We start from the raw sequence: 108,482 nt of genomic DNA, 5'->3' as shown, positions 1-108,482 counted from the left end.
CGTTCTCTGATGCCGGAGGCCGGAGCCCAAACCTTCTTCCTTCTCAATCAATCGTATTTATTGAGCGCTTACTGTGTGCAGAGCAATGTACTAAGCGCTTGGGAAGTACAAGTTGGCGACATAGAGACAGTCCCTACCCAACAGTGGGCTCACAGTCTAGAAGGGGGAGACAGAGAACAAAACCAAACATACTAACAAAATAAAATAGAATAGATATGTACAAGTAAAATAGAGTAAAAAATATGGACAAACATATATACATGTGCTGTGGGGAAGGGAAGGAGGGGAGATGGGGGGAGGGGGACGAGGGGGAGAGGAAGGAGGGGGCTCAGTCTGGGAAGGCCTCCTGGAGGAGGTGAGCTCTCAGTAGGGCCTTGAAGGGAGGAAGGGCGGGGGCTCTGCCCTCCCCTCTCGTGCCCCCCGGAACAGGGAGGACTTCGGGTGGGCAGCGCTGTGAGGTACGGAGAGCGGGCCTGCCCTCCCAGATTTGGAAGCCTGGATCAGGTTGGGAAAGCAGGGTGGAGTTGCTATCCCTCGGGGTCCGTGCCATCCTCATCCTCTGATGCCCCACCTGTGGCCGGAGCCCAAACCTCCTTCCTTCTCGCTTGGCGGGGGGTCTGCCCTCCCCTCTCGTGCCCCCCAGAACAGGGAGGACTTTGGGTGGTCAGCGCTGTGAGGTAGGAGGGAGCTGGGCCGGCCCTCCCAGATTTGGAAGCCTGGATCAGGTTGGGAAAGCAGGGTGGCGTTGCTATTCCTCGGGGTCCGTGCCGTCCTCGTTCGCTGATGCCCCACCTGTGGCCAGAGCCCAAACCTTCTTCCTTCTCGCTTGGCGGGGGCTCTGCCCTCCCCTCTCGTGCCCCCCAGACAGGGAAGACTTCGGGTGGGCAGCGCTGTGAGGTAGGAGGGAGCCGGGCCTGCCCTCCCAGATTTGGAAGCCTGGATCAGGTTGGGAAAGCAGGGTGGCATTGCTATCCCTTGGGGTCCATGCCGTCCTCGTTCTCTGATGCCCTACCTATGGCCGGAGCCCAAACCTTCTTCCTTCTCTCTTGGCGGGGGCTCTGCCCTCCCCTCTCGTGCCCCCCGGAACAGGGAGGACTTCGGGTGGGCAGCGCTGTGAGGTAGGGGGAGCGGGCCGGCCCTCCCAGATTTGGAAGCCTGGATCAGGTTGAGAAAGCAGGGTGGCGTTGCTATCCCTCGGGGTCTGTGCCATCCTCATCCTCTGATGCCCTACCTGTGGCTGGATCCCAAACCTTCTTCCTTCTCGCTTGGCGGGGGGTCTGCCCTCCCCTCTCGTGCCCCCCAGAACAGGGAGGACTTTGGGTGGGCAGCGCTGTGAGGTAGGGGGAGCGGGCCGGCCCTCCCAGATTTGGAAGTCTGGATCAGGTTGAGAAATCAGCACGGCAAACCGAATAGAGTGCTAGCTTGGGCGTCAGAAGGTCACGGGTTCTAATCCCAGCCCCGCCGCTTGTCTCCTTTGTGACCTTGGGCAAATCGCTTCACTTCCACTGGGCCTCAGTTACCTCATCTGTAAAATGGGGATGGGGACTGGGAGCCCCAGGTGGGACACAGACAGGGTCTAACCCGATTGGCTGTGTCCTTAGTACAGTGCCTGGCACCTAGTGAGTGCTTAACATGGAGCCCCAGCGTGGCTCAACGGAAAGAGCCCGGGCTTTGGAGTCAGAGATCATGGGTTCAAATCTCGGCTCCGCCAATTGTCAGCTGTGTGACTTTGGGCAAGTCACTTCACTTTTCTGGGCCTCAGTTACCTCATCTGTAAAATGGGGATTAAGACTGTGAGCCCTCTTGGGACAACCTGATCCCCTTATAACCTCCCCAGCGTTTAGAACAGTGCGTGGCACATAGTAAGCAGTTAATAAATGCCATTATTATACAGCGCTTAGAACAGTGCGTGGCACATAGTAAGCAGTTAATAAATGCCATTATTATACAGCGCTTAGAACAGTGCTTTGCACATAGTAAGAGGTTAATAAATGCCATTATTATACAGCGCTTAGAACAGTGCTTTGCACTCAGTAAGCGGTTAATAAATGCCATTATTATACAGCGCTTTAGAACAGTGCTTTGCACATAGTAAGCGCTTAATGCCATTATACAGCACTTTAGAACAGTGCTTTGCACATAGTAAGCAGTTAATAAATACCATTATTATACAGCGCTTAGAACAGTGCTTTGCACATAGTAAGCGACTAATAAATGCCATTATTATATAGCGCTTAGAACAGTGCTTTGCACATAGTAAGCAGTTAATAAATACCATTATTATACAGCGCTTAGAACAGTGCTTTGCACATAGTAAGCGACTAATAAATGCCATTATTATATAGCGCTTAGAACAGTGCTTTGCACTTAGTAAGCGGTTAATAAATGCCATTTTTATACAGCGCTTAGAACAGTGCTTTAAACATAGTAAGCGCTTAATGAATGCCATTATTATACAGCAGTTTAGAACAGTGCTTTGCACATAGTAAGTGGTTAATAAATGCCATTATTATACAGTGCTTAGAACAGTGCTTTGCACTTAGTAAGCGGTTAATAAATGCCTTTATTACAAAGCGCTTTAGAACAGTGCTTTGCACATAGTAAGCACTTAATAAATGCCATTATTATACAGCGCTTAGAACAGTGCTTTGCACTCAGTAAGCGGTTAATAAATGCCATTATTATAGAGCGCTTAGAACAGTGCTTTGCACATAATAAGCGCTTAATGAATGCCATTATTATACAGCACTTTAGAACAGTGCTTTGCACATAGTAAGCGCTTAATAAATGCCATCATCATTATTACTATTATACCATAATTATTATTATCATTAGCCGGCAAACGGGAGGAGGGTGGGTGTGGCTCCTAAGCAGTCGAGAGTGCCGGTCACGTTCTGCGCGCCGACCCTTCCTCAGAATCGAATATCAATTATGAAATATTAAATCAGATAAATGCGCGTGGCCTTTCCAGATTAGAAGGCAAATCCGCTTTCACTCCCCCCTGTCAAATGCCACAGTTTTCAGGGGAAATGCTAATGGGAGCAGGAAAGGTTAGCGTGGCGGCGGGGAGATTGGGATCGTCTGAGCCCGTGTAATTACTGCCATTATCTGAAGTGCTGTCACTTTGCCTTTCTCCCCTCATGGCATTCCCTCCTTCGCCGCCTTTCCAAAGCCTCCGGCCTCCTCGCAGAACTTTCTCGTCTCTCAAATTCCTTCATTCATTCAATCGTCTTTATTGAGCGCTTACTGTGTGCGGAGCACTGTACTAAGCGCTTGAAAAGTACAATTCGGCGACATATAGAGACAGTCCCAACCCAACAATGGGCTTACAGTCTACAAGGGCTCTCCGGCCTGCCCCGTCTGACAGGGATAGAAGAGGCTACGGGAACGGGGCTGGGAATACCTGTTGGGAGGGATATGGGGAGGCTCCGGTGGTAGGAAAGACTCCTGGTTGCACTGGAGTAGTAATAATAATAATAATGGCATTTGTTAAGCGCTTACTATGTGCAGAGCACTGTTCTAAGCGCTGAAATGATGGCGTTTTTTAAGCGCTTACTATGTGCAAAGCACAGTACTAAGCGCTGGGGAGGATATAAGGTGATCAGGTTGTCCCTCGTGGGGCTCAGAATCTTAATCCCCATTTTGCAGATGAGGGAACTGAGGCTCCGAGAAGTTAAGTGACTTGCCCAGAGTTACACAGCAGACAGGTGGTGGAGCCGGGATTCGAACCCGTGACCCTTGGGCACTGAGCCAGCAGGGAGAGGGAGGGAGAAATAGGAAGCCAGTGGAGTCAGGACTAATAGCAGAGCTGAACAGCGGTTGAGGACAGTTTGGGGGCAAGAGCGTTGAGACCTCAGGGGAGGAGGACACACTCAGAACTAGGGTTTTCGTCCATGATGCCCTTGGGTAGAGAAGGCAGAGGCCACAGGTGACGTTGTGGGATGGGAGTCTTGTAAAATAAATACGGCGGGATGTGGGGAGGGTCCTGTTCCATCCAGCCTCAGGAACAAGTCTCCGTTTCTGGTTCCCTAAGAGTCATTCATTCACTCAGTTGTATTTATTGCCAACTTGCACTTCTCAAGCGCTTAGTACGGTGCTCTGCACACAGTAAGCACTCAAGAAATACGATTGAATGAATTTATTGAGCTCTTACTGAGTGCAAAACACTGTACTAAGCACGTGGGATTGGAGTCTTGTAAAATAAATATGGCGGGATGTGGGGAGGGTCCTGTTCCATCCAGCCTCAGGAACGCTAGGACAAGTCTCGGTTTCTGGTTCCCGAAGATTCATTCATTCACTCAGTTGTATTTATTGCCAACTTGCACTTCCCAAGCGCTTAGTACAGTGCTCTGCACACAGTAAGCACTCAAGAAATACGATTGAATGAATTTATTGAGCTCTTACTGTGTGCAAAACACTGTACGAAGCACGTGGGATTGGAGTCTTGTAAAATAAATACGGCGGGATGTGGGGAAGGTGCTGTTCCATCCAGCCTCAGGAACGCTGGGACGAGTCTCGGTTTCTGGTTCCCTAAGATTCATTCATTCACTCAGTTGTATTTATTGCCAACTTGCACTTCCCAAGCGTTTAGTACAGTGCTCTGCACACAGTAAGCGCTCAAGAAATACGATTGAATGAATTTATTGAGCTCTTACTGTGTGCAAAACACTGTACTAAGCACGTGGGATTATAGTCTTGTAAAATAAATATGGTGGGATGTGGGGAGGGTCCTGTTCCATCCAGCCTCAGGAACAAGTCTCAGTTTCTGGTTCCCGAAGAGTCATTCATTCACTCAGTTGTATTTTTTGCCAACTTGCACTTCCCAAGCGCTTAGTACAGTGCTCTGCACACAGTAAGCACTCAAGAAATCCGATTGAATGAATTTATTGAGCTCTTACTGTGTGCAAAACACTGTACTAAGCACGTGGGATTGGAGTCTTGTAAAATAAATATGGTGGGAGGTGGGGAGGGTCCTGTTCCATCCAGCCTCAGGAATGCTGGGATAAGGCTCGGTTTCTGGTTCCCAAAAATTCATTCATTCACTCATTCATTCAGTTGTATTTATCGCCAACTTGCACTTCCCAAGCGCTTAGTACAGTGCTCTGCGCACAGTAAGCGCTCAATAAATACGATTGAATGAATTTATTGAGCTCTTACTGTGTGCAAAACACTGTACTAAGCACGTGGGATTGGAATCTTGTAAAATAAATATGATGGGATGTGGGGAGGGTCCTGTTCCATCCAGCCTCAGGAACGCTGGGACAAGGTTCGGTTTCTGGTTCCCAAAGATTCATTCATTCACTCATTCATTCAGTTGCATTTATTGCCAACTTGCACTTCCCAAGAGCTTAGTACAGTGCTCTGCATACAGTAAGCACTCAATAAATACGATCGAATGAATGAATGAATTGAACTCTTACTGTGTGCAAAACACTGTACTAAGCACGTGGGAGAGTGCAGTATAACAGCAGACACATTCCTGCCCACAGTGAGCTCCCAGTCTAGAGAGGAATACATTCATTCATTACTTCATTCATATTTATTGAGCGCTTACTGTGTGCAGAGCACTACTAGGCGCTTGGGAAGTACAAGTCGGCAACATATAGAGGTGGTCTCTACCCAATAATGGGCTCACAGTCTAGAAGGGGGAGACAGACAAGAAAACAAAACAAGTAGACAGGTGTCAATACCATCAGAATAAATAGAGTTATCATCATCAATCGTATTTATTGAGCGCTTACTATGTGCAGAGCACTGTACTAAGCACTTGGGAAGTACAAATTGGCAACATATAGAGACAGTCCCTACCCAAAACTGGGCTCACGGTCTAAAAGTTATAGCTATATACATGTCATTAACAAAGTAAATATGTACAAATAAAATAGATTAATAAATATGGACAAATATATACAAGTGCTGTGGGGAGGGGAAGGGGGTAGGGCAGAGGGAGGGAGGGGAAGAGGAGAGGAAAAAGGAAAAATAAATAACACGTAAATACATATGTGAAGATGGGAGGGAGGATGAATGAAGGAGCAAGTAAAAGCGACACAGAAGGGAATGGGAGAAGTGAGGAGGGCTTAATCAGGGAAGGCTTCTTGGAAGAGATTCATTCATTCAATAGTATTTATTGAGCTCTTACTGTGTGCAGAGCACTGTACTAAGCGCTCGGGAAGTCCAAATTGGCAACATATAGAGACGGTCCCTACCCAACAGCGGGCTCACAGTCTGGAAGAAGACAACGAAACAAAATGTATTAACAAAATAAATGGAATAAATAAAGAGATGTGCCTTGAATAAGGGTTTGAAGTGGGGGAGAGCAATTCGATGTCTGATAGGAGGAGGGAGGGTTTTCCAGGCCGGAGGTAGGATGTGGGCGAGAGGTTCGACGGAGAGATGGACGAGATTGCGGTTAGGGGTTCGACGCTTGGGACGGCTTGGAGCGGAGGGATGGGAGTCTGGAAAGCAAATAACCCCGCAGGGGAAGATAGATGTTTAGAAGATTATTGTTTATTTTCCTTTGCTGAACCTTAACAAAACTTTTGTTTTGTTCTCTGTCTCCCCCTTCTAGATTGTGAGCCCGCTGTTGGGTAGGGACCGTCTCTATGTGTTGCCAACTTGTACTTCCTGAGTGCTTAGTACAGTGCTCTGCACACAGTAAGCGCTCAATAAATACGATTGATTGATTGATTGATTGCATAAAGAAACTAATTGCTCCAGGCCTTTGGTCGAACCTACTGGCCCACCAAGCTGGATGGGGGCAGAACTTGGGGAATTTGGAGAGCTGTGGTCGGCGGAATCTGGGCTGGGTGACCGCCCGGTCAGCTGCAGGTGTGGGTGGAGGGAGAAACGTGGGTGCTGTACTAAGCACTTGAGAGAGTACGATACGACAATGGACATATTCCCTGCCCATGACGATCTTACACTCTAGAGGGAAAGGGAGGGATGGAGTGGAGCAGCACGTGAGAGAGTACGATACAACAATGGACGTATTTCCTGCCCGTGATTCGTTCATTCATTCATTCAATCGTATTTATTGAGCGCTTACTGTGTGCAGAGCGCTGGACTAAGCGCTTGGGAAGTACAAGCAGAGAAGCAGCGCGGCTCAGTGGAAAGAGCACGGGCTTTGAAGTCAGAGGTCACGGGTTCAAGTCCTGGCTCGGCCAATTGTCAGCTGGGTGACTTTGGGCAAGTCACTTCACTCCTCTGGGCCTCAGTTACCTCATCTGGAAAATGGGGATGAAGACTGTGAGACAGTCTGATCACCTTGTAACTCCCCCAGCGCTTAGAGCAGTGCTTTGCACATAGTAAGTGCTTAATAAATGCCATTATTATTATTACAAGTTGGCAACATATAGAGACGGTCCCTACCCAGTCAATCAATCAATCATATTTATTGAGCGCTTACTGTGTGCAGAGCACTGGACTAAGCGCTTGGGAAGTCCAAGTTGGCAACGTATAGAGACGGTCCCTACCCAACAGCGGGCTCACCGTCTCAATCATTCATTCATTCAATCGTATCGATTCATTCATTCATTCATCCGTACTGATTGAGTGCTTACTGTGTGATGATCTTACAGTCTAGAAGGAAATCAATCAATCAATCAATTGTATTTATTGAGCGCTTACTGTGTGCAGAGCACTGTACTAAGCGCTTGGGAAGTACAAGTCGGCAACATCTAGAGACGGCAGTGGGCTCACAGTCTAGAAGGGGGAGACAGAGAACAAAACCAAACAGATTAACAAAATAAAATAAATAGAATAGATATGTACAAGTAAAATAAATAGAGTAATAAATATGTACAAACATATATACATATATACAGGTGCTGAGGGGAAGGGAAGGAGGTAAGACGGGGGGATGGAGAGGGGGACGAGGGGGAGAGGAAGGAAGGGGCTCAGTCTGGGAAAGCCTCCTGGAGGAGGTGAGCTCTCAGTAGGGAAAGGGAGGGATGGAGTGGAGCAGGGCTTTGGCACTTGAGAGAGTACGTTACAACAATGGACATATTCCCTGCCCTTGATGATCTTACAGTCTAGAGGGAAAGGGATGGATGGAGTGGAGCAGGGCCAAAGCCTTGGCCGGGCTCCGGTGAGGAGAGAAGGGTTGCGGCTCTGAGGGAGGGAGAAATGGAGCCAAAGGAAGGGGACTATTCTATTTTATTTTGTTAGTATGTTTGGTTTTGTTCTCTGTCTCCCCCTTTTCGACTGTGAGCCCACAGTTGGGTAGGGACTGTCTCTATATGTTGCCAATTTGTACTTCCCAAGCACTTAGTACAGTGCTCTGCACATAGTAAGTGCTCAATAAATGCGATTGATGATGATGATGACGCGTAGTAAGCGCTTAACAAATGCCACAGAAAAGGAAGTTTGGCAGCAGGTTGGAGCCGACTGATGAGGAGGGGCTCTAGTTAAGGGGATCACTGGTGGCTTGTGGATATCTCTGTCTCCCCCTTCTAGCCTGTGAGCCCGCTGTTGGGTAGGGACTGTCTCTATATGTTGCCGACTTGTACTTCCCAAGCGCTTAGTACAGTGCTCTGCACACAGTAAGCGCTCAATAAATACGATTGATTGATTGATTGATTGATTGAAGGGGATGACGGGAGGTGGGGATGGCTCAGAGGGACAGATTTAAATGGAGGGTCCCTGCCTCGTCCAGATGGTGGGCTGGTTCAGGCTCCCGGACCCCTCCCTGTTCAGCGCTTAGAACAGTGCTTTGCACATAGTAAGCCCTTAATAAATGCCATCAAAAAAAAAAAAAAAAGACCCTGGGTGCCCCTGCTCCCGGCCAGCAAGGCCGACCTGAGGAGGTTCCAGGCGAGGGTGGGATCAGGAGGCTTAGGCCTCCTGGCTTCCATTCCCGATGATTCCTGGTCTCCAAGCTTTCTGGTTAGAGCAACCCTTCTCTCCTCACCGGAGCCCGGCCAAGGCTTTGGCCCTGCTCCACTCCATCCCTCCCTTTCCCTGTAGACTGTAAGATCGTCATGGGCGGGGAATATGTCCATTGTTGTATCGTACTCTCTCAAGTGCTTAGTACAGTGCTCTGCACGCAGTAAGTGCTGGTCCCCCAGCCGCCCACCCCCTCAATCAATCAATCAATCATATTTATTGAGCGCTTACTGTGTGCAGAGCACTGGACTAAGCGCTTGGGAAGTACAAGTTGGCAACATATAGAGACAGTCCCTACCCAACAGTGGGCTCACAGTCTAAAAGGGCCCCTTCCTTCCTCTCCCCCTCGTCCCCCTCTCCATCCCCCCATCTTACCTCCTTCCCTTCCCCACAGCACCTGTATAGATGTATATATGTTTGTACAGATTTATTACTCTATTTATTTTACTTGTACATATCTATTCTTTTTATTTTATTTTGGTAGTATGTTTGGTTTTGTTCTCTGTCTCCCTGTTTTAGACCGTGAGCCCGCTGTTGGGTAGGGACTGTCTCTATATGTTGCCAATTTGGACTTCCCAAGCGCTTAGTACAGTGCTCTGCACACAGTAAGCGCTCAAGAAATACGATTGATGATGATGATGATGATGATGATGACTCCTGGAGAGGTCAGGCATTTTGACTACCGTGGCAGGAGGGCGTAGGAGGCTGCGGGATGGGAGCAGACCCACCCCGGGGCAGAGGACGGGAGGGATGGGATGGACCTGGGCCGGAAAAATCTCTTCCCCACCACGGTGCCGTGGCCACTCAACGGGAAACAGCGGAACCTCGGGCTGCTGGGAAAGTGGGCTTGAGTTTCCCAAGGAGGGAACCCCCATCCCAAAGCCCCGCTGCTCCCCAGAGCATCTGTCGCATCTTCTGGGTAGGGACCGTCTCTATATGTTGCCAACTTGGTCTTCCCAAGCGCTTAGTCCGGTGCTCCGCACACAGTAAGCGCTCAATAAAGACGATTGACTGATTGATTCTCCCCGGCCTCTGTCTTGGGGAGCGAGGCGAAGGGTCCTCCGGCCCCCGCATCAGCTGATCGCAGATGCCACTTCAGAATAACAAACATCTACAATTACCAGACGCAAAACATGTTCACGGGCACCCCTCAGAAACCGGCCCAGGGGATTCTTTTTATAACTATGACGCAAGCCCGTTGAACCGCTGTTTCGTGCCGAATGTCCCATCGGCTGCTAGTCCTACCCCAGGTTTGAAGGAAACGGTCCTCGATGCCAGCCCTGCGGCCACGTCCGGAAGGATCGGCCCTTTGACGTTTCCTTCAGACACCAGGCCTCTTCTCCCGCAGGTTCCCTTTGGCAGCAGGGACTGCCAACTTGGACTTCCCAAGCGCTTAGTACAGTGCTTTGCACCCAGTAAGCGCTCAACAAAGACGAATGAACGAATGAATGTAAGCTAGACTGGGAGTCTAGTCCTCCAAGACTGGAAGCTCCTTGTGGGCAAGGAGTGTGTCTACCAACTCGGTGGTATTGTACTCACCCAAGCGCTTAGTACAATGCTCGGCACACAGTAAGCACTCAATAAAAAGGATTGATTGATAGGGATGGATGCCTGGATCCCCCCACCTTCTTATTTGAGAAGAAATAAGAAATATTGAGAAGCAGCGTGGCTCAGTGGAAAGAGCCCGGGCTTTGGAGTCAGAGGTCATGGGTTCAAATCCCGGCTCCGCCAGCTGTCAGCTGTGTGACTTTGGGCAAGTCACTTAACTTCTCTGGGCCTCAGTTACCTCATCTGGAAAATGGGGATGAAGACTGTGAGCCCCTTGTGGGACAACCGGATCACCTTGTAATCCCCAGTGCTTAGAACAGTGCTTTGCACATAGTAAGCGCTTAATAAATGCCATTATTATTATTATTATTATTATTATTATTATTATTATTATTATTTCCCAGCACGGAACCACTATTTGCTACACTTGTCGCTGTTCTCTGGTTAGAGATTCTGGTGGTTCACTCATTCATTCATTCATTCAATCGTATTTATTGAGCGCTTACTGTGTGTAGAGCACTGTACTAATCAATCAATCATATTTATTGAGCGCTTACTGTGTGCAGAGCACCGTACTAATCAATCAATCGTATTTATTGAGCACTTACTGTGTGTAGAGCACCTTACTAATCAATCAATCGTATTTATTGAGCGCTTACTGTGTGTAGAGCACTGTACTAATCAATCAATCGTATTTATTGAGAGCTTACTGTGTGCAGAGCACTGCACTAATCAATCAGTCGTATTTATTGAGCGCTTACTGTGTGGAGAGCACTGTACTAAGCGCTTGGGAAGTACAAGTTGGCAACATACAGAGACGGCCCCTACCCAACAGTGGGCTCACAGTCTAGAGGAAGCACTTGGGAAGTACGAAGCACTTGGAGAAGCAGCGTGGCTCAGTGGAAAGAGCCCAGACTTTGGAGTCTGAGGTCGTGGGTTCAAATCCCGGCTCCGCCAATTGTCAGCTGTGTGACTTTGGGCAAGTCACAACTTCTCTGGGCCTCAGTTACCTCAACTGTAAAATGGGGATTAATACTGTGAGCCCACCGTGGGACAACCTGATCACCTTGTAACCTCCCCAGTGCTTAGAACAGTGCTTTGCACATAGTAAACACTTAATAAATGCCATTATTATTATTATTATTATTACAAGTTGGTTCCTCAGGCTGTGACCCAAACAGCAACTTCTGAGACAACCCCTTCAAATCAGTAATAATAATGATGGCATTTGTTAAGTGCTTACTATGTGCAAAGCACTGTTCTAAGCACTGGGGGGGATACAAGGTGATCAAGTTGTCCCACGGGGGGCTCACAGTCTTCATCCCCATTTTACAGATGAGGGACCAGAGGCGCAGAGAAGTGAAGTGACTTGCCCAAAGTCACACAGCAGACGTGGCAGAGCTGGGATTCGAACCCATGACCTCTGACTCCAAAGCTTGTGCTCTTTCCACCGAGCCATGCTGCTTCAATCAATGATACTTATTGGGCACTGTACTGAGCCCTTTTTTATGGTATTTATGAAGCACTTACTATGTGCCAGGCACTGTACTAAGCACTGGGGTAGACACAGTCCCTGTCCCACATGGAGCTCACAGTCTTACTCCCCATTTTAAAGATGAGGTACGTGAGGCACGGGGAAGTGAAGTGACTTACCCAAGGTCACCTAGCAGACAAGTGGTAGAACCGGGATTAGAACCCAGGTCCTCCTGAGTCCCAGGCCTGTGCTCTACCCTCTGGGCCGTGTTGCTCCCAGTGAGAGTACGATACAACCGAGTTGGTAGATGCAGCCTGGCTCAGTGGAAGGAGCCCGGGCTTTGGAGTCAGAGGTCATGGGTTCAAATCCCGGCTCTGCCAATTAATAATAATAATAATAATAATAATAATAATAATGACATTTGTTAAGTGCTTACTATGCAAAGCACTGTTCTAAGCACTGGGGAGGTTACAGAGTGATCAGGTTGTCAGCTGTGTGACTTTGGGCAAGTCACTTCACTTCTCTGGGCCTCAGTTCCCTCATCTGTAAAATGGGGATTGACTGTAAGCCCTCTGTGGGACAACCTGATCACCTTGTAACCTCCCCAGCGCTTAGAACAGTGCTTTGCACATAGTAAGCGCTGAATAAATGCCATCGTAAGCTCTTAGTACAGTGCTCTGCACAGCGTAAGCGCTCAATAAATACGATTGAATGAATTCCCTGCCCACAGAGAGCTTCCAGCCCAGAGGGGACACCCTCTCCCCTCTCCTCCCCAGCCCCCGGTTTCATGGTTTATACTTCAATCAATCAATCAATCAATCAATCAATCAATCAATCATATTTATTCATCATTGTCAATCGTATTTATTGAGCGCTTATTTATTGAGCGCTTACTGTGTGCAGAGCACTGTACTAAGCGCTTGGGAAGTCCAAGTTGGCAACATATAGAGACGGTCCCTACCCAACAGTGGGCTCACAGTCTAAAAGGGGGAATCGATCGCTCAACAGTATTTATTGAGCACCTACTGTAAGCACTGGGGAAACCACGATAGAGGTAAAAGACATCATCTCTGCCCTCGCTCTCTGATGGTTCCCGGTTAAAATTTTGCTGGGACGGTCACGTCTTTGAAAAATTAGGCCGATAACAATAAGCTAGTGGGGACCTTTGTCATGTGCATATCTATTCTATTTATTTTATTTTGTTAGTATGTTTGGTTTTGTTCTCTGTCTCCCCCTTTTAGACTGTGAGCCCACTGTTGGATAGGGACTGTCTCTAGATGTTGCCAACTTGGACTTCCCAAGGGCTTAGTATAGTGCTCTGCACACAGTAAGCGCTCAATAAATACGATTGATGATGATGATGATGATGTTTAACAGTAGCTTCCCTGTCCCTCTTGCCATCTTTCTCTCCCGGCTCGCTCGTCTTTACTTCTCTGGGTCTCTGTGACTTTATAGTGCGGTGTGGGAGTGACCTCAGAGATCTTTCTGTGCCCAGAGAGGCTTAGTTGGAGAAATGCCAGGAGACGCTGCATTGCAGCTATTCGCTGAACCTTAATATTCATTCAGTCGTATTTATTGAGCGCTTACTGTGTGCAGAGCACTGGACTAAGCGCTTGGGAAGTCCAAGTTGGCAACATATAGAGACGGTCGCTACCCAACAGTGGGCTCACAGTCTAGAATATATATAATAGAATATGTATAATATATGTATGTATGTATATATGTATGTATGTATATATGTGTGTATGTATGTATGTATGTATATGCGTGTATGTATATGTATATATATGTATGTATGTATGTATAAATATAATATGTCTTGTTTCGTTGTCTGTCTCCCCCTTCTAGACCGTGAGTCCACTGTTGGGTAGGGGCCGTCTCTAGATGTTGCCAACCTGTACTTTCCAAGCGCTTAGTACAGTGCTCTGCACACAGTAAGCGCTCAATAAAGACGATTGAATAAATGAATGAACCTCCGGAGGGTTTTTGTGGACTGCTGGCAGAGATAGGAGTCATATATTTTGCCAGCTTGTACTTCCCAAGCGCTTAGTACAGTGCTCTGCACACAGTAAGCGCTCAATAAATACGATTGATTGATTGATTGACTGAAACCACCGCCCAGATTTTTCGTTCAGTGGCATTTTCTACCTTGGAATCAATCAATCCATTAATCATATTTACTGAGGACTTACCGTGTGCGGACCACTGTATTAAGCACTTGGGAGAGTAGACTGTGAGCTCGTTGTTGGGTAGGGACCGTCTCTAGATGTTGCCAACCTGTACTTTCCAAGCACTTAGTACAGTGCTCTGCACACAGTAAGCGCTCAATAAAGACGATTGAATGAATGAATGAACCACCGGAGGGGTTTTGTTGACTGTTGGCAGAGATAGGAGTCATATATGTTGCCAGTTTGTACTTCCCAAGCGCTTAGTACAGTGCTCTGCACACAGTAAGTGCTCAATAAATACGATTGATTGATTGATTGACTGAAACCACCGCCCAGATTTTGTCGTTCAGTGGCATTTTCTACCCTGGAATCAATCAATCCATTAATCATATTTACTGAGGACTTACTGTGTGCGGACCACTGTATTAAGCACTTGGGAGAGTAGACTGTGAGCTCGTTGTTGGGTAGGTACCGTCTCTAGATGTTGCCAACCTGTACTTCCCAAGAGCTTAGTACAGTGCTCTGCACACAGTAAGCGCTCAATAAAGATGACAATGAATGAATGAACCACTGGAGGGGTTTTGTGGACTGCTGGCAGAGATAGGAGTCGTATATGTTGCCAGCTTGTACTTCCCAAGCGCTTAGTACAGTGCTCTGCACACAGTAAGCGCTCAATAAATATGATTGATTGACTGAAACCACCACCCAGATTATATGGTTCAGTGGCATTTTCTACCCTGGAATCAATCAATCCATTAATCATATTTACTGAGCACTTATTGTGTGTGGACCACTGTATTAAGCACTTGGGAGAGTAGACTGTGAGCTCGTTGTTGGGTAGGGACCGTCTCTAGATGTTGCCAACCTGTACTTTCCAAGCGCTTAGTACAGTGCTCTGCACACAGTAAGCGCTCAATAAAGACGATTGAATGAATGAATGAACCACCGGAGGGATTTTGTGGGCTGCTGGCAGAGATAGGAGTCGACTGAAACCGCCGCCCAGATTTTGTCGTTCAGTGGCGTTTTCTACCCTGGAATCAATCAATCCATTAATCATATTTACTGAGCACTTACTGTGTGCAGACCACTGTATTAAGCACTCGGGAGAGTAGACTGTGAGCTCGTTGTTGGGTAGGGACCGTCTCTATATGCTGCCAACCTGTACTTTCCAAGCACTTAGTACAGTGCTCTGCACGCAGTAAGCGCTCAATAAAGACGACTGAATGAATGAATGAATCACTGGAGGGGTTTTGTGGACTGCTGGCAGAGATAGGAGGAGTATATGTTGCCAGCTTGTACTTCCCAAGCGCTTAGTACAGTGCTCTGCACACAGTAAGCGCTCAATAAATACGATTGATTGATTGATTGACTGAAACCACCACCCAGATTTTATCGTTCAGTGGCATTTTCTACCCTGGAATCAATCAATCCATTAATCATATTTACTGAGCACTTATTGTGTGTGGACCACTGTATTAAGCACTTGGGAGAGTAGACTGTGAGCTCATTGTTGGGTAGGGACCATCTCTAGATGTTGCCAACCTGTACTTTCCAAGCGCTTAGTACAGTGCTCTGCACACAGTAAGCGCTCAGTAAGTATGACTGAATGAATGAATTGGTAGACATGTTCCCCGTCCACAACGAGCTTGCAGTTTAGAGGTCGTCCGCCGCGTCCCAATTCTCAAGTTGGGCACTTTTGTTTGGGGCCGCAAGGCTCCAGCAGATACAGGGCCTCACACATAATTATCCTTATTAATTTTACATTATAATGATAATTGTGGTATTTATTAAGTACTTATGATGTGCCAGGCACTATACTAAGCCCTTGGGTGGGCACAAGCAAATTGGGTTGGACACAGTCCCTGGGGGCTCACATTCTGAATCCCCACTTCACAGATGAGAGAACCGAGGCATAGAGAAGTGAATAATAATGATGGTATTTGTTAAGCTCTTACTATGTGCAAAGCACTGTCCTAAGCGCTGGGGAGGTTATAAAGTGACTTGTCCAAGGTCACACAGCAGACAAATAATAATAATAAAATAAGGATGGCATTCATTAAGCACTTCTAAGCCCTGGGGAGGTTACAAGGTGATCAGGTTGTCCCACGGGGGACTCACAGTCTAAATCCCCATTTGTTACAGATGAGGGAACTGAGGCCCAGAGAAGGTAAGTGACTTGCCCAAGGTCACGCAGCTGACGATTGGCGGAGCCAGGATTTGAACCCATGACTTCTGACTCCAAAGCCTGGGCTCTTTCCACTGAGCCATGCTGCTTCTCTAGGTGGGAGAGAGATGATGTACTTGATCCCCATTTTATAGGTGAGGAAACAGAGGCCCAGAGAAGTGACTTCCCCAAGGGCACACGGCAGACAAATGGCAGAACGGGGATTAGAACCCGGGTTTTCTACTAACTCTAGAGCGCTTCGTTCAGTGCTCCGCAAATGGTAGGTGCTCAGAAAATATTGTTTTTCTTTAAACCCTCGTGATCTGGATTTTGTTCTGAGGGCCGGCAACTGATTGGGCTGGGCTTTCAGACTGTGAGAGCCCACTGTTGGATAGGGACTGTCTCTATATGTTGCCAACTTGTACTTCCCAAGTGCTTAGTACAGTGCTCTGCACACAGTAAGCGCTCAATAAATACGATTGATTGATTGATTGATTGATTTGGCGATGATGGATCGGGTTTTAGGCTCGCTGGTTACTGGAGGCTTAGCGTGTGGCTCGTTTCCAGGGATGGATTGCTCTAGGGATGGTGCTATCACTAGCGCAAGCGATGTTATTTTATCTCCTCGCCCACCCCTCAGTTGCCTCTTGTGTGACCTTGTAGGAGCCACCCAACCTCTCTCTGCCTCAGTTTCCTCACCTGCAAGATGAGGATGAAAGATCAGTTTTCCCTCCCTCTTCAACTGGGAGTCTGTATGGGACCAGGACTGTGTCCAATCTGATAATCTGGGATCTACCCCAGTGCTTAGCACGTTGTTTTCTTTTCCTCCTCCCTTGCTGCAACTCGCCCACCCCGGCCCTCCTTGGGCGAATGTAGAGAGGGGCCCTGCTAGTGTTTTGAACTTTTGACTGGACAAATGGACGGACCCACTTCGTCCCATTCTCGCCTCCTTCAAACTACCCCTGGTGTCCACCCTCACTGCCAGGACTGGGCTGACATTCCCGCACTCGCTACCCCAGTTCTCCCCGGTCACTTTGGGGAGCGAAGTACGGGGGAGCAGGGAGCGCGGGAGGTGAAAAGGGCAGAAGTGGGGAAAACTTGACAAAACAGAGGTTGCCCTGATATCCCCCCAAATTAATAATAATAATAATAATGGCATTTATTAAGCGCTTACAATGTGCAAAGCACTGTTCTAAGCGCTGGGGAGGTTACAAGGTCATCAGGTCATCCCACAGAGGGCTTGCAGTCAATCCCTGTTGGGTAGGGACCATCTCTATATGTTCCCAACTTGTACTTCCCAAGCGCTCTGCACACAGTAAGCGCTCAATAAATACGACTGAATGAATGAATGAATCCCCATTTTACAGATGAGGTAACTGAAGCGCAGAGAAGTTGTGACTTGCCCAAAGTCACACAGCGGACAGTTGGCGGAGCCGGGATTTGAACCCATGACCGCTGACTCCAAAGCCCGGGCTCTTTCCACTGAGCCACGCTGCTTCTCACCATCAGTCTCCTTGGGGAGGGAAGTGGGGGGAGCAGGAAGCTGGAGGAGGAAAGGACAGAACTGGGGGAAGCTTCACAAAGTAGGGGGTGTCCTGCAAGTTCCCCCCAATCCTTCGATCCCTTCCCCCTCCCTGGGCCATGGGGAGTTTTCCCCTGCCCACCCGCCCTGCCGACCATGAGGGGTCTGGGTAGGACACGGGTGGGGACATCAATCAGTGGTATTTATTACAATAATAATAATGTTGGCATTTGTTAATAATAATAATAATAATAATAATTGGCATTTGTTAAGCGCTTACTATGTGCAAAGCACTGTTCTAAGTGCTGGGGAGGATACAGGGTGATCAAGTTGTCCCACGGGGGCTCACAGTCTTAATCCCCAGATGAGGTCACTGAGGCCCAGAGAAGTTAAGTGACTTGCCCAAGATCACACAGCAGACATGTGGTGGAGTCGGGATTCGAACCCATGACCTCTGCCTCCAAAGCCCGGGCTCTTTCCACTGAGCCACGCTGCTTCTCTTGTTAAGCGCGTACTATGTGCCAAGCACTGTTCTAAGCGCTGGGGGGGATCCAAGGTAATCAAGGTTGTCCCACATGGGGGTCACAGTCTTCATCCCCATTTTACAGATGAGGTCACTGAGGCACAGAGAAGTGAAGTGACTTGCCCAAAGTCACACAGCTGACAATTGGCAGAGCGGGGATTTGAACCCATGACCTCTGCCTCCAAAGCCCGAGCTCTTTCCACTGAGCCACGATTTATTGAGCGCTTACTATGTGCAGAGCACTGTACTAAGCACTTGGGAGAGTACAGCAGAACGGAGATGGTAAACAGGTTCCCTGCCCACGGTGAGCTTGTAGTTTAAAGGGGGAAACAGCTATTAATATAAATAAATAATGGATATATACATAAGTACTGTGGAGCTGAGGGTGGGGAAAATCAACGGTGCAACTCCAAGAAGGGAGTGGGAAAAGAGGAAAAGTGGCTTGGGTTAGGGAAGGCCTCTTGGAGGAGATATGTTTTCCCTAAGGCTTTGAAAACTGGGAATGTCTGAGGTAGATGAAAAGGGAGGGAGTTCCAAGCCAGAGGCAGGATATAGGGAAGAGAGGTCTGTTGTGAGATTGAGGTACTGTAAATCGGTTGGCATTAGAGGAGCGAAGTGAGCTGGCTGGGTTGTAATAATAATAATAATAACAATAATAATAATAATAATGGCATTTGTTAAGCACTTACTATGTGCAAAGCACTGTTCTAAGCGCTGGGGAGGTTACAAGGTGATCAGGTTGTCCCACAGTCTTAATCCCCATTTTGCAGATGAGGTAAATGAGGCACAGAGAAGTTAAGTGACTTGCCCAAAGTCACACAGCTGACAATTGGCAGAGCTAATTGTAATAGGCAATCAGGGAGGTAAGGTAGGAGTGGGCAAGGTGATCAATTAGTCCATGGTATTTATTGAGCGGCGTGGCTCAGTGGAAAGAGCCCGGGCTTTGGAGTCAGAGGTTGTGGGTTCAAACCCTGGCTCCGCTATTCATTCAATCGTATTTATTGAATTGAGCGCTTACTATGTGCAGAGCACTGTACTAAGCATTTGGGAAGTCCAAGTTGGCAACACATAGAGACAGTCCCTACCCAACAACGGGCTCACAGTCTATAAGCGCTTAGTACAGTGCTCTGCACACAGTAAACGCTCAATAAATATGATTGATTGATTATAAGGGGGAGCCAGACAACAAAACAAAACATATGGACAGGTCAGCTGTGTGACTTTGGGCAAGTCACTTAACTTCTCTGGGCCTCAGTTCCCTCATCTGTCAAATGGGGATTAAGACTGTGAGCCCCCCGTGGGACAGCCTGATCACCTTGTAACCTCTCCAGTGCTTAGAACAGTGCTTTGCACATAGTAAATGCTTAAGAAATGCCATTGAGCGCTTACTATTTGCAAAGCAGTGTACTAAGTGCTTGGGAGAGTTCACCAGTGATCTAATGTTTTAAAGACGATGATAAGGTGTTTCTGTTTGATAGATCTAACACTCTCACACGCCAGAGAAGCAGCGTGGCTCAGTAGAAAGAATCCGGGCTTTGGAGTCAGACGTCATGGGTTCAAATGCCAGCCCCACCAATTGTCAGCTGTGTGACTTTGGGCAAGTCACTTCACTTCTCTGGGCCTCAGTTCCCTCATCTGTAAAATGGGTATTAAGACTGTGAGCCCCACATGGGACAACCTGATTGCCTTGTAACCTCCCCAGCGCTTAGAACAGTGCTTTGCACATAGTAAGGGCTTAATGAATGCCATCATTATTATTATTACTCTCATTCTCTCCTGTTCTTCCCCCTCCCTGCCCTCTCTTTCCCTCTCTCTCGGGTTGGGGAGGCAGTTTTTCCTTTTTCAGTTGTGTCTTCCCAGAGGAATGCCGGGTTGGTGGGGAGCAGGAGAGGGCTTTGGCGAAAAAGGGGGAGGGCAGGGGCTGGAGGAGGACGTTGGAAAAGTCAGGGGCCTGTTCCTGTCGCGATTCTTGCAGACGCCAGCCGGGTAATAATAATGATGGCATTTATTAAGAGCTTACTATGTACAAAGCACTGTTCTAAGTGCTGGGGAGGTTACAAGGTGATCAGGTTGTCCCACGGGGGGCTCCCAGTCTTCATCCCCATTTTACAGATTAAGTAACTGAGGCCCAGAGAAGTGAAGTGACTTGCCCAAAGTCACACAGCTGACAAGTGGAGGAGCCGGGATTTGAACCCATGACCTCCGACTCCAAAGCCTGGGTTCTTTCCACCGAGCCATGCTGCATCTCCAGCGTGGGAGTGAGAGTGTTAGATTTATCAAACAGAAATGCCTTATCATCATCTTTAAAGCGTTAGATCACTGTTGAACTCTCCCAAGCACTTAGTACAGTGCTTTGCAAATGGTAAGCGCTCAGTGGCATTTGTTAAGCATTTACTATGTGCAAAGCACTGTTCTAAGCACTGGGGGGGTTACAAGTTGATCAGGTTGTCCCACGGGGGGCTCACAGTCTTAATCCCCATTTGACAGATGAGGGCACTGAGGCCCTCTCCATCCCCCCCACCCCGCCTTACCTCCTTCCCTTCCCCACAGCACCTGTATATATGTTTGTACGTATTTATTACTCTATTTATTTATTTTACTTGTACATATCTATTCTATTTGTTTTATTTTAATATGTTTTGTTTTGTTCTCTGTCTCCCCCTTCTAGACTGTGAGCCCACTGTTGGGTAGGGACCGTCTCTAGATGTTGCCGACTTGGACTTCCCAAGCGCTTAGTCCAGTGTTCTGCACACAGTAAGTGCTCAATAAATACGATTGATTGATTGAAGTGACTTGCCCAAAGTCACCCAGCTGACAAGTGGCGGGGCCGGGATTTGAACCCCCGACCTCTGACTCCAAATAATAATAATAATTATTGTTATTATTACTGGTCACTGTTCCTCAAATCTTGTCTATCTCACTGCTGACCCCTCGATCGTGTTCTTCCTTCTGACCTGGAGCTCCCTCCTCCTTCATAGTCAACAGACCATCATTGTCCCCACCTGCAAAGCCTTATTTAAATCACATCTCCTCCAAGGGGTCTGTCCCAAGTAGGCCCTCATTTCCCCTATTCCCTCTCCCTTCTTCATAATAACAATGATGGCATTTATTAAGCAGTTACTATGTGCAAAGCACCGTTCTAAGTGCTGGGGGTGGGGTTACAAGGTGATGAGGTTGTCCCACGGGGGGCTCACAGTCTTCATCCCCGTTTGACAGATGAGGGCACTGAGGCCCAGAGAAGTGAAGTGGCTTGCCCAAAGTCACCCAGCTGACAAGTGGAGGAGCGGGGATTTGAACCCACGACCTCTGACTCCAAAGCCCGGGCTCTTTCCACTGAGCCACGCTGCTTCTCAGGGGGGCGGGAAGGGGCCCGGGGAGGGACAGCAGCAGGTGGCCGGGGCTGCGGGCTATAAATAGCGGGGGGGAAGGGGGGCCCGGGGACGGGCCAGGGCCGGACCAGGGACAGGCCGGGCGGCCCATGGGGTCCCGCAGGACCCCCGTTCGCGGGGGGCAGGCCGGGCCCGCGCTGAGGGGGGTTTCCGACGGGGGGGACGGCGGCGAGGACGAGGGCCCGGTGTGGAGCTACAGCCCGGCCAGCCGCAGCTACTTGCTCAACGTGCGGCCCGAGGCCAGGTAAGGACCGGCCCCGGGGGCCGGGGACACGGGCCGGGGGGCTTCAGCCTTAGTTCCACCGCTCTGCGCACAATAAGGGCTCAATAAAGGCGACCGACTGATCGATTAGGGCGTCCAGAGGGGCTGTGGAGGAGGGAAGGGGCCCCGAGGGGATCCCGGCAGAGGAGGGAAGGGGCGCTCAGTGAAGGGGGTCCTAAGAGGGGCGGCGGAGGAGGAGGGGGGGGGGTCGTAGAGGGGGTCGTAGAGGAGGAAGGGGGGGTCCTGAGAGGGGCTGAGGAGGAGGGAAGGGGCGCTTAGGGGAGCGTGGAGAACGAAGGGGGTCCTAAGAGGGGCTGTGGAGGAGGGAGGGGACGTTGAGGGGGTCGTAGAGGAGGAGGGGGGGTCCTGAGAGGGGCTGAGGAGGCGGGAGGGGCGCTCAGGGGAGCGTGGAGAGCGAAGGGGGTCCTAAGAGGGGCTGTGGAGGAGGGGGGGGACCTGAGAGGGGCTGAGGGGGGGGGGCGCTCAGGGGAGAGTGGTGAACGAAGGGGGTCCTGAGAGGGGCTGAGGAGGAGGCAAGGGGCGCTCAGGGGAGCGTGGAGAGCGAAGGGGGTCCTAAGAGGGGCTGTGGAGGAGGGAGGGGGGGGACCTGAGAGGGGCTGAGGAGGAGGGAAGGGGCGCTCAGGGGAGAGTGGTGAACGAAGGGGGTCCTAAGAGGGGCTGTGGAGGAGGGAGGGGACGTTGAGGGGGTCGTAGAGGAGGAAAGGGGGGACCTGAGAGGGGCTGAGGAGGGGGGAAGGGGCGCTCAGTGGAGAGTGGTGAACGAAGGGGGTCCTAAGAGGGGCTGTGGAGGAGGGAGGGGACGTTGAGGGGGTCGTAGAGGAGGAAGGGGGGGACCTGAGAGGGGCTGAGGAGGAGGGAAGGGGCGCTGAGGGGATTGTGGAAGAGGGGGAGGCCGCTGGGAAGGCCGGGGAGGAGGGAAGGGGCGTCCAGTGGATCGTGGAGAATGCGGAGGGCCTGAGGAGGAGGGGAGGGACGCTGAGGGGGTCGGAGACGGTGGTGGGGGGGGGGGGGGGGAGAGGGCCTGAGGAGGAGGGAAGAGACGTTGAGGGGGTCCTAGAGGATGAAGGGGGGGGGTCCTGAGAGGGGCTGAGGAGGAGGGAAGGGGCCTTGAGGGGGAGGCCGCTGAGAAGGCCGGGGAGGAGGGAAGGGGCGCCCAGTGGATCATAAAGAATGAGGGGGCTGCTGAGAGGGCCTGAGGAGGAGGGAAGGGACACTGAGGGGGTCGTAGAGGATAAGGGGGGGGGTCCTGAGAGGGCCTGAGGAAGGAAGGGGGAGGGTCCTGAGAGGGGCTGAGGAGGAGGGAAGCAGCCCTGAGGGGATTGTGGAAGAGGGGGAGGCCGCTGGGAAGGCCGGGGAGGAGGGAAGGGGCGCTCGGTGGATCATGGAGAATAAGGAGGGCCCTGAGAGGGCCTGAGGAGGAGGAGAGGGACCCTGAGGGGGTCGTAAGCGATGGGGGGGGGGGAGTCCTGAGGGCCTGAGGAGGAGGGAAGGGGCCCTGAGGGGATTGTGGAAGAGGGGGAGGCCGGGGAGGAGGGAAGGGGCGCTCAGTGGCTCATAAAGAATGAGGCGGCTGCTGAGAGGGCCTGAGGAGGAGGGAAGGGGCGCTGAGGGGGTCGTGGTAAAGGGGGAGGGGGACGGGGAGAAGGAGAGGGGGCCGGGGAGGAGGGAAGGGGCCCTGAGGGGATCATGGAGAAGGCGGAGGGGGACGGGGAGGAGGGAGGGACGGGGCGCCAAGAGGGGATCGTGGAGAAGAGGGGAGGGGCGCCGACGGGATCGTGGAGAAGGGGGAGGGGGAGCGCCCTGAGAGGACCGGGGAGGAGCGCAGGGGTGATAAGAGGGGAGCCGTGTGGGAGATAAGGCGGGCTGTGACGGCTCTGGAAGAGGGATGGGGCACTGAAGGGATCATGGAGGGGGAGGAGGGCGGCGAGGAGGCGGGCTATGGAGGGGGCAAGCGGTACTGTGACGATCGTGGAGAAGAAGGAGGGGCGTGGAGGAGGGAAGAGGGCCTGAAGGGGAGGGATGGTGTCATGAAAAGCGGGGCCATGCAGTCTGGCCCTGTGAGGCTCCTGGAGGAAGAGGCAGCTGAGGGGACTGTCGAGGAGGGAAGCGGTGATAAAGACTTTCTAGACTGTGAGCCCACTGTTGGGTAGGGACCGTCTCTGTATGTTGCCAACTTGGACTTCCCAAGCGCTTAGTACAGTGCTCTGAACACAGTAAGCACTCAATAAATACGATTGAATGAATGAATGATACAGGGGGCTGGGGAGGAGGGAGGGAGTGCTGGGGGGTCGTGGAGGAGGGGTGGGCACTGAGGGGATCATGGAGGAATGGGAGAGCATTGAGAGGGCTGACAAGGAAGGATGGAAGGGGCACTGTAGGAGCCATGGAGGAGGGAGGGGGTGTTGAGAGGGTCTGTGGAGAAATTCATTCATTCAGTCTTAGTTATTGAGCGCTTACTGTGTGCAGAGCACTATACTAAGCACTTGGGAAGTACAAATCGGCAACATGTAGGAACGGTCCCTACCCACCAATGGGCTCACAGTCTAGAAGGGGGAGACAGACAGCAAAACAAAACATGGGGACAGGTGTCAAAGCTATACGCACATCATTAACAAAATAAATAGAATAGTAAATGTGTACAAGTAAAACAGAGTAATCTGTACAAATATATACAAGTGCTGTGGAGAGGGGAAGGAGGTAGGGCGACGGAGGGGCGGTGGGGAGGAGGAGAGGAAAAAGGGGGCTCAGTCTGGGAAGGCCTCCTGGAGGAGGTGAGTTCCCTGTAGGGGGGAAGGCACTGGGGGGGCCAGGTGAGGTGTTGAAGAAGCTGCCAGGAAGCTGTAGAGGAGGTTTTGGAAGTAGGTGTTGTGAGGGGGTGAGGCCCGCTGACCTGCCCTGTGGCCCTTACTGGACTCCAACAGGTTGGGTGAGGGGCAGTGGGCTGGGGCTGGGATAGTTGGAAAGACATTTGGGATTTAGGGGTCAGAAATGAATCTCTCCTGTACAGGCTGAACTGGACCCTGGGTCAAAGCCTCTTCCAGGGGCTCAGTAGGAAATCAATCAATCGTATTTATTGAGCGCTTACTGTGTGCAGAGCACTGTACTAAGCACTGTACTAGGCAGGCCCGCTCCCCCCACCCTGGGCAAGAGCTGGGGCTCAATAGGCAGGCCTGCCCCCATCCACCCCGGGCAGGAGCTGGGGCTTCCAGGGAACTGTGAGCCCACTGTTGGGTAGGGACCGTCTCTATATGTTGCCAACTTGTACTTCCCAAGTGCTTAGTCCAGTGCTCTGCACACAGTAAGCGCTCAATAAATACGATTGAATGAATGAATGAACTAGGCCTCCTGAGCTGAGGCTGGGAGCAAGTCCGAAACCCCGAGCAGCCCTTCGATCCTCTGTGGGGCTTGTGAAGGGGCTCTCAGTCAGGGAGGCAGCCTGGGGGGCTTAAATTCCAGCGGCCAAAAAATCACCTGGGGGCTACAGCGTTTCTGGGGGCAGGGGGCTCAGCCCTGCCTCCCCCTACCCACCCCACCAAGCCCTCTCAATTTCTGGTTGTAGAAGGCCGGACTGGAATCTCCTCGAGGGCAGGGATCGTGTCTACGAATTCTACTGTCCTCTCCCAAGCACCTCATAGTGCTCTGCACACAGAGGGGCCCTCTGTCCGATCAGTTGATCAATCCTGAAGGCAGATCCTGGCTTCAGTGGGCAGGCGGTCACCAGGGTCTGAGGGTGCCCAGGAACTGCACCCTCAGTCAGGGAGGTTCGGAGATGGGGGGAACAGGGGAAGGGCCCGAAGGCCACTGACCAGCCCCTCCTGCCCCGTGGACCTCGCAGATCTTGGCCGAGCTGAGCCCAGAGTTGACCCAGCCTTTCAGAATTTGTCTTTCCCTCGGCCTCTCCTTCCCCACCCCGCACCCTCATCTTTCCTTAGAATTCAAACCCTCTGGTCCTTGTCATCAGACCCAGGGGGACAGAGAGGCCCATCCAGAGAGACATACCCATACCTTTCCCCATCCTTCGGCACGGCCTAGTAGAAAGAGCCCGGGCCTGGGCATCAGAGGGCCTGAGTTCTAATCCTAACTCCGCCACTTGCTTGCTGGGTGATCTTGGGCAAGTCACTTAACTCCTCTGCGCCTCAGTTTCCTCATCCGTCAAGATGGTGATTAAATCCTCCTCCCTCCTGGTAAAATCACGAGCCCCAAGTGGAGCAAGGACGGTGTCCAACTGAATCAATCAATCAATCAATTGTATTTATTGAGCGCTACTATGTGCAGAGCACTGTACTAAGCGCTTGGGAAGTACAAATTGGCAACATATAGAGACAGTCCCTACCCAACAGTGGGCTCACAGTCTAAAATGATTTTAGAAAAGAAACTGAATGATTTTGTATCAACCCCGGCGCTTAGTGCAGTGCTTGGCACAAAGGAAGCGCTTAACAAATATAATAATAGTAATAATCAGATTAGTCTCTCCTGAATTTTCAGCTCTCTGACCAGGACTCCTCAGCAGAGAGCACTTGTTTGTGTGTCAGGGTAGGTTGTCTTAGCCCTGGGCTGACTGAAGCGAGGGGACCTAAGGCCAATCCTAGAGGCCGCCCCAAGGCATTCTGAGCCCTGCCTGTCTGGAGAGCAGAGAGCGCGGCCTGGGCAGCAAGGACACGGAGGAAAGGGACCGATATTGCTGCTTGCCCTGGCTCAGGGCAGCTGACCTTGGAGTCTGAGAAGTTCAGTTGTAACCGGAACCAGTTTCTCTCCCAGTTCTGTCAGAGTGTCACATGTCCCAGCGCAGGGAGGAGAAGTGCTGCTCACATCCCCTCCCCACCCGGCTCCGCACCCTCCCCCTACCCGGCTCTCAGAAAAAGCAGGAGAGAAACTTGGCTTTGTGTTTCAGCTGGTGGCCTGTCAGGGCTCTGGCTTTTGTCAGCGCTCAGAGACCCAGCTGGAGGGGCCAAGGGGTGGACACTCTCCTGGAGTGGGAATGGAGCGAGCCCAGAAAGCGGCGGCGACCCAGCTGGGCAGGCCAGGCCTGTGAGCGGGCTGTGGAGGACGGAGAGGTCAAACTGACTGCCAGGGAGGGTGCCAATCACTGGCAGGGGACCACCCTCTAATCGCTCCCCATTCCCTGACGGTTGTTTGTTACCCCACTCCTCCCCCTCCGTCAGTCCCCCTTCTCTGCTTGAAGGCCTGTGGGCCTCATGGGACTGGAGAGTGTCTTCAAGGGAAAGATGAGTCCCTTCCTTGGGACCGGAGAGGGTGTGACAGGGACCTGGGGCCCATCCTCTGGGGTGAGAGGCAGTGTAGGAACCATTTTGTCACATGGAAGGAGGAGGGAGGGAGGGAACAGGTCCGTTTAGAGAGTGGGGGGTCGGGGGGCCTGAGGGGCTGAGCACAGTGGGTGGGACATTTTCTGAGGGGGATTGCCCAGGGTTCCACTGGCTACTGGGAGCAGTGGGGAGGTGGCTTCCTTCACCAGCTGGGGTGGGGGGCTAGGGGGTTCCCAAAGCCTCTCCCAAAGGACTAGGGCTTCCTACCCACCCTACAGTGCCCTGTGCCCCGGGTAGGGACGTTGCTGTGGACACACCAGGACCAGGCGGGCTGGGACCACCCACACGGTGACCCGGTTTGGGTCTTGGAAGTCCCGAAGGTGGGCAGACCCAGATCCTTTGGAATCCCGACGGCTGGTCTGGAAAACTTGTCACCCCTGGTGCCTGGAAGTTTAGGCCCCCCTGCCAGATCCTAGGGAAGGGAGATGGGAGGGGTAATAATAATATTAATAATAATGATGATGGCATTTGTTAAGCGCTTACCATGTGCAAAGCACTGTTCTAAGCGCCGGGGAGGATACAAGGTGATCAGATTGTCCCACCTGGGGCTCACAGTCTTCATCCCCATTTTCCAGATGAGGTAACTGAGGCCCAGAGAAGTTAAGTGACTTGCCCAAAATCACACAGCTGACAATGGGTAGAGTCAGGATAGGGTGTAGGGGTGAGGTGGGGCAATCAGGATGTAAAACCTGGGGCTGAGGAGCTGCCCCCTCCATCGCGGTGACCCTTGGGGCGGAGCCCACATCAGACTAGACTTGGGGGGGAGATGGGGAGGGGGTGTCAGGGAGGAGCCAGATTGGCCAGGAGCTGGTGAGTTTCGATAATTCATTCATTGTCGTATTTATTGAGCACTTACTGTGTGCAGAGCACTGTACTAAGCACTTGGGAAGTCCAAGTTGGCAACATATAGATATGGTCCCTACTCAACAGTGGGCTCACAGTCTAGAAGGGGGAGACAGAGAACAAAACAAAACATATTAATAAATTAAATAGAATAAATATGTGCAAATAAAATAGAGTAATAAATCCATACAAACATATATACATATATACAGGTGCTGTGGGGAGGGGAAGGAGGTAAGGTGGGGGGGATGGGGAGGGCGAGGAGGGGGAGAGCCATGGTGTGTAGAGTAGCCTAGTAGAACGAGCGCAGATCTTGGAATCAGGAGACCTGGGTTCTAATCCTGCTTCCACACTTGCCTGCTGTTTGACCTTGGGCAAGCCACTTCACTGGCTCAGTGGAAAGAGCCCGGGCTTTGGAGTCAGAGGTCGTGGGTTCAAATCCCGGCTCTGCCAATTGTCAGCTGGGTGACTTTGGGCAAGTCACTTCACTTCTCTGGGCCTCAGTGACCTCATCTGGAAAATGGGGATTGAGACTGTGAGCCCCCCGTGGGACAACCTGATCACCTTGTAACCTCCCCAGCGCTTAGAACAGTGCTTTGCACATAGGAAGCGCTTAATAAATGCCATCATTATTATTCTCTGAGCCTGTTTCCTCATCTGAAAAAAGGGGATTCAGTACCTGTTCTCCCCACCCCGTAGACCGTGAGCCCCATGTGGAACCGGGCCTATGTCTGGTCCGTACTGTATCTACCTCGGTGCTTGGCTCAACAAAGTGCTTAACGAATACTTCTAGACTAGTCTTCTTGACCGTGAGCCCACTGTTGGGTAGGGACTGTATATATTGCCAACTTGGACTTCCCAAGCGCTTAGTACAGTGCTCTGCACACAGTAAGCGCTCAATAAATGCGATTGATTGAATATTTCAATCATGATTATTATTGTGTGAGCAGGGCTTGGACCGTGATGAGGGAAATGGGAGAGAGGAGAGGTCAGGGTGGAAACCCCGGGGGCTGGGCCCGGCTGTCACTGCCCCAGAGCCCGGTGCGGGCAGCTGCTGACGTCCTCGGGGCCGGGCTGCTGTCTGGTAATGGAACATCTGAGCAGATTGTCTTTTCGGGGGCTGTGAGTGTCCATGGCGAGCGGCAGGCGGGGCCGGAGGCCGGAGGGCTGGCTGGAGCCCAGGCTGCCGTCCTTGCCGCTCGCCCCTTGCCGTTTTCTCTTTATGGCCACTCTCTGGGCCTCCTGCTTTTAGTGGACCGCTATTCCCAGCAGCTATTCTGGGGCTGGAGCAGCAGAGGGTGGGGGGCCCCGCAAGCCTCAGGGCCCACCTGGGTGTTGGATTTGCTGGTTGGTTGGGTGGTACTAAGCACTGCTTAGTACAGTGCTAAGTGCTTAGTACACTGCTCTGCACACAGCGCTCAATAAATACGATTGATTGATTGGTCATAGCGCACAACCTCCTCGATGTCTTCTCTAATGTGAGTGGACTGCCCAGGGTCTCTTTGTGTTAGGGGAGGACGACTGTCTGGCCAGAGATCATCATCATCAATCGCATTTGTTGAGCGCTTACTATGTGCAGAGCAGTGTACTAAGCGCTTGGGTAGTACAAATTGACAACATATAGAGACAGTCCCTACCCAACAGTGGGCTCACAGTCTAAAAGGGGGAGACAGAGAACAAAACCAAACATACTAACAAAATAAAATAAATAGAATAGATATGTACAAGTAAAATGAATAGAGTAATAAATAAGTACAAACATATATACATATATACTGGTGCTGTGGGGAAGGGAAGGAGGTAAGATGGGGGGAGGGAGAGGGGGACGAGGGGGAGAGGAAGGAAGGGGCTCAGTCTGGGAAGGCCTGGGAAGGTGGGCAGAGATGTGGAAAACACACACACACACAAACACACACTCTCTCTCTCTCCTCACAACAGTTACCTCCTCAGACAGGCAGGCAGGCAGATAAAGGACAGATATCCTTATGCTCCTCCCCATTCATAATTGCGTTATTTCTTAAGCCCTTACTATGTGCCAGGTACTGTACTAAGCACTGGGATAGATTCAAGATAATCAGGTCGGACCCAGTCCCTGTCCCACATGGGACTCCTAATCTCAGAGGGAGGAAGAACAGGTACTGAATCCCTATTTTACAGATGAGGGAACCGAGCCCCAGAAGAGTGAAGTGACTTGTCCAAGGTCAAAGAGTAGGCCAGCTGCAGAATGAGGATTAGAACCCGGGTCCTCTTACTCCTAGGCCCGGGCTCTTTCCACTAGACCACCGTTCTTCATCTCTTTCCATCCAGACAAAGGACACCAGCCAGGACACACACGCTGGGCAGAGGGAGATAGCTGGGGGCATAATTCTCAGGGTGGAGCCCTGGCTGCCGGGTCTGCGATTACAAAGACAGGGCTGTCTGAGCTAGGGAGGTGGGCAAGGCAATGGCAGGGAGGGGACCGGAAAATGAGCTTCGTGACTCCAGGGAGAAACCAGGTCAGAGTGGGAGCTCCCTGTATCATCCTGCTGGCTTGAGGGGGTTCTTCCCACTGGGTCTGCCAGTGCTGCTGTCCATTAGAGGTCCTGCGTGCCCACCCCACCGTTCTGGTCTCTCTCCAGGCTGCCTGGGGTTGAGGGCAGAGCTGGCCACTTTGGTGCCAAGTGAAAAGGTGCCAATCTAGACCTGTTAAGGGCGATGCCTAAGGCTAGTTGAGGGGCGTGACCGCTTGGAAGGCTAAGAGAACTGGGTTTGGGGAGGGTTTCGGGGCAGTGGAAAATGAGGGCAGAGGGCCATGAGGGCCAGACCCAGGACTGGGGAGACTGAAGCTTGAAAGGTTGGGCATTGAGGTTCAGGCACAGGGATAATGTGCCGGGGTCTAGGGCAGGGGCACATCCAGGCTTGGCCCAAGAGACAGTCACAGAGGAGCTGGGAATCAGTGTGACCTCTGATCACAACCCTGTCCCTCGCTCTGGCCAAGCTCAGCCTAGACAATGGGAAAATAATCCTTTATTTCTCTGGCTCTCCATCTTTGGAGGGCAGGCTCACTGCTGCAGCCCCAAACCCCCTTGCCCACAGCCCCGGGACTTCCAGATTTCTCAAAGCCCATTGTGGGGGCACCTTCTACCTTCAAGATGGGCAGTGCCCTCTGGGATTCCCCCTCTTCTCCAGAGCGCTGTAAATACCCCAGCTCTTAGAACAGTGCTTGGCACATAGTAAGCGCTTAACAAATGCCATTATTATTATTATTATTATCCTAGCGATTCCCCTGCCTCTCACCCCGGCTTGGGGCGGAGAGAGCTGATGGCAGTGGGCCAGGGCCTCGGGACAGCCCATTTCCGCTAGCTTGGGGTGGGGTTGCCGGCCGGGAGGAGGAGGATCCCGAGGGATTTTCTGGTTTGGTTTTCCCTTTTCCCTGCCCTCTGCTCTCCCAGCTGGTGTGCACTGTGGCCTCTTAACCCTTTAACCCGTTAATACAGTGGATGTGTCTCGCCCCCCACCCGCCCCCGGCCTCAGCCTGGCAGGGAGAGAGGAGGGGGTGCTGTCTGGGGCATTCTTGGAGGGGCAGGATGCTGGAGGTGAGTGGGCAGGTTCCCGCCCGTGTCCTGGAGAACCCATGGAGCCCCATCTCCAGACTCCGCTGCTGCAGCTCTTGGTTTCAGGAAGGGTTTCGGTTTCTGGGCCATTGCAACAGGATGTCTGCCAAGCGGCCCCGAGGTGGTGAAGAGTACCTCCGGGCGGGCTGGCTCCTCTCTCCGCTTTTCTGCCTAATGGTTCTGTTTGCTGTTTCCGCTTAGCTCATCCAGCAGCCGACTCTCCCCCCCCAGCTCTGGAAGGTAAAACTCGCTGCGGGCCCATCCGTGCCCATCTCTGCCCGCTCCCTCCTTGAGCCTGTGCCCTGAAGATGCTTGGACACTAACCCACGGGCTGCATGGGGCGCTCGCTCACTCCGTTTGCCTCTCGGGGGGTCAAAGGTCGATGCCTGCACCCAGACGTCCTACCGGGTCGGGGGGCCGGGGGCCTCAGTCAACAGGTGGAGCTATATGGGGGGTCCGTCCCCCTTCCTCCCAGGAGGGAGAGGTCAAAAAGTTGCTCTGAATCCTGACTTCTCTGCTTCCCAGCTTCTTCCTTCATCGTCGACCTCCTCCTATTCCTCCCTGCCCGGTTTTCTCCCTCTTTCCTTCCCAGCTCTAGCTCCGCTCCAGGACTCATTCTTTCTTTGGGCACCTCCGTCCACACTGCCTTTCCAAAAATCCAGTCTTGCCCTGCCTCCCCTCTGTTCTCCCCCACTGTCCCCCCGTCCTTGCTCACTGCACCCCCTTCCCGGTCCTCCCCTGTACAACCCTCCCCATCCCCAGTCACTGACCTGCTAATGTGGGGGGGTGGGGGGGGGGGGGGGCAGAGAGAGCAAGTTAAACCAGGCAGGGTGTCAGAGGTCCAGCAGGGTCCAGGACAACCCATGGAAAAGCCCAATCAGGAGTCCCTGGGCTGAGGAAATCTCCTTGGAGAGCAGAGTGGGAGACCTTGAGCTGAAGAATGGAAATGGAGAGTGAGGGAGGGAGGGAGAGAAGGAAAGGAAGATAAGGAAGGGAGGGGGAGAGAAGAGAGGGGCTGTTTGGAGTAACTTGATAAGGTATCAGACAGGCCCAAGCTCCCCCCTCCCCAGCCCCTGCCTGAGTCTCTTGGAAATAAATCACTTGGGACTTTCCCCTGGGGGCCCCGGGGGAGGTGGGGAGTGGACAGCTGTGTGGATCTCTCTTCTTCTTTATCTTCTTCTTCTTCTTCTTCTTCGGTCGGAGGGTTGGGAAACACAAGCCTCCAGCTGCAGTCCCAGGCTCAGCTTGGAGCAGAGGGCGGAGACGGGGAATAGGGGCTAAAGTAGGACACAGGTTCTGTTGGCTTCTGAACCCCACCGTTGGGGCCTGCCCCTCCATTCGGGGCGATGCAGGGCAGGTCTAGATCCCAGGAGTCTTCTTTATCCTCTCCTGAGCTCCCAGCAGGCGCCCCCAGGACCCCCCTTCTCCCCCCAAGCTTGAGCAGGTCAGAGGGTCAGGGTTGGGTCAGTCACAGCCTGCTCCACGTGTGTGATCGCATCACTTGTGTGTGCGGTGGATCCACGCACCAGCTGGTGTTGGGGAGGGCTGGCTGGGGGGAGAGCACTCTGCCTGCTGACTGGGGAAACTGAGCCGTTCGTGATCTAGAGGTGTTTTTTCCAGCGGAAAGGTGAGGCATCAAGACAGTTGGTGAAGGCCCATTGCCTTGGCTTCCGTGGGTGGAATTGGTAGCCTGGGGGGGCCCAGCCTCCAGCCAGGATTCCCCGACTCAGCCCACCTGGGCCTCCTGGAGGCAAGGGGGCAGTGGAGGAGGAGGGGAGGGTGGAGGTGGCCTGGGCATTTGGTACAGCTTCGCTGGGCAAAGCTAGAACTGCCCACGCTGCCCAACTCCACCCGCGGTTCCTGCCAGTGGCTCCAGGACCAGAGGGAGGCCAAGGCTGGCAATGACTGGGCTCCCTCCCTCCAGGGAGTGGGAAGGAGCGGGGAAGGAGTGGAAAGGACCAGGTTCCTGACCCTGGGCCAGGCTGGCATGGTCATTGTTACTGACACCGTTGATTGGAGTAATTTCCACAGGCTTTCTTTGCAGCCAGCGGGCCAAGTCTCAACAGACCCGCTCTGACCCAGCCCCGCCCCCACCCCAGCCTGAGCCAGACCACCCGGGGTCCCTTGCTCCCTTCCTGCGGCCTGCTGTGAGGTCCTTCTCTGGCTGTCTTCCCCCCAGGAGTCACCCCCACCCTGGGGTTCATACACCGATGCCAGGGTGGGATGGGGGCCTGAGGTCACGGTTGGCCTTCCGGCGGGTATGACCGAAGGCCCCCAGAGTCGGGGGTGGCCTGGGGGCAGGAGCAGTCTGGTCTTGCCTGTAAGTGCCCCAGTGTGTGTCTGGTTTGTGTCCTGGCTGCATGAGCTTCCTTGGAATGTGGCAGATGGAGATGAGGGAAGGGCAGGTGCAGGAGAAAGCGGGGGGCCGGCAGCCTGGCTCCTGCCCCGCCCCTCCCCCTGATCCGAGGACCCCCCACTCCCTGGCCGGGGAAGGATCACTGGCCTGGAAGGGCAGAGAGGCTGGCCCCGGTGCGGGCCAGTGGGCGTGGGGTGGCTCTCAAGAGTCCTCGCCTTCTCCAGGAGCACGTTCTGCTCCATCATCGCCCAGCTGACCGAAGAGACCCAGCCGCTGTTCGAGACCACTCTCAAGTCCCGGTCTGTGTCCGAGGACTGCGATGCCAAGTTCACCTGCGTCGTCATAGGTATGGAGCCCCCCTACCCCCTGCCCCCATCCCTGTGGGTCTTTGCGGGAGCAGGCGGTACACGGAAGTCTGTCTCGGCTGGGATATGGGGCCGGTTGACCCTCCGGGCAGGCGGTTGGTGCAGGATGCTGGGGGCTGCCCCCTGGAGACCCCATGAACGTTTCCGTGAGGGTCCAGTGGCATTCCCAGGCTTTTGGGCATTCGGCACAGGGAGAGGGAAGGGAGGCCTCGGGGGCGGAGGAGAGAGAAGGATCTTTTGGAGGGAGAAGTGATCCAGGGCTCTGGGCCAGGCTGGACTGCCGGGCCTCTCGGTCTCAACTCTGGTCCGGGGTTCCTCAGGCTGTACCGCAGGGCTGCCTGGTCACCTCTCTGAGCCGGGGCTCCCAAAATTGGGCTGCATGGTCACCTGGTCTCGTCTCTGGGTTGGGATGCCCCCTGGATGGGCTGCAGGGCCTCCTGGACTCCTCTCTGAGCTGGGGCCCCCCAGGCTGGGCTGCGGTGTCGCCCGTTCTTGTCTCTGCAGGGCCACCTGGTCCCATTTCTGGGCCAGGGTGACTTACTTGCCACCCGGTCTTGTTACTGGGCCGGGGCCCCCAAGACTTCTCCTCCCCTGGCTGCAAGTAGGCAGATGTTACAGCAGGAAGCTGGTTCCTCTTCACACCTTGCCAGCTTGGCATGGCACTGAGTCAGTGGCACCCAAAGAAGCAGCAGGGTATAGTGCATAGAGCACGGGCCCGGGAGTCGGAAGGTCGTGGGTTCTAATCCCGACGCTGCCATGTCTGCTGTGTGACCTTGGGCAAGTCACTTCACTTCTCTGTGCCTCGGTTACATCATCAGGGATTGAGACTGTGAGCCCTAAGTGGGACAGGGACTGTGTCCAACCCCCTTGCTTGTGTCCACTCCAGCGCTTAGTACAGTGCCTGGCAAATATTAAGTGCTTAACAAATACCGTAATTATTATTACCGTTATTATTACCCAGACTGATACTTGGGCGTGGTTCTGAGGGCACTGGGCCTGCTGCTGTTGCCCGTTAAGAGCTCCTAGCTCTCCATACTCAGGCCGAAGGTATCGGGTCAGCCTGGGCCACAGACTTCGCAGCGGTCCAGGCTGGGCACCCACTGGGGGACGGGATTAGTCCGGGCAGGCACCAGAGACTTGGGTAGGGTCCAGGATGGATGGTCCAGGCGGTGAGCAGCGGTCTCCAGGGGAAAGACCCCAGGCTTGGGAGTCAGAGGCTTGGGTTCTAATCCTGGCTCTGCCCCTTTCCTGCTGTGTGACCTTGGGCAAGTCACTTTGACTTCTCTGGGCCTCAGTTTCCTCATCTGTAAAACGGGGATTAAGACTGTGAGCCCCATATGGGACAACGTGATCACCTTGTATCCCCCCAGCGCTAAGAACAATGCTTTGCACATAGTAAGCGCTTAACAAATGCCATTATTATTATTATTATTATGGGGGTTGAATACCTGTACTCCCCTCCCTCTTAGAATTAGGAGCTTCATGTGGACCAGGGACTCTGCCCAATCTCATCATCGTGTATCTATTCTATCACTTAGCGTAGTGTCTGGCATATAGTAAGAGCTTAACGAATGCCACAGTTATTATTATTACCTCGGAGCAGGGGCGGGGCCTGGGACAGGAACCGGGGCAGGCTCCAACCTTCTCCCTGCTCCTGTTGCCCAGAAGCTAAGGGAGGCAAGAAGTGCGGATAGGAGTGACTCAGGTTCTGACAGAAAAAGGGCAGGGCTCACACCCTGTTCCACGCACTCTGCCCAGTTCCAGGCAGCCCCTGAGTGAAGTCAGTGGGGAGAGGAGTTCCATCCCTGCACCCTAAACCCCATGTTCCCGGCCCCTCCCCACAGCAGCCCCCGGCCTTATCTCAGAGGAGGGGCGAGTCTCAGTGGGCCAGGACCCAGGCCTGTTAGATGAGGAGATGGGGCAAGGAGGCAAGGTCTTGGAGTGGGCGATGGTGGGGGGCAGGATTCAACTCTCCCCTGGTCTGGGGGACACAGAGCAGGTCTCCAGCCTGGCCCCTGCCCATCCCGAGGGCCCCCAGGTCCTGAGGGGCAACCCCCCCACCCCGCCGGCTCTGGACCTTCCTCTGTGCCTTCCCCCCAGGCTCACCAGCCCTCTGGTCCCCTGGGCCCCGCCTGCCCTGTCTGCTCAGCTGATTTCTGTGGGAACTCGGCGGGGAGGGCTGTCACGGGACAGGGGCTCCGAACGCGCCCCCCTGCCCCAGCCCTTCCCTAACGATGAGCTCATATCCACACTGGAGGCGAGGGAGACGTGTGCTGGCTGGCATGTGCTGGGCAGGCACACACGGTGATGCAAGAGGGGATTTAGCTGGGTGGGAACAAGGAGCTCACCTTACCAGGCTGGGGCGGGATAGGCGAGGGGACCCGGGGGCACCAAGCAGGACTTCCGCAGGCTCAATGCCCAGGACGGGGGCAAGAGCAGGGATGGGAGCATGGGGGGAGCCGGGGGGGAGGTCAGGGATGCCTCAGCCCCAACCTCAGGGCTGGCCGCCCCAGGAAGAGCAGGGTCAGCTCCCCGCTCTGAGCGTGGCTGTCTTCTGGTCCCCACTGTCCCCCCCACCCTGGGCTATTTCTGGGACCTCTGGGGCGAGGCAGACAGAGGTGCCAGGTATGGGGAGCCCAACCTGTGCCCCCGCCTGCCCCCATCCCACACAGGGTACCCGAAGCCAGAGGTGACCTGGTACCGAGATGACGAGGAACTCGACCGCTACTGCGGCCTGCCCAAGTATGAGATCTCCCAGCGGGGTAACCGCCACACGCTGCAGCTCTACAAGTGAGTGGGGGTCTGGGGGTTGGGGGAAGGGGCCCGGAGGAGCTCAGGGGGCAGGGACCATGGGGTCATTCATTCGATCAGTCATTTATTGAGCGCTTACTGTTTGCAGAGCACCATACTAAGCGCTTGGGAGAGTACAATACAAAAATAAGCAGACCCATTCCCTGCTTACGATGAGCTTACAGTCTAGATGGGGAGAGACACCAATACAAATTAATAAATGACAGATATGTATATAAGAGCTGTGGTGGGGGGGGGGGAGAACAAAGGGAGCAAATTAGGGTGATGCAGAAGGGAGTGGGAGAAGAGGAAAGGGGGGCTTAGGGAAGACCTCTTGGAGGAGATATACCTTCAGTAAGGCTTCGAAATGGGGGAGAGTCATTGTCTGTCGGATTTGAGGAGGGAGGGCATTCCGTGCCCACCTCGGGTCCCCTCCGCACAGCAGCCGGGGAGGACTGGGTTGGTGGCAAGAGAGGTCAGCAGGCTGGATCCTTGAGTCAGACAGACGCCTGCCTGGGTAGCTTCCGGCTCTCCTAGCTCTCGCAGGTCAGTCAGTGAGTCATTCGTATTTATTGAGCGCTTACTGTATGCAGAGCACTTTACTGAGTGCTTGGGAGAGTACTATATGACAATATTGTTATATTGGATCCTCTGGATCCTGGAACCCTGGCTGCTCCCAGCCCCGAGCGGAGGTTCAGCGGCCCACCCGGCATGGTTGACCCAAACACTCAACCACTCGATAGCCATTATGAGCATCCCCTGGAGGAGTTTACAACCTATCGGGGTGGGGAGACAGCCAGACACAAATGACACAAGGTCAGTAGAAGCAGGAGGAAAATGTAGGGAAGGTTGGTCACTGCCAGAGTATTGAAAAAATGAATGAGCGCTAACTCAGTGGAGTGCATATAAAAACACGCCAGCTGAGGGTGGACCCGGGGGGTGGAAATAGGTTGGAGAAGGCCTCCTGGAAGAGGTGGCTCTTCAGGAAGCTTCGGAGGGGCAAAGGGGCATACGTATTCTGGAGCGAGTGAAGAGGGAGGGTGTTCTAGTGAAGCGGGAGGTGGGAGAGGCGAGAGCCAAGTACAGTCAGAAGGGGAGCTTGGAAGGAGAGAAGAGAGTGAATTGGTGAATAGCGGGTGAGGAGTAAGATGGGGACAAATGGGCTGAGGGTGGGTAAGTGTCAACTGGGGGCTGTCCATGAGTGGGAGTTGGGCAGTGGAGGAGTGAGACAGCCCAGTGGGCCTGACTCAGGGCCTCCCACCCAACAAGAGCCTCGGCCAGGTCTCTTCTCCCCCGTGGCCCTGTGAAATGGGAGCATGAGGCCGTTCTGCCCCCAGGTGCCGAGAGGAGGACGCTGCCATCTACCAGGCATCCGCCCGCAATACCAAGGGTATCGTGTCCTGCTCGGGGGTGCTGGAGGTGGGCACCATGACCGAGTACAAGATCCACCAGCGCTGGTTTGCCAAGCTGAAACGGAAGGCGGAGGCCAAGCTGCGGGAGATCGAGCAGAGCAGGAAGCGGGGCAAGGAGGCGGCCCCCGATGCCTGGGATGGGGTGGCCCCCGAGGACGGGGCGCCGCGCAAGCTCAGCCCGGATCGGTTCCAGCGCAAGAGGCGTCTCCGTGGTGCAGCAGAGCCGGACAGCCCCCCAGGGTCCGGCGGAGACGACGAGAGGGGGTCACGGGGACCTGACCCCGTGGCCAAGTCTGGCGACTCGGGTCTGGCTGGCGGCAGTCTCGTGGGCGATCAAGTGGCCACGAACGGAGATGCCACTCTGGACAGCGGAGAGGAGGGTGGGCGTGAGGCCGGGGGAATCCGGGCCCACAGGCCCCTCAAGGAGTCCGTAGCCAAGAAGAAGAAGAAGGAGGAGGAGGAGAAGGAACCCGGCCGCAGGGCGGGGACCAGGCCTGGAGAGCAGAAGCAACCCCAGGCCCCAGCATCTGGGAGCCCCGGCCCCGCAGAGAGCCGCCACCTTCCCACACCTCCCGCACCTGGCTCCCTGCGGGGCTTGGAACCCAGGAGAGCCAAGCCCCCAGAAGTGCCGGAGGCCAGGAGCACTCACCCCCGAGGGGTCGGAGTTCGGGATTCGCCCACCCCCACCCCCACCCCACCCGGCAACAGCTACTTTTCCCTGAAGGACTTGTTCCTGGAAAGCTGCCAACCTCCTACCAACGCAGAGGATTCAGGGATGCCCACAGGCATGAAGGGAGGGGGCCCCCCAGCAGCCCAGCCCCCCAGAGGATTTAACAAGAAGAGGTTTGAGCCTCCAAAGCCTAAAGGAGATCTGAGCCGTGAGCCCCCGTCCCGCCCTCCGCCCCGGCAGGGAGCCCAGGAGCCCCCGGCACCCCCGGTGCCCCTCGCCCCACGCGCCCCAGCCCGCCGGAGACACGGTGCCCGGGAGAGCCCCTCGCTAGAGCGGCCGGCCCCCAGCGCCTCTCGGGAGGTGAGGGCACCCACCTAGGGAGCTTTTTTGGGAGGTGACTTCACAGCGGACAGTGTTTCCAAAGCAGCTTTGTGGCGGGCACGCTTGGCGCTATTTATAGGGTTGGGAGGAGCAGGCGGGGGCACGCCAGGCCAAGGGAGCCGGCCCGCTCCCTGGCTCTAGGGACTCAGCTCACCCAAGCCTGGCCAGTCACCCAGAGTGACCACTGAGCCCAGGACCTGGGACCTGGGGTGGTCCACGAGGCAGGAGGGGGTGGGGAATGGCCAACCCGTCTCACCCCAGGCCCAGCTGCATCTGTTCCCAGCCGCCGCCCTCCTGCTCCCAGCCCCTTGGCTATTTTGGGCAGTGAGTCTCTGGGTTTCTAGGAACTGTGGGGCTGGGGTGAGGGTGGAGGTCACATCCCCACCCAGCCCCAGCTCTTGGGAGAAATGGGGACTGGATCTAGAGAGTTGGGATTAGGCGGCAGGTTGGGGGGCCGAGTCTCGGGGGACCAACTGGGCCAGAGTCTGGGATGGAAATAGAGGGGTCCTGATCTGAATCAGAACCCCTGTCCCTCCCATGTCCCCAGGCTATAAAAAGATTTCTGCTCTGCTTCTCCACAAAACCAGGCCCCACCCAGAGGGAGGGGATCACCCTATGCTGAGGCCAGACCTCTGGGGTCCCGGAGACCGGGAACATCCATCGTAGGAGGCGGTCTGCTCACTACCAACCCTCCCAGCCCCCGAGCTTTGGCCAGGTTTCCGCCTCTGAGCGGTTGTGCCAATGTCTCCTGCCCCATGTTCAGTTTACCACCCCATTCATTCATTCATTTATTCAATCGTATTTATTGAGCGCTTACTGTGTGCAGAGCACTGTACTAAGCGCTTGGGAAGTACAAGTTGAACTCGCCAACCCCACCCTTCATCCCATGCCCCGGACCTCAGAACACCGCACACCCTGGGTCTTGGAAAGGAAATCCTAGGATTCCTACCTGCCCCCTGGCTGGGCAAAGGTCATCTCATCCAGCCCCCTGCCTCCAAATAATAATGGCACTTATAAAGCGCTTACTATGTGCAAAGCACTGTTCTAAGCGCTGGAGAGGTTACAAGGTGATCAGTTTGTCCCATGTGGGGCTCACAGTCCTCATCCCCATTTTACAGATGAGGTAACTGAGGCACAGAGAAGTTAAGTGACTTGCCCAAAGTCACACAGCTGACAAGTGGCAGAGCGGGGATTTGAACCCACGACCTCTGACTCCAAAGCCCGGGCTCTTTCCACTGAGCCACGCTGCTTCCACAGCGTGGAAATATGGCAGCCCTTCTCTCTAGCTCTCCAGGGAGGGAGGTCCCCAAATTCCTGGCCCTGTTGACAGTCCCCACAAACCCCTGTTCAATCAATCAATCATATTTATTGAGCGCTTACTGTGTGCAGAGCACTGTACTAAGCGCAAGTTGGCAACATCTAGAGACGGTCCCTACCCAACAGTGGGCTCACAGTCTAGAAGTCTGTTGTCTGTGACTGTCCCCAACCTAGTGGGTCATATTCATTTCAAGCAGAATTCTGCAGTTTGACCTAAATCGCACCTGCCGCAGGGTCAGTGAGTTCCCCTTGTTCCGGGCTCAGTGACCTGAAGTGGCCGAGCCCCATCTTTCTAACAGGTGGAAGCTCTCCCTTCTGCCCCCGGCCTTCTCCTTCTTGCCCACCTCTAGTCCCTGCATCATTTCTGTACCCTTCCCAGGCTTCTGTGGATCTCAGCAGGCTATGAGTGTGGGGGAGAGGCAAGAGCAGAATTTGGGGGTCCAGAGAGCATGTAGGGTAAGAGAGGGTTTGGGGGTCTGAGGCTGTGAGTTTGGGGCCCAGGAACCCAGAAAGTTGCCAGCCCGGAGTGGGTGTAGAAGGGTGGACGTATCTGGCGCCGGTCCGACTCTCACTGCCTCGGCCCAACGGGGCACAGAGAGCCAGGATCCAAGCCAGCTTGTTGCTGCGCTTGTGGGTTGAACCTGTGCCACCCTGGTCCAGAGGAGAATAGAGGCCGTACTGGACTGCAAAAAGTGGACCAAGGGAGAAGGAGGTCAGGGGGAGTAGGGCTCTGGGCCAGGTGGATGAGGCCCTGTTCTCTGTCCTCAGGCCACAGGTTCCACCCCGGAGCCCCCCGGCCATGGCCCCGCAGGCAACCGGGAGAACAGTGACTCCATGGATACAGATGCCCATCTGGACGGGAGGATACAAGCAAACAGGAGACCACACTCAGACCCTAAACAAGGGGGCACGAGAGCACAGGTGGACAAGAAATCCCAGGTGGGCACGAGGATGCAGGCGGATGAGAAACCCCAGACAGACGTGAGAACACAAGAGGAAGTGAGGACTCAAGTGGATGAGAAACCCAAGATGGACACGAGGATGCAGGAGGACACAAGGATGCAAGTGGAGAAGAAACCACCAGTGAACTTGAGGACGCAAGAGGACACGAAAAGGCAGATGGATGAGAAACCCTCGGTGGACGGGAGGACGCAAGAGGACATGAGGACTCAGGTGGATGAGAAACCCCCGGTGGATAGGAGGACACAAGAGGACATGAAGACACAAGCACATAAGGCCGACACAAGCACACGGGACGGGACACCACAGTCTGATGTGAAACAGGCCGAAGGGAGACCACAGGCAGATGAGAAACCACACAAGAACCCCAAAGCACGATCAGAAGGGGAGAGCTTCACCAACTCCCAGGGCCGAGCTCCTGGCTTCCCAGGCTCAGGAGTCCCTGGATCTCCTCTGAGTCCTGGGCATTTTCCAGAGTGCCCCAGCCCTGACTCTGCCCCTACTAGGCCCATTGTGGCAGAGAATCCTGCCCCCAACTCTTTCGAGGGAGACTCTCTGGACCGTCCAGCTGGGATCTCCGTACGCCCAGCTCTCCCCTTCTCTGCAGGACAGATGGACCCAGCTCAGTCCCAGCTGGCTGAGGGCAGGCCGCCCCAGCCAACTCCGGGCGTTAGCCTTGTCGCTGGAGGGAGGGAGCTCAGCCTGACTGGAGAGGTGGGCAGGCCTCCCTCTTCTGACACCCATCTCTCAGCCCTGGGCCCCGAGCCTCTGAAAAGCGAGGAAGGGCTGGGCCCCGGGCATCCCACCCCCATGGACCTGGCTTCCCACCAGCCCCCGGAGGCCTGTGCCCAGGGTGGGTCTGCTCTGCCACAGCTGCAGGGGCCTGGAAGCCCAGCCCCGGAGGAGGGAGGGCAGTGCCAAGGGAGCCCGCGGGCCCCAGAGTCCAAGGAGGCTGACAGCTGCCTCATTGATTCGCTGAAGAATTACCTGCTCCTGCTGTTGAAGCTGTCCAGCGCTGGACCCCCAGACTCATACCAGGGGGGCTCCCAGGTGGGAGCGAGGCCGGAGGGCCTGCAGACCCCTGCGCCTGGGCCGCCCGCCCCCCAGCACAGCCTGTGCCCGACCGTGGAGGTCGCTGGCCTGAGTCCCCGGACGTCCCGCAGGATCCTGGAGCGTGTGGAGAACAACCACCTGGTGCAGAGCGCCGAGACCCTCTGCCTGAGCCCCCGCACCTCCCGCCGGCTCACCGGGCTACTCCACCAAGAGCTGCAGGCCGGCCACCAGGCGCTCGCCCTGGGGAGGGGGTCGGGAAGGGGCCCCGCACCCCTCACCATCCCGGACATCGTGGTGGGAGAGGAGGCCCCGCCTCAGGACCTGGAGAGGGAAGATCTGGCATCCTCAGGAGAGGGCGGGGTGTGGGAAGTCCCTGGGGAGGGTGAGGAGCTTGGGCCCTTCTTGGAGAAGGAGCGGGAGACCCCTGATGTGGGGGAGAGCAGGGAGCAGGAAATTCCTGGGGCTGGGGAGAGCAAGGAGAAGGAGGTTCCCGAGGTGGGGGAGAGCAAGGAGAAGGAGGTCCCTGGGGATGGCAAGAGCAAGGAGAAGGAAGCTCCTGGAGCCGGGGAGAGCAGGGAGCAGGAGTCCCCTGGGGTAGGAGAGAGTGGGGAGCAAAAGGCCCCTGGTGCTGGGGAGAAGGGGGAGCTGGAGGAGGGCAGGCTGGAGGTTCCAGGAGCCACCCCCGAGGAGCTTGCCCTGGGAGCTCGGCGCAAAAGATTCCTCCCACGGGCCAAGCCGGCTGGGGAGTTGGAGGCAGAAGAAAAAGAGAAGGGCAGCCCCTCGACCTCCCCCCGCGGGACCAGGAAGAGCCAGGCCCCAGGGTCCTCACCGGCTCCTGCAGCCCCGGGACGGTCCCCGACCCAGAACAGAAAGCTTGTGACCCTGGAGGTGCCACGGGCATTCGAGGAGCCTGCGGGCCCGGGTGGCGACGGCGATGGCCCCGAGGGCGGCAGGGCACCGGACACGGAGCCGGCCCCAGGAGGCCCCGAGCATGGGCAGGACGCTCCGGAAGCCGAGCCCAAAAAAACCAAAGACCCTTTTAAAGGTGAGAAATGGCAAGAAGAGGGAGAACCCCACCCAGGGGCAGGTGCTGCTCAGCCATGGCTCGTTGTAGGGGGGCGGGCAGGGGTCCTCCCATCCCCCGCCCCATCTCACTCCCCTCCCCACCGGTCCCCAGCCCCCCAGGTGATCCGGAAGATCCGGGTGGAGCAGTTTCCGGATGCATCAGGCAGCTTGAAGCTCTGGTGCCAATTCTTCAACATCCTCGGGGACTCCGTCCTCACCTGGACCAAGGACTCGCGGCCTGTGGCTGAAGTTGCGAGAAGGTGAGCAGGGAGGCAGGGCTGAGGAGGACATCAGCGAGGACCCTGATGCCACCCTTCATCCCTGACCCTTATGCCTTGCTTCACCCCGCCATCTCCATGCCATCCTACCCTCCTCGTCCTGCCTCCCCACCCTGCCCTTCCCTCTTCCCCTCTTCGTCTTCCCCCTTCTCCCTGTCCTTGCGGGAGTCTGTGCCTACTGGGCTAGCCACCCGAGCTGCCCTCAGGCGGGCTCTGCTCTCTGCAGCGCCGGCGACGAGGGGCCAGCAGCCTTGGCCATAGTGCAGGCTTCGCCGCAGGACTGCGGACTCTACCGGTGCTCCATCCGCAACGAGCATGGCGCCGACTCCACTGATTTCCGACTCAGCCCCGACGGTGAGTGCCGCTCGGGCCTTCACACTCCATCCTGGGTGCCCTGAGTGCTGTCCCGGGTCGGTGCCAGCTTGTAGAGGGGAGGAGGAATGGGGCATGAGGGGGCGGGCAGAAGGAGCCTGGGCCTGCGCTCATCAGCTGCTGTTTCCACAGTGCTGGCGGGCCTCGTCTCCAGGGAAGAGGCAGAGGGTAAGCCGTCCCAGAAAGGAAGCTGGGCCCCGGGGCCCATCCCCGGACCCACACCTGCCCCTTCTTGGAGGGGAATCCCTGGGGCCCCGGGGAGACCAGGAGGCCTGCTGTGGTGCTGTGTGTTTGTGTGTGTGTGTGTTGTGCAGTCCCTGGAGCCTTGGGAGGCTGGGTGAAGGCCTGCTGTGTTGCCATGTGTGTGTATATGTGCGTATGCAGTGGCCACCCTTGCCTCTTTTTTCAGGGCAGTCCTTGGATCCCAGAGGAGGCAGGGCAGAGGCCTGATTTGTTGCCAGGGGTGGTGGGTGTGCTGGGGGAGCATGAGTGCGCACGCGATGTGGGGGGATGATTCTTTGAGCCCACCACGTCCCTTCCTCTGTCCTGCTGCCGCCTCACCCCTCCCGATGCTCCCGCGTGCGCTCGTGTGACCTTGCGGGCCGAGGAGAGGACGGATCGTGGCGGGGACAGGGGAGGCGGGGAGGCCGGAGCTGCCACCCACGCTCCTCCCATCTGCCCAGTTGGAGAAGAAATCGAGATGACGCCCATGGTGTTCGCCAAGGGACTGGCCGACTCCGGCTGCTGGGGGGACAAACTGTTCGGGCGGCTGGTGAGCGGGGAGCTGTGCGGCGGCGGGGCTGGGGGCGGCCTGCGCAAGGCCTCCCGAGCCAAGGTCATCTATGGCCTGGAGCCGATCTTCGAGTCGGGCCGCACCTGCGTCATCAAGGTCCCCAGCCCGCTTGTGTTCGGGCCAGGCAGCGACAGCTCCCTGCTGGGAAGGAATTATGACGCCACCATCCAGGTAGCCGGCCCACCGCTCCACCCTCCCCTCTCCTCCCCACCATCCCTCCCCGCTTCTCTGCTCACCCCTCCACTTGTCCCTCCACTCTCCTCTCCCCTGTCCCTCTGCTTGCCCCTCTCTTCGCCTCTCCCCTGCCCCTCGAATCTTTTTGCCCTGCTCAGCCGGGCCCAGGCCCACGGGGATCCGTGGTGGCAGCCTCGGAGGTGTTGGGGGTTCCTGAGCTGGGCTCCATCTGCTTGAGGGGGTGGTGAGGGGCTGGGGCGAGCCGGGGTGATGGGCCCAGGCCATCTGCTCCCCAGGGGTGTGTGGAGATGAACCGGGGTGATGGGCCTGGCTCCTTTTGCTCCCCAGGGGTGTAAGATCCAGAACATGAGTCGCGAATACTGCAAGATCTTTGCAGCGGAGGCCCGGGCTGCGCCAGCCTTCGGCCAGGTGCCAGAGTAAGTGCCACCCCCTGCCACAGGCCCTGCCCTGCCCTGCGGGGCTAAACACCTGCCACGGCCCCAAGCGTCCAACCTAGCTCCAAGTGCTGATGGCAGGAGCCCCCCAGGACATCCTGGGAGCCCGATCCGGAGGGGGCCACTGATTTTGGCCTTGCCCTGGTTCTTGGCCCCTTCCTCCCTCCTCACAGGGGGACCACTATGGGAAGCCCTGGAGAGCCTTTCCGGCACCTTAGTCCCTGGGGCTTCACACTCCTCATGCCACATTCCCGCCTTTCTGGGCCGATCGGCGTTCCGGGGGCCTGCCGTCGGGCCGCCTGATAGCCGCACCTTGTCGCTCAGAATCGGTAGAGCCAAGCAGGCCTGCAGCCCCGAGGGGCCGAGTCTGCCCGTGGTAGCTCTGAGCACCAAGTATTTCCCCGCTTGATCCCCCTCCTCGCCAGCTACAACACTGAATCCTTGGCGGGGGCGGTTCCCTAACCCGTTTCCTACTGAGTCGAGGTCTGCCCTGGGGTCTGTGGAGGCTGGGGGCGGGCCCGTGAGTCCCCGCTCTCCGTCGACTTGTCAGGATCATCCCCCTGTACCTCATCTACCGTCCGGCCAACACCATCCCCTACGCCACGCTGGAGGAGGACCTGGGGGCGCCGCTGGCACCCTACTGTGCACGGGAGTCGGGGTCTCAGGAGGGGCCTGAGGGATCAGAGGCTGCGCTCAAGTGTCAGACCTTCCAGCACTGGCTGTACGAGTGGACAAATGGAGGCTTCCTGGTCACAGACCTAGCCGGTGTGGCTTGCGGGCAGGAAGGAAGGGAGGGGAGGGCGGAGGTGGGCAGAGGGAGAAGGCAGAGGTGGGCTGTGGGGTGGTGGGGTGAGGAAACTGGGTGTTGGGGCCTCCCTTTCCGACTTCCCCCCAACTTTGCTCCTCCTCAGGTGTGGGCTGGAAGACAACCAACGTGCAAATCGCCACAAGACTGAGAGGGTGAGGGAGAATAATAATAATAATAATAATAATAATAATAATAGCATTTGTTAAGCGCTTACTATGTGAGAAGCACTGTTCTAAGTGCTGGGGAGGTTACAAGGTGATAAGGTTGTCCCACGGGGGGCTCACAGTTTTCATCCCCATTTTACAGCTGAGGTAACTGAGGCTCAGAGAAGTCACACAGCTGACAGTTGGCGGAGCCGGGATTTGAACCCATGGCCTCTGACTCCAAAGCCTGAGCTCTTTCCACTGAGCCACACTGCTTCTCCAAATATTCTCCCCGGTCCACCCGCCCACCCCCAGCCAAACAACAGCCATGGGGTTACATGCTGGCCCCTTACCTCCCCCCGCTCTGCTTCCCAGTGCAGCGTGGAAGAATTGATTCAGCCCGGCAAGAGATACCCCTCTCCCCCTCGGCCCGGGACCCTGGCCTGGCTGGCTCCTCTCCTCAGGGTGTGGTGCCGGTCCAGTGGCTGGGAGTTGGGCAACCGGCCGGATCCCAGCCCTTTGTCCCCGGGTCTCCTTGCCTGCAGGTATCAAGGCCTCAAGGAGAGCTGCTCTCCGGCCCTGCTGGACCAGTTTGAGTCAACGCACCAGTGCAGCCCCCATTGCCGGATGCTGGGGCTGCAGCCTTTGAGGGGCCCCGAGTCGGCCCACTCGCTGGCCAAATCCAGGGGCCCCAAGAGCCCGTCCCAGGGCCGTAGGGGTCAGTCGACCCAGTCGAGCCCCCAGCTCCAGAAGAAAGGCCTGGCCAGCCCCCAGGGCTCCCGCAAGAGCGGCCTGAGCCCCAAGGCCGCCCGGAAGGCCTCCGAGGCGGCCGGCCGGCCCGACCCCCCTGACGACAGGGGAGCCGAGGCCCAGGGCCTGCGCTAAGCCAGACTGGAGCTGGGAGCCTCCACCCAGGAAGCGGGAAGCAGCTCCAACCAGCTGGAAGACCCATGCCCAGTGTGCCCGGCTCCCGCCCTGGGCGGGGGCCGGGGGCAGTCGGGGGGCTTGTCGCAGGGTAGCAGCCTCCTCGCTGTCCTTGGGCATTGGAGTGGGCGGTATGGGTGAAAATGCTCCAACCAGCCCCACAGGAGCCGGGACCCTGAGGAAGGACATGTGGCAGGAGTGGGCAGGATGGAACCGACTGAGGACTCAGGGAATGAGGAACTGGGCACGGAGCCTTCCGCTTCCTCCAGGTCTAAGGGGCACAAGGGGAGGCGCATATGACTCGAGGGCCCTGGAGGTGCCAGGCTGACGTGAGCGCGTGCCCGGCCTTCCAGTGCCACCGGTGACTACGTTTACAGTAGGTTTTCCCCAGCTCTCCGCTTAGACCCTCGGGCAGCCCTCGCTGGAGTCAAGCCCCATCGTGTGGGAATTTCTATGCCTGGTGAGGGAGCCCGTTCCTTCCCCGTCCCCTGCCTGAGACCCTTCCCTCTCCAGAGCTCACACCTGGGCCCCAGGCGCCTCCCCAAATCACTCCACCTGGTCTATTTAGGATGGACCTGGGGGTCTCACCCCCAGATGTTCTTCCCTAGATGTTTTGTTGCACCTGATCCAGCAGTTCCTCTACCTCTCGCTGGTTTCTTGCTCCTGCCCAGCCACCGTTTGTCTTGTTGTGACTTGGATAACCATGGGCATTCTCTTCCCCGGGATTCCCTGCCTAAACCCTCCGGCTTAACGCTCCAGCCCCAAGCAGTAGTTCTTGTTGCCTTGCCTGCTCTTTCTTTCCCCCCATGGCTTGGCTCTCTCTTCTCCCTGAGTGGGCTCCCCTGCCTCAATAGCCTTCTGTAGACCCCCACATTCTGTCTCTTCCTTTCCTCATCTTTCTGTGGCTCGGGTGAGTCTACCCTCGCCCAACAAGGGCCTGGGCTTTGGATCTGTGGCCGCTCTGCCCCCAGGGTCGGCGAGGGGGCCGTTCTGTTATGGGGAAGGAGGTAACCTGATTCTAGGCTCCATCCTGGCCCGAGCCCTACCCCTTCCTGGGAGTCTCCCCGTGCCAGGCGGGTTGAGACGACACTGCCCCAGGGCCCGCATGCTCCGCTTTGAGTGCAATAAACATAGAGTGTACACATGCCAGGCTCCTGTCTGTCTGTCAGGGCTATGGGGGTGGTCCCTCTTCCACCCATCCTTCCCCAGGGCTGGGGCTCTGACAGCTCACAGGGAGGGGCTCTGCAGTGGTAGAGTGGGAGGAGAGTCCGGGGTAGTGTCCGTCCTCCCGCCTGTCTGTCTGTCCTCAGAGCTGTCAGAGGGGACAACGGACCCCTGCTGCTGCTGGCCCGACCCATCTCCAGGACCCCTGACCCCAAAGCCCCATTTTCGGGGATGGGGTGGGGAGTGGTGTCAAAGTGAGTCGATTCCCTCTCCCTGCACATTCCCCGCTCCTCAGGAGTCGGTCTGGTGCTTCCGCAGGCTGGGTCTCCCTCAGGCCAAGCCCGGTCCATGGGTTGGAAGCTGCCCAGAATTCCAGCCTGAGCTCACTTTGCGGGAACGAGGGGTTTGATCTGGCAGATTCCTCGTCTCCCCCCGCTCCCTGCTGGGGAAGGATAGGGAAGGTCCCCAGAGTGGGGTGGGGGGGAAGAGTGGCGGGGGTGGGGAGAGATCCTAATGAGCTTTTAGAACCCCTGGTTTGACCTACTAGACCTGCAAGGATTGAGTTGGCTGGTTGGTCAACCAGGAGTACTGGTCTTCTCCAGGACCCAGCCTGCCCAGTCCCCCCAGAGAGGCAATCTGAACCCCCCATGATGCACCCCGCCACCCTGGATCTCACCCCTCTCCTTGGAATCTCATGTCTCCATGGGTTTTATGGACGGGTGGATGTTACCCCTCAAAGATTCCCTGCCCCACCCTCCAGGAAGCTGAACAGGGATGAGAGAGGTCGAGCCAGCTCCTCCCCAGACCCTACCGGGCGTGGGAGTTGGGGGGTAGGGGGCAGGGAACGATGGACCAGGTGCTGGCCCCGGGCAGGGCGTGGACTCTGGAAGGAGGATCGTCAGCGGCCGTGGACTCTGCCCTACTACTTCCTGATGGGCAAGGGTGGCCGGTGAGAAAGAACTGCAGTCCTCTCGGCCCCGGGAAATGCCGTGTTGACGGTCCTCCAGCCCAGTAGTCACCAGGAAGCCGAGCCGGTGAGCGGGATGTGATTCTGTCAGCGTGCCTTTGTGGCTGCACAAATGTGAGGATGAATCTCTGTGCGTTTGGGTTATATCTCTGAACTTACACTCACCCAAGTACGGTAGGTGTTCGATAACTACTAATGGATTGAGTGACGGGTGCCCACACCACTTTGTGAGTTTGTGTGATTTTTTTCGTGTGTGTGCTCACAAGGGTGATGCCTGCTTGTGTAGTGGTGTCTGGCTGTGTATTCTGCAAATCTTTGAATGTTCAGTGCTTTTGGCACACAGAAGGGCTGCCATACGATAAAGTGACGGAAAACCTCAGGTGTGAATATAGGCTGGGAAGAGAGAGAGGAGAGACTGATGAGAGGAGGGTGGGAAGTGGTAGAAGGGGAAGGGAGCCAAAGAGACATGAGAGATGGATTGTAGACAATCCTTCTGCTCTCTGGCCCACCCTCAGTGGGACTAGGAATACCCTTCCCCAACCGAGGGGAAGTCTGCTGGGGTGGGTGGCCTGAGGGGCCTTGGGATTCATTCATTCAATCGTATTTATTGAGCGCTTACTGTGTGCAGAGCACTGTACTAAGCACTTAATAGGACAGGGATAGGGCAGAAGGGCTAAGGATTGGGTGAGGGCAGGGCTCTAGCCCCTTCCCTTGCCCCAGACTCAAGCTCAGGGTCCTGGGGTCAGAGGGAGAGGCTTGTGGTTGTGGTGAAGTGGGGCAGGAGCTGCGTATTGCCCCTCGGCCTTGCAGGAGCTGGAATGATCTCAGTCCCGGCTTTTTTCTTCAGGGGGTCAGGGAAGGCACTGCTCCCTGCCCTCAGAAGGGATCCAGATGCACGATGGCTCCCTCCAGACGTGCCAGGCCCAGGGCTTGGGGTCGGAACTGCTGGGGGCTGGCCTGGAGAAGAACAGGTGGTGTGGGTTCTTTGAGCACTCAAAGCTGGGGTTATCCTGGAGGGAAGAAGTTGGGCAAGGGGAGCCTGGTTTCTCTCCTCCCGCTCCCCTTTCATTCATTCATTCAATCGTATTTATTGAGCGCTTACTGTGTGCAGAGCACTGCACTAAGCACTTGGGAAGTACAAGTTGGCAACATATAGAGACAGTCCCTACCCAACAGTGGGTTCACAGTCTAGAAGTGCTGTGCTGACTCCCTCAGAGTGACAGTCCCTCCTCAACTTTGGGCCAGACCTGGCTTCTCCCCACTCCCCCCAAGGTCTCCAGCACCAACTGGGTGGGGTCAGCAGGAAACAGGCCTGAGCGTTGCTCAAACGCTGTGGAGGCTGGGGCTCGGCCTGCGCCTAGGCTGTCAGGAGAGGGGTCAGGGTGGGAGAGGGGGTGGTCTGACCCTTCACGCCTTGGCCCCCGGTCTGTTGTCTAGGTGGAAGAGCCAGGAGATGGAGAAGGAGAAAGCGAGAGAGCGACGGCCCCCAGTCCCCAGCCCCGAGAAGAAGGGTGTGGAGAATCTGGGGCTAGAGTTAATGGTAATGCCAAGTTCCCGAGGGGCACCCCGGAGATATTCAGGTCCAGGAGGGGTTGCCCCTCTGCCCTACCCCTGTTCTGCCTGTGTGACCCCAAGGAGCAGCTAGGACTTATGTCCAGACGACGCCACTGCTGCTCACCACCGCTCAGCACAGGGACTGGAAAGACTGCCTGTCTTCTCCCCATCTCCAAAGAAGCCCACCTGGCTATTTCCTGGGGAGAAATGACCTGTGGGCGGAAACCTTTGAGGAGCATGGTGGTACCACTCTGTTCTGGCTCCTGAGTATCCCCAGTTGACCCTGCCTGTGTTGGAACAGTGCTCTGCACATAGTAAGCGCTTAATAAATGCCATTATTATTATTATTATTGTAGGAGGAAGGCAGAGGAATGGAGGAAGGCTCTGGGAACGCAGAGAGAGGAAGCAGCCTGGGCGAAAGGGCCGAGCCCCCCTCTAGATCGAGGTACAGGGTCCCTGTAAGAGCACCCCCTCCATTCACCCTCTTCTTCTCCCTCTACGCTCCAGCTCGCAAGCATCACTCCTCTTAGGCCAACCTATAAACAGGGCCTTACCCTCATCAGTTATATCAGGCTCATGCCTTCCCTTCTGCTTGAAACTCCCTCCTCTTTCGGCAGAACTCTGATCTTCCCAGCTTCCAGGTCCCTCCGAAATTCCATCTCCTCCAGGAGGCCATCCCTGATTAATCTCTCATCTCATTCATTCATTCAATTGTATTTATTGAGCGCTTATTGTGCACAGAGCACTGTACTAAGCACTTGGAAAGTACAAATCGGCAACATATAGAGACGGTCCCTACCCACCAACGGGTTCACAGTCTTGTCTCCCCACTCTATTTCCTCCACAAATTCTGCTTCAGGGCCTCCTCACCCTCTACATCCTTAGGTATCCCCCCTTGCCCCCAACTGATACTGTATTTGTGTATGTATCTTTTAACTGCCACTTGTCAGCTGTGTGACCTTGGGCAAGTCACTTAACTTCTCTGGACCTCAGTTCCCTCATCTGTAAAATGGGGATGAAGACTGTGAGTCCCACGTGGGACAACCTGATGACCTTGTATCTACTCCAGCGCTTAGAACAGTGCTTGGCACATAGTAAGCGCTTAACAAATACCAACATCATTATTATTATTATTCCTTCCTCCTTGTAATTTACTTGAGTGTCTGCCTCCTCACTATTGCGGGCAGGGACCGTGTCTTCTACCTCCCAAGCAGTAATATAGTGATTATATATGTTGCCAATTTGTACTTCCCAAGCACTTAGTACAGTGCTCTGCACATAGTAAGCGCTCAATAAATGCGATTGATGATGATGATGATAGTGATCTGTGCAGAGAAACTGCCCAATAAATACTATTGATTGATTATTTGCCACCCAGGTTCCTATCGTTGGGGGGAGCCTTGGATGAACGCTGGACCGGACAGCCTCCATTTTGACTTTACTTGAAATCTCCCTAGGAGCTCGCAGGCTGTCCAGAAGGCGAGGAGCTTCTGCCAGGCCTACGGCGGACTTATCCGGTGGATCCTCGTGGGCCTGGGATGTGCAGGTGAGATCTCCGAGTCGACCCTCCAGGGAGGTCAGAGACAAGAAGGCCCACCGGGGTCCCATCCTGGTCGACCCTGCCCTGGGGTCTGGGCTGTTCCTCATAGTGCCTCGCAAGGGCTCTGAAATTTCCCCTCGCTGCCGTTTCCACCGCTTTCCCCCCGGGTCATCACCGTCTCTCAGACCTCTGCCTGGGTCCTCTCCTCAGCTCCGTCCTTTCAGAGAGCCCCAATGGTTCGTCTCCTTCAACCTGAGTCACCTAGAGGTTTTCTTCTACGTGTCCTGGACCTATCCCACCTTCAGACTATCCTCTTCCAGAGGGGCTGAGCCCCGCGACCTCAGGGAGGTTTGTCTCCTGCTCCCGAAACATCGGCGAGATCCAGTCAGAGCTTCCCTTTCCAGAGTCTGGGAACGTGGCACAAATGTTAGCCGCTGTGCAAGCCTCACAGCGCTTAGTACAGTGCTCTGCACACAGTAAGCGCTCAATAAATTGATTGAGTGAATGTGGACAACTGCGTTTAGTTGTCCTCTGGGGTGGCTCAGTGGAAGGAGCCTGGGCTTTGGAGTCAGAGGTCATGGGTTCAAATCCCAGCTCTGCCAACTGTCAGCTGTGTGACTTTGGGAAAGTCACTTAACTTCTCTGGGCCTCAGTTACCTCATCTGTAAAATGGGGATTAAAACTGTGAGCCCACCGTGGGTTAACCTGATCACCTTGTATCCTCCCCAGCGCTTAGAACAGTGCTTGGCACATAGTAAGTACTTAACAAACGCCATTATTATTATTATTATTCTGAATTAATTGGGATAGTACTCCGGTTCACCTTCTCACCTCACCTTTCTGAACTTCCCTCTCACCTGTGGGGCTCGGGATTCTATAACTGGCAGGTCTTCATGAGCCGTCAGCTCTCCCGCTTCCTTAAAATACTTGAATGACTCCCAAACCTCTGGTGTAGCCTTGCTGCCTCCGTCTCCCCTTTGTCTCCTAAGCTGCTTCTCCTGCCAAACAAAGGAACTGGGCTCAACCGACTATGCACGCTCCTAATGTTTCCTCTTATTTCAGAATCCCTTCTCAGTGTTTCCAAGTTTTCTCATTGTTTATTCCATCATATCTGGAGTATGTCCTTGGTCTCACTGACAAGATGGGGGTGGGGGGGGCCGGGAATTTCGGATGAGGTTGCCCCGTGACTCCCTTATTCACCAAGTAATGGCCCTGCCAGAGCTTCGCAATGGAGATAGCGGGTCCGCCCAGGCAGGGACTGTATCTGTTGCCCCAATGCTTGGAGTCTTAGTTTAACCTTGCGTCTTTCCTTTCCCTCCTGCAGGTTACGCTGCCTACCTGCTGTCAGCCTGCATCCTGAACTTCCAGAGAGCCCTGCCCTTGCTCATCATCACCTGTGTGGTCCTCTTCTTCCTGGCCTACGACTGGTGTCAAAAGCGTTTTGGGGAGAAACTGAAGGGGTGCCTGAAGCCCCTTGAAAATTCCTGCCTGAAGCGCTGGCTGAAATGGTGAGTGAGAGCAGAGCCCCTGTGGACCCAACTGCCCCTTTCAGTCAATCGTATTTATTGAGCGCTTACTGTGTGCAGAGCACTGTACTAAGCGCTTGGGAAGTACAAGTTGGCAACATACCCAGACCCTCCCAGGGCTGCAGCCTAGGGCTCCCTCCTCCAGGGCTTCCCTTTCTCTTCTGCTCCTTTTCCTGGTGTTCCTTCTCAGTAACAATCCCTGAGGGTGACACTTCTGGGACCCTTGGGGCTCTAGGATGGGGACAAAAGCTCTATCCAAGACAGTGCGGTCCAGTTTTCCAGTAGAGGGGTCCCCCGGAGGCTTTGAAGCCAGGCCAGGAACACGGTCAGCTCTGAGGGTCACTGACTAGCCGTCTGGGGCTCTAAACCTGCACAATGTGATGAAGTCTCTGGGCTCCCAAAAGGGTCTCCCATCCCATAACATTAGAGTTAGCTTCACCATAGTCCAGGAGAGCAGGGGCTGGGAAAGATAGATTGGGGTGGGAGAGTAGGCCAGAAAGAGAAGGGGGCAGGTCAGAGAGCAGGAGTGGGAAGAGACAGGTCGAGGGCACAGGCCAGGGAGTGAGGGAGGCAGGTTGGACAGCAAGGATTGTCCCAAACTGAGGGACGCTTGGTCCTTTAGCTCCTGCAGGTTCCTAGTTGAGCTCTGCTGAGGCCTGGGGACAGCAGAGCCAGCACTGCTCGGGAATCCAGCACCTGGGTCCTGCTGTCCCCCAGTCTGGGTAAGCGCTTAGTACAGTGTTCTGCACACAGTAAGCGCTCAATAAATATGATTGAATGAATGGGTAGCCAAATTCTTGGGCTTGAGTAACCCATAGGGGCCACTTGGTGACTAGAAGTCTCAGCGAGGAAGACTCCTCTGCCGCTAATCTCCTCACCGGGTCTCGTTCCGCCCGTCCCGCCGTCTACCCGAGGCCCACGTCCTCCCCCTGGCCCGGAATGCCCTCCCTCCACACATCCACCAAGCTAGCTCTCTTCCTCCCTTCAAGGCCCTACTAAGAGCTCACCTCCTCCAGGAGGTCTTCCCAGACTGAGCCCCCACCTTCCTCTTCCCCTCCTCCCCCTCCCCATCCCCCCTGCCTTACCTCCTTCCCCTCCCCACAGCACCTGTATATATGTTTGTACGTATTTATTACTCAATTTAATTTGTACATATTTATTCTATTTATTTTATTTTGTTAATATGTCTTGTTTTGTTCTCTGTCTCCCCCTTCTAGACTGTGAGCCCGCTGTTGGGTAGGGACCATCTCTATATGTTGCCAACTTGAACTTCCCAAGCTCTTAGTACAGTGCTCTGCACACAGTAAGTGCTCAATAAATACAATTGAATGAATGAACAATCAATCAGTCATATTTATTGAGCACTTACTGTGTGCAGAGCACTGTACTAAGCACTTGGGAAGTACAAGTTGGCAACATATAGAGACGGTCCCTACCCAACAGCGGGCTCACAGTCTAGAAGGGGGAGACAGAGAACAAAACATATTAACAAAATAAAATAAATAGAATAGATATGTACAAGTAAAATAGATAAATAAATAGAGTAATAAATACACACAAACATATATACATATATACAGGTGCTGTGGGGAAGGGAAGGAGGCAAGGCGGTGGGGATGGAGAGGGGAAGGAGGGGGAGAGGAAGGAGGGGGCTCAGTGTGGGAAGGCCTCCTGGAGGAGGTGAGCTCTCAGTAGGGCCTTGAAGGGAGGAAGAAAGCTAGCTTGGCGGATGGGCAGAGGGAGGCGATTCCAGGCCAGGGGGATGACGTGGGCCGGGCTATATGTTGCCAACTTGTACTTCCCAAGCGCTTAGTACAGTGCTCTGCACACGGTAAGCGCTCAGTAAGTACAATTGAATGAATGGATGGATGAATGAATGGCATGGATTGGTCGAAGCCCAAACTGGCCCGGGTAGCCCAGAGCCCCCAGGGCCAGATTAGTGGTGAAAGACGACCAGGCTCTGCTGACGGTTGCCCAGTTCTGCTGCTCCAGAGCTCATCATCATCATCATCATCATCAATCGTATTTATTGAGCACTTACTGTGTGCAGAGCACTGTACTAAGCGCTTGGGAAATACAAATTGGCAACATATGGAGACAGTCCCTACCCAGCCTAGGACTCCAGCCCGAGGGCTTAGAAGACCCCTTCAGAAGTCATAGGTCAACTGTCAGGGGCCTTTCCTCCGTGTGCCACCTGGCCCCAGGCCCCCGGCCTGCCCACAGGTAACATACGCTCCCTTTGCAGGGGTCTGGGGGCAGTGGCACTGGTTAGCCTATGCCTGTGGCTAGGGCTGGACACTGCCCAGCGGCCAAAGCAGCTCATCTCCTTTGCTGGCGTCTGCATGTTCATCGTTATCCTGTTCGCTTGTTCCAAGCACCCCGGAGCGGTGAGTCTCAGTTAGCATTCATTCATTCAATTGTATTTACTGAGCACTTACTGTGTGCAGGGCACTGTACTGAGCGCTTGGGAAGTACAAGATGGCAACATAGTCATTCATTCATTCAATCGTGTTTATTGAGCGCTTACTGTGTGCAGAGCACTGTACTAAGTGCCTGGGAAGTACAAGTTGGCAACATATTCATTCATTCATTCAATCGTGTTTATTGAGCGCTTACTGTGTGCAGAACACTGTACTAAGCGCTTGGGAGGTACAAGTTGGCAACATATTCATTCATTCATTCAATCGTGTTTATTGAGCGCTTACTGTGTGTAGAGCACTGTACTAAGCGTTTGGGAAGTACAAGTTGGCAACATAATCATTCATTCATTCAATTGTGTTTATTGAGCGCTTACTGTGTGCAGAGCACTGTACTAAGTGCTTGGGAAGTACAAGTTGGCAACATATTCATTCATTCACTCAATCGTCTTTATTGAGCACTTACTGTGTGCAGAGCACTGCACTAAGCGCTTGGGAAGTACAAGTCGGCAACATATAGAGACGTCCCTACCCAACAGCGGGCTCACAGTCTAGAAATAGAGACGGTCCCTACCCAACAGTGTGCTCACAGTCTAGAAGGGGGAGACAGAGAACAAAACAAAACATATTAACAAAATAAAATAAATAGAATAAATATGTACAAATAAAATAAATAAATAGAATAATAAATACATATATACAGGTATATTAGCAGCACTACTCCAGGGCTGACTGGATGCCAAAACTCTATATGTGTCCAGGGGTGTTCAGTATAGTGCTCTGTGCACAGTAAATGCCCCCCAAATACCATCGATTGATTAATCGAGCAGAGACATAGCTTCATTCTAGGTGAACACCCCTGGCCTACAGGGGAACACCATGTTCCTTGGAAAAGTTTCACCCTGTCAACTGCTTGACAGGCCCAACTGCCTCTCCTCTGGCTGTGCCTATGAATCCTGGTTTCCCTCCCAGTCCCGCCACCATCACCCCCTTTTCTTATCTGGGCGCCTGCCTGGGCCGAGGACTCCCAAGTGACCCCGGGAAGTGGTGGATTTCTGGATAACGCGGGTCCCGCTCTCTCCTCGATCTCAGGTGTCGTGGAGGGCAGTGCTGTGGGGCCTCGGGCTGCAGTTTGTCCTCGGGATCTTTGTCATCAGAACCGATCCCGGGTTTATCGCGTTCGAGTGGCTGGGTGAACAGATCCGGGTAAGGGGGTCTGGGCCAGTTCTTGTGGTGGGAAGGAGGGAGGAGGAGCTCAGCCTGGATCCCGGGAGTTTGGGCTGATCCTGAAGATCTGGGGAAGAGAACAAGACCATCAGAGTGGTTGAAGTGGATGGGGGTGGGGTGGTATATGGGCACAAGGGAACGGGCTGTGGGAAAGGAGGAGAAAGCTGGGCCAGGGGCTCCCTGGGTGGTTCCATGCCCCTCTATGAGCCGCACATCCTTGGGAATTGGGGAAGAATTCCTCATCCTCCTCCTTTCTCTGTTCCCGGGCCCGGAGAGCTCAGGGGGTGGAGACAGTCCAGACTTGCAGCAGGTCAGCCTGTGTCCCGTGAGTGTGGACCCAAACTACCAGCCCACCCTGCCATTTTCTGTTTTGAGTCAAGGAGTCCTGACCAACCAAACACTGGCACTTTTGGACAGGGATCTGGGCTTGGCCACTACGACTCTTCTTCCCTTGCTCCAGTCAGACTAGATGTGGGGAGAAGGGGGGCAGGAAGCATCAGCCCTGGGCCCCATTGTCCCCCTCTGCCCATCCCCGGACACTGCCTCCTGGCCCGGCTGCCCCAGGCCTATGGTCTCTGTTTCCTGGAGGCTCAGCCCTGGCTTCATCGCGGGGGAGCCCAACCTGGGAGATGGTGGCGGCAGCTTTGGAGATGGATGATGTTGACCCCTCTCTTTCCCCTCTTTCTTCCTCCCCTCCCTGTATTTTCTCCTCCAGATTTTCCTGGATTACACCGTGGCTGGCTCCGGCTTTGTCTTTGGGGAGCAGCTGGTCAAGGAGGTGTTTGCCTTTCAGGTCAGCTGTGGGTACGGACAGGAGGGGTGGCTGGGTTGGGAGTGGGCAGGATCCAGGCTTCCGAGTGGCCTCGATTTGGGCCAAGGACCCTCACTCCTCCTAGACCTGGGGGCAGACATGCCATCTTTCGAGGTCTCCCGGTTTGACTCAGAGAAAAACAAGCAGACCAAGCTGGCACTGAGCCCTGCCCCTGAGGGGAGTCTTCACAGCCCCCCATAGTGGGGGAGCTGTGGCTAACCAGCCTGGGTTTTTGCTCCCGAGGAGAGGATGGCTCATCTCGTGGTTTCCATAGAAACAAAGCCAGAGACCCCGGCAGGGCACAGCTGGTCTCCCTGGCTTTCCACGCTTCAGCGGAAGGCGGAGATGGTGACCCAGGTGGAGTAGGGCTGGTGCCCTGAGACTGCTCCACAGCTGTAAGAAGGTTTGCACATGTGTCTCTCCAGCGGTTTTCCTGTTTTTGATCCCTGGATTCAGCCCTGTCCCCAGCTTGGATTCCTTTCTCCTGTCAGAGCAACTGAGGATCAAAGTTCTCGTCCAGCTCCCCAAGGCTGAGTCATTAACCAAGCCAGCTAGGGGCAGGGGCCTCCTCCCAGCCTCTTTGTCCTCTCTGTTGTTCCCGGCCTTTGAAAACTTAGAAAAGACCCCAGGTCCAAGATTGACCCTGCAAGAGCTTCCCGGGCCACGTCCCATCACATCTTGCCCAGTTGGCCCAGAACTGGCAGGACCAATTTACGATCTTTGACCCTGAACCCCGGGGCTCCCCTGGCTAGTGAGGAGGACGTTTGTGTGGAAATACTTCAGTTCTGGTAGGTGGCCCAAGAGTTGAAACTCAACTCTGCTTCTCCCCCTGGTCAGGGCCTACCTAAATAGTTAGTCTGAGGCCAGGCTGACCAAGGGGCTGGATAAAGAAGGCCACCGACCGCTGCAATGCCAGGGGGTCTGGCTAACATGGGGCTTCTGCCCCCTGAAATCTTGGTTCCCAGCCTGGCAGAAGGGGCAGCAACTCATCAGCAACTTTTAGACTGTGAGCCTTTTAGACTGTGAGCCCACTGCTGGGTAGGGACTGTCTCTATATGTTACCAACCTGTACTTCCCAAGCGCTTAGTACAGTGCTCTGCACACAGTAAGCGCTCAATAAATACGATTGATGACGATGATCAGTCAAGCTCAGTGGGTAGAGCAAGGGCCTGGGATTCAGAAGGACCTGGGTTCTAATTCCGGCTCCACCAGTTGTCAGTTGTGTGACTTTGGGCAAGTCACTTCACTTCTCTGTGCCTCAGTTCCTGCATCTGAAAAATGGGGATTAAGACTGCGAGCTCCACGCGGGACACATAGTGACTGCTTAACAAATACCCTTATTATTATTATTATTATTTGTTGAGCACTTACTATGCACAGAGCACTGTACTGATCAATCAATCAGTCGTATTTATTCATCATCAATCGTATTTATTGAGCGCTTACTGTGTGCAGAGCACTGTACTAAGCGCTTGGGATGTACAAATTGGCAACACATAGAGACAGTCCCTACCCAACCGTGGGCTCACAGTCTATTTATTGAGCACTTACTGTGTGCAGAGCACTGTACTAAGCGCTTGGGAAGTACTGATGCCACAGGAGAGACAAAAGATCCTCGTACAAATGTGGCAGACAAAAGAGAGGGAACTCAACGGGGCCCTTCGGACAGACTCCACAGCCTCCTGCTCCTGGAGGGGTCTTGGGGACCCTGTCTGGGCTCCCAGTAGCCCCCGCCACCCCCCCCAGGCTGTCCTACTCTGGATACCCCAGGTCCTCTGGGGTGTGAGGGGAGATGAGGCTGGGCACATCCTCATCACCTTCTTCACCCTTGGGCAAGTCCTGTTGTCAGCCAGACTGGCCGGGTCCTTCCTGGCTGTGGAGGGGTCTGAAAAATGGAAGTCCAATCAGAGCCTTCTCGTGGGTGAAAAGATCTCCATTCCCCTGTTGCCTGAGGGCTATGAAAGGGATGTTAGGTATGTTGGGAGTCGGGGTGGAGGGGCAGGATGAGACCAGGCCTGGCCTTCTAGCCTGAGATCCGGGAGAGACCGGGGGAAAGGACGGGACCACTTTCCTGAGTTTCACAAATATATAATAATAATAATAATGGTATTTATTAAGCGCTTACTACGTGCAAAGCACTGTTCTAAGCTCTGGGGAGGTTACAAGGTGATCAGGTTGTCCCACGGGGGGCTCACAGTCTTCACCCCCATTTTACAGACGAGGTCACTGAGAATCAATCAATCAATCAATCAATCATATTTATTGAGCGCTTACTGTGTGCAGAGCACTGTACTAAGCGCTTGGGAAGTCCAAGTTGGCAACATCGAGAGACGGTCCCTACCCAACGGTTGGGCTCACAGTCTAAAAGGGGGAGACAGAGAACAAAACCAAACATACTAACAAAATAAAAGAAATAGAATAGATATGTACAAGTAAAATAAATCAATCAATAAATAGAGTAATAAATATGTACAAACAAACATACATATATATATATATATATATATACAGGTGCTGTGGGGAAGGGAAGGAGGTAAGATGGGGAGGGTGGCCCCCCCAAAACGCTCCAAAATGGTCCCCCACCCCTGACCCCGGCGCTCCAAAAGCTCCTTTCATCCCACCGGCCATGTATTAGATGCCCCCGCACCCCCCAGCCCCAGCCCCTTCTTTCCTCTCCCCCTCGTCCCCCTCTCCATCCCCCCGTCTTACCTCCTTCCCTTCCCCACAGCACCTGTATATATGTATATATGGTTGTACATATTTATTACTCTATTTATTTATTTATTTATTTTACTTGTACATTTCTATTTTGTTGGTATGTTTGGTTCTGTTCTCTGTCTCCCCCTTTTAGACTGTGAGCCCACTGTTGGGTAGGGACTGTCTCTATGTGATGCCAATTTGTACTTCCCAAGCGCTTAGTACAGTGCTCTGCACATAGTAAGCGCTCAATAAATACGATTGATTGATTGATTGATTGATTAAGAGAAGTGAAGTGACTTGCCCAAAGTCACACAGCTGACAATTGGCGGAGCTGGGCTTTGAACCCATGACCTCTGACTCCAAAGCCCATGCTCTCTCCACTGAGCCACGCTGCTTCTCATATATCCCCTCCTTGTGTTGGCTGCTGGATCCTGGCCGCCCACTGACTGGATCCGGCCCCTCCCTGCCCCAGCCTGGCCCACGTACACACAAGCCACTTGTCAGCTGTGTGACTTTGGGCAAGTCACTTAACTTCTCTGGGCCCCAGTTACCCCATCTGTAAAATGGGGATGAAGACCGTGAGCCCCCCGTGGGACAACCTGATCACCTCGTAACCTCCCCAGCGCTTAGAACAGTGCTTTGCACATAGTAAGCGCTTAATAAAATGCCATCCAAGAAAGCCTTCAGTTTCCGGGGCCGGAACTCTTGCCGGAGAAGCCTGCGCAGCCGTCTTGGGTCATAAATCAGGGAGTAGAGGTCACCACTGATAGCGGGTGGGAGTGACTGCAAAGTTATCATTGCTGCCAACTTGGAACCACGTTAGGACCTTGATTTCTGGAGAAATGGGAGAAGGGAAAGGGGAGTCTCATTCACTCAGTCATTCACTTGCATTTATTGAGCGCTTGCTATGTGTCCAGCACTGTACAAGCACTTGGGAGCTTCCACTACAACAATAAAAGGACACATTCCCTGCCCACAGCCAACTGATGAGTCGTCCTTTTGTTTCAAACTGCACAGCTAGGGTTTGCTACTATTATAATTAACATAATAGTATAATCAATATTATAGTATGATACTAATATAATAATAATTGCGGTATTTCTTAAACGCTTGCTATGTACCAAGCACTGTAGTAAGTACAGGGGCAGATATAAGATAATCAAGTCTCACATAGGGCTCACAGTCTAAGTAGCAGGGAGAACAGGTATTGAATCCCCATTTTGCAGATGAGGGAACTGAGGCCCAGAGAAGTCACGCAGCTGACGAGTGGAAGAAGCAGGATTGGAACCCAGGTCCTCTGACTCTTGGGCCCATGCTCTTTCCACCCAGACATGCTGCTTCCCCTTACACCCATATTCTTGCTGGCGCTGGCTCAAATTTTTCTTTAACTTGGTGGGGCCTGTTGGGGGCATTTTGTCCATCCTCCAGGCCGATCCTCACCTCACTCTTAAAAATCCCACCACCATGGCAAGGGGCCCAGTGTTTCGTCATTCCAAAGTTGGGGCATTTCTCCCATGTCTACCCTAAGTCCCTCCCACTGCAGCTCAAGTCTATTCCGTCTGACCCCTGGTGCCCACAATAATAATAATAATAATAACAATAATAGCATTTGTTAAGTGCTTACTATGTGCAAAGCACTGCTCTAAGCACTGGGGAGGATACAAGGGGATCAGGTTGTTCCACTCGGGGCTTACAGTCTTAATCCCCATTTTACAGACGAGGGAACTGAGGCCCAGAGAAGTTAAGTGGCTTGCCCAAAGTCACGCAGCTGACAATTGGCAGAGCAGGGATTTGAACCCATGACCTCTGACTCCCAATCTGAACACTGGTACTGTTTCCTAGGGTTGCCTAGTCCCCCACCAAGCCGGGACTTTGAGGCCCTCCCTGCTTCTCTGCCCACAGGTTCTTCCAATCATTATCTTCTTCAGTTGTGTGATGTCTACGCTCTATTACCTGGGTCTGATGAACTGGGTGATCATGAAGGTGAGATTCTCTTCCCGCTCTCAGAGCCCTTTGTTACCTAAGATCTCTCCACTCCAAGGGGGGGTCCCCACTCTTCCCGGAGCCCCAGTCAACTCCATCAGAACGGTCACGGGGTATCTGCTGCCATTCCCACCCACCCCCCAGACGTCTGGGAATCGGGACACAAGCCTGAAACTCACCGGGAAGGGTCTGCCGGAGTCCCAGATCTCCTTCGTTGCTGGTTTCCAGTGTGGGCCTGGCTATCCGCAGTCCTGGGTCTGTCCCAGGTGGGCTCCTTTGGGGGGCACTGGGGGGAAATGAAGCTTATTCAGGGGGCCAGACCTGAAGCCCTTTAAGAGAATGTGTCAAGGAGAGTCCTTTACGCCTGCTCCGTTCTGTGGCTTCAACTCAGCTGTTCTCCCCCATCCCTCCTAGATCGCTGGCCTGTTGCAGTTCACCCTTGGCACCACAGCCCCGGAGACCCTCACTGTGGCAGGAAACATCTTTGTGAGCCAGGTAAGTTCTAGCCTCCCCGTGTCCTTCCCCTCAGAGAGCTCTGGGCTCCCTCCCAGGAGCACTCATGACTCCTCCCCGGAGAGGGAGACCATCACACCACTGCAGTCCCTCCCTACTGCTGGACAACATGCCACACGTGGAGGGAGAGACAGGGGACAGCCTCCCCCCCGCCCCAGCTTCCCTCCCCTGGGGGCTTCTACCCGGCTCCCCCAGAGACCCCCACTTCATCTTGCCTTTTTATTTTATTGTCCAAAGGAAACAAAAGTCCTAAGAAGATGGTTTGTTCAAAGTCTTCTTTTCTTAAGATTATTAATAATAATAATAATAATATAATAATAATGATGATGGCATTTGTTAAGCGCTTACTATGTGCAGAGCACTGTTCTAAGCGCTGGGGGTGGATACAAGGTGATCGAGTTGTCCCACATGGGGCTCACAGTCTTAATCCCCATTTTACAGATGAGGTAACTGAGGCTCAGAGAAGTTAAGTGACTTGCCCAAGGTCACACAGCAGACATGTGGCAGAGCCGGGATTCGAACCCATGACCTCTGACTCCAAAGCCCGGGCTCTTCCCCACTGAGCCACGCTGCTCCTCTCTAATAATAATAATAGTGGTATTTGTTAAGCACTTACTATGTGCTAGGCACTGTACTAAGCACTTGGGTAGGTACACGATAATCAAGAAAAAGCATGGCCTAGAGGATAGAATACAGGCCCGGGAATCCACATTCTAATCTTGGTTCTGCCACTTTGCTGTGCGACCTTGGGCAAGACACTTCACTTCTTTGTGCCTCAGTTACCTCATCTGTAAAATGGGGGTTAGTACTGTGAGCCCCACGTGGGACAGGGACTGTGTCCAATCTGATTGCCTTGTATCTACCCCAGCACTTAGAATGGTTCATGGCACATAGTAATCAGTCAATCAATCAATCATATTTATTGAGCTCTTACTGTGTGCAGAGCACTGTACTAAGTGCTTGGGAAGTACAAGTTGGCAACATATAGAGACGGTCCCTACCCAACAGTGGGATCACAGTCTAGAAGGGGGAGACAGAGAACAAAACCAAACGTATTAACAAAATAAAATAAATAGAATAGATATGTACAAGTAAAATAAATAAATAGAGTAATAAATATGTACAAACATATATACATATATACAGGTGCTGTGGGGAAGGGAAGGAGGGAAGGCGGGGGGGGATGGAGGGGGGAGGAAGGAGGGGGCTCATTCATTCATTCATTCAATCGCATTTATTGAGCACTTACTGTGTGCAGAGCACTGTACTAAGCACTTGGGAAGTACAATTTGGCAGCATATAGGAACGGTCCCTACCCAACAGTGGGTTTTTTAAGGGCTTTCAATAGCATTCCCCTCCAAACCCAAGCCACTGCGTGGTTCAGTGGAAAGAGCCCGGGCTTTGGAGTCAGAGGTCATGGGTTCGAATCCCGGCTCCGCCACATGTCTGCTGTGTGACCTTGGGCAAGTCACTTCACTTCTCTGGGCCTCAGTTCCCTCATCTGTAAAATGGGGATTAAGACTGGGAGCCCCACATGGGGCAACTTGATCACCTTGTATTCCCCCCCCCAGCGCTTAGAACAGTGCTCTGCACATAGTAAGCGCTTAACAAATGCCATTATTATTATTATTATTATTATTATTAAACCCAGATCAGGCCCAGGATTTTTGGGTTGACTTATCAAAGGAGGCCTAAATGAGGTGTTTAGTGGGTGCTTACTACGGGCAAAGTGCCATACTAAGCGTTTGGGCGAGTCAGTGAGAACAAGGTGGGATGGATCCGGATTTCAGAGCGGTAACCTCCACTCGGACAGCAGATTTGGGCTCAGTCTGGGAAGGCCTCCTGGAGGAGGTGAGCTCTCAGTAAGGCCTTGACACTAAGTAGTAAGCACTTAACAAATACCATAAAAAAAAGTCACAGTCCCTGTCCCACTTAAATACCATAAAAAAAGTCCCAGTCCCTGTCCCACATGGGCACCACAATAGAAGTAGGGTGGAGAACTGGTATTGAATCCTCATTTTACAGATGAAGAAACTGAGGCCCAGAGAAGTTAAATGACCTGCCCAAGGTCACACCGCAGGCAGGCAGTGGAGTAGGAATTAGAACCCAGGTCCTCCAACTCCCAGGCCCAAGCTCCTTCCACTAGACTGGGCGTCTGGGAACTCCAATAGTCTATCCTGATTTTTACCTCGGGCTGTCAGTCACTGCCACTTTCCATAGGCCCTAGGTAGAAGAAGCCCGGCAGCTAAGGGGCTCCAGCTGGGGCTTTCCCAGCCAGCTGAGCGGTGACTGCTCATCATCATCATCAATCGTATTTATTGAGCGCTTACTGTGTGCAGAGCACTGTACTAAGCGCTTGGGAAGTACAAGTTGGCAATGTATAGAGACAGTCCCTACCCAACAGTGGGCTCACAGTCTAAAAGGGGGAGACAGAGAACAAAACCAAACATACTAACAAAATTAAATAAATAGAATAGATATGTACAAGTAAAATAAATAAATAAATAAATGAGTAATAAATATGTACAAACATATATACAGGTGCTGTGGGGAAGGGAAGGAGGTAAGATGGGGGGGATGGAGAGGGGGACAAGGGGGAGAGGAAGGAAGGGGCTCAGTCTGGGAAGGCCTCCTGGAGGAGGTGAGCTCTCAGTGGGGCCTTGAAGGGAGGATAATGCTCAATAAGTATAATGGTATTTATTAACCACTGACTAGGAGTTTAGCACTAGTATTGCTAGATACAAGTCAATCACATCAGGCACAGTCCCTGTCCCACACGGGGCACAAAATCAAGAAGGAAGGGAGAGCAGGAAGGGAGAAATCTTAACTCTGTTTTGTTCTCTGTCTCCCCCTTCTAGACTGTGAGCCCACTGTTGGGTAGGGACCGTCTCTATATGTTGCCAACTTGGACTTCCCAAGCGCTTAGTCCAGTGCTCGGCACACAGTAAGCGCTCAATAAATACGATTGAATGAATGAATGAACTTCATTTTACAGCAGGTGGAATGGAGCCACAGAGAGGTTGTGACTTACCTAAGGCCACACAGGAGGCCACGGCAAAGCTAAGACTAGCACTTTGGTTTCCTGTCTCAGACCCACGCTCTTTCCACTCTGGCCTTGTTGCCTCCCTTTAGAAGAGTTCTTTAGAAATGAACTGTTTCTCTATTTATTTTATTTTGTTAATATGTTTTGTTTTGTTGTCTGTCTCCCCCTTCTAGACTGTGAGCCCGCTGTTGGGTGGGGACCGTCTCTTTATGTTGCCAACTTGTACTTCCCAAGGGCTTAGTACACTGCTCTGCACACAGTAAGCGCTCAATAAATATGATTGAATGAATGAATGAACTGTTGCCAACTCAGCAGGGGGATGGGGTGGAGGATCACGAGAAAATGTGGCAGCAGGGGGTTGCTGGGAAATTTATTTGGACAACAGTCCCGTGTCTCCTGAGGAGGAATCAGCAGTGAGGTGGACCGCTGGAGAAAGCTTTGACTCAACAATTAGTAATTGAAAGACACTCAGCGGTAATCCTCATTACCTCAGTTATGACTTGCTCAGTGAGGCAGAAATATCAGGTTTGATTTCTTACTGGAAAGATGAGCAGGTGGGGTCATGGTCCTCTGCCCATCTGCAGGGAACCAAGAAAAAGTTTTGAAGATCAGCTCTAGACAGTAAGCTTCTTGTGGGCGGGGAATGTGTCTATCAACTTTTATATTGTACTCTCCCAAGCACTTAGTACAGTCCTCTTCTAGACTGTGAGCCCACTGTTGGGTAGGGACCGTCTCTATATGTTACCAACTTGGACTTCCCAAGCGCTTAGTACTGTGCTCTGCACACAGTAAGCGCTCAATAAATGCGATTGAATGAATGAATGAACGCACGCGGTGAGTGCTCAATAAATACCACTGATCAATCTAGGCCACAACACAGCATCTTCCTTCCTCTTTCCCTTCCCAGAGGTTTCTTGGCTTCTTCCAGGGAAAGAATTCCAACAACCACAGATAGTCACTGGCCCAGCTGTTCCCAGGACTTCCCAGCTTGGGTCTCATTAGCTCTGGATAATCTAAATGGTGCTGGAAGTGGGGAAGGGAGAGCATCCATCTTACAGGTCTGTAAGTGTTTAGAACAGTGCTTGGCACATAGTAAGCGCTTAACAAATACCATAATAATAATAATTATTATTATTATTACAAGTGAGCAGGGTCTTGCCAAGGTGAAAAGGAGTCAGCGGGGGCTTGTGGGGAGGGCTGAGTCCCCTCCCAGCCTGGTGTTCAGAGGCTGAGCCGAGGCTCCACCTCCCAGGGTTCAGCTCCTGTTCTAGGGAGGCTCTTTGGATCAGTGCCTCCATCCCAGAGCCCGCGTGCTTTTTCCTGTTTGCAGACGGAGTCGCCTCTGCTGATCCGACCGTTCCTCGCAGACTTGACGCTCTCCGAGATTCACGTCGTGATGACCGGGGGTTATGCCACCATCGCAGGAAGCTTGCTGGGGGCTTATATATCCTTTGGGGTAAGAATACAAAAGCCCCGCATGGGGCTCTCGGTGACTGCAGAGACATCCAATGTTGAGATCTTTTCCTTTTGCTGGGGTGGAGGAGTGGGGAGGTGGCAGGATGTGAGTCTGGCGGTAATCTAGGAGGCACCCAGACCCTGCTCTAAATGCCAGGTACCTTTCCCCATTGGCATTCTTGCAACCGCAGTCCTGTCGCTGATTCCCATCATCAAGGGAATTTATTGAGTGCTTCTGGTGTGCAGAGCAATATATTAAGCATCTGGGAGAGTACAATACAGCAGAGTATTGTAGACCCATTCCCTGCCCAAAGTGAGCTTACAGTTTGGACACTGGCACCATTCTGCGCTTAGAACAGTGCTGTGCACATGGTTAATGCTTAACAAATGCCATTATTCTTATTGGCATCACCTTATTTCCTAAAATGAAGAAGTCTACTTGAGCTCAATTTCCCCTCCCGCAACCCCAACTCCTTCTTCAGTGGGAGGAACTAGACAGGTAGTAGTAGTGATAGTAGTGATAGCATTTACTAAGCGCTTACTGAGCACTGAACTAAGCTCTGGGAGAGAAGACCCAGGTGGGAATTAGACATGGTCTGAGGCTCACCAGTCTGGGACTGACGAAATGACAAAGGAGTAAGAAAGTGCCAGGATACATGACTGATCTCCAGCTCCGGCCTTGCAGATTGATCCCGCGTCCCTGATTTCGGCCACTGTGATGGCCGCCCCTTGTGCTCTCGCCCTGTCCAAGCTGGTCTACCCGGAAGTGGAAGAGTCCAAGTTCAACAACGAGGAAGCGATGGAACTAACTTTTCAGTGAGTTCCATGATATGTGTAGCTTGTATAGTAGTGGGGGGGTTGGGGAGGGTGAGTGAGGAGCTTCTCTTGGCTAACTAGGAATTAGCCCAATCTCACCGTCTCCTGCCAATCCTCAGCTCTCCTCTTCGTCACGCTCAAATCTCCCATTTTGCTCTTCTCTAGGGTGAGGCGAGCACACGTCAACCCTGGCTCCCTTTAGATAATTCTAGATCCAGGCTCTATTCCGGGCTTACTTCCCCGCCCCGCCAGTGGTAGTCGGAAATAGCAGATTTAGGATGTCCTATGACTCTTTCCCACAAGGGAGAGCCCAAAAAGGCACAGGCCCTGACCCAAACTCTCTGTCCCAGGACTCCCTTTGGGCAACCTGATCACCTTGTACCTTAAAGAAGCAACGTGGCTCGGTGGAAAGAGCCCGGGCTTTGGAGTCAGAGGTCATGGGTTCAAATCCTGCCTCTGCCAATTGTCAGTTGTGTGACTTTAGGCAAGTCACTTCCTGCGTATATGTTTGTACGTATTTATGTCTCCCCCTTTTAGACTGTGAGCCCACTGTTGGGTAGGGACTGTCTCTATATGTTGCCAATTTGTACTTTCCAAGCGCTTAGCACAGTGCTCTGCACATAGTAAGCACTCAATAAATACGATTGATGATGATGATGATGATGATGACCTCAGGCCCCAGTGCTCTGGGAGCTTATCACCCCCGTCCCTGGACCAGGACTCATTGGATGCACAGAAACCACCAAACTTCAGGAAGGTGAAGCGAGTAGGACTGCCTTGGGCTTCTGGAGTTTCCAGTTCCCAGATGCCTGAGGGGACTGGTCCCAGTTGGAAGCAGACGACCTTGGAAAGCATGGGCCAACTCTCAAGTCTGACCCAAATTCCTGAGTTGGGGCAGACCCGGGTCAGAACTGAATAGGGGTGGCAGGGGGAACGGGAGCCAACTTTCTACTCATTCAGTTTCCATTTTTTTTTTGATAGCATTTATTGAAGCGCTTACTATGTGCAAAGCACTGTTCTAAGCGCTTAGAGGTTACAAGGTGATCAGGTTGTCCCATATGGGGCTCACAGTCTTCATCCCCATTTTGCAGATGAGGTAACTGAGGCACAGAGAAGTCAAGTGACTTGCCCAAAGTCACACAGCTGACAAGTGGCAGAGCGGAGATTTGAACCCATGACCACTGACTCCAAAGCCCGGGCTCTTTCCACTGAGCCACGCTGCTTCAGTGGTACAACTCCTTCGCATCTACATTCTCCTCTGCAATCGGAGGCAGCGGGATCTAGTGGAAGGAACACAGGGCTGGCAGTCAGGAGACCCGGGTTCTAATCCCAGCTCTGCCTCTGGCCTGCTGGGTGACCTCAGACAAGCCACTTAACCCCTCTGGGACTCAGTTTCCTCATCTGTAAAAAAGTGGGACTAAGAGATGCCTGCCTCCCAGTGATGTTATGAGAATAGAATGAGGTGATTTGAAAACTCTTTTTAGAGAAATGGGAGCGTCGTGCAGATCCAAAATACTATTCCTTGCCTTACTGCTCTCCTGCTGACTTGGGTCCTTTTCTCTTCCTCTCCTCCCCACTTCATTTGCTCTCTCCAAGGGGGATTCCCTTCTCATCACTGCAAAATCTCCACTCTCCTCCCTCCTCAAACGCTTCCTCAACACCCTGAAACAGACATCAAGGAGAGACAAAGTTCATCATTCCCCATCCCTGCTCTCCGAGCGAAGTTCTTTTTCGCCTTGACTTTCCATTATGAGTCCTAAAGGCGGGGGAGGAGGCGAGGTCTTTCTCCGAGACCTCTGGTTTCGTCAGGAAATGGTCAGCAAAAGTAATTCCCACCAATCTTGATCTGATAACCACAGGGAAGGGAGGCCAGCGAACCTTTTGGAAGCCGCCACCAATGGAGCAGCCATTTCAGTGGGCGTCGTGGCGAACATCGCGGCCAATCTGATTGCGTTCCTGGCCGTGCTGGCCTTCATCAACGCTGCCCTGTCCTGGTTGGGGGAGATGGTGGACATCCAAGATCTCAGCTTCCAGGTAACATCTTAATGCAATGTCAATCAACCACCCAGTGGTATTTATTGAGTGCTTACTATGTGCAGAGCACTGTACTAAGCCCTTGGGAGAGGGCTTCTAGGGCTTCCCCCTTCTAGACTGTGAGCCCGCTGTTGGGTAGGGACCGTCTCTCTATGTTGCCAACTTGGACTTTCCAAGCGCTTAGTCCAGTGCTCTGCACACAGTAAGCGCTCAATAAATACGATTGAATGAATGAATGAATGAGAGTGCAATACAAAAGAATTAGCAGACACGTTCCCTGCCCATCACAAGCTTACAATCTAGAGGAAGCAGCGTGGCTCAGTGGAAAGATCCCGAGCTTTGGAGTCAGAGGTCAGAGGTTCAAATCCCAGCTCCGCCAATTGTCAGCAGTGTGACGTTGGGCAAGTCACTTAACTTCTCTCTGCCTCAGTTACCTCATCTGTAAAATGACTATTAAGACCCTGTGGGGCAACCTGATCACCTTGTAACCTCCCCAGCACTTAGAACAGTGCTTTACATCCATTCATTCATTCAATCGTATTTATTGAGCTCTTACTGTGTGCAGAGCACTGTACTAAGCGCTTGGGAAGTACAAGTTGGCAACATATAGGGACGGTCCCTACCCAACAACGGGCTCTCAATCTAGAAGACGGGCTCACGGTCCACTTTGCACATAGTAAGCGCTTAATAAATGCTATCATTATTATTATTTTAGAGGGGGAGACATTTGCTATGGGCTGGTAGTAGTAGTAACACTTATTAAGTGCCTTCTCTATGCAGAGCACTGTACTAAACACTGGGTGGGAATTAGACCCACCCTCTCTGGGTGGGTCTCTCTGGGTGGGAGAAGCAGCATGGCTCAGTGGAAAGAGCCTGGGCTTTGGAGTCAGAGGTCATGGGTTCAATTCCCGGCTCCACCAATTGTCAGCTGTGTGACTTTGGGCAAGTCACTTAACTTCTCTGGGCCTCAGTTACCTCATCTGTAAAATGGGGATGAAGACCGTGAGCCCCCTGTGGGACAACCTGACCACCTTGTAACCTCCCCAGCACTTAGAACAGTGCTTTGCACATAGTAAGCACTTGATAAATGCCATTATTATTATTATTATTATTATTATTGTTAGACAGAGTCCCTATCCCTCAGGGTGGCAGCAGCATGGCTTAGTGGAAAGAGCACTGGCTACAGAGACAGAGATTGTGGGTTCTAATCCTGGCTCCACCACTTGTCAGCTGTATGACTTTGGGCAAGTCACTTAACTTCTCTGTGCCTCAGTTAACTCATCTGTAAAATGGGGATTAAGACTGTGAGCCCCACTTGGGACAACCTGATCACCTTGTATCTACCCCAGAGCTTAGAACAGTGCTTGGCACACAGTAAGAGCTTAACAAATACTATTATTATTATTATTATTATTATTATTAGCAGAGCCACGCCTGGATCCCAAGTCCCTGTCAGCTAGTCTCTAGGGCAGAAGATGCCAGCCAGAGTGAAGATTGCCAGGGGTGACTGGGGAGGTTGGCACTCGTTCTGCCCCAGCGGGCAATGGAGCTGACGGGTTTCAATAGTTCTTGGATCCCACTCTCAGAAATTTCGCATTCCAGACGCCTGGCTGTAGCTGAGCTGGCACAGACTGAAGGGAACAGAGCTTGTAGGAAGAGCTCTAGTGAGAGTACCAGTATATTATTTATTAGATGACTACTCTGTGCCAAACACTGTATTAAACACTGGGAAATATGCCTAGGTGAGAATTAGCCACAGTCCCTGGTCCTCAAGGGGTTCATGATGTATAAATAAGAGTGGGAGAGGGTTGGCAAAGAACCGGTAAGGAAAGATCAAAGCGCTTAGTATAGTGCTCTGCACACAGTAAGCGGTCAATAAATACGATTGAATGAATGAAAGATGAAACAGTAAGTACCCAAAACAATATACAAGCCAAGAATAATGCTAAGAATAACGGAAGAGCAGTAGCACCCCGCGCTAGAGGAGCAGAGCTCCTCTGTCCAATATTCGCAACAGCTACAGCCTCCCATATGTCCCCACCTTCCTGAACTGAATAGCCTCACCTTTGGCCAGGGTCATTAACCCTTCCTCATCCTGGACTCTGCCTCAGCTCATCTGCTCCTACGTCCTGCGGCCCATGGCCTTCATGATGGGCGTGGACTGGGCGGACTGTCCGATGGTGGCCGAGTTGATGGGGGTCAAGTTCTTCCTGAACGAGTTTGTCGCGTATGAGCAGCTGTCCCGGTATAAGAACAAACGCCTGTCTGGAGTGGACGAGTGGATCGATGGGAAGAAGCAGTGGATTTCCGTAAGTGGCCCAGGCGGAAAAGTTCGAAACGGGGTGAGGCCCCTGCTCTGGGTGCAGAGGAGAAGGGGCGGAGCGACGTTCGGGCTGGTGCAGCCTCCCCCCTACCAGGGGCCTGGTGTCTGACATTGGTGGCACCACTGAGGCTGCTCAGCCACCGAAGCTGGAGCCTTTGGGCCGGGGCTAGTGGGCTCTGAACCGGGCCCACTGCCACCTCCGTCAGGGCCTCCCCTCTGTCCGGACAGCTGGGCCTGCTCCTTTCCCTGCTCCTGCCTGAAGCAGCTGCTGCCTCCTGAGGTTCTGAATGTCTCCATCTCATTTACTAGCTAGCTCTCTTCCTCCCTTCAAGGCCCTACTGAGAGCTCACCTCCTCCAGGAGGCCTTTCCAGACTGAGCCCCTTCCTTCCTCTCCCCCTCGTCCCCCTCTCCATCCCCCACATCTTACCTCCTTCCCTTCCCCACAGCAACTGTGTATATGTTTGTACGTATTTATTACTCTATTTTTTTATTTTACTTGTACCTATCTATTCTATTTATTTTATTTTGTTAGTATGTTTGGTTTTGTTCTCTTTCTCCCCCTTCTAGACTGTGAGCCCGCTGTTGGGTAGAGACTGTCTCTATATGTTGCCAGCTTGTACTTCCCAAGCTCTTAGTACAGTGCTCTGCACACAGTAAGCGCTCAATAAATACGATTGATTGATTGATTTACTTCTGGCCTCGAGCCATCAGCGAGCTCTCTGCTTTCCCAGCGGTCCTGACTCCTGGTCAGAAGGGCCCCGTCCTTGTCCCCCTTCTCCCCCTGTGCCTTTCTCCCGTACAGATTCCTTGGAGAGACTCTGTCCTCCCTTGGTCCCTCCGTCTCCACCTCCTCTCCTTGCTCAAAACCTCTTTGCCCTCAGGATTCCTACCGCCCGACCCGTGCCCGTTCTTTGGGTCTGTTTTTCCGACGGCCTAGCCATCAGCTCGACCTTCAGCCATCTCCTTTTACCTCTTTCTCCCAGGCTTCTGAGCCTCACCTGCTGGGAGCTGAGGGAGAGCCCGGGGTTTGGGTTCCCGAACAGAGAAGCCTCACCGCGTCTACAGCTTCTCACCCGCTTTGTATTTCAGATCAGAGCAGAAATCATCACCACGTATGCCCTCTGTGGATTTGCCAATCTCAGCTCAATCGGGATCATGCTGGGAGGCCTGAGTGAGTGCAATGGGTTCACCTCTTCTCTCGTGGCCTGTGGGGCCCCAAGTCACCTCTGAGGGTTGAGGCTCCAGCTCTGGTCCCCGAAGGGGGTGTTGGGTGGGCTTGTTAGGGCCTTGCTTGGCTGGCCTTTGGGGCTACAGCCAAAGCTGACAGAGATAGGGGGGAAGACCTCCCACAGGTCACTGATTTTGCTCTCTGCTCGAAGTCAGGGGTGAGATCAGACTGGCCCAAGCTCTGGGAAAAATAGTTTCCCGGACTCAAAATTAGCCAGACGGCCTCAGCGGAGAGGCCCAGCACTCCTCCCCGCCTTATTGCCCAGTCAACCGTATTAAACGAGCACGTATTGTGCGCAGAGGACTGTACTAAGCACTTGGGAAAGTACAATATAACAATATAAAAGACCCATCCCCTGCCCACAGCTAGCTGTGGGTGGTTGGCTAATTGCTACTCTGATTCTCCCAAAACCCAGCTGTGGCCAGAGATCCTAAGTAGGGACCTCTCTGGAGGAACGTGGCCTCGTGGAAAGAGCAGGAGCCTAGGAGTCAGGGGACCTGGGCTCTAATCCTGGCTCTGCCACTTGTCTGCTGTGTGGCCTTGGGCAAGTCACTTAACTTCTCTGTGCCTCGGTTTCCTCATCTGTCAAATGGAGAATAAGACAGTGAGCTCTCTGTGGGACAAGAGACTGTGAGCCCGCTGTTGGGTAGGGGCCATCTCCAGATGTTGCCAACTTGTACTTCTCAAGTACTTAGTACAGTGCTCCGCACACAGTAAGCGCTCAATAAATACGATTGAATGAATGAACAAGGACTGTGTCCAACCTGTTTATCTTGTAACTACCCCAGGGCTTAGTATAGTACCCGGCACATAATAAGCACTTGACAAATACCACAATTATTATTATTTTGTAGGGTCTGGCCTGGAAGATCCCAGCTGGGATGCTCACTGGTCCTCAGTGCAATAGCTGCAGACAGTCCCTGTGGACTTTAAGCTAGTTGTGGGCAGGGAAAGGGTCTTTTATATTGTTATATTGTACTTTCTCAAGTGCTTAGGACAGTCCTCTGCGCACAATAAGCACTCATTTAATGTGATTGACTGACTGACTGGGCTATTAATAAGGCAGGGAGGAGTGTTGGGCCTTATAGTAAGCATCGTGGCTCAGTGGAAAGAGCCCGGGCTTCGGAGTCAGAGGTCATGGGTTCAAATCCTGGCTCTTCCACATGTCTACTGTGTGACCTTGGGCAAGTCACTTAACTTCTCTGAGCCTCAGTTACCTCATCTGTAAAATGGGGATTGACTGAGAGCGCCACGTGGGACAACCTGATCATGTTATATCCCCCCAGCACTTAGAACCGTGCTTTGCACATAGTGAGCGCTTAACAAATGCCATCATTATTATTATTATTATTATTATTTCCGCTGAGGCTGTCTGGCGGGGGCTCCTGTGGAGCTGAACTCTTGTCACGGGGGACTCTCGTCTGGGCCCGGAAGGGCCCTTGAGAAAATACTTCACTGTAGAGAGTGGGCCCCTTCCTGAGACCTGTTTCCTGATGTCCTATAGAATCAGAATCAGTTTGCCCGGAGGGTGACAGGGTAATCCGTGCTGGGGTGAGTCTCCGGGAGGTGACCTGGAGAAGGAATAACGAGAACTTGGGAAATAGCGGGCTATTCATTCATTCAATTGTATTTATTGAGCGCTTGCTGTGTGCAGAGCACTGTACTAAGTGCTTGGGAAGTACAAGTTGGCAACATATAGAGACGGTCCCTACCCAACAACGGGCTCACAGTCTAGAAGGGGGAGACAGACGACAAAACCAAACAGGTTCTCCCTCCTACTTAGACTGTGAGCCTCATCTGGGACCTGATTACCCCATGTCTACCCCAGTGCTTAGTAGCGTGCTTGACATAAAGTACTTAAATACACAATTATTATTATTATTGACGTTATTATGATTATTGTTATTATTATATGCTTGGCAGTACCTAGTTCTGCGCAGAGTAGGCATTCAACATTGTTGTCCGCCTGGGAGTAGTCGGAAATGAAAACTCATAAAGGTAGGAACTGTTCCTTTAGAAACAGACGCAGATTTCCTTAGAAAAGCAAGGAGGTCTAGTGGAAGAAGTATGGAACTAGGCATCAGGAGTCCCGCGTACTAGTCCTAGTACTCCCACTTGCCAGCTGTGTGAACCTGGACAAGTCACTTCACTTCGCTGGGCTTTGGTTTCCTTATTAATAAAATACAGATAAAATGTCTGTTCTTCTCCCTCCTTCTTAGATTGTGAATTCCAGGTGGGACAGGGACTGTCCAGTTGGTTAGTAACAATAACAATAATAATGATGGCATTTGTTAAGCGTTTACTATGTGCAAAGCATTCATTCATTCATTCAATCGTATTTATTGAGCGCTTACTGTGTGCAGAGCACTGTACTAAGCACTTGGGAAGTACGAGTTGCAATGTTCTAAGCGCTGGGGAGGATGCAAGGTGATCAGATTGTCCCACGTGGGGCTCACATCTCCATTTTACAGATGAAGTAACTGAGGCACAGAGAAGTTAAGTGGCTGGCCCCAAGTCACACAGGAGACAATTGTGTGTCCACTGTTGGGTAGGGACCATCTCTATTTGTTGTCAACTTGTAATAATAATAATAATAATGGCATTTATTAAGTGCTTACTATGTGCAAAGCACTGTTCTAAGCACTGGGGAGGTTACAATGTGATCAGGTTGTCCCACGGGGGGGCTCACAGTCTTCATCCCCATTTTACAGATGAGGGAACTGAGGCACAGAGAAGTTAAGTGACTTGCCCAAAGTCACATAGCTGACAATTGGTGGAGCTGGGATTTGAACCCATGACCTCTGACTCCAAAGCCCGGGCTCTTTCCATTGAGCCACGCTGCTTCTCTAATACAGTGCTTCTCTAGTACAGTGTTCTACATACAGTAAGTGCTTAATAAATAGGATTAACTGATGGACTGACTATTCCCAGAACTGGCAGGATGCGGGAACTCAGGGCAGGGGTGGGCACCTTTCTGATCTGTGTATTGAGTCCATCTGCAGGATTCCAAGTTCCTTTGTCTCATCCCTTCCCATTGCCTGCAGCCTCCATGGTTCCCAAGCGGAAGAGCGACTTCTCCAAGATTGTGGTCAGAGCCCTCCTTACGGGTGCCTGTGTGTCCCTGGTCAATGCCTGTGTGGCGGGTAGGTGCAACATCCCCAAGCGTTTAGTACAGTCCCAAGAGCTTAGTACAGTGCTTTGCCACACAGGAAGCATTCAATAAATATGATTGAATGCATGAACATCTATGTCCCTGTGAGGGAAGTGGCATGGAGTGGGAGATGTTCATTCATTCATTCATTCAGTCGTATTTATTGAGCGCTTACTGCGTGCAGAGCACTGTACTAAGCGCTTGGGAAGTACAAGTTGACACTTGTACAAAAACGGGCTCACAGTCTAGAAGGGGGAGACAGAAAACAAAACAAAACATGCGGACAGGTGTCAAGTCATCAGAAAAAATAGATGTAAAGCTAGATGCACATCATTAACAAAATAAATAGAATGGTAAATATGTACAAGTAAAATAAATAGAGTAATAAATCTGTACAAACATATATACAGGTTCTGTGGGGAGGGGAAGGAGGTAGGGCGGGGAGGGATGGGGAGGAGGAGGGGAAAAGGGGGGCTCAGTCTGGGAAGGCCTCCTGGAGGAGGTGAGCTCTCAGTAGGGCTTTGAAGGGAGGAAGAGAGCTAGCTTGGCGCTTCCTGTGGATGAATGACTACAACCAGGATATCGATCCGAAATTTCATCTCAAGAGAATATATGTTGCCAACTTGTACTTCCCAAGCGCTTAGTACAGTGCTCTGCACACAGTAAGCGCTCAATAAATACGATTGATGATGATGATGATGATGATGAGAAGAGGCAGTTCACAGCCCAGAGATGTCAAGGTCACGGGTACAATTCACTTCTGCCTGCCATCCCCGAGACAGGGTTTTTTTTCTCTTCCCCAGGAATCCTCTACGTCCCCAGAGGTGCTGAGGCGGACTGCGTCTCCTTCCTGAACACGACGAGTTTCTCCAACGGCACCTACGACCTTTACGTGTGTTGCAGAGAGCTCTTCCAGAGGTGAGGACCCCCGGACCCCCACCTGCTTTCCTGGGGAGAGGCTGGAGAGAGAGGGCGGGAAGTTGGAAAGGGAAGATGGGTGGGAAGGGCCTTATGGAGTCCCCAGTGCCAGAGCCTGGTTGGGTCAGTAAAGAAGCAGCGTGGCTCAGTGGAAAGAGCACGGGGCTTTGGAGTCAAAGGTCATGGTTTCAAATCCAGGCTCTTCCAATTGTCAGCTGTGTGACTTTGGGCCAGTCACTTCGCTTCTCTGTGCCTCAGCTACCTCATCTGTAAAATGGGGATTAAAACTGTGAGCCCCCCGTGGGACAACCTGATCACCTTGTAACCTCCCCAGCGCTTAGAACAGTGCTTTGCACATAGTAGGCGCTTAATAGATGCCATTATTATTATTATTAAAGGGTTACCAAAATGAGTCCTGTTGAAGTTTAGGTGGTCAGCACTTAGAACAGTGCTTTGCACATAGTAGGAGCTTAATAGATGCCATTATTATTATTATTATTATTAAAGGGTTACCAAAATGAGTCCGGTTGAAGTTTAGGTGGTCCTGAAACTCACTCCCAGGTTGCCGTGGGTGCCCAGTTGGCCCAGGGGCATGCTGAGACTCATTTTCAGCAGCTCTCAGGGAAGCGGATGGCAGAAACCTAGACAGAAATCCTGGTTTGGCCCAGACTTTTTGCTGGCCTGTGCTAACCAGCACTGTTTCTAGACAGAGTCCATGTCCGTCAGGGTCTGTAGTGGATGGGTGACGTTGTTGTTAGGACCACTGAGGCTGCACACAGCAGCAGACTCCTCCTAGGCTGGGAAACGGTGCCTCTAGGCTGGATGAAGCCACTCACATATGCAGTCTCTCCCAAGGCTGGAGGACACTGTGGGCGGGGGAAGACATTAGTAGCAGCATGGCCCAGTGGAAAGAACACGAGTCTGAGCGTCAGAGGACTTGGGTTCGTGTCTGCTTGGACGAGGCAGTTAACTTCTCTGAGCCTCAGTTACCTCATCCGTAAAATAGGGATTAGGAGTGTGCACCCCATGGAGGACAGGGATTGTATCCATCCTGATTAACTTGCACCTGCCCCAGTGCTTAGAACAGTGCATGGCAAATAGCGCTTAACAAGTACCAAAATTATAACTGTCTGATTCGGTGGTATTTATTGAGCTCTTACTGTGTGGAGAGCACTGGACTAAGTGCTTGGGAAGTACAAATCGGGAACATCTAGAGACGGTCCCTACCCAACGACAGGCTCACAGTCTAGAAGGGGAAGACAGACAACAAAACAAGTAGACAGGCGTCAATACCATCAGAATAAATAGAATTATAGCTATATACATATCATAGCGTGGCTCAGTGGAAAGAGCACGGGCTTTGGAGTCAAAGGTCACGGGTTCGAATCCCGACTCTGCCACATGTCTGCTGGGTGACCTTGGGCAAGTCACTTAACTTCTCCGAGCCTCAGTTACCTCATCTGTAAAATGGGGATTAAGACCGTGAGCCCCACGTGGGACAATTTGATCACCATGTATCCCCCCCAGCGCTTAGAACAGTGCTCTGCACATAGTAAGCGCTTAACAAATGCCATCAAAAAAAAAAATCAGCCTGGCTCAGTGGAAAGAGCTTGGGCTTGGGAGTCAGAGGTCATGGGCCATATTGTAAAGTATAGTACAGTGTCCTGCACACAGTAAGCACTCGATAAGTATAATTGATTGAAGTGACGGTGATGAAGGAAGGCAGTGTGGGTGAAGTGAAGGGTGAGGGGGCAGTAAGTGACCTCTTGGACTGAAAATTCGGGGTTTTCCTTCCAGCACCACCGTCACCAACAGGTCCTACTCCTTCTCGGGCTCCTGGGCTGACGTGGAGTTCAGCGAGCAGACCCTCCACAGCTGCTGCGGGCTCTATAAAAACACAGTCTGCTCTGTGCCGCACCCATTTTGGTGATCCTCCGGCTGGGGTGAGTGGGGATTCCTTCCAAGGGCAAGATTGAGTTAACAGACTCTTCCCACCTTCCAACGGCTCCAATCCGGGCTCTCGCACCCAGATCTCCAGGATCCATCTCTATCTGGGGGCAGCTTGTGAGGCTAACCTTGCAATGTTAAATTTATGTTCTTTTTCTCCCTGGTGTGAAAATTAGCTCATGTCTGTGAGCTCAGGCCCAGTGATCTTGCTGCGAGCTAAACTTTAGGAAATGTAAAAATGTAAAATAAAAAGTGTTGAGTTTGGTACAGTGACCCTCTCCAACTGTTGCAGACTCAAGGCTATCAGTTTGTTGCTGGCTCCCCACAAGGCCCACGTCCCTCTCCGGGCTAAAGTAGTTGGATGCTTAATTATGATGGCTTTCATAGTGAATGGAATACAATTACCCAGCGTTTCATCATCATCATCAATCGTATTTGAGCGCTTACTATGTGCAGAGCACTGTACTAAGCGCTTGGGAAGTACAAACTGGCAACATAAGCATTTAACATTAAGTGGCCAAGAGTTTAGTCATTTGGGGCAATCAGTAATAATAATAACAATAATAATGATGGCATTTGTTAAACGCTATGTGCAAAGCACTGTTCTAAGCACTGGAGAGGACACAAGGTGATCATGTTGTCCCACGTGGGGCTCACAGTCTTAATCCCCATTTTACAGTTGAGGTAACTGAGGCACAGAGAAGTTAAGTGACTTCATACAGCTGAAATTGGTGGAGCTGGGATTTGAACCATTGACCTCTGACTCCAAAGCCCCATTATACAGATGAGGCATCTGAGGCCCAGAGAAGTGAAGTGACTTGCCCAAAGTCACACAGCTGACAGTTGGCGGAGCTGGGATTTGAACCCATGACCTCTGACTCTTTCCACTGAACCATGCTGCTTCTCAAGCAATTACATTTATTAAGAACTTTCTGAGCACAGAGCACTATCCTAAGCACTTGGGAGAGTAGAATATCATACTACTACTAATAATTATTAGTAGTATGATATTTGTTAAGTGCTTACTGTGTGCCAAGCGTTGTTCTAAGCACTGGGGTAGATACAAGGTAATCATGTTGGACACAGTCCCTATCGCACACAAGTCTCACGCTCTTAATCCCCATTTTACAGATGAGGTAACTGAGGCACAGAGAAGTTAGGGGACTTGTCCAAGGTCACACAGCAGACAAGTCGGGGAGTCGGGATTAGAACAACCTCTAACTCCCAAGCCAATGCTCTTGCTACTAGGCCATGTTGCTTCCCATATAATAATAGTAATAATAATAATAATAATAATAGTATTTGTCAAGTGCTTACTATGTGCTAAGCACTAGTTGATACAATATCACCAGATCCCACATGGGGCTCTGTTTAGGAGCAAGAACAGGGATTGAATCCCCATTGTGCAGATGAAGGATTTGAGGGACAGAGAAGTTAAGTGACTTCCCCAAGGTCACACAGCAGACAAGTGGCAGAGTCAGGATTAGAACCCAGGTCCTCTGACTCTCAGGCTTGTGCTCTTTCCACTAGGCCACACTGCTTCTCCACTAGAGTATCTGTTATCACAGGAAGCAGCGTGGCTCTGTGGAAAGAGCACTGGCTTTGGAGTCAGAGGTCAGCGGTTCAAATCCCAGCTCCGCCAATTTCAGCTGTGTGACTTTGGGCAAGTCACTTAACTTCTCTGTGCCTCAGTTACCTCATCTGTAAAATGGGGATTAAGACTGTGAGCCCCCCGTGGGACAACCTGATCACCTTGTAACCTCCCCAGTGCTTAGAACAGTGCTTTGCACATAGTAAGCGCTTAACAAATGCCATTATTATTATTATATTGTTGTATCATACTCTCCCAAGCTCTTAGTACAGTGCTCTGCACATGGTAAGCACTCAGCAATAATAATAATAATGACATTTATTAAGCACTTACTATGTGCAAAGCACTGTTCTAAAGCGCTGGGGAGGTTACAAGGTGAGCAGGTTGTCCCACAGGTGGCTCACAGTCTTAATCCCTATTTTACAGATGGCACAGAGGAGTGAAGTGACTTGTCCAAAGTCACCCAGCTGACAATTGGCAGAGCTGGAATTTGAACCCATGACCTCTGACTCCAAAGCCCATGCTCGAGAAGCAGCGTGGCTCAGTGGAAAGAGCTCGGGCTTTGGAGTCAGAGGTCATGGGTTCAAATCCTGGCTCCGCCAATTGTCAGCTGTGTGACTTTGGGCAAGTCACTTCACTTCTCTGGGCCTGTTACCTCATCTGTAAAATGGGGATTAAGACTGTGAGCCCCCCGTGGGACAACCTGATCACCTTGTAACCTCCCCAGCGCATAGAACAGTGTTTTGCACATAGTAAGCGCTTAATAAATGCCATTATTATTATTATTATTATGCTCTTTCCACTGGGCCACGCTGCTTCTCATATGAATTCTCATACTCGGTGAATGCGACTGATTGACGGACTAGAGCCTGGGGGAAGCGGAAGGCTCTGTGCCCGGGTTCTCATTCCCCGAGTCCATCCTGCCCACTCCTGCCACGTGTCCTTCCTCGGGGTCGCCGATTCCCATGGAGCTGGACAGTCTCCTCACTGGTACTCCCACTCCAACTCCCAAGGACAGTGAGGATGTGAGTGTTTTTTCTGGCTGGGGCTGCTTCCTGGCTGGAGACCCCCAGGCTCAGTTCTTCCAGAACTGAATAATTGTCCTTCTAGTCAAAGGCAAACCTGCGGACTGTGGGACTGTACCCATGAGAGTCCTGGAAAATATAGTAAGTAATGCCCCCTTTTTAGCCCTGTAACAGTGCTTTACACACAGTAAGCGCTTAACAAATGCCATTATTATTATTATTATTAGGAGGAACATTCCCCCGGCAGCAATGGTTTAGAGTTGTTTTTGCAGTAGTGGGGATGGTCTGCACTGAGCTATCTACATTCATTCACTCAATCGTATTTTTGAGCGCTTACTGTGTGCAGAGCACTGTACTAAGCGCTTGGGAAGTACAAATCGGCACCAGATAGAGACGGCCCCTACCTAACAACGGGCTCACAGTCTAGAAAGGGGAGACAGACACAAAACAAAACAAGTTTTGTTAATGCCAACTTGCAAACGTGTACAGAGCCAGAGGCCAGAGAGTCACTGGTACGTACATACAGACCACCCGCCAGGACCACCTTTTCCCAAATGTTTATCCCCTGACAGTGCTTCATACGATGTTCTGCACCCAGTAAGCGCTCAATAAATGCTATTGCTCTACTACAACCTGCTAAACTCAGAAATAGATGAGCAGACAGAGAAAGAAAAATAGAATAGCCTTTTTACATACTCATGGTATTTATTGAGCACTAACTGTGTGCAGGGCACTAGAGAACAGTACAGTATTGTTGGTAGACACATCAATCAATCAATCAATCGTATTTATTGAGCGCTTACTGTGTGCAGAGCACTGTACTAAGCGCTTGGGAAGTACAAGTTGGCAACATATAGAGACAGTCCCTATGCAACAGTGGGCTCACAGTCTAAAAGGGGGAGACAGAGAACAAAACCAAACATACTAACAAAATAAAATAAATAGAATAGATATGTACAAGTATAATAAATAGAGTAATAAATATGTACAAACATATATAAACATATACATATATGTATACATATATATGTAGACACATTCCCTGGTTGTAATAATAATAAATAATAATAATAATGGCATTTATTAAGTGCTATGTACAAAGCACTGTTCTAAGTGATGGGGAGGTAACAAGGTGATCAGGTTGTCCCACGGGGGGCTCACAGTCTTAATCCCCATTTTACAGATGAGGTAACTGAGGCACAGAGAAGTGAAGTGACTTGCCCAAAGTCACACAGCTGACAAGTGGAGGGGCCGGGATTTGAACCTTTGATCTCTGACTCCAAAGCCCCTGCTCTTTCCACTGAGCCACGCTGCTTCTCTAATTATATTAGAGAAGTATTATAATAATTATAACGATGATAATAATATTATTTGTTAAGCACTTACTGTGGGCCAGGCCCTGTACTAAGTGCTCTAGAGGACCTCAACCTCACTTTGGTAACCCCTATCCCAGGGCCAGCTGCAGATGGTAATAACAATAATAAATGTGGTATTTGTTAAGTACTTACTCTGTGCTGTATACTAAGTACTGGGGTGGATACAAACAATCTACATCCTCTCATCGAGTCCCTCTATGCCCCAGAACCTGTGTTTGGAGATGGCTGGTAAGGAAAATGGGTGCATCCTGTGAGCAAAGATGCACCTCATTAGCAGCAAACATCTTTTTGCTCATCCCACCCTTAACACATCAGTCTTGACTGTCTTTTCCGAAGAGCTGGGGGAGGAGGTGATGATTATTCCGAGAATGGGGAGCGATTGTTTGAAATGAGCTCCGACTTCCCCACAGAAGTTGGACTGATTAAAAGGAAGAATTTCCTCTAACCAGCGCTGAGACATGAGGAGGAATCTCTTTCTGAGGATTTGAAGAACATATTTTCTCTTCTATCTGCGGGCAGGACGTTAGACTTGATGGCCCTCTAGAGGCATCGTCCAATCTAAGCCTCTGGTTCTGCTTTCCGAAGCATCCACGGACAGTGGAAACGTAACTGTGTGTCCATGAATGCAGCTGGATGTCATCGATCAATCAATCAATCGTATTTATTGAGCGCTTACTGTGTGCAGAGCACTGGACTAAGCGCTTGGGAAGTCCAAGTTGGCCGCATATAGGGACGGTCCCTACCCAACAGTGGGCTCACAGTCTAGAAGGGGGAGACAGAGAACAAAACCAAACATATTAATAAAATAAATAGAATAGATATGTACAAGTTAAATACAGTAATAAATATGTACAAACATATATACATATATATAGGTTCTGTGGGGAAGGGAAGGAGGTAAGATGGGGGGATGGAGAGGGGGGCTAGGGGGAGAGGAAGGAGGGGGTTCATCCAGGGAGTTCTCCGGAATAAGCCTGTATAGTTGTATATATGTTTGTACGTATTTATTACTCTATTTATTTTACTTGTACATATCTATTCTATTTATTTTATTTTGTTAGTTTGTTTGGTTTTGTTCTCTGTCTCCCCCTTTTAGACTGTGAGCCCACTGTTGGGTAGGGACTGTCTCTATATGTTGCCAACTTGTACTTCCCAAGCGCTTGGTACAGTGCTCTGCACATAGTAAGCGCTCAATAAATATGATTGATGATGATGATGATGATGAGTAGATACAAGCTAATCAGGTTGGACCCAATCCATATCTCACATTAGGCTCACAGTCTTCATCTCCATCGAGAAATAGCATGGCCTGACGGTTAGAACACAGGCCTGGGAGTAAGAAGGTTCTAATCCCGGCTCTGCCACTTGTCTGCTGTGTGACCTTGGGCAAGTCACTTCTCTGGGCCTCAGTTACCTCATCTGTAAAATGAGGATTGAGACTGTGGACTGTGTCCAACCCAATTTGCTTGTATCCTCCCCAGAGCTTAGTACGGTGCCTGGCACATAGTAAGTGCTTAACAAATACCATAATAATTATTATTACACATGAGGGAACTGAGGCCCAGAAAAGTGAAATCACTTGCCCAGGGTCAAACAGCAGACAAGTGACGGCCTCATCTGTAAAATGGAGATTAAAGTCTGTGAGCCCTATCCGGTACAGGGGCTGGGTCCAACCTGATTAGCTTGTATCTACCCCATTGCTTAGTTCTATGCCTGGTACATAGTAAGCACTTAACAAATACCATTATAAACCCCCCACAAACCCAGATTCCCAGATTCCAAAGCCCATGCTCTATCCACTAGGCCGTGCTGCTTCTCTTAATTGTGAAAGCAGTGTGGCTCAGTGGAAAGAGCACAGGCTGGGGAGTCAGAAGTCATGGGTTCAAATCCCGGCTCCACCGCTTGTCAGCTGTGTGACTTTGAGCAAGTCACTTGGCTTCTCTGTGCCCCAGTTTCCTCATCTGTAAAATAGGGATAAAGACTGTGAGCCCACTGTGGGACAACCTGATCACCTTGTATCCTCCCCAGCGTTTAGAACAGTGCTTTGCACATAGTAAGCACTTAATAAATGCCATTATTATTCCTATTATTCTCTGTGCCCCAGTTACCTCATCTGTAAAATGGGGATAAAGACTGTGAGCCCCCTGTGGGACAACCTGACCACCTTGTATCCTCCCCAGCGCTTAGAACAGTGCTTTGCACATAGTAAATGCCTAACAAATGCCATTATTATTATTAAAGAGGCATAGATAATAATAATAATTGTGGTATTTGTTAAGCACTCACTATTGCCAGGCACTGTTCTAAGCGCTGGGGGAGATACAAGATACTGGAGTTGGACACAGTCCCTGTCCCACGCGGTGCTCACAGTCTCAATCTCCATTTTACAAAGGCCCAGAGAAGTGAAGTGCCCTGCCCAAGGCCACACATCAGATAAGTGGCAGAGCTGGGACTAGAATTCATGACCTTCTGGCTCTCAGACTTGTGCTCTAACCACTGCTCCATGCTGGAGAGTGGGAAGTGCTCACCGTCCTAAAGATTACAGGGTGGCCGGGGGTTAGATGGAGGCTGGAGGCTCGGTAAAAAGATCATCCACCTCACTGCCGCTTCGCTTGGGTGAGTCCAGGGCTCCTTCTGCTGAACACCAACGGGCAGTTCCCAAACAGGCCATGTCCAAGCCACGCTCTTGCCACTCGGCCATGCCGCTTCCCATTATTAAGCGCTTACCGAGTGCACAGCACTGTACTGAGCGCTTAGGGCAAATCACTCTCCTTTGGGTCTGGGTCTCGGAGTCCTGCTCCCAGCCAGTTGGCCCACCCTCCCACCAAACGCAGCTCAGTCGGTACCCTGCCGCTTCTTCTCCCCCCATCTCTCTTTCAAAAGCAGTCTGAGCAGAGGGAGACTGCGGGGTCTGAGGTCCTCACCTGTGGGAGGGTTCTGTGTGTCACAGGCGGATCTCCTAGCTGCTGGTGGTGAAACTCATTTGGTTCTGGAAGGAGACATTGTCCATCTCAGCCTCTCTGGAGAAGGAGAAATAATAATAATAATGGCATTTATTAAGCGCTTACTATGTGGAAAGCACTGTTCTAAGCACTGGGGAGGTTACAAGGGGATCAGGTTGTCCCACGTGGGGCTCACAGTCTTCATCCCCATTTTACAGATGAGGTAACTGAGGTACAGAGAAGTGTCTTGCCCCAAATCACACAGCTGACAAGTGGGAGGAGTTAAGTGTCTTGCCCAAAATGACACAGCTGATAGGGATTTGAACCGATGACCTCTGACTCCAAAGCCCGGGCTCTTTCCACTGAACCACACTGCTTCTCAGAGGACTGGCAATAATAATAATAATAATAATGGTATTTGTTAAGTGCTTACTATGTGCAAAGCACTGTTCTAAGCACTGGGGGGATACAAGGTGATCAGGTTGTCCCACGGGGGGCTCACAATCTTAATCCCCATTTTACAGAGGAGGTAACTGAGGCCTAGAGAATAATAATAATGATGGTATTTATTAAGCACTATGTGCAAAGCACTGTTCTAAGCACTTGGGGGGATACAAGGTGATCAGGTTGTCCCACTGGGGGCTCACAATCTTAATCCCTGTTTTACAGATGAAGCAACTGAGGCACAGAGAAGTGAAGTGACTTGCTCAAAGTCACACAGCTCTTAGAATGTGCCAGGCACTGTACTAAGTGCTGGGGTAGATACAAGGTAACTGGGTTGAACACAAACTCTGTCCCACATGCGGCTCACAGTCTTAATCCCCATTTTCCAGATGAGATAACTGAAGCACAGAGAAGTAAAGTGACTCGCCCAAGGTCACACAGCAGATAAGTGGCAGAGCTAGGATTAGAACCCAGGCCCTTCTGACTCCCAGGCCCGCTAAACCACACTGCTTGCTTGCTGGGTGAAGTCACTTAGTTTCTCTGTGCTTCACTTTCCTCAACTCTAAAATGGGGATTAAGTCCTACTTCCTTGTCCTTAGACTGTGAGCCCCAACTAGGACATGGATTGGGTCCAATTCGATTAGCTTGTGCTTAGAACAGTGCTGGACACATAGTAAGCGCTTAATAAATACCATTAAAAAGTGAATTCTGCCTGTGATCTTGCTATCCCTGGGCTAGGAACTTCCTCTGCTCTGTGGTGACAAGGTGGGCCTCTGCCTCGGGCAGGGGGTGAAATTTTGGATTTCCAAAATGAAATTCACATGTAAAAACCATGGCACCAATGAAGCTTTTTCCTCCAGAAGTCTCAGGGCTTCTGGGTCCTCAAACACATAAAATAAACCCGGCCCAGGAATAGGCCAAAACAATCAAATAGCTGGAGCCACAAGGGTAAGAACACTGAACATAAGAAAAAACAGTTTTTGCCTCCAGCTAGCGGGATAGGCCCAGAGACACTTATCTCAAATTGGTCTTTCAGTGTTGGAGAAAAAGTTCAAAATAACCTTATCAAAGGAGTTTTTGTGATATGTCACAGGAAGCCTGAGATCAGCTACTGGTGTCTGTGGACAATTCAGACCCTCATCTCCTAGGGCAGAAATTTAGAAAAGACTGATGCCAAGAGATAGGCTTAGAAATGTCATCAAGCCCAGCAGGTAACAAACCAGTCAGCGGGATGAAGGATGTCTTTCTGCTCAAGAACAGATGGGAGGGATTGCCCTTCACCCATCAGTCTCTTTATGCGCCTTGCGACATATATGGATCGAATCTCTATCGGCACACATGTGGATAAATCCTCAGAAATGTCATCCTCAAACCTGAAAGACGGTGCTATATTTGTTTTTGGAGGCTGCAGAGTTGTGAGGCAGCTTCAAGCTCTTTGCTGACTGCTTGCTGTATGATTGAGGCATGACCATGATCTTTTTCAAGATGACCGTTGATCTTTTCCGCTGTTTTCTCTGTAAAATGTCAACCCGCGTTCATGTTTCCAGGGGACGCTTCTCAGCATGCGGTAATACCCAATTTACTATCTCAAGGACTCGGAAAGGTGCTTGCAGGCTTTTGAAGCGGAGAGATTTTCCCAGAAAAATGAAAAACATCTTAAAATCAGCATCCAAATTCCTTATTTTTTCCCCCAGCGCACCAGACCCCAGCTGACCCAGGATGTAGGCTGCGTCATTCAGTGGAACTAAATGACCAGCAATTTTATCCAAAGTCTAGAAAATATCTAAATCTTGGCTTGAGTCAGTAAAGAGCCCATAGTAGTGGGATGATTTGATGCCTTCTGCGTTTTCCTTGCCCTTGACATGTTAAAAGACATAACCTGTTCAGATGAGAGCTAAGCAAGGATAAAAAGATAGAAGGGTGAACCGGGAACTAAGAGAGTTGTCAACTGCCTTGAGATGGAAAACCAAGGAGATTCTGAGACCTTCGGGAGGCCATTCATTCATTTCATCATATTTGCTGAGCACTTGCTGTGTGCAGAGCACTGTACTAAGCGCTTGGGAGAGTTCAATAGAACAATAAATGGACACATCCCCCACCACAGTGAGCTTTTAGTCTAGAGAGGAGCTTACGGTCTAGAGGTCTGTTGCCCTGGGCTGGAGCAGTCTTAGGTTTGGTTTTTTGTTTTTCGTTAAGCACTTACTATGTGCCAGGCATTGTACTAAGTGCTGGGGTGATAATAATAATAATAATGGCATTTATTAAGCGCTTACTATGTGCCAAGCACTGTTCTAAGCGCTGGGGGGATACAAGGTGATCAGGTTGTCCCACGGAGGGGCTCACAGTCAACCCCCATTTTACAGATGAGGTAACTGAGGCCCAGAGAAGTTAAGTGACTTGCCCAAGGTCACACAGCTGACAATTGGCAGAGCCGGGATTTGAACCCACGACCACTGACTCCAAAGCCCGGGCTCTTTCCACTGAGCCACGCTGCTTCTCTTAGATAGGGGTAGATACAAGATTAGACTGAGTCCATGTCCCTTGTGGGGCTCACGTTCTTCATCCCCACTTAAAAGATGAAGTAACTGAGGCCCAGAAAAGTGAAGTGACTTGCCCACGGTCACACATTAGACAAGTGGCAGAGCCGGGATTAGAACCCAGGTCCTCCTGACTCCCAGGACCCGGAATGGCCTGGCCTGGCCTGGCAGAAGAGGGCAGAGCCAGGGAAAGTGGCAGTGGTGGTTTCCACAAGCCTCAGGAACACCATGGGGCAGAAACATCTACCTAAATCTGCTTTGGGTGTGAGTTAAGAGTTTCTATACTTGTATTAGACTCAGATACGAGCACTTTGGGAAAGGAGCAACCGATCTTTTCCTCATTTTACTCTGCCATTTTGCCACACCTCTGGCCCTAATCATATTTATTGAGCGACTGTGAGCCCACTGTTGGGTAGGGACCATCTCTATATGTTGCCAACTTGGACTTCCCAAGCGCTTAGTCCAGTGCTCTGCACACAGTAAGCGCTCAATAAAGACGACTGAATGAATTGAATGAATGAATGAATAAGTGCTTATGTTTGCAGAGCACTGTAGTAAGCACTTGGGAAAGTAGTGTGAGCTTTCTAGACTGTGAGCCTTCTAGACTGTGAGCCCGCTGGTGGGTAGGGACCGTCTCTATATGTTGCCAACTTGTACTTCCCAAGCGCTTAGTACAGTGCCCTGCACACAGTAAACACTCAATAAATACGATTGAATGAATGAATGAATGAAAGTACAATGTAACAGAGTTGGTAGACACAACCCCTGCTCGCAACAATCTTACAGTCCAGAGGGGGATACAGACATTTATATAGATAAATAAATTATGCATAGGTACATAGCTACTGTAGGGCTAAGGAGGGGTGAATATCCAAAGCCTCCCTCTGGGCTCAGAAAGCCCTCCTTCTACTTTATTTTTTTTGATGGCATTTATTAAGCACTTACTATGTGCAAAGCACTGTTCTAAGCACTGGGGAGGTTACAAGGTGATCAGGTTGTCCCACGGGGGGCTCACAGTCTTAATCCCCATTTTACAGATGAGGGAACTGAGGCACAGAGAAGTTAGGTGACTTGCCCAAAATCACACAGCTGACAATTGGCGGAGCTGGGATTCGAACCCATGACCCCTGACTCCAAAGCCCGTGCTCTTTCCACTGAGCCACGCTCCTTCTCTTTCAGAAAGCCACAGGTTCTTCCCGTCAATCTCCTTCTCCCTCCAGAGAGCATCTATTCTTATATGGTCACGGGTTCAAATCACGCCTCCGCCACTTGTCAGCTGTATGACTTTGGGCAAGTCACTTAACTTCTCTGTGCCTCAGTTCCCTCATCTGTAAAATGGGGATTGAGACTGTGAGCCCCAAGTGGGACAACCTGATCACCTTGTATCCTCCCCAGCGCTTAGAACCATGCTTTGCACATAGTAAGCGCTTAACAAATGCTATTGTTATTATTATTGTTATTATTATACTGGGAAAATTGCTCACACACAAAAGAGACAGGCTTGGTTGGGTCGGCAGCGTGGGTAGCTTAGGGTTTGGAGTGAGGGGGTGAGGCTGTGTGGCCTAATGGAAACAGCAAAGGTCTGGGAGTTAGAACACCTGGGTTCTAAACCCAGCTCTGCCGTGGACCCAGCGCTTAGGACAGCGCTTGGCACATAGTGAACACTTTACAAATACCATTATTATTCTCAGGTACCTGCTGTGTGACCTGGATTTCAGAGAGCTTCACGTCTGAGAGAAAAGGCTGGATCAGTAGAGGTGCTTTGTCCTAGAAATTAGGAAAGGACAATCAGGCTTTGTTAGACTCCTACTGGCTCTTATTTTGGGAAGGTAGACCTAAACCATGCTGCTTCCAAGAAAATTGGTCAGGTTGGGGTGTAAAAATTTATTTTATTTGTACATATTTGCTCCATTTATTTTCTTTTGCTAATATGTTTTGTTTTGTTCTCTGTCTCCCCCTTTTAGACTGTGAGCCCACTGTTGGGTAGGGACCGTCTCTATACGATGCCAACTTGGACTTCCCAAGCGCTTAGTACAGTGCTCTGCACACAGTAAGCGCTCAATAAATATGATTGAATGAGTGAATGAATAATAATAATGATGGTATTTGTTAAGCGCTTACTACTACTACTAATAATAATGATGGTATTTGTTATGCACTTACTACTACTGCTACTACTACTACTACTAATAATAATAATAATGGTATTTGTTAAGTGCTGTCTCTATATGTTGCCAACTTGTACTTCCCAAGTGCTTCGTACAGTGCTCTGCACACAGTAAGCACTCAATAAATACGATTGAATGAATAATAATAATGATGATGATGATGGCATTTGTTAAGCACTTACTATGTGCCAAGCACTGTTCTAAGTGCTGGGGGGATATAAGGTAATCAGGTTGTCCCACATGGGACTCACAGTCTTAATCCCCATTTTATAAATGAGGTAACTGAGGCACAGAGAAGTTAATAATAATAATAATAATGGCATTTATTAAGCACTTACTATGTGCAAAGCACTGTTCTAAGCTCTGGGGAGGTTACAAGGTAATCAGGTTGTCCCACATGGGGCTCACAGTCTTAATCCCCATTTTATAAATGAAGTAACTGAGGCACAGAGAAGTTAATAATAATAATAATGGCATTTATTAAGTGCTTACTATGTGCCAAGCACTGTTCTAAGCACTGGGGAGGTTACAAGGTGATCAGGTTGTCCCTCGGGAGGCTCACAGTCTTAATCCCCATTTTATAAATGAGGTAACTGAGGCACAGAGAAGTTAATAATAATAATAATGATGGCATTTATTAAGTGCTTACTACATGCAAAGCACTGTTCTAAGCACTGGGGAGGTTACAAGGCCAACAGGTTGTCCCTCAGGGGGCTTACAGTCTTAATCCCCATTTTATAAATGAGGTAACAGGTACAGAGAAGTTAATAATAATAATAATGATGGCATTTATTAAGTGCTTACTACGTGCAAAGCACTGTTCTAAGCACTGGGGAGGTTACAAGGTAATCAGGTTGTCCCACACGGGGCTCACAGTCTTAATCCCCATTTTATAGATGAGGTAACTGAGGCCCAGAGAAGTGAAGTGACTTGCCCAAAGTCACCCAGCTGACAAGTGGCAGAGCCGGGATTAGAACCCCTGACCTCTGACTTCCAAGCCCGGGCTCTTTCCTTCGAGCCACGCTGCTTCTCTGTAACGCATGTGACTGCACATCAAGAGGAGTGATTCTAGGAGAAGCAGCTTGGTGTAACGACTAGAGCACAGGCTGGGCGTCGGACGGTTATGGGTCTCAATCCTGACTCTGCCACTTGTCTGCTGCGTCACCTTGGGCCAGTCACTTTACTTCTCTGGACCTCAGTTATCTCATCTGTAAAATGGGGATTGAGACTGTGAGCCCCACGTGGGACAGGGATGGTGTCCAACCCAATTTGCTTGTATCAGCGTTTAGTCCAGTGCCTGGCACACAGTAAGAGCTTAGCAAATATCGCAATTATTATTATTATTAGTCTGTAAATAGCGGGTAGGACAGTGCTTGGCACCAAGGAGGTGCTCAGTTAATACCGTGATGATGGTGGGAGCCCTGCTCCCAGCAAGGCAAGGCCCTGCTGAGAGCTCACCTCCTCCAGGAGGCCTTCCCAGACTGAGCCCCTTCCTTCCTCTCCCCCTCGTCCCCCTCTCTATCCCCCCCATCTTACCTCCTTCCCTTCCCCACAGCACCTGTATATATGTATATATGTTTGTACATATTTTTTACTCTATTTATTTATTTATTTATTTATTTTACTTGTACATATCTATTCTATTTATTTTATTTTGTTAGTATGTTTGGTTTTGTTCTCTGTCTCCCCCTTTTATACTGTGAGCCCACTGTTGGGTAGGGACTGCCTCTATATGTTGCCAATTTGTACTTCCCAAGCGCTTAGTACAGTGCTCTGCACATAGTAAGCGCTCAGTAAATACGATTGATGATGATGATGATGATGATGGGAGAGGAACTTACTTCCAGGATCAGCCTTTGCAAGAGGCCCATAGAGTAGAACTCAAGATCGCTGAGCACGGCTGGACATGACGATGACCGGTAAAACCGAAGATTAGAATGAAGCACCATGAGTCCATGGTTGGTTTAAGATCAGGCAGTAATGCCTAGTGGGTAGAGACCTGGGCTGTAATCTCAGCTCTGCCACTTGCCTGCTGTGTGATCTTCAGCAAGTCACTTCACTTCTCTGTGCCTCAGTTCCCTAATCTGCAAAATGGGGATTAAGACTGTGAGTCCCACAGGGGACAGGGACTGTGTCTAACCTGACTAACTTGTATCTACCCCAGCGCTTCGTACGGTGCCTGGCTCCTGGTTAGCGTTAACAAATACTATAAAAATCAAAGAAAAGAGTGGGCAGCGTGGAACACGGAACAGATTTTCTCAGAAAACCTGAGAAAGGGGTGAGCCACGAGTATGGAGTGGCAGAGCTCTGAGGGATTCACAGCCTGTAACTGTTAGAGCAGTCAGTGGTCCCAAAACCCATGACATTTTAGACCTCAGGCCCCACCAACCATCAGATGAAAACGAACAAACTTGATAAAGGAAAGATGATTCACAGCAATGTCAGTAGAAGGCAATGTGGCAGCACTGAAGGATGAAGAAGGCTCTTTAGATTAAAATTTAATCAAAATTCCACTCTCCCACTGAGGCAGATTTCATAACGTAGGAGGATTTCCTCTTGGGAAACTAAAATGAAGAATACTTAGAATTCAGAAAATTTTAAAATGGAAACATATTACTCTCCTTAAAGTTCTTGGGCGTCCCAGGTCAACCCCTGCCCCACCGGGCCGAAACTTCAATCAACCAATGGAATTTACTGAACATCTATTGAGCGCGTAGCACTGTATTAAGTGGTTTGGAGAGTACAACAGTATTAAGACACAGGTTCCCTGTCCTGAAGGACCTCATAATCTAATGGAGGAGACAGACAAAATTATTTTCAGAAAATGAAAGTGGAAGAGCTAGTATGGAGCTGGAAACAGGATGACCATAAAATAATAATAATAATAATAATAATAATAATAATAATAATAATATTTGTTAAGCACTTACTATGTGCAAAGCACTGTTCTAAACGCTGGGGAGGTTACAAGGTGATCAGATTGTTCCACGGGGGGCTCACAGTTTTAATCCCCATTTTACAGATGAGGTAACTGAGGCACAGAGAAGTTAAGTGACTTGCCCAAAGTCACACAGCTGACAGTTGGCGGAGCCAGAATTTGAACCCATGACCTCAGACTCCAAAGCCCGGGCTCTTTCCACTGAGTCACGCTGTTTCACGCTGCTTCTCCACACTGCTTCCACTGAGCCACGCTGCTTCTATATCAGGAAGAAATAACCATACACATAACTGAATATACAGATATTTAAATAAATACAATAAAAATATACATATGTACTCGAGTATATACGTACACGAGAGATGGAGAAAGTGAGCATTAGGAATGCGAAAGAAAAAGATGGTGGTTATTCTAATTTTCATAAGGTGATTTTCATCGAGAAGCAATATGACCTAATGGGTAGAGCTGGGCCCACTAATCAGAAGGGCTTGAGTTCTAATCCTGCCTCCGCCATTCATCTGCTGTGTGACCTTGGGTGAGTCAGTTAACTTCTCTGTGCCTCAGTGATCTCATCTGTAAAATGGGGATTAAGACTGTGAGCCCCATGTGGGACAGGGACTGTGTCTAACCACATTAGTTTATATCCACCCCAACATTAAGTACAACTCCTGGCACGTGGCAAGTGCTTAACAAATACCCTTACAAAAAAAAAGGTTTTGTGGGTTTCTGCTAACTCAAAATATCCTACTTTTACTTTCTATTCCCCATTTATTTGGTTTCCATGAGGGTGGGAAGGAACAGAGTGTTTTCTTTAGGCAAGTGCTTGCCTTCTGGTCACCTAGAAATGTCAGTTGGCCATGTAGACAAGGAGGAAGTAACGGCTGAAATTTGCCTAGACTTCAGTAAGGATTTTAATTCCATTCCACGCTACATTTTCAGTACCAACCAGGAAGGTGGTCTCTGCACCACAGTATTCATTCATTCATTCAATTGCATTTATTGAGCGCTTACTGTGTGCAGAACACGGTACTAAGTGCTTGGGAGAGTACAGTACAACATTCCCTGCCCACAATGAGCTTACAGTCCAGAGTGGGGGAGACAGATGAGTTAAATCAGGTTTTGTACCAGAGGGTGGTGGCAAATAGGTCGGAGCCAATCTGGGCGGTTGTATTAATAGTAATCATAATAACTGTGGTATTTGTTAAGTGCTTACTATGTGCCAGGCACTGTACTAAGCCCTGGGGTAGATACAAATTTGTCAGGTTGGACACAGTCCCTGGCTCTGCAAGGGGCTCATAGCGCTGTTTCCAAATTTTCTTTTATATTGAAACAACATGGTCTAATTCATTCAATCATATTTATTGAGTGCTTACTGTGTGCAGAGCACTATACTAAGCGCTTGGGAAGTACAAGTTGGCAACATATAGAGACGGTCCCTGCCTAACAGCGGGCTCACAGTCTAATGGCAAGAGCACCGGCTCGGGAATCAGAGGAATCTAATCCTGGCTTGGGAATTTAATCCCAGCTCCACCGCTTGTCTGCTGTGTGGCCTTGGAGACCTCAGTTCACCTCTCTGTGCCTCAGTTACCTCATCCATAAAACGGGGATTAAGACTGTGAGCCCCATATGGGACAGGGACTGTGTCCACTCTGATTACCAGCCCATTGTTGGGTAGTGACTGTCTCTATATGTTGCCAATTTGTACTACCCAAACGCTTAGTACAGTGCTCTGCACACAGTAAGTGCTCAATAAATACTATTGAATGAATGAATGCATGTATTCTGGTGCTTAGAACAGTACTCGGCACATAGTAAGTGCTTAACAAATACCGATATTATTATTATTGTTATTAATAATCCCCATTATACAGATGAGGAAACTGAGGCCAGAGAATTTAAACGACTTGCCCAAGGTCACCTGGCAGACAAGAAGCAGGGCCAGGATTAGAACCCACATCCTTCTGACTTCTAAACTTGTGCTCTGTCCACTAGGGCACACTGCTTCCCTATTATGTCGAGTCCCCTGCTAATCAGTTCTGCACTAACATTATTCAAGATCACAGTCAATTACATGGATGAGAGAATCGAGAGTATGGTCATTAAGTTTCCAGGGTTGACCAGGGTTGCTAACACTTCAGAATTTCAAAATACAATTCAAAATGGACTTGGTAAATTAGAGAACTGGCCCATTGACAGCAAGATAGTGTACCAAAAGGAGAAAAAAAAGGAATAATACAGCTACAGGGGAAGAGAAGAGATTAGCTAGATGCAAGAAGAGCACAAAAAAAATATTGGGGGTAGATTACAAGTTGATTATGAATCAGGAAATTGTATTAATAAGAGTATGACATACATAAATCGGGAAATAAACATTTTCACTATTATCATTTTGGTGAGATCATCATTAAAGCATTGTGCTGAGTCTAGGATATTTGGCTTTAAAAGAGGATGTGAAGAAACTGGCATGGAATCACAAGAGGAGCAACAAAACTTATTAAAGGAATGAAAAACAGGTCTCATAGAGAAAAATTAAAGGAATTGGAGGTGGAACAGGATGCATAGCCACTTAGCCTGAACAAGAGAAGTCTAAGCAGTGATGTCACGACAATTCTTAAGAACCTGAAGGATTTCTATGAGTAAGCCACCACCCAGTTTTCCAATTCCACAGAAAACTCAACGAAAGAAAATTGGTTTAAAATGACATTCTTATTATTATGGTATAAATTAAGCACCTACGTGTCAAGCACTGTTCTAAGCACTGGGAAACTGATCAGGTCAGACAGAGTCCCTACCCCACATGGGACTCACAGTCTAAGTAGGAGGGAGAATGTGATCGAATGAATGAATAAGCACTGAATCCCCGTTATACGGATGAGGAAGCAGAGGTCCACAGAAGTGAAATGATTCGTCCAGGGTCATCATAGAGCAGGCAAGGGTCAGAGCCAGGGTTAAAACCCAGGTCCTCCGACTCCAGGCCTGTGCTCTCTCCGTTAGGCCATGCTGCTTCCTGCCCGTGTAAGGAGAAAACTTGGCTGAACCATAATTAAACACTGGAACAGGCTAACAAGAGAGATGAGGTCTCCACCACTGGAGATCTTGAGAAATCAGAATTCTTCGGTTCTGAATGGCTTAGGGATACGTCTGCCTGAAGACGAAGGATCACCTGAAGTTGTTTCCAGCAGTGAGATTCTGTTGGGGTGGGGGAGGAAGAGGCGAAATGAAGTAGAAAGGAAGTGGAAGGTGGGAGGAGGCAGGTGATAGGAAAGAGAAGCAGCCTGGCCTAATGGATAGAGCATGGGCCTGGGCGTAAGAAGAACCTGGATTCTAATCCCGGCTCTGCCACTTGTCTGCTGTGCGACCTTGGGCAAGTCACTTAAGTTCTCTATGCCTCAGTTACCCCATCTATAAAATGGGATTAAGACTGTGACCCCCATGTGGGACATAGACTGTGTCCAACTCGATTACCTTGTATCCACCCCAGGCTTAGTACAGCGCCTGGCACATAGTAAGTGCTTAACAAATACCATAAAAAAAGGAAGCAAGTAGGGCTGAACCTCATGCAAATTTTGTGGGCGGAAGGGAATTTTAACTGAATCTGAATCCAACTGTAACAACCTTCAAGAAAATCTGGAAGGAAGGACGCAAAAGACGAGTGAACCTCTTTTCCAACTCCAGATCCTCTTCTCACTGTGAGGGACAGGTCTCTCTCCTTGACCTTCAGGTCTAGGAGGCTGAGCAGTGTTGGGGTGGCAAGCTTGGTATATTAGTTATATCAACTTTTTTATATCATACTCTCCCAAGCACTTAGTACAATGCTCTGCACACAGTACACAATCAATATATACCACTGATTGATCAGAGAAGCAGCCTAGCCTAGTCGAAAGAGCAAGAGCCTGGGTGTCAGAGGACCTGGGTTCTAATCCCAGCTCTGCCCTTTGTCTGCCGTGTGACCTTGGACAAGTGATTTCACTTCTCTGTACCTCAGTTCTCTCTTCTGTAAAATGGGGATTAAACCCTTCTTCCTCCTATCTAGATGGTGAGCCCCATGTGGGACAGGGTCTGTGTCCAAACTGATAGCCTTGTATCTACCCCAGTGTTTAAAACAGTGCTTGGCACACAGTAAGCACTTAACAGATACTATTATTATTATTTTTATCATCATTGGTGAAGTCCCCAGTTGAGTATCTGAACTCAAGTCAGGAAGATTATTCTGGCCGTTGTTGGACCGTCTCTATATGTTGCCAACTTGTACTTCCCAAGCGCTTAGTCCAGTGTTCTGCACACAGTAAGCACTCAATAAATACGATTGATTGAATGAATGAATGAATGCACAGATGTGTGTGAGTGTGTAACTACATACATGCATTTTCTTGGTGTCTGTAGATGACTTCAACTGTCATCATCATCATCATCAATCGTATTTATTGAGTGCTTACTGTGTGCAGAGCACTGTACTAAGTGCTTGGGAAGTACAAGTTGGCAACATATATGGGCAAAGTCAGCTGAAGAGATGACGGTGTGACCAATCATTTCTTTCCAGTCGCTCTGTGGATCTGTTTGCTGTTTACGGAGACCAACACAATAGAGAAGCAGCGTGGCTCAGTGGAAAGAGCACGGGCTTTGGGGTCAGAGGTCATGGGTTTGAATCCTGGCTCCACCACATATCTGCTGTGTGACCTTGGGCAAGTTACTTAACTTCTCTGAGCCTCAGTTACCTCATCTGTAAAATGGGGATTTAGACTGTGAGCCCCACATGGGACAACCTGATTACTTTGTATCCCCCCCAGCACTTAGAACGGTGTTTTGCACGTAGTAAGCACTTAACAAATGCCAACATTATTATTATTATTTTAGCCAACGTGCAAATTAAAACCTTGATCATTTCCACCTCCTGATCCTGCCTGGACTCCGAAAGAGATCGGCAGAGGCTGTGCTGAAGGAGCTGGCGGTGCTGAAGAGGCGGAAAAGAAAACCTCTCAAACCCTCCGTGACTTCTACTCTGGAAGAAGCCAGTTGGAAAACCTCCCTTGGAGGCTTCCTGTCTCCCACTGCTCATCTGGTAGGAGCCAGATGAGAAGAGAGCTAGCCAGATAAAGATCAGTAACGTTGAGGTTTCGGCCAACGGTACTCCTTGGCTCAGAGGGAGAAATGGCAGGTGGGCTGGTGGGTAGAGTATGCGGTAACGGACAGGTGGCCTCCAAAACGAGCTCCTTCCGGAGTGAAAGTGGGAGTCACTGAAGTCTCTGAGAAGGTTTTTTCCTAAACAGTAGCAGGGAGAGCCCTCCCCATCCAATGCCTACTCCCCTCCACACACTGTCTTGACCGCGGCTGTTCCTTTGAAGCCTGTACTGAAGTCTGACTCCTGAGCCCTCCAATCATAATCAACAGTGTTTTATTGCGTGCTACAATGTGCAAAGTGCTATACTAAGCACTGGAAGAATATACGGATACTAGTTCAGACACAGTCCATTACCCATGAGAGGCTCACAATCTAAAGTGGTTTAAGGGGAAGACAGATGAAGAGGGAAGGGTCGACAACTAAAAGGAACCAGAACACGGAAAGACAGACAAAAAAGAACAAAAAGAAGCAACACGGTCTAGTGGATGGAGCATGGGCCTCGGAGTCAGAAGGACCTGGGTTATAATCCTGAATCCCAGGACTGTGTTCTATCCACTAGGCCATGCTGCTTCGCAGTGTACTAAGAAGGGTCTAAAGATGCTGACTCTAATGAAAGGATCCCCACCCCAAAATTACATGGCTATCTTTAGCTCTTCAGTGCCATGTAAGTGCACTTAGTATACTTAGTGCTTTGCACACAGGGAGGGCTCATTAAATATGAGTGAATGGATGCACATAGTAATAATACTATAGTAGTGACTTAAATGCAGCCAGATGTCCATTCAGTACACCTCTGTGTACTTCTCCCAAATCTGTGCTGATAGAGTATGATTTTTCAGTCATTCCTCCTGAATTCAGCCTGCTTTATAACTGATCATTTCTCTGACAACCAGGCAGTTTGGAATTCTGACCCAGGAATTTCAAGGCAATGGCTTTTTACCTCAGCCTTCAAATATAAATGTGGAGGAGGGGAAAAACCTTGGGTCCCGGGAGTGATGAAAGCTACATCAATCAACAAATGGTACCTCGGTTCTAATCCCGGCTCTGCCACTTGTCTGCTCTGTGACCTTGGGCAAGTCATTTCACTTCTCTGTGCCTCAGTTCCTCATCTATAAAAGGGGGATTAAGACTATGAGCCCAAAGTGGGACAGGGACTGTGTCCAACCTGATCATCTTATATTTATCCCGGCACTTAGTACAGTGCCTGGGACAGAGTAAGCACTTAAAGAATGAAATATTTAATTTATTTGTACATATCTATTCTATTTATTTTATTTTGTTAGTATGTTTGGTTTTGTTCTCTGTCTCCCCCTTTTAGACTGTGAGCCCACTGTTGGGTAGGGACTGTCTCTATATGTTGCCAATTTGTACTTCCCAAGCACTTAGTACAGTGCTCTGCACATAGTAAGCGCTCAATAAATACGATTGATGATGATGATGATGAATGAAAAAAATGGTATTCTGTGCTTACTGTGTGCAGTGTCCCATACTAAACACTTAGTAAAGTATAATACAATAGAGCTAGTAATAATAATGATAATAATGATGGCATTTGTTAAGTGCTTACTATGTGCAAAGCACTATTCTAAGCACTGGAGAGGATGTAAGGTGATCAGGTTGTTCCACGTGGGGCTCACAGTCTTAATTCCCATTTTCCAGATGAGGTAACTGAGGCACAGAGAAGTTAAGTGACTTGCCCAAAGTCACTCAGCTGACAATTGGTGGAGCTGGGATTCGAACCCATGACCTCTGACTCCCAAGCCACCGAGCTACATTACTTCTCTGGTAGACACAATCTCTGCCCCCAAGGAGCTAACAGTCAAAATCAGCTAAAACGATCCCCTCGGAGGGATTGCAATGTCCCAGGGCTTAGAGCCTTCCTTGGCATCCAGAGTACAGAATGTCTGAACAGTGACTCAGCCTGAAGGTGTCTTGAGTCATGTGGGCGTTTTCTTGGAAAAACGTCCCATGGCCCGATTTGTTTGGGGAGAAGCCGTGTTTGTCTTGTGATGCCCTGGGTGTTGATGGGACGGAGGCAGATGGGTCCTGCCCAGTCCACACCCGTCATCCCAGACTGTCAACAAAACACTGACCACACAGCAAAGGGATTGAATAAGAACACGCAAAAGGAAGCAAGGGAGACCTGTTTCTGGGGTTTTAGGAAAGAGGTCCACCCCTAGCCACAGAACCAGGTCAATCAGCCCAGCTGTCCCCAACAAGTACCTCCCTCTAGACTGGAAGCTCCTTGTGGGCAGGGAATGCGTCTGCTTATTGTTGTACCGTACTCTCCCAAGCACTTACTACAGTACTCTACACTCAATAGATGCTCAAATAATATGATTGACTGACTGAATGACTTGAGAGAGTGCACCATATTCTGTTTCATTTTGTTAATACGTTTTGTTTTGTTCTCTGTCTCCCCCTTCCAGATTGTGAGCCCACTGTTGGATAGGGGCCATCTCTGTATGTTGCTAACTTGTACTTCCCAAGCGCTTAGTACAGTGCTCTGCACACAGTAAGCGCTCAATAAATACGATTGAATGAATGAATGAATGAACCAGTGAGTGAATCATGGGAGCTAGAGGGGTGCAAGATGGATTCAATCTTATCCCTCAGGGAAGAATTATTATTATTATTATTATTATTATTATTATTAGTAGTAGTAGTAGTAGTAGTAGTAGGAATAACATTAATGTTAGATCACAGATAGATCACAGGCTGGGAGTCAGACCACCTGGGTTCTAATCATTCATTCGATCGCATTTATTGAGCACCTATTGTGTGCAGAGCACTATACTAAGCACTTGGAAAGTACACTTCGCAAATCCCACCTCCGTCACTTGCCCGCTGCATAACCTTGGGCAAGTCATTTCACTTTTCTGTACCTCAGTTTCCTCTGTAAAATAGGGATAAAGAAGCAGCGTGGCTCAGTGGAAGGAGCCCGGGAGTCAGAGGTCATGGGTTCGAATTCCAGCTCCATCACATGTCTGCTGTGTGACCCTGGGCAAGTCACTTGACTTCTCTGAGCCTCATTGACCTCATCTGTAAAATGGGGATGAAGACTGTGAGCCCCACGTGGGGCAACCTGATCACCTTGTATCCCCCCCCCAGCGCTTAGAACAGTGCTCTTCACATAGTAAGCACTTAACAAATGCCATCATTGTTATTATTATTATTATTATTAATGTGGTATTTGTGAAGCACTTACCATGTGCCGGGCACTGTACTAAGGATTGGGGTGGATGCAAGCAAATTGGGTTGGACACAGTCCTTGTCCCACATGGGGCTCTCAGTCATTTTCCGGATGAGGTAACTGAGGAACAGAGAAGTGAAGCTACTTGCCCAAGGTCACACAGAGATAAGTGGCAGAGCCGGAGGTGAGAACTCAGGTCCTTCTGCCTCCTAAGCCCGTGCTCTTTTCACTAGGATCTCTTAATTACATCCACAATACTCCAGAAAGATGGAATGATCTTCCTTTGTGTACCCTTTCCTTTAATATCTCCAGTGGAAGAAATGTCACAATTTCCCTAATAACACTTGTCATAATTTCACAACTCTCATGGTAAAGTTATTTTCCAAATATCTAAACTGACCTCTTCTTCTGCAGCGTCAGCCCATTCCCCTTGTGGTTTCCTCACGTGAAATGGAGAAGAAAATAAAAATGACCAAGCTTGTCTTGGTTCCTTTGTGAGGAGGTTAACTGAGTAGCTGAGCTAAATTTCTGAGAGAGGAATGCTGTCTTTGTGGCCTTGTGGCTAGGGATTGTGTCTACCAACTATATTGTACTTTGTCAAGCACTTAGTACAGTGCTCTGTGCACAGTAAGCACTCAATAAATACCACTGATGAATTGACTGGGGTGCTATTTCCACCCCGGCTGCAGATAAACTTGATTGCCTTGGGCAATTAATTTCTTTCTCGTTGCCCCCAGTAATTAACCAGAAGTATTTAAAATTTGCTCCTTCCTCTCTTCCTCTGATGGAGTTTGGAGGAGTGGAATATTGGGCAAATCACTTCAAGCCCTCTGAAAGAAATGGGTAACGATAATCCGTGACTGGGCTGAACTACAATTGGATCCAGGCTTATTTCCAAGGGTGCTACTGCATGGGTGTGGTGGGTCAGAGAGCGTTCAAACCCTGTACAATGGTACCATTACTAATTGCAGTGGCTACAGAGAAGCAGCAGGTCCTAGTGGCCGGAGCCCGGGGCTGGGAGTCAGAAGGTCATGGATTCGAATCCTGACTCCGCCACCTGTCTGCTGTGTGACCTTGGACGAGTCACTGCACTTCTCTGTGCCTCAGTTACCTCATCTGGAAAATGGGGATTAAATGGGGGCTGTACACCCGATGTGGGAGAGGGACTGTGTTCATCATCAATTGTATTTATTGAGCGCTTACTATGTGCAGAACACTGTACTAAGCGCTTGGGAAGTACAAATTGGCAACATATAGAGACAGTCCCTACCCAACAGTGGGCTCACAGTCTAAAAGGGGGAGACAGAGAACAAACCCAAACATACTAACAAAATAAAATAAATAGAATAGATATGTACAAATAAAATAAATAAATAAATAGAGTAATAAATATGTACAAACATATATACATATATATGTTCACTTATATTCCCCCCCACCCAGCGCTTAGTACAGTGCCAGAAACCTTCCTCTCCCCCTCGTCCCCCTCTCCATCCCCCATCTTACCTCCTTCCCTTCCCCACAACACCTGTATATATGTATATATGTTTGCACATATTTATTACTCTATTTATTTATTTTACTTGTACATATCTATTCTATTTATTTTATTTTGTTAGTATGTTTGGTTTTGTTCTCTGTCACCCCCTTCTAGACTGTGAGCCCACTGTTGGGTAGGGACTGTATATGTTGCCAACTTGTACTTCCCAAGCACTTAGTACAGTGCTCTGCACACAGTAAGTGCTCAATAAATACGATTGATTGATTGATTGATTAATAAGGCACTTATTATTATGCACATAAGAGCAGCCAGGCACTGAGGAGCTCTTCTTCCCCTCACCATTTCAGCTAAAGGTTTACATGGGAACTTTCAAGGAGTACCAGAGAGCTCTTTAGCTTCCTTACAAAGTGGCTTTTAAGTAGAGAAGCAGCGTGGCTCAGTGGCAAGAGAGCCCGGGCTTGGAAGTCAGAGGTCATGGGTTCTAATCCCGCCTCTGCCACTTGTCAGCTGTGTGACTTTGGGCAAATCACTTCTCTGGGCCTCAGTTCCCTCGTCTGTAAAATGGGGATTAAGACGGTGAGTCCCTCGTGGGACAACCTTGATTACCTTGTATCCCTCCCAGTGCTTAGAACAGTGCTGGGCACATAGTAAGTGTTTAACAAATACCAACATTATTATTATTATTAGATGGTGGACCAGGGAGAAGAGGACCACACAGAGCCAATTTGTACTTCCCAAGCGCTTAGTACAGTGCTCTGCACACAGTAAGCGCTCAATAAATACAATTGAATGAATGAATGAGACGTCCAAGATGCCAGCCCCCAACATCAAGGTAGCATAGCCTAGTGGAAAGAGAATGAACCTGTGAGTCAGAGGACCTGGGTTCTAATCCCAGATCTGCCACTTGCCTACCAAGTCACTTAACTTCTCAGTGCCTCAGTTGCCTCATCTGTAAAATGGGGTTCAATACCTGTTCTCCCTCCTACTTAGACTCTGAGCGCCTCGTGGGTCAGGGCCTGTGCCTGACTTGATGATCTTGTATCTACTCCAGTGCTTAATACAGTGCTGGACATATAGTCAGCACTCAAATTCCACAGTGATTAGTATTATCAAGATGCTAAATGGGGGTAAGGAAACAGAGGTGGTGAAAGACTCACAGCTTCTAGGAAATGGCTATTATTCCTGCCTGGGCTGGCTCTCCCTCTTCCTCCCCAAGGTGCTGGATAATAATAATAATAATAATAATGGTGTTTGTTAAGTGCTTACTATGTGCAAAGCACTGTTCTAAGCACTGGGGGGATACAAGGTGATCAGGTTGTCCCACGTGGGGCTCACAGTCTTAATCCCCATTTTACAGATGAGGGAACTGAGGCACAGAGAAGTTAAGTGGCTTGCCCAAAGTCACACAGCTGACAATTGGCAAAGTCGGGATTTGAACCCATGACCTCTGACTCCAAAGCCCGGGCTCTTTCCACTGAGCCACGCTGCTTCTCCAAGTAAGGATAAGTAAGGATGGGGTGGGTGGACAAAGCGAATCACGAGGTTACTTTACCTGACCCGAGGTTTTCAGGGTGTTCAGGAAGATGCCGAGAACCTTGTATGGACCAAAGTTGATGGGCGGTTTCCATGTTTCCTCAGCAGAAGGGTCCAGGTTGGGTCACCACAGAGCTGAATCCAACCAGATCGAGGTTGGGGTCCTCGAGCTGAAGGAATAGCCGGCAGCTTCCTGAGACCTGGAGGTTCTCCAGAAACGGGCAGAATGGGGAGCTCCACGGAAGAGAGGGAGGTTCAGGAATTTAAGGGAAGGAGGTGAAGGCTGAGTCTCTGAAATTCACTCTGAGCCGTCGGATCACTATCACACAGGGCCGTAATGAGGATGAAATGAGAGAACTGAAATGAAAGCACATTGAAAAATAAATGTACTGGACAATTCCAATGTGGAAAAAAACCTGCTAAATCCATCGGTGGAATTTATTGAGTGTTTACTATGCACAGGGCATAATACTAAGCATTTGGGAGAGTACAATGCAACATAATTAGCAGACAAGTTCCCTGCCCATAATGAGCTTGCAGTATAGAGGGGGAGATAGACATTAATATGAATAAATCAGTAAGTTAGAATATATTATTTAAAGATATGTATATAAGTGCTGTGGGGTTGGGATGAATTTCAAATGTCTGCATGTGAGGCCTGCACAGTGTCTTAAATTGTCCACATTTCCAGAGTTTGGAAAGGGAGGGGCTGGCTGGGCCTCACTGATGTACCTGAAGCAGGAGACACAGAATCCTGAGGGTGCTGG

General features: G+C 51.3%; 2 protein-coding genes across 2 annotated transcripts; both read left to right on the top strand.

Annotated features, from left to right (window-relative positions):
• The first annotated feature begins 21,760 nt into the window (after window positions 1-21,760).
• On the top strand, window positions 21,761-49,173 carry ALPK3 (alpha kinase 3). The gene is made up of 17 exons (XM_038750684.1): window positions 21,761-21,915; window positions 31,916-31,954; window positions 34,295-34,416; window positions 37,108-37,225; window positions 38,563-39,667; window positions 41,239-41,243; window positions 41,356-41,461; window positions 41,666-41,717; window positions 41,817-44,063; window positions 44,196-44,343; window positions 44,588-44,715; window positions 44,866-44,901; window positions 45,417-45,697; window positions 46,049-46,137; window positions 46,706-46,920; window positions 47,067-47,115; window positions 47,652-49,173. The coding sequence occupies exons 1-17, from the start codon at window positions 21,761-21,763 to the stop codon at window positions 47,989-47,991; spliced, it is 5,235 nt and encodes a 1,744-aa protein (XP_038606612.1). The 3' UTR covers window positions 47,992-49,173.
• Window positions 49,174-52,086: 2,913 nt separating this feature from the next.
• On the top strand, window positions 52,087-81,834 carry LOC119931782 (sodium/nucleoside cotransporter 2-like). The gene is made up of 16 exons (XM_038750683.1): window positions 52,087-52,160; window positions 53,173-53,261; window positions 54,580-54,763; window positions 57,027-57,168; window positions 58,291-58,404; window positions 59,141-59,218; window positions 63,839-63,919; window positions 64,334-64,414; window positions 68,806-68,931; window positions 69,616-69,746; window positions 71,606-71,780; window positions 73,892-74,089; window positions 75,194-75,275; window positions 78,377-78,475; window positions 79,287-79,401; window positions 81,199-81,834. The coding sequence occupies exons 1-16, from the start codon at window positions 52,087-52,089 to the stop codon at window positions 81,329-81,331; spliced, it is 1,902 nt and encodes a 633-aa protein (XP_038606611.1). The 3' UTR covers window positions 81,332-81,834.
• The last annotated feature ends 26,648 nt before the right edge of the window (window positions 81,835-108,482 follow it).

The sequence above is a fragment of the Tachyglossus aculeatus genome, chromosome 8 (assembly GCF_015852505.1).
Source record: "Tachyglossus aculeatus isolate mTacAcu1 chromosome 8, mTacAcu1.pri, whole genome shotgun sequence".
NCBI lineage: Eukaryota > Metazoa > Chordata > Mammalia > Monotremata > Tachyglossidae > Tachyglossus > Tachyglossus aculeatus.
Note: the sequence above shows the minus strand (reverse complement) of the source record. Positions and strands in the feature narration are given on the sequence as shown.

Excerpts from the sequence above, each read along its gene's own strand:
- ALPK3 (XM_038750684.1), top strand. The coding sequence starts at position 21,761 with ATGGGGTCCCGCAGGACCCCCGTTCGCGGGGGGCAGGCCGGGCCCGCG. Across the intron at positions 41,462-41,665 it reads GGGTCCAGAGAGCATGTAGG|AGGAGAATAGAGGCCGTACT; the intron begins GTAAGAGAGGGT and ends ACCCTGGTCCAG. Across the intron at positions 45,698-46,048 it reads ATTATGACGCCACCATCCAG|GGGTGTAAGATCCAGAACAT; the intron begins GTAGCCGGCCCA and ends TTTGCTCCCCAG.
- LOC119931782 (XM_038750683.1), top strand. The coding sequence starts at position 52,087 with ATGGAGGAAGGCTCTGGGAACGCAGAGAGAGGAAGCAGCCTGGGCGAA. Across the intron at positions 57,169-58,290 it reads GTTCCAAGCACCCCGGAGCG|GTGTCGTGGAGGGCAGTGCT; the intron begins GTGAGTCTCAGT and ends CCTCGATCTCAG. Across the intron at positions 74,090-75,193 it reads GGAAGAAGCAGTGGATTTCC|ATCAGAGCAGAAATCATCAC; the intron begins GTAAGTGGCCCA and ends TTTGTATTTCAG.